At 44.7% G+C, this 144,179-nt stretch overlaps 4 protein-coding genes across 7 annotated transcripts in view; 3 read left to right on the top strand and 1 right to left on the bottom strand.

Annotated features, from left to right (window-relative positions):
- DACT2 (dishevelled binding antagonist of beta catenin 2) overlaps positions 1-12,683 on the bottom strand; it is a 15,731-nt gene extending 3,048 nt beyond the window's left edge. Inside the window, exons 1-3 of the mRNA XM_054023257.1 lie at positions 12,273-12,683; positions 6,270-6,402; positions 3,842-4,129 (exon numbers count right to left, since the gene is read on the bottom strand). Of these exons, the coding sequence (XP_053879232.1) occupies positions 3,842-4,129; positions 6,270-6,402; positions 12,273-12,506 (655 nt within the window). The 5' untranslated portion in view covers positions 12,507-12,683. The remainder of the gene's footprint in view (positions 1-3,841; positions 4,130-6,269; positions 6,403-12,272) is intronic.
- Positions 12,684-70,190: 57,507 nt separating this feature from the next.
- LOC128834250 (sulfotransferase 6B1-like) lies at positions 70,191-83,541 on the top strand. Its single transcript, XM_054022866.1, has 6 exons — positions 70,191-70,392; positions 78,079-78,218; positions 80,781-80,870; positions 81,562-81,688; positions 82,652-82,746; positions 83,281-83,541. The coding sequence occupies exons 1-6, from the start codon at positions 70,191-70,193 to the stop codon at positions 83,539-83,541; spliced, it is 915 nt and encodes a 304-aa protein (XP_053878841.1).
- A 6,108-nt stretch (positions 83,542-89,649) lies between these two features.
- On the top strand, positions 89,650-116,399 carry LOC128834200 (sulfotransferase 6B1-like). 4 transcript variants are annotated; one of them, XM_054022781.1, is made up of 8 exons: positions 89,650-89,915; positions 91,003-91,148; positions 103,193-103,282; positions 103,843-103,969; positions 105,639-105,733; positions 113,559-113,633; positions 114,089-114,245; positions 115,639-116,399. In XM_054022781.1, exons 1-8 carry the CDS (start codon positions 89,714-89,716, stop codon positions 115,767-115,769), a joined length of 1,023 nt encoding a protein of 340 aa, XP_053878756.1. In that variant the 5' UTR covers positions 89,650-89,713; the 3' UTR covers positions 115,770-116,399. The 4 variants fall into 4 exon arrangements, with proteins under 4 accessions (XP_053878756.1, XP_053878758.1, XP_053878755.1 ...); XM_054022780.1 differs by lacking the exons at positions 89,650-89,915; positions 91,003-91,148 and adding exons at positions 96,167-96,457; positions 97,546-97,691; XM_054022783.1 differs by lacking the exon at positions 113,559-113,633 and having other exon boundaries at positions 89,651-89,915.
- Positions 116,400-120,486: 4,087 nt separating this feature from the next.
- On the top strand, positions 120,487-143,326 carry LOC128834201 (sulfotransferase 6B1-like). Its single transcript, XM_054022784.1, has 7 exons — positions 120,487-120,834; positions 121,945-122,090; positions 125,858-125,947; positions 126,468-126,594; positions 127,998-128,092; positions 136,503-136,659; positions 139,169-143,326. Exons 1-7 carry the CDS (start codon positions 120,633-120,635, stop codon positions 139,297-139,299), a joined length of 948 nt encoding a protein of 315 aa, XP_053878759.1. The 5' UTR covers positions 120,487-120,632; the 3' UTR covers positions 139,300-143,326.
- Positions 143,327-144,179: the final 853 nt, after the last annotated feature.

Below are 144,179 nucleotides of genomic sequence, written 5' to 3'. Positions count from 1 at the left end.
AAAAGATTATCTCCCAAGAGAGGTGTAAAAAGAATCCAAGTACCAAGAAGTCTAAAGTCAAATGTCATATAAAAAAATAATCCATTAAAGTCTAGCAGAATTTGTTAATTCTTTCTCTCAGGACCAGCTAGAGACTCTCTCAGGGTTAGGCTTCCTATAGCAACTGAGGAAATAAATTCTTGAAATTCCCAGGAGGTAAACAGTTAATATTATTGGTTCTAATGGTTAACTTTGAATTCAAACTGCCCTCCCCATGCTGGTTCATGTGTCTTTTGAAATCTACAGTCCTGAACCAACTGCTTTAACCGGACTTAATGGAGCTAAAGTCAAAGTGTCTCTTAATCCCTTCAGAGCTGGCAACTACTGCTGTGTTCCTTTACATTTTGCCTCAGTGAGACACTGCAGTGAGCACTAACACTTTAACTACATTGGAAAGCCATTTAGATGCATTTTGCATTTTACAGGCTCACTCCTTCTCCCCCGGAATCCAATGAAACCTCTTAATTGGATCTTATCCCTTCATTTGAAAACAAAGTTGCAGAGGGTTGCCTTTCTGAAGTGAGTCACCCGCAGCATTCGCTGTTCTTGGAGTCTTTGATTCTAGCAGGCAACACTTAAGAGACTTTATTAAATGGGAGGTAAATTGAAAAATTCTTTTGCAGGTAGGTGTGTGTGTTTTAAAAAGACATTTGGAGGAATAGACTAAGAATTATCTTCACCCCAAAAGAGGAATAGACAATGGTTTAGATCCTCCACTGTGTCTGAGGCCTTGTCTAAATGCAGAGTTAATACCTGGCCAGCTGGGGAGTGAATATACACCATAGTAACTGGCTGTATGGACCCTTCTGCTCCACTACTGCACTTTGACCTACTTGCTGTTTCAGCAGTAGGTCAAAGCGCACTACACAACTTTTAGTGTGTGGTAGCAGGTTACACATGGCAACTTATTGCATGGCATGCTAGAGTGTGGTAGATTTACACCCCAGCTTGCCTTGCACTAATTCTCTGTATAGACAAGTTCTTAGACACGTTCCCTTGAAACTGGAGTTTCTAGGAACAAGTTCAGTCCCCATCAAAACTTGAAGTAACTTTAGGGCTGATGTAAGTTACACCTGGCTGCTGACAGCCCCATAGTCCCCTTTTCTCCAGAGAACATCCCGAGCTAGGGGCTGGGAAAATAGGTCTTGTAGAGTAACTAACAGCTCTACACCACTCAGGAATTCCCCTTGCACACAGGGATTCCATAGGGAGCCAGATAAATTCCCTGTTTCGCTGCTTTGTGCTGCAGAGCAAACCCAAGAATCAGGAGAAATAAGCTTCAGAAAAGCTGAGTAAATTATGTTAACCTTTTCTGTACTACTAGAAGACGACATGGGGAGACTTACAAATGTTGAACTGTCTGCAGTTCATGCACTGGGGCATTTGCACCGGGACATTTGCACCCTTGTTATTTCAACAGTCAGGATGAAGTCTTAAATATCTATCTACACACACATCATGAAATTCCTTAGATTGAAGAACTCATTCACAGGGTGTAACATTGGTATCTTTTTGTCCAGCTTTTAGTTGTGTGTGGCTGGATACAAAAGAAAAAGGGTTGTTCTGGCATCTACCTCTGTCTTCTGCATCCAGCACAGAACAAATTAGTCTGTTCCCCACATCCCATTCAAAAAAAGGCAAAGGGACTGGAGTTTAAAATTCTAACCCACATTCTAGCTTAGATAACGTTAGGAATATTTCTTTATGTGAGGACTCATGTACAGTTCTATTCTATTTGTCTAAAATGAGTCAATAGAAAGTTTCACAGGGCTGATTTAGTCGTCCTATTACAAACATGGTATCAGCCCCACAACAAATTTACTGACCCACTCTTTACCAGGATGAAAATAAAAAAACTGTACAAAAATTCAAACAGGAGTAATGGAGCACATTTTCCAGGAGGTCACCATCACTACCCCCTTGAGGAGCCAACCACATGCTCTAGAGCAGTGGTTCTCCACTCTTTTTTGGCTCAGGACCCATTTGTAAACCTTGATGGGCTGTTGTGACTCAAAGACCTCCCAAAATGCCTCCAGACCTACTCCTGCCTCCCCGGGGGGCATGACAGAGGGACAGCTGGGCCAAAACTGAATGGTAATATGACCAGGTTGTAAAGCCCAGAGTGGGGAGCCAAGCCCAGCCAGCCCCGCAACACTTGGACACATACTAGCATGCCAATTTTGAGTCGCAACCCATGGGTTGAGAAACCCTACTCTAGGGCAGTGATTCTCAGCCTGTGGGGTGGAACTGAGTAGGGAGTTGCAAGAGGCTGATCCTTGGCTCCCAGCAAAATCACCCCTGCTAGAGAGAGCGAGTGACAAGGTGGTGAGGTCATATCTTTTACTGGACCAACTTATGTTGTCTCTAATGTCCTGAGACCAACACGGCTACAAGAACACTGCAAGCAGAATAAAAAGTTCAGCCGGTCTAAAACTTGCAGGCAATAGGGCCCAAAGACAACAAGCACTGGAGAGGGAAGGAGAAGTTTGCTCTCTTCTCCGGTTGACGCTATTCTGACCCACCGTAGCTATCCCTCACTTCCTTTGCACCCCACGCTCAATATTGGAGAAATTGCCTCTTCAAGATGCTGTGGAGTTGGCTGTCTGGACTCCACAGCCAGACTGTTCATGCAGCTCACAGCATCTGGAAGCTGCACTTCCCCAAAACAGAGCAAATAGCAGGCAGTGGTTTGGAGAGAAGGGATGAGCTATAGCATCCTAGAACACACCATCACTACCTTCTCCACCTTTCCCACTCAACATCACTCATTCCCTCACCCAGCAGCACCCCCCACCCATAGTGGTTATCTGTTGAAAACTCAGGGGTCATGGAAAGAAACTGTTAGGGTGGAGAACCACAGATACAGAGGAACAAAGACAGGCCTGGAACCATTAAAATTCTATTTCTGCCTCTAAGGGTCTTTAATATTTTGCTCTTACATAGCAATTTATAAACATTCTTTAGTTAGGTCTTACAAGACCCCTATGTAGGAGGTAAATTATTATTCACCTTTGTTATATCTGGGTAAACAGAAGACTTGCAAGAATCAAGGTTACAAAGTAAGTCAACATCAGACCCAGGATTTCAACTCAAGGCTGGCTCTCAGGCCCCTGCCTATTTCAGTAGACCACATGGAGACCAGGAAAGATCAATTAACCTCTCTGTGTCTGTTATCCTGATCTGTAAATAGTAAAATCTGAATGTAAACAAGGTTTACGCTGTCCATAGCCTTTTCAATGTAGGTAGGTAGGTAAATGCGATCATTCTCACTATACAACAGAATGGGAAAACAGACACCAAAAACTGAAACACTTTCCTGAGCCAATCTATGCTCAAGGAGGCAGCTACTTCTGCTCAGATTTTTGCAATCTTCCTCAATAAATTAACAAATTTTTGCTATTTTCCCCTGGTTGAATTTTCACACACCTCTCTCAGCTCATGCAATATATTTCACAAAATAGCTGCTATTTTGCTGATTTCGCAAACTCAAATGCTGGCAAATTTAAGCAAAACTAATCAAACAAGTGTTACAACAACTTCTCAGGCCTTATATACTGATCTGCTTGCAAATATCCTCCTTGTCTGTTATTAGTTAAAGGTGCCTGACTATGCTATAGCTGAGAATTAGGCAGTAAGTAGTTTGATTTTATTTTTATTTGTTTGTTTTTGCTTTTGTGTGTTTTCAAATGCACACTATTGTATTAGCTGCACTATTCATACGTCACACTATGATGCTAAATGAATAAGTGGGACTATCAACGTTCGTCTTCCCTTCACGTCGTTCAGTTCTGCAACCAATTACCTGTGGAAACTGGCCTTGGTCTGGACCTGGCAGGAGTTCCAGAAATGTCCGTGCTAGCCTTGATTCCATATCCATCACTGACATAGACTCCTTGGTGCTGGAACTTAGTGGTGTGCACAGTGGTTTCGTCTGCAGACTTGGGCCGATAATCAAAGACACTGAGCCGTGTTTTGGGCTGCTGACAGTTCGGCAACAGACTGGTGTGGGAGGAGGATATGGACTCACTGTACACAGATGTGCAAGAGTTGGATAGTGAGCAGGAACCACCATCGCTCAGGTCGTAAAAGCCTGTAGAGTTCAAATAAATACAAAAATCTTTCTGGCTTACAGTGAATAAATAGGGCCCTACCAAATTCTTGGCCGTGAAAAATGCATCACGGACCATGAAATCTGGTCTCTCCCCGTGAAATCTGGTCTTTTGTGTGCTTTTACCCTGTATAGTACAGATTTCATGGCGGAAAACCAGCGTTTCTCAAATTGGGGGGCCTGACCCAAAAGGGAGTTGCAGGGGGGGTTGCAAATTTATTTTAGGGTGGGTCACGGTATTGCCACCCATATTTCTGTGCTGCCTTCAGAGCTGGGCAGCTGGAGAGCGATGGCTGTTAGTTGGATGCCCAGCTCTGAAGGCAGTGCCTTGCCAGCAGTAGCGCAGAAGTAAGGGTGGCAATAACATACCATGCCATCCTTATTTCTGCGCTGCTGCTGCTGGTGGCTCTGCCTTCAGAACTGGGCTCCCTGCCAGCAGCCGCCGCTCTCCAGCTGCCCAGCTCTGAAGGCAACACCATCGCCAGCAGCAGTGCAGAAGTAAGGGTAGCAGTATCGCAACCCACCCCCCCTACAATAACCTTGCGACATCCCCGTCCCACCACTCCTTTTGGGGTCAGGGTCCTTACAATTATAACACCGTGAAATTTCAGATTTAAATAGCTGAAATCATGAAATTTACAATTTTTAAAATCCTATGACCATGACATTGACCAAAATGGACCCTGAATTTGGTAGGGCCCTATGAATAAACAATAAATCCTCTCTGCCATTTGCTACAGTGGTAAATTCATGATCACTGGGTTTTTTGATTGAGATGGGATGTCCTTCTACAAGATGCACTCCAGTTCAACCACAGTTTATTGGGTTTGATCTATTCACTTTGGGCCCTCAACCAGCATAACAAGCGAGCACACACTTAACTTTAAGCACATGATCATGTTGAACCAGCTTGAAGTTCAAATGAGAGATGAGCCTTTTGATAATCTATTCCTATGTCTTTTTCCCCCACGAAAATAACAGCATAAACTTTCAAATGCAACTAGTGACTGTGAGTGTCTCAGTTTTTGGCTATCCAACTGAGGCAGCTTAAAAGAGTCTCATTTTCAGAGCATGGTGAACTTTCTGAAAATAAGGCACCTTTGATGGGTCTCAAATTGGGCAGCCAAAAACAGAGGACCCAAAATCCTAACTGTACCTGAAGAGAAGGAAAGATGGAAAGGTGCCTATTTTCTGCTCAGCTCTCAGACAGCACTACAAAAAAATATTAATTTCAGGAATTTTTAATGTGCACCATTTAAAATATCCCAATATTTTCCATTTCACACAAGAGATATTTATGTTTAATTAATGCATTTCATTTAGCAGTTCCATACCTGCAGAAGGGAGGGAGGAGGCTGCATTCTGAGAAGCAGTGACTCTGGAAAGAATTTAGGGGTCATAGTGAACAAGCAACTGAACATAAGCTCCCAGTGCGATGCTATGGCAAAAAGGGCCAATGGGATCCTTGGATGTATAAAGAAGTGGATGGGAGTAGAGAGGTTGATTTTACCTCTGTATGGCATTGGTGTGACTGGTACTGGAACACTGCATCCAGACCTGGTGGCCGCATTTTTAAAAAGGATGTTGAAAAATTGGAGAGGGTTCAGAAAAGAGTCACAAATACAGTTTGAGAGCTGGAGAAAATTCCTTACAGTGAAAAGAGCTCATCAAAAAGATTGAGAGGTGTCTTGATTAGAGTATGAGTACCTTGAGAGGGAGAAAATACTAGACTATAATGGGTCTTTAATTTAGCAGAGAAGAGCATAACAAGAACCAGTGGCAGGAAGCTGAAACCAGACAAATTCAAATTAGCAATCAGATACAAATCATTAGCAGTGAGGGTAATTGACTGCTGGAACAAACCACCAAGGGAAGTGGTAGATTCTCCATCTCTGAATGTCTTCCAGTCAAGACTGGATGCCTTTCTGAAAGATATTCTTTAGCCAAACACACGTTATTAGGCTCAATACAGGGGAAATCAGGGGAAATTGAATGGCGTGTGCTGTATAGGAAGTCAGACTAGATGACCTAATGGTTCCTTCTGGTTTTAAACTCTATGAGTCTATGAATTCATACAAATTCCACTAGAACCATAATAAATAAATTGTCAAGAGTGCATTACCTGAGCTGGGTCTGCTGTCACTGTCGAGGTATTCGCTAGAGGACTTCCTGACATCCAGCTTCAGTTCACTTATTTGCTGGTCCAGCTGATCCAGGTGACTTTTCAAGCCAACATCCTGTCTCCTTAAACGTGACTATTCACAGGTCATGGAAAGAAGGGGGAAATAAAGAATAGTCCTAGTAAAGATCTCAGGGCTATATAGTGAATTTGCCAAGTATATTAGCCAAATTATGTACTCCTGAAGCAAAAGTACCACTGAAAGTTTTGCTCAGCTAAGGACTACAGTAATTGGCTAATGTAATGACTCTGAAATCTGACATAAGTATAAAACACTCTGCTTTTCAGAATATCCTGTATTCTGCCTACCTACCCTAAACATTTTCTATGTACTTTCACACTGAAACAGTTATTCTTCTCTTCCTTTTCTGTAACACCCTGGAACTGATCCAACTTCCTCTGATGTCAATGGGAAACTTTACACTGACTCCAGTGGGGTTGCATTGGGTCCACTGTGTAATTGTGTTGATATAGAATGGTAACAACATCTCCTACATTTCACCTCGGAAGGGTCTGCTGCATCTTAGGCCATGTCTACAATAATGAGCTTACACCAACACAGATGTATCAATGCAGCTGCACCACTGTAAGATTGCTCATGTAGCCACTCTTCCCGTCGACATAATACAACCACCTCCCCGCCGGCGGGAGCGCTCACACAGACATAGTGCTGTCCACACCTGCGCTTCAGTCGGTGTAACTTATGTCGCTCAGGGGGTTGTTTTGTTCACACCCCGGAGTGACACAAGTTATACCAACAAAAGTGGTAGTATAGACATGGCCTTAGTGGAGGATAAGCGATACGTACAGTCTGTAAGAACACTTTATCCTTCACGATGAATGGACACTATAGAAAGTAAATTTATCTTATTATCACACAGGGCACAGCAAGCATATTTGGTTTGCTTACAAGACCCGAGCTTTGAAGTCATTTCTCTATAGTTATAGGAGTATAAAACAAAACTAATGAGTTCAGGATCCCAAAACCACGAAGTTGGCTTAAAAATCATGATATATATATATATATATATATATATATATATATATATATATATATATATATATATTTGGGGTTATTTTTATTTGGCTTCTGGTTTTTGAACCTTTAGGGTTCATGTTTTCAGGCTTTTCTCCACAACCATGAGAGCTAAAAACTTAAGCAAACAACAACAACTGATGCTGACATTCTGATGTAATTCCGAGGGGCCAGAAGCTGGAGCTTTAATGAGACTCATAATAAAATTGTAAGAGCTGGTAACGTTGCTCAAGGGACTGAAAAGATCTCTCCAGCCTGCTCTGGAATCCTAAAGAACTGGATGAAACTTGTAAGGCACAAGAAGTGTGAGGCCCTTTATTAGTGCCATATGTACAAGAAAGCTTAGGCACGAGCCAACAACTGCTTCCTAACAAAACAGGGGGGAGGGGTTTTGTTCTTCCTGTCACAAAAGAAATGTTAAGGTTAGAACTAAATAGTAAAGAACAACTTCTTCTCCATCTCATGATGAATACTTACCTTTTCAACTCTCCTTTAGTTTCTTTTAATTGTTTTGAGGAAACTAAACATGTTGTGCCTCCCTGAGTCCCCCCATTCAGGAAATCACAACGTTTTGTTTGGATGGCTGGAATTAATTGCTTAATGATTAATGTTTTGCCAGCCAATCCCTCAGTCTGTGATTTCTGTTTCTGATTAATGGCAGAGAGGCCACAAAGTGTTCAACAAGGCTCTCAGATATTCAGAGATTATTTATTACACCCTTGAGCTTTTGCTTTAACCAATATGCATGAGTTACATCATCCTTGTTAACCCTTTCCCATTGTCCCCCACTACGGGGACTCCACACTGTTCATTAACTCCTTCTAGGCTTCAAGGGAACAAGTGCTCCTTAAATTATTCAGATAACTCAAGACTATTTTTTAAAAAAAGCAGCAAGCAGCACCCTGAACAATAAATCCTAAACTCAAGGTTTCTCAGTTCACAAAATGAATTTTTCATGAAGCAGAATGAAACCATCTATTTACTCTGAGGCGTGCAGATGTGAAGAAGTCTGAAGTACACTGCTTGCATGGGCAACTGGGACACCATTTTCACAAGCAACTAGTGTTCTTGATGGCCTCCGTTTTTGGGTGCCCAATTTGAGACCCTTAAAGGAGCCTGATTCTCAGAAGGCAGGTGGGAACACCAAACTGAGGCACTGAAAATCACTAGTCACCTTTGAAAAATCTTGGCCAATCATTTAGGGCCCAGTATTGCAGCTTTGAAGTGATGGAGGCTTTACTGTTGACTTCTGTGGTTATAAGTTTAGGCTCTGACAGTACGCATTACTTCATCTGATTTCTGGTACACATCAATTTTTTTTTTTTAAAGTTTCCCTCTCTCTCCCATATAAAAGCAGAGAGATAATGACAATCTGAAGTGTATAGAATCTGTCAAGACCCAAGAGATTGGAATGTCTTTTCTCTTGACATTTCAGCATAAACCTACATGACCCTTCACCACATTTTCATAATCTGATAATTCATTTGGAACTAGACGATGCAAAATAATTGCACTCAATTGACTTCATTTTATAAATAATATTATTTGGGGAAACATTTGAGAAATAGTGGGTGATATTGCCTTGAATTTCTGCCCATTCACATACCTAAAGAACCTCAGAATTACTTATTTTTACTAAGTTTGAGTACCTTCTTTCCTCTTCCTTCTACTCAAGGCTACCAAAATGTCATCTCAGGAAACTAGATTAGCTTTCTTAATAGTCAGTGCAACTAGGTAGTGCCACTCAATGTTGCTTCCCTTCACCATCTCTGCAATGAGAGTCTCATCCTATCTCCACTGTTACAATTACTGGGGATGGAGAGGAGGGATCCAATTGCAAACCTGACATGGTTTGCTTTTGCTATGAAGAAGACACCCAACTGTGTCCCTGAACAAGGCTACAACCTTGCTAAAGTCCAAAGGCTGTAGTGCAGTTCAGGAATATGCTTAAAGCTTGGTTTCACCTACACTGCAAGACCAACCCATGTTTAACCATTCCTATCTTGTATCTGAGTCTTCCAACTTAAGGGCTGCTTAGGGGAGGGGAAGAACTTTTCACCTATGTTGTGTTTGCCAAACTGGGACCTGGAAATCTAGACTCCACCATAGATTAATTAGAAGTGGTGTGTCGCTTACTCAACACATGGCACAATCTAATTTCTGTGAAAAACCTAACTCTATATAGCCTTTCTTGTGCCTTTTGGCATCATCCCCCAGGAAAAAGTATCTCTACTTATTTTTCATGACTGCAGTGACACCTCCTGGTGAAAGCAGTCCTTTTCCAAGGGTGAACTAGGATAACACATTTCTCATGATTCCTGCAGCTATATCTGCTTTTTATTTCAAAACTAGAATTTTATGGTCTAGTTTGCCTCTCCCCGTTGAAAGCATAATTAATAGCCAGACAAGTCCTGATAAAACTAATCTCCCACTTTCATGTCTTATTTGGAAAATATATAAACAAATGTGTAATTACAGCACAACACCTTGTGTCAAACACCAATGGATCACTTTGGTCAGAGGTCACTAAGTGTTTATATTAACACAGTGGTCTTGAGCGGGCAATAAATGTTTTAAATCATCTTTTCTTTTTTGTTAAAAACATAAAGTGCAGCCATTAGTTAAAATTATCAACGACAGGTAATCAAGTGGTTGGCAGTACACTTGTGCTGCAATTTTGACTTTAATCAAGATATGCTTGCTGCTGTGTTTTCACAAGTGGTGCTTAGGTTCCCTGAAGGTTAAAGCCAATTTTCACTCTGAGATTCTGTCTGATAAAACTGCCTACACTTAATGAATATCCTTTCTGTTTTCACACCTGATTGATAACTGATGACCAAGTCTAACACCAATATGGGGAGGGAGAGAGCTCTGAATTAACTTTGAGCTTACTGATGTGTGTAATTGCCAGTACTAGAGAGATTAAAGCCTCTAGCCTTTGATTGTATTCTTTCTTATGAAACTAGTTTCAGTCCTAATTTAGATTTTTTTTCCTTCCACAAAAATGTACAAGTGTTAAATGCAAGGCTGATGTCAAACAAGTTCAATTATTTCCCTCTTTTGATCAGGCAATCCATTCCAGAACAAAGTATTTAAGGGATACAAGCCAGAAGTTTTCCTGATCCTTCCTCCTCCTTTACTCCCCCACATATATACATTAGAAAAAGTTTGATCTTCAGCTCTAAATGGTTACTTTTAAATAAGATGAGTGCTGACAAGTCTGATATGTATACTACTTAAATCAAGTTAATCATCAGCTTTATTCCTTGTCCTATTAAAAAACAGTTCAGGTTAGAGCATTCAGCATTTTGTCTGGCACATGACATGTACTTTAGTCTGATTAAAATGCACTCAGTAAAAACCGTAACCAAATCTTATTAAATAAAAAAAACCTTATAATAGTGTCTGTAGTCATGAATTCTGAAACTGAATGTACCAGTGCCCATATATTATGACTGGCATGTAGGAAGGCTGTCAGTGCTGATTAATACTGCCTGTTGTGTAGTTTTAGTGATGTCTTCGCAAAATTATTTTCCTCAAAAGACATAGCTACATTTTCTACCTGACACTTAAAGATGCTTGTGCAGTGCTTCTAAATAATTAAGCACAGATTTCCTTCAAATGCATATTCAGACATGTAAAAGAGCCTACATCTATCCAGTGGTCAATCACTGCTCTAAACAAAGCTCCCACTCTCCATTGGGGGGGAGGGATAGCTCAGTGGTTTCGGCATTGGCCTGCTAAACCCAGGGTTATGAGTTCAACCCTTGAGGGGGCCACTTGGGGATCTGGGGCAAAATCAGTACTTGGTCCTGCTAGTGAAGGCAGGGGGCTGGACTCAATGACCTTTCAAGGTCCCTTCCAGTTCTAGGAGATGGGATATCTCCATTAATTTAATTTAAAAACAAGACTTTTAGAGCTGATTTCCAGTTTTGTTAATTCTCCCCTATTACAAGTTGACATCTGTAGATTTATGTACTTAGGTATACTCTATTTAAATAATAAAACATATAAAACAAACAAAATTACATACCACGAGTTGGTATGTTGTGTAGACAAAGTGTCTTTGACATACTTAGCCAAAACATACATTTTATGTGCAAAAGAACTAGATTCAATGCCAAACTACAGAAATAGGCTGTAAATCATTTGGCAGGAATGAATAGCTGCAGCCACTATTCTTATTTCAAGCAGGCTAAATTACAGTAAATCAAAAATTATTTATAATATTTTTATAATCAACAAAAGGTAAAACAGACGTTAATTTCAGGCACAAATACCAGTGTCTTGGAAAACACTCATCCCCCGTTCCTACCATTTTGCCCCAGATAATCATTTTCACACTGGACAATCCACTCACACTTTTTTATAATAAACTTGAAATGTCCAAATGTGTGGAGTAACCAAATACAAAACTTGCTCAAATCATCTGACACAGACAGGAAATGTTACTTTAAAAAAACCTAGGAGCATCATGATGTGAAGGGTGGGGGGGGGGGGGATCATTTTTCTGTTGCATTGCACAGTGGCAAAGATTTTTCTCTCACATCACACGTTAGGATAGAGTTATGAATGGAACAAGTTAAAGACAGCAGCGAGCGAATCCACAAATGTGCGCTTGTGCATGAGCGCGTGTTTCTACCGCTGCGTGGACTAAATACTATACAGACACAGCCTGTTTACTGAGCCAGTCTGTGTTTCAGTTTGTTCTCATCATCGGAGTTCTAACCTCCCCTCTATAGGTGGGTATGATAGATGGAGAGAAATAGTTACACACACACGCTTAGCCTGCACTCTGCCCCCAGACACAAAACACACGCTCGGCGTCTCCGATGATTAACACCGTATTCTAGAGAAAACATCTGGCCGAACAGCTGGGCGGTTCGCTACCGTGGCGCCTCAGCCCTTACCAGTTGTTCCTTCAAGGCAGTCAGCGTGGCCTCCAGCCTGTGCTCCTTGCTACGCGCCTGGTCCCCTCGGGCTGCCGGCTGCTGCTGCATGGCCAGGGCCCCGCTCACCAGCGCCCGCTGCTTCTCCCGCAGCACCTGGAGCTCCTGGAGGCCGGCCAGGGCCGCCTGCAGCCTCTCCCCGACCCTGCAGCGATCCCAGCCGCCCGGCCGGTGCTGCTGGCTCTCCCCCAGCATCTTTAGAGGCTGGCACCCGCCCGGGCCATGGCAATGGGCTAGCAGCGAGGGGGGCGGGCTGCGCTGGGGCTGGGCCGGAGCTGCTCGCCCTCTCCCGGCTGCTGGCACTGGAGCTGAGGGAGTGCTGCGGAGCCACTGCGGCTCCTGCGGTTTTGGAGCAGGGGGAAGGGGCGGGAGGCAGAGGGGAGGGCTGTGCCTATGGCTCTGCGCCCTGGGGCCACCTATCTGCGTGGATAGAGGTGGATCGTCCTCCTTTCCCTCCTCCCCCGCCCCTTCCGCAACTCCCCTCCCCTTGCCAGGAGGCGGCTGGTGGGGCTGGGTGGTGCGGGTGACTGACTGATGAGCCTTCTGGGCAGGGGGCTGGACTAGATACCTCCTGAGGTCCCTTCCAGCCCTGATAGTCTATGATTCTAGGATTCTTTGGGCAAGGGCAAATCCAGTCCCCGAGGTTACGTCTTGCTCTGCCCTCCCCGACCCTGGGGAAACGGACCCCAGCAAGAGAGGGGGAACTTCTCTGCGCCGTCTTGTGGCCCACGCGTCCCCACGCGTGGAGGCTGCATAAATCCGGCAGCAAAGTGATTACAGGAAGCTTCGTGCAGCCTTAATCCCAAATTCAAAATACAGTAAAAGCCTGGAATGTGGGGCGGGGGGAGGTGCAGGAAGGGCTGAGGCTCAGCTGTTTTACATTACACAGCGAGCAGCTTTCTGAATATACACCTTTTCTTACCTCCTTACCTGGGGCCAAATTCTGCACTGATTGCTGGGTCAACCCGTCTGAAGTCAGAGGGCCAAAATTCTGATCTCACTTACACCAACCACTGTAAATCTGCCAGTAACTCCACTAAAACCAATGGTATTATCCTGGATTTACACCAGTGTGAGGTCAGAATTTGGTCCATTGAGGTTTCACACAGTGTAAAGTTAGTTATATCCATCTGTGCAATTTCATATACAAACTACACATTTTGTAACTTCATCTCTCTCTCTCTTTCTGACTCTTACCCACGATCTGCTGCCCTCTCCCATCCCTCAGATGGAGATTAGGCAACACTCTAAAACTGCACTCAAAGTTGCAATAACAGTGCTTGCTCCATGGTCACCCAGATAGGGTGCCAGAGACTTATGTGCAAGCAGCTGATGTGGCTGGCTTGCATGTCTCACCCCAGAAAAGGTCATATGGAGGGTTGAGGGTATGTGGTAAATGGTGCCTGAAAGCACAGCTGATAGTGGAAACCTAACACAACAAAGCCGTTGCTATCCAGAAATGCCTACACTTACAATTTCAAACACAGGCAGCCGCATGCAGGAATCCTAGAAGACATTTGGTCAGCAGACAGCAAGGTTAATACACAGGCCAGAGCCATGTAGAGGAAGAAAAGAAGCACTTATGCTATAGGGGTCCGATGAACACAATGGACATAGATGAGGCACACTGCAGGAAACAAATTTCCTACTGTTGCCACTAGGATATGAATCATTGCTACCGTAGCCATCAGTCGCCCAGATCTCAGGTGCGGAGATCACTGTGTGCTGCATTCAAAATACTTGAGATCGGTTCAGCAAGGGCATATGCTTCCTCAAAGCAGCAAATAAGGCATCTAGTACCAGGCTAACAGAGACACTCACCACCTGCCCATGCTTCCCCTCTTCAGGTTCTATGGTATACTCTCTAAAGCAATCTTGCTTTACTTTGTGTATCAAATTGCCCTTGTCCTGAGTACATTGCTGTGATGGGAACATGCTGCACTGGCAACCATTCCTCACACATGTTCCTTTCACTATCTTTTTTGGTTGGTTATGTCCCCCTCATTGTTGCATCTATTCTACCCTAACAATTTTTGGGGAAAATCCATCTAGTTTCAGCAATGGCAGGAGCACTAATGTAGGCAGGACATAGGGCCTGCTCAGATCACATGTAGAACTGATGGTGGTAAAAATTCTGGTCTACACTTGTGCCTCTGCCATTACTACCCTTTGTAGAACTATGTTGCTGGTAATAAGGCAGAGGGCGATTTCCTGAAAAATGCTAAAGTAGGCAAGGGTATTGGCTTAATCTGTGTTACACACAGAACCATTCTGGGATACCTGGTTATAATATGGCTGTTCCCTGACCCAGTTGCAGCAAACTACTATTTTGTAGTTCAAATGGGATCGATCCTTATTTTCACTATGCCTCCATCTAAGGCTTTCCCATGAATATGGTTATGCTATTGCACTACAAAATAGAGCTGTGCTGTAACCGGTTCAGGGATGGAAACACTCTAACCAGATCTCCCAACATGGCTCTACTTGTAGTACAGATGCCACCCTTCCACGTGGGTACAATTCCCATTCACAGCATTATTGCACATTCCTAAAGGACTAACTGGGTATGCAAGAGGGTGGTCAATAGGGTACCTTGTGCAAGCTTTATCTACTCTTTCATGAACATCAGTTTTCTTTACTCACTGAACCCCTGTGTGCTGAGCTCAGCAACCAGGATGATTAGGTCTTGACTGTCAACAGACACAGCTGGTAGAAAGTGAAACCAACATCAGAACAGAACTACTCTTGATGTGTGCAGACTAACAACATGAAAGGCTGCCACCTCTGGGGTGGAAGGTGGCAACAAACCGGTGCACAACATGCTGTTAGATTCCTGCAAAATGCCATGACACACATAAGATAACTATGCATCTGAAGAAGTGAGGTTCTTACCCACGAAAGCTTATGCTCTCAATACTTCTGTTAGTCTTAAAGGTGCCACAGGACCCTCTGTTGCTTTTTATAAGATAACTATGTGTTTTTGAAATTCACTTGGCTTAGCACATATTAAAATAGACATGCAGTACAGATTATTTTATTCAAACCCCACACAAGTCAGTCATACACCACTATTTATGCTATATATTAATATAGACTTAGATTATGTAACGTCACATTTCTTTCTTTCTTTCTTTCTTTCTTTCTTTCTTTCTTTCTTTCTTTCTTTCTTTCTTTCTTTCACAGAGAGCTATTATTCTTTGCTCTTTGTTCTTCCCTCTTCTTTCATCTTTTTATCTTCCCCTACATTCGGTCCCAAATGAGGCATATCTCAGTGCTATCTTTATCCTAACCAGCTTCCTGATTATCTCCTTGGTTGTATTGATTACTTTCTTCTCCAGAACCTTTGAAGATGCCACTTAATCTTTTTTGGCTAACTCAACAAATAGCTTGTTGTAATCTATTATCTATTACTAGATGAGAGACAGAGGTGTGACCCTCTGCAAAAATTCAAACCATAAAATTGGAGGTGGAAAAGAAATGATGGTGGGAAAAAGGTTCATACTGATGAACTATACAACTTTCACTGTACTGTACTTAGCACTGGATCAAAACAAAAGGGACATTAAAGCAAAATATTTGGTTTTGCTGACCAGCATTAGTACACAGAATCCTGCAGCAGTAAATACTATGTTTGCTTTTGATTTCCAGTAGATTTAGCACCTGGTTCTCCTTCTACTGATGTCAGTGTAACTCCATGGATTTCAAAGGCATAACTCCTGATTTACACCTACGTGAGTGAGAGAGAATCAGCCCCAAACTTTCCAATATACAGTTTCGGTGCTCACTTAATAAGTAGCTATGAAGTATTTTGTTTTAGCCTCATCCTTCGGTGGTCCCATGCCTCATTTACTGCACACTATTCAAACCCCACTCTGAAGACAGATTTATTAATTTCCTTGTGAGCTTCTTTATAGTATTTAGCACTGTGGCATTTGAGTGCTTCATAAGCATGAATTAATATGTTTTCACAATACCCCTGTGAGGTGAGGGGTATTATTATCCTCATCTTAGAGATGGGGAACTGAGGTAAAGAGAAAGGTCAAAAGTATTCCCTAATTTTGAGTGCCCAATTGGAAATGCCTACCACCGGATTTTTTTTAGAGTACGTATCATTAGATAACTCTTCATGTGTCCAAAGTCCTGCTCCTTTGAGTTCAGTTGCAGTTGTGAGTCCTCAGCATTTCTATAAATTGGATCCCAGGTGAGAGCAGCAGAATGTAGATAGACTCCTGGGTTGAATTCTAAGCCCTGGATAGTAGTGCTCCCTAGTGTTATAGATCATTCTGATCTAGTGCCCCAGCCTGTCTCTAGCTCACTCTACTCTACTCCACTACTCAGCCCACCCTGACCCCTGTCCCCTTTTTCCTCCTATACACTCGCCTTAGTGGCTGTTGTCCCCCCAGTCTGGCTCCTGCAACCCCCTCCCCACCAATTCTCACTTCTCTTCATTCCAGATGGTGGGGCAGCTTCCTCCTTTTCCTCCTCATGTCCTGGACGTCAGCAGGGGGAGTATTGAGAGCACAATTGTGACAGTCTCCCAGCTCTCAGTTCTGGTGCCCCATGGCAGGACAGACTTAGTGCAGCCCTGAGGAGCAATTGCAGATATAGTCCTGTTCAGCTCATAGAGCCCTGGAATAGAGGATCCTGGTGAGATGGAGCATGGCATGGGCTATCCAGTCAGCACATAGGAGCTGGGAGGGGCTGAAGCATACTCAGTTGGAAGTTCTATAGCATCTCAATCAGAAGGTTGTAAGAATTGTTTTAATAACATTTTCTGTAACCTTGTTCTTGGAACCATTTTAGGTGACACTTTCTAAAGAAACTCAGCCTGAGGCAGACACCTGGCATAGAAAATTTCAGTCCAAACAGACACAGTTTGGCAAAGTTATAAGCATCTGAAAACAGGGTCCTATAATGGGATGTGTTGGACAACCTTAACTATAAGTGGTGCTACCAGTGCCACCTCTAATTATGTAGGCAGAAGCTAGAACTGAACCATGTTTTGATGCCAGAACCAAGTTTCAAATATTTTTGTGGAGTTCCATTATTTTAAAATGGTGCAGTCACTGTAGAAGACATGTATGCTAGTACTGTACTCCTCTGTCTAGGGAATTATTGTATAGCCAGAACTGTCAGGAATATGGACTCAATTATCTATGAAGTCAACCTTGATGCCTCAAAGCTCAGGGCTACTTCAAGCAAATCTGGGGCTCCCTGCATAACTATTCAGCTGAGCCCCTTCACTGCAAGGGCTAAACTTCAGTGTGCAATATTCTCCCCACTACCTGCCTCAAATTTCTATGGCATGGAGGCTTTGAGTCAGTTCCACTGCAGGCAGGCAGGGAGGATAGGTGATGCGACTAGAACTAGTTTGTGGATGAGCTACTGTGTCATGACTGAGAGATATTTGGAGACAACAACTTGAGTCCCCGGCACACCAGATAGAGTGGATATAGATTTTTGCTCAGATGGGGAGGAGAGAACCCATGAGATGCCCCAGCCTGGGCCAAAATTGGCGGGGGGGGGGGAGTATATTCCTGATTCCCCAAGGGATTAAAATTATTGTCATCACTTAGGTCACTATCCAAACCACACAACACAGAAGCAGTAAACATTACACTAGCATTTCTGGTCCCAGAGGTTCCTGCAGGATTTGAATTGACACTGCCTCAGCCAACCTTTCCAAGATTTGGTTCCTTACCAAAACCATTCTTTTCTCTTCATTGTGGCTCTCTCGTAAAGCTGGCCTGAGAACAATTCTCTTTTGCAAAAACCTTCAGGGGGTTGAAATTTGTTTTTATTCTACTTGGCAACAAAAACAAAACCTTTCAAAGGTTTTTAATGAAATGGAATAGTCAAAATCTCTGTTTGCCATCTAGGGGCTTGGCTACACTTGTGAGTTACAGCGCAATAAATGAGCCCCATGCGCACTAGCTCACTCCCCGTCCACACTGGCAAGGCACGTAGAGCGCTCTGACTCCACTGCTACAGCACTGCTGGTACTCCACCTCGGCGAGAGGAATAACGTTTGCTGCGCCTTGGCTACAACGCCTGGGCGTCAGCATGAATGAGGTGTTGCATTACTGCGCTCTGATCAGTCCCATAATCCCCTTAAGTCAAGTGGCCACTCTTGTCATTGTTTTGAACTCCTGTAGGAATGCGGAAATGCCCTTTCAAAGCTCCGTTTCTGACTGCCGGCATGCAAGCCGTTACTGTGGAATGCTGTGTGAGAGAGAGAGAGAGAGGTGGGGGGAGGGGGAGGTCTGCTGCTGCCTGGACTAACAAGACAGCATGCTGACATGCTCTCAGCCCCCCCAAAACCCACTCTCTCTCCCCCCACATACACACAACATACTCCCTGTCACACTCCACCCCACCCCTCCCATTTTAAAAGCACGTTGCAGTCACTTGCATGCTGGGATAGCTGCCCATAATGCACCATTCCCAATGCCACTGCAAGTGCCGCAAATGTGGCCACGCCAGTGCGCTTGAAGCTGTCAGTGTGGACAGATTGCAGCGCTTTCTCTACTGTGCTCTACAAAGGCTGGTTTAACTCAAAACTCTCTATATCTGCAAGTGTAGCCATGCCCTAGGTCTCTCTTTCCCTCTCTGGTTATGTCTAGACACTGCATATTAAGGTGTCATTGTAGCATAGGTAGGCATACCCATGCTAGCTTTGATCTAGCTAGCACAAGCAACAATAGTTGTGAAGCCATGGTGGTATAGGCTTCAGCAAGCATTAACTGTCCCAGTACAAGCTTGCCAGGGACCCTGGGTACATACTCCAGTTGCTAGTGCATGCTGGGGTCCATGGTGTGTCTGCACTGCTATTGTTACCCATGCTAGGTAGATTAAAGCTAGTGGGGGTATGCTTACCTGCACTACAATCACACCTTCATTTGCAGTGTAGACATAGCCTCTCTCTCTCTCTGGAACTGACCAGAGAGTCCACCCTAGACCTTAGAAATCTTTCCAGTTAAAAGCTTCATCCTTAATAATGTTTTAAATTTCACTCAGTATTTTTGACCAGAGGACTTGCTGTTGGAAAAGCTGTTAAGTAGTGACCTTAACATATCTAACCCTAGTAATCGCATGAATGCTTCACCCCAATCTAACACTGTCTCGCATGCTCTCAATGTCCACCAGAACTCCACTGCTGCACTGGCATTCACACACTGCCATGCAGCCTCTGTGCTGCACCATTGCTTTAGGGAGTTCCAGCAGTCCACTGGCACACATCGCACTGCCTCACAGGGCTCAGTCAGAGGAACCCAAAGGTGATGTCCTCCTAGAGGGAATCTTTAGGATAAGGGTGAATAAACTTAACACCTGGCAAATCTTTGGGGGTTTATCTGGAGCAGGCAAAGTGGTTGAGTGTAGATCAGGCTTAGCTAGCTTGAGTTTGCTTATCCCAACCTACCACCAATTTTACTTATATTGTAAACTCCTGGGGGAAGGGACCAACTTTTTGTTCTGAGTTTGTACAGTGCCTAGCACAGTGGTGTTCTGGTCCATGATTAAAATCTTCTAGATGCTACAGTAATACAAATAATATAATGATAATAGGATCTTAGTCAAGGCAAGGCCTAAGTGTTTCCCCAGCACTACTTTTGTGCATGCTTCCCACTGCCCTCTCTCATGCTCAGGACTTATACTGTTCTATGAGCTGACGGAGAAGGGTTGAGGCATATCTTAACAGCTGCAGGGTTCAGGTTGTGGGGGAGACATTTGCTGGTTTTCAGGAGGTGTACATTTAGTCACCCTGCATGTTCTGGAGGTGCAGAAGGCAGTGTTAGGCAACCTTTAACTCTGAGTTAACAACACTTTTTCAACAAATGTGCCCTATCATGCATCTCTGTGTGAAGTGACTGTAAGTAAAATAATCTCTGAGCATTATATCTGAGTGGCAGAAGAGCTGCCTTTGAAAACATTCCCCCTGAAGCAGCTGATGTCGCAAGGATTACTTCCTCTAGTTAGAGAGAAAGCAATAATTGGTGAGACAACCTCTTGTCAGAGTTCAGTGAATTTGATTTGAATTGAAACAGTGACTTTTTGACCGACGCTTATAAGGTGATGGATAGGAAGTGAGGAAATCAGAGCATAGCTGGCAGCTACAGCATCTGCTAGAAAAAACAAATTTTGGTTGATAGCGGTGTTTAGAAAAGAGAATCTTCTAAAAACATGAGTAAAATCCTGCCCTAGGCTAGTGGGGATTAGGAGATGTCCATCTGTTTTTGTGATTATTTCTGTTTATTTTTCACAGGGTTATGTTTGATTCGCTTGCAACATTCCTAGCCCAAACATGGGGATGAGTTTTCCCACACAATTGTGACTATCCAGCATTAAATACGCCATTGTTCACCCTTGTCTCCTTCCCATTCACACTTTTGAACTTTATTTTCCACATGTAAATGCCCTTATTTCAGATAATGCAAAGATGCACATACATGTGTGTCCACACACACCAATATATATATATATACACACGTATACATACACACACATATATATATACACAAACACACGTAGGGAGCAGAGCACCCCCCCCTCCCCCAATATATACAGTATACACACATGTGGGGAGCAGGACACACAGATGGGGAACGGGACACACCAATATATACACAACACACACACACACACACACACACACACACACACACACACACACACACACACACACACACACGGGGAGCAGTGAGAGAATATGAGACCTAGTGGTTGGATGGGGGAACTGGAGAAACAGAATGCTCAGGAGATTGTGGAAGTGTGGGGAGACATCAGAAGGCCAGAGTAGTTTTAAGAATTTTTAGGTCACATTAGTCAGGGTGAATCAGGGGAAAGAAGGGCTCAGAATAACACTGAAGACAAGATTCATGGAGGAGACTGGAGAGATTGGGGGACCAGAAAGGGCTGGAGAGCAGATTGGAAAGTGAGCAATGGAAACCAGGAAAAAAGTATAATGTTTCTTTGCATAGATGCAACAGATTCCAGCCCAGGATCTCAGTAAGTTTTATCTCCATTTTGCAGATGAGGCAACTGAGGCATAGAGAAATTAAGTGTCTTTTCTAAGGTCCCACATTCTGTGAGAGACCTAGAAATAGAATACTGGTCAACACCTTTCTGAAATCATGTGCACAGAACTGAATAAATATGGCCCGGGCTGTCACATCAGAGCCTTGGAGAGTAATGATTACCTCCTGGCTGCATGATGTGATGCCTTCTTGTACGCAGCCCCAAATTGCATTGGCCTCTTTGTTGCCACACAACATTGCAAAATCATCCACAAGTCTCTTTCAGCCTTATTGCTTTCCAGGTTTTCCCCAATCACTACACGTGGGGCTTAAATTCAGCCAGAACTGTCCGGAGGAGAGCTCCAATAAATATTTTCAAACCCATGGGGTAGAAGCCCTGAGCCCTTGCGTGCCCTGTGGGGCTGAAGTCCGGAGTCCCCTCACCCCACAGCTGAAGCCCAGAGCCCCAAATGGAGGACTCCAGGAAATACTGTATGAGAATTTAACCCCTGACTACACAGGTGCATTTCAGGTTATAGTTTGCATTTTTTTCAAGCTGAATCTAATTTTCTGCCTATATTGCTATTCTCGCTAGGCCTCTCTCCACTATCTCTTTGTCCTCAGTGTTCATAACACGTCCCAATTTCATATCACCTGAAGATTTCATTGAAGTGTTATTTAGACCCTCTTTCTGATCATTATTGTTAAACAGACCAAATACAGAGCTCTGCAGTATCTTATGAGGCACCTATGCTAATTCAGTACTTGCTCTTAATTATTACCATTTGCTTACTTCATTACCCTTCAACAAGTTTTCAGTCTAAATGACAGTGTTCCTATTCAAGCCACTATCTTTTTGGTATGCCTCTACTATTCCAAAATTCAAGTAGCCCATAATCACCAATTCCAAGTTCTGATACTATTCTCATACACTGTATCAGATCTTACCAATTGATTTAAAAAAAAAAATCCAGGAAGGTTTATCTTTACATTGGATTGTCTACTTTGTGTGTAATAAAGCGGCCCTCTACATCATTTTGGAATCATATTGACTGTGCATGTTTGATAGTAGTTGTAAAAAGTTCCCTGCTCTCCTGTACACTGGTTTCAAATACTGTGTCAGTTTGTCTAAGAATTTTTCATTCTCACTCTCCTCCAGTTCTGAGGCCTTATTCTTCTATCACTCCAACTAGTGTAAATCAGGAGTAACTGCATCAAGGTCTATAGAGTTATACCCATGTGAAACTGGTATAAATGGGAGGAGAACTGGGCCCTTGGACTCTCTTGATTTTCATTCATTCTACCCCTAGCCAAAGAATTTCACACCACACTTTTAACTCACATTTGTAGTATTATAATTTTTCCCCCTTCCTTCCTCCTATGGGATTGACCATGATTTAGGCCATGTCTAAAGTATCACTTATGTTGGCAATACTTATGTCTCTCAGGGGTGTGAAAAAAATACCCCCAAGTGACATATGTTTCGCTGGCATAAGTGGTCGTGTGCACAGTGCTATGTCGGTGGGAGAACTCTCTCTGTTGGCACAAAGCGGCTACAAGAGCAATTTTACGGAGGTGCAGCTGCATCGGTACAGCTGTGTTGCTGTAAGCTTGCTAGGGTAGACATGGTCTTAGCTTTTATACTCTGAAAATCGCTTTGGTGGCTTGACCATTCACATGCTGAACTGGGGTTGCAAGGAGAGGCATATGGGCAACTGGGCTGCATGCATGTGGTGGCATTCACAGTAGAGATTTGGTAAATTTGCATTTTCCATGTAAAAACTGGAAAAAAGCTTAAGCCAAACACAATCTTTTATGTCAGTAGGAGGACAATGATCAAGAGACAGGGCCTGATACTTCTCGCATGCCACCAGTTTTACAGTAGAGTAACGCCACTGAGTTCAATAGCATTGGTCCTGACTTACACTGGAGTTCTCCTCTCACTCACTGGATCATGCAAATTTACAAAGCTTCTTTATTAATGTGAAATAGTCACACCCCATCCTGCTGCACTTCCCCTGAGAAAAGATAAGACTTGTCATATGCAATGTTTCATCATGTCTTTTTTCATTACAAATATATTTCTAAAAGGAAACAAAAATATCAGTATACAATCCTTGATCTTACAAATTCCTTCTGCCCTGAAGAGGGAATTCCCTTGACTAACACTGAGTTCCTGAGAAGAAAAGACATTCCCATCCTACAAGACAGGTGACATTAAAGGTTCAGCTCTTGCAAAATCAGCATAAATTGTTTTTGCAAGGAGTATGAATCTGAAAGTCAGAAAAATGTCAGACCATCTGTGCATTTCCAAGTTTAAACATAGCAGAAGTTCTTAGGAACTAGTGGGATTGAGAATCCTGAGGTCCCAATTCAGCAAGTATACTTATCTTAAGTACATGAGTAGTCCCACTGAAGTCAATGGGACTGCTCATATGTTCAACATTTGGTATGTGCTACAGTGTCTTGTTGAACTGGGGTCCAGAGGCCCACTGAAGTCAGCGGGTGTCCTTACATTTATTTCAATGCGTTTTGGATTGAGACCTAAGTGACATCAAACTAAATGAAGGAATGAAATTCCATTTGTTACAATAGGTCAATTGGTTTAACAATTTCTAGGGAGAGGACAGACAGGAAGAGGAATTCCTCTTGTTAAGTGTTTACTATTTACAGATAATCGGGGCGGGTGTGTGTGTGTTCCACTTTGTTTCTTTGAGATGAAGATCTAGATGGATAATGGAAGTGTGATTGTGTTTCTGGAGTTACTATGGTAGCACACATTTTATTGACTAGCAGCCTCATACATTTAGCACATTAAGATCTCACAGCCTCAGCTTGGTGGAAGCTCATATGCCTGTTTCTTTATGGACATTTCCCCTTAAAATAAGGAAAAAAAAAAAAAAAAAGAAGAAGAATACACAGATCTGTATGAGGTTCAAAACTCACCAAGCATCCCTTAGATCAGTGGCTCTCAACCTTTCAAGACTACTGTACACCTTTTCAGGAGTCTGATTTGTCTTGTGTACCCCCCAAGTTTCACCTCACTTAAACTATTTGCTTACAAAATCAGACATAAAAATACAAAAGTGTCACAGCACACTATTACTGAACAATTGCTTACTTTCTCATTTTTACCATTTAATTATTAAATAAATCGACTGGAATATAAATATTGTACTTAACATTTCAGTGTATAGTATATAGAGTAGTCTAAACAAGTCACTGTCTGTATGAAATTTTACTGACTTCGCTAGTATTTTTTATGTAACCTGTTGTAAAACTAGACAAATATATAGATGAGTTGATGTACCCCCTGAAAGACGTCTAAGTACCCACAGCAGTACACATATCCCTAGTTGAGAATCACTACCTTAGATCAGTAACTGAAATGTTCTTTCACAGAGTTTGGGCCAAGTCCAATTCACTTACTTACCTGAATAGACCCATCAAAGTCAATGGGAATATTTGGGTGAGTAAGGCAAGTAACAGCTGACCTGCTATAAAGTGCATAACAGTGCACAAAAGTCATGCTGTATACTAGAATTAGGCAACATTTTTTGACAGAATAGTTTTCCATCAGAAAATACAGTTTCATTGAAATCGAAAGATTGAATGGGAATGTGTAGATTGACAATTTGTTTCAATAATATTTCTATAGACTTTGATAATAAAAATCTTATTATAAATAAAATATATAATTTCTAAACAAAATGAATCTTAATTATATTATGTTTTGACATGACCAAAATGAAATGATTCAATGTTTCTGATTTGAAATTTTTCTAAATTTCCTTTCTGCAAGAAATTTCTTACTCTGGACTTCTCATCCATACTGGAACAAAAACAAATGTCTAAATGTTGGATTCTGTCACAGAATAGAAATTCCTTTGTTTTTGACAAGTTCCACTGTGCACTGAGCCTGGATCTACTTTAAATAAAAATAATAAATAAATAAACAAATAAATAAATAAAAAATATAAGTTGCCTGTAAAGTGACTCTGACATTTACTAATCCTGACTTCTGCATCAGAATATCCATTTTAGGTTATACTGATGATGATCTTTCCCTTTGAAGAAGAAGACTATTAGCCCCTATACAGATATTAATCAATCTCCACAACAACTCTGTCAGGTAGGTAAGTGTTATTATCCCTATTTTGCAGAAGGAAAATATAGATAGTGAGATCAAAGTGACTTGCCAAAGACCACATAGGAAGTCAGTGGGTACATCTACATAGCAACCCCCCCCCCCAAAAAAAACAAAACAAAACAAAAACACCCCCGCAGCAGTGAGTCTCAGAGCCTGGAACAACTGACTTGGGTTTGTGGGGCTTACCCTGTGGAGCTAGAAATTGCAGTCTAGATGTTCAGGCTTGGGCTGCAGCCTGGGCTTCCAGACCCTCCCCCAACTTACAGGGTTTCAAAGCCCAGGCTTCAGCCTGAGCCCGAATGTCTACAATGCTATGTGAACCCCACTAGCCTGAGTCAGTTGACCTGGGCTCTGAGACTCGCTGCTGTGAATTTTTGTTTTTTTGCTGTGTAGATGTACCCTGTGACAGAGTGCAGGGGTTGAACATGTGAGCCTATACTCTGATCACTCAGGTATTAATGAGTTCCCCTTGAGAAAGCTGATGGGGTAATCAGGCTGGATGGGATAAGGAGCCAATTAGCCCATCAGCCCAAGGGAGGAAGGAAATGCCAAGGGGAGAAAGGGGCCCAGGGCTAGTTGAGCTCAGTTAGATGGAGGCCTCAGGGACGAGAGACCTCAGTTTCCCTCAGGTCTTGGGGAGAGGGCCAAAAGACATGGTGATGCTGTAAACAGACTATTGCATGGGGATTGTGGAAATTGTGAAGGGAACTTAAAATAAAAGGGTTTGGTGAAGGCACAACCACTGGAACCTGTGAAATTTCTGTGGGGAAGAACGTGGGGGAATAACCACGCTCTGTTACATACTCCTTATCAGACCTTATATTCAAACCAAGGTGCTCTTGACTTAGAGTTCCGTGCTCTTTACTTTACTCCTGTCTAAAAAAAATTGAGAAATCTCCAGCACAAATATGCCCTGGTAAAAAAGTTTCCCCACTGCTTGTAAGCTGGAAGGGTTTAACATGAGGTCTTAATTGTTTTTTACTTTTTCCTAAGCTATATTTGGTCTCTCTCTCTGTACTGGGTTTTTTGGAGCTATGCCAGTGCCAAATGTGCAGCTGCAGTTTGGCAGAAGTTACCAGGTCAAGTCACACCAGTGCAGAGCATCTACATTTGGGGTTTATACTGGTCTAACTACTAATCTAGACAAGCCCTTGGCTTTCTTCATATCTTAGAGCACCATTGGGGGAGCCTTGGAAAGGGAGAGAAAGAGGTTATAGCCATTTGCTTATTCACTGCCCCAGCCCCCTTGCCTGGGGGGTGGGGACAGGGATCAGATAAACCTGTCAGATACTTTACAGCTAATAGTTCCTCACTATTAGACGTATATAGCAACTTCCATCATTTCAAAATGAGTGGTGCTGGTGGGGAAACACCCATGATGAGAAGCTGTGTTTGCAATCTGACATACAATATCAAGAGATTATAATAAATCCCTCTACATGTTAATTTTGACAAGCTTTGAGCCATTTGCTTCTTGTCTGATCGTGTGGAGGGTCAGCCTAATGCGTTGCGTCTAGCACCAGCTTTGGTGGTGACCAGCTGTAGGGTCATAAGTAACTTAATGCATTACAGAAAAACAAGCGGGGATGTTGTTAGAGGAATACAATGAGAGACGGACCCGAGTCAGAACACTGAGTCTGAACCTGTTTGAACTTGGCAGCCGAAACCCATCTCTACGAGATGTTCCCGAAGTATCCTCTGAAAGATACTGGATTGACTCCAATTCATCCATCTTCCTGCCCTCAGATACAAATGATTTACTTATTAAAAGGCATCTGATCAAATTCTCTGCTGGTATAAATGGATGCAGCATCACAGAAGTTAATGGAGTTGAGCCTGTTTATGCCTGTGGTGAACTTGCCTCATTGCGTTTAAAATAATCTATTGTGCCTGAAAGTAGGTTTATGGACAACTGCCCTTCTTCCACTGGGATTAGCAGCAGCACTTGTGCTGGAATTGTTGCAGCTCTGGTTCCAGTGCTTGAAATATGAACTCTGTGGTATCCATTGACATATACAGCATCCTAAACGAGGGTTGGACTGAATAGCTGAAGTAGTGACATAAATAGCTCCCTCCATAGAATGTCAAAAACAAGCCACTGCCAATTAGGGTGACCAGATGTCCTGATTTTTATAGGGACAGTCCCGATTTTTGGGTCTTTTTCTTATATAGGCTCCTATTACCCCACCCCCCCACCCCCTGTCCCGATTTTTCACACTTGCTGTCTGGTCACCCTACTGCCAATGGAATTATAGGGAAGTACTTATCCTTATTTTTGGAGACTATAGGAATTGTAGGTGAGTATTTATCCCTGAATTTTGGGATGATGGCATACTGGCACTTGTGGCTCATGCAGGCCAAATTTTGACCAACTGCCAGTCCCTAAGTATTCATTAGGCTGACGCCTGAGGAAGGAAAGGGGTGAGGACACAGTCTCCATCCTGAAGTGTTCCCACAGATAGAAGGGGACAAAGAACTACAGAGAGGCACATCAGTGACTTAGAATGAAATTGGGGGGGAAGAGGAAGGAAAACCAGGAAGTGCAAAGTTGACATTTACTTAAATGGTTTATTAGACATTTCTCAACCTGGAAAAAAAATCCAGGTTGATTTTGGATTTAAGGACTGGGCTGATCCTTGTTCTATCTGGACTGGTTCACCCTTTCCTAGCTCAAATCTGACAATTGTCACACACAGCAGAGACTATTACATTTTCTATTCTCCTGCCCTAATCCTCTGAGCTCTGGCATGAGCAGGCAAAGAGCATCTTTCCAGTCTTCCTCAGAGTCATTGGAGCCCTCTTGTCTTTGTGCTGTCTGCAGCCACTTTAGTGAGAGGAGGAATGACACAACACAGGCCATTCCTTCCCCCAGGCAATTTCTATTCCCCACCAGGTGACACACATTCAAACATTTCCACTCCCTTCTGTGCACATGAATATTTCTTCAAAGAATTTGTTTCCCCAGCCAGGAAGGAGCAATCTCCTACTGCAGAGATCAGAATTCTTGCCACTTCACAGATTCTACTTAAGCAAAAGATGAAGGTTAACACCAACTCTTTTGCGAGCCGCATGTCTACCTAAGAGACATTATAGGGCAATGTTGCAAATTCCCTCACATAGGTCACTACTATATATTTTGATCTCACTCACTAAGCACACAAGACCCTCTAATGCTGGCCCTGCATCTAAGCACTGGCGTGAGGATCGAGTTTTGTCTATCTTTACCACAAAACAGATGCAGTTGCTGTCTTCACTGTTACCAAGAAGAACAACATCTCCCGCTGCAGAGCCCAGAATTGCCACACTAGATCAAGAGTTTGAAACGTTAGCTAGCAACTAGCCTGCTGGATGTTTTTAATGCTGGTAGAACTTCAGTGATGTACCAGCTGTTGCATTTAAGGGCAAACACAGGCACGCTTGGAAAAAGCTATGCGTCTCTGTGTGCCTGAAGAAATAGTTAATCTAGTCACACAATGGGGGGTTTTAAATGAGAGAGACACATGGCCCTGCTGATCTGCAAGTAAATTCTTGTGTAAATCCTGTAAAGTTCTTCCTAGAGCAAACTCGAACAGGCTGGGCTTGTTCTGTACCATCCATATGTGTGATAATAAACCTATTCTGTTCAAGACTTTTCCTGTCTAGAAGTCAGTACAAGCCACCCTTCCCAGAACACTAGATTATGGTGGCAATAGAAGCTCTTTCTTGTTTTTTATATTCCCTATACATTATTGAAGCTACTATAACTGCCTTATTTCTTACCATATAAGACAGACACGAGGAAGCATCTGCTATTTAGCTTCTCTACAGCAAAGATTTTTGTATCAGACTTTGTCCCCCTGAACATCCATCAGGGAGTTGTCCAGAGAGAAATATTTAATTGGTCAGAATGTAATTAGAGTGCACAGGCCCTGCTCCTTACTAGTATCCCCGTAGACCGGGAGAGGAAAGATGAAGTTGGGACCCTGCTCTGTCCAGGGCTTTCCACACCACCTAGACACAGCGTGAGGAGTGCTCTTAATTGTCTCCCAGGCTGGCTGACTACTCCAGCCAAATATATGCACCGTGGGAGCCCCAAGAGGGATTCTGGCTAAGACAGGCATAGGTCCTTCTGGGGACCATGGTACAACTACAGCGCAGACCCTTGTATGCCTCCTTCCAACAGCCCTCAGGAAACAGCAGAAGCTTGCCCTTGTGGGAAGGTTGATGGTGACTGCGAGAGGTTTAAGGCCACTGGAGGCCCCATGGGAAAAAGGCCACATCCATTTGAAATACCAAAGTTTTACTCCCTCTACCTGAAGAGCATTCTCCAACCTGGGGAAGATGGTCTGTGAATAGGTTACTGGCCTGGGACTGGGAAAATTGGAGTTCTGTTCCCACCTCTGCCACAGACTTTAAGTGATTTCCCAAGGTCACACATCTCTCTAGGAGAGATGTCGGCTATGTCTATACTACAGACCTTACAGATGTACTGCAGCTGTGCCACTGTAAGGTCTCCTGTGTAGCCACTCTTTGCCAACGCAAGAGAGCTCTCCCACCGGCATAATGAAACCACCCCAACGAGCGATAGTACCCCTGACTGACAAAAGTGCTAGTGTAGTCATAGCCTGTGAGCCCTTGACACAAGGCAATACTCATCATGTGGCAAATCATCCAGCAAAGCTTGTACTCTGGAAGCCCATCTCTGGTGGAAGGGTGAAAAGAGAGGGTTAGGCTCTTTGCTTCCCTATGCAGCCCACTCTTTTTGGGATGATCTCTCTGGAGAAGGGCTGCCAGTTCCAGTGTGGAGTCTCCCAGGATGACATTGTGATGCAGAGATCAACACACTGAGATGCAGGTTCGGTATTATATATGTGGCCACCAAGATTTGTAGTTACCTATCTCCTAATTTCTTTTGGCTAGTCCCTCTCTACCATAAATAATAATAACAATAGCTTTGCTATTATAGAGTGGAGCCAATAATAACCTTTATGTTTATAATCCTCTCTTTAGTTTCATTTTGAGCAGAAAGAGGAGCGAATCCAGTTCTGTCTTGCTGAGGCACATCAGGCAGTCTGCCTAAAAAGAAATCCTCTTGATTAGATTACAAGTTATTAGTTTAAACGTGCCCCAACTCCAGCAGTTTGTGAAACAAGGTTTGAATTAATGGCAGTCACATAACAATGGTCAAAAAGATAAAAAGCCTATTTCTGATGACGGATTTAACTAAAAATCCAGGGGGAGTCAAAATCTGTAGCTGATGTCAGTCACGATTCCATGTCAGCAGGAGGTCTGGGGTCTGTTTAGAGAATGCAATTCTGTTCCTCCTTAGAGGTATCATTTTAGTTTAGAAAGAGGCAATAGATCATAGTGAAGGGGAAACAATACGACAATCAGGTGTGCAAAGACCCTGTTCCCGCTCCCACAGAAGTCAATGGGCCACAGGATTAACTCCCAAACCTCTAAGAGCTGAGGCCCTAGCAGTTTTTCCCTCCCTCCATCAAGTTCAGAGTAATAACCTCTTCTCCTGAGGTAACCACAAAAAGCTGATGGACTGTTTTACCTGGAACAAACATGCAAAGACTGGCAGAAAGAAAAAGGAAGATTAAAGGAAACACAGTTAGAAAGAAAAAAAAAAAAGGAAAGAAGCAACAAAGCAGTTAATTTGCTGGTCTACCCAAGTCCATTCTGCAGAAAACACCTTTATCCAGTGCTTAAAGTAGTCTGAAAAAATGAGGGGGTGGGAGAGTCTGAGCTTTGGTAAGATCCTGCTTAATATTTTGGTGGGAGGAGAGGGTGGGACCTGAGTGTGCGACCCATGCCATAGCCCCCCACCACATACACCCTTTAAGCACTGCCTTTACCATATTTCCCTTGAATGTGGGACCCAAGCTCAGAACTGCACTGCAGCACTGAAGGTGCTCCCCATCCTTTCTACTTCTCAGTTTGAGCACCGATTGCAGTTCTGGAAAGCATGAGCCACTGGAAAGTTCTGGAACGCTTGAACCACTGACTTTAGAAATGTTCCTTCCTGAACAAAAGAAACAGGGGACAAGACATCAAAGGCTGGTTGTGGATGCAGGTTAAACACATTTGCTTGATCTCTTGCTGGGAGTACAAAACCTGTATTTCTGCACACAAAAGAGCACTGGCACCATGAAAATGGAGACTGAGGCACAAACACTGGCTGTTCACATGCAAAGGGTGCATATGCACTTTTTTGGAGCATAACACAAACATTGGTCTTTGAAAATTTGCCCTACGTTTTGATCATTTATTTATTGAGTTTGTATTTTAAAACAAGTTGTTTGTTAATCCCCTTTTATGTGGTCCAGAGTGACACCCAGTGGTACAATATCAGGCTGCAGCTTGACTGGGGATAGCTAAGCAGTCATGTCTACACAGCAAAGAAAAACTCATGGTACGGAGTCTCAGGACATGTCTATACTCCAGTAAGACACCTGTGTCAGCTAACTTGGGCTCACGGGGCTATAAAACTGCAGTGAAGATGTTCGGGGTTGTGCTGGAGCCCGGGCTCTCAGACCCCATGACGGGGGAGGTTCCCAGAGCATGGGCTCCAGCCCAAGCCTGAACGGCAACATTATTGCTCCACAGCTCAAGCCCCAGTCAGCTGATACAGGCCAGCACTGGGTGTTTTATTGCAGTGTGGATATACCCTCAGAGCCCCAATTGACTCAGGCTTGGGCTGCGGGACTAAAAATGTCCAGAGACGTTCCTGGTTGGGCTGGAGCCCAGGCTCCAAGACCCTCTGCTCTCACTGGGTTTCAGACCCTGAGCTCCAGCCTGAGTGGGAATGTCTACACTGCTATTTTTAGCCCTGCAGCCCATGCCCCGTGAGCCTGAATCAATTTACCTGGACTCTGGAACTTGGCACTGGGCGTTTTTCTTTGCAGTGTAGACATAGTCAGAAACTACAGTTACCAGCATTCACCAGATTAATATAATAGCAGATTAAAGCAAAATGGTACACTGGGCTAGATCTTCAACTGGTGTAAATTGGCATAGTTTCATTGAAGTCAAAGCTGTGCAGGGAGTGAGTAAGAACAAGAGAAAAAGTCTGGCACACCTAGCAATAAAAGGCAAAGAGCATAATAAAAGGGCCCAGTTCTGCTCTTGATTACACTTATGCTAAATTGTTAAGTAAATGGACCATATTAGACAACAATGTGCTCTATATGGGGCTACACCTTAAACCCATATTGCACACATAAAACCATTAACATTGGAAAGTCAAGCACCCAAAGATTAGGAAATGCTAGAATTAAGGTTGCCTGTTTAACCTTATGACACAGTCTTTAATTACATGATCATGTACTATTTTTTCCACAGGACCCTGCCTGAGATGTTTATAACAGAGCTATCCCACAGGAAATTCTAACATTTTAACATTTGTTTTTATCCGGAATTGAAAGGAAAAAAGTCAAAATCTTGAAATATTTTGGAGAACAAAATGTTCCAAAAAACATTGATTCAGAAACATTGAGATGTTTTGTATCGATGCTGAAGCATTGTAATATAAATATTAATATTGTGTCTATATATTATTATTATAAAACATAATATAAAAGTTAACATGAAACAATAGTCAAAACTAAGCAAATAATCAGAAGGAAATACTACATTTTGAATAATTTCAAAACTTTTCAGATTAAAATTGCATCAAAATTGACACATTTCCACAAAACATAGATTTTGACAAAACAACAATTTTCAACAAAATCCATTCCACCAATATTTTGACCAGCTCTACTTTATAGTAACATAATTTTTAGTGATACAGATAAGAGATCTAGCCACCCTATTAATCTATAAATACATCTGTATGTGCCCTGACATCTCTGAACTAACGAAGGAAATTCTGCATTGTTAAAAATACCATTGGAACAAAGATACAGTTACAGAACAGCAGAGGAAGGAAAGAAATACGAGGCATAGGATGGGGGGGGGGCGGGAAATATAGGTTTTCAGGTAAGATTTGAAATGTTCAGACCTGGAGGTATATGCAGTAGGGGCTCAAATCTACAAACACTTAAGGCATGTGAGTACCTGTATTCACAATGGGCCATATCCTCAGGTGTGTTGGAGCAGCCCATGTTGCACCTGGGAGAAGGGGTGGCCTTCCATCTCCTTTCTACACATCCCACTACATACAATATGATAGCTGGGAGCCAGTTTGGTCCCCAGTGCAGGACAAGCAGGGCCGGTGCAAGGAAGTTTCTTGCCCTAGGTGAAACTTCCACCTTGCGCCCCCCCCCCAGCCCTGCGGCAGCTCCCCACCCCCCCTCCGCCCTGAGGCGCCCCCCCGTGGCAGCTCCACCCCCCCTGGGGAGCTGTGTGGCAGCTCCCCACCCCAGCTCACCTCTGCTCTGCCTCCTCCCCAAGCATGCCACCCCCGCTCTAATTCTCCTCCCCTCCCAGGCTTGTGGCACCAAACAGCTGATTGGCGCTGCAAGCCTGGGAGGCAGGAGAAGTGGAGCGGCCGCTGTGCTGGAAGAGGGAGTCTGAGCCGCACGTGTCAGTGCGCCACCGGCAGCCCAGCCCAGGAACGCTGTAAAAAAAAAAATTGGGGGCACCGCTTTTTGGCGCCCCCAAATCTTGGTGCCCTAGGTAACCGCCTAGTTTGCCTTAATGGTAGCACCGGCCCTGAGGACAAGTCATCCGTAGGGCTCCTCTAATGTGCACTGGCAGTAACCACAGCCATTCTGCTGGCCCACAATTGCTGGAGCACTGTGCATTTTAGCCATGTTCTTTTCTGTACATGAGAAATTCTGGTCTTGTCTACCATTATTCTTAGAAGACTCTATGGATGATTGAAAAACTAGCATGTTTATGACATCAGGGAAACCATATAAGTGAAACCTGAGTAACAGATGGGAAGTAATTTTCTTACTCTTAAATTCTTCTTGTTAACACCTATTCAAGTTAAACAGTTGGGAGAAAAGCTCTCTTTGTTAAAGATTCAGCACTCTCAACCCTTTAATAGGGATTGAGAAAATGCCCACTCAACTTTTCGGAATCATCTAAAAAGTCCTCTAGCAAAAACAGAGAAGGTGAAACATGACATTCCTATATTACTATGACTAAAAAACATCCTAAATCAGCAAAAATTGCCTCCCAGTTTTTAAATTTGTGCTGTGCAGGTCACCTTTAATGCATTTATTTCTCTAAGGGTGTCTAGAATGAAATTTACAAGTGACTTAAAAACTGGAGCTGTATTTTTTTAAATAAAAAAGTTAATTGCCACTAAGGCCACCTTATTTCAGACAGATATTCACCGTCTTGGAAGATGACTGGGTTGGTAAATCTAGAAACGTAATCAACGTCTGGTAGTCTCAAGCTGCAGTCTTCTCTGTTCGTTTTCTTCTTTGTGTATTGATTGCCCTCAGAAAGGGCTTTATGGTAAACATCTCTAGCCTGAAGGCATGAGGCTTTGTGTTAAGTTTTTGGCAGCCAGCAGCTGGATGCCCATATTTTAAACACATTTGTCCTTTCTTCAGGTCTACCAATGCACTTTAATTATATATAGTTTCACATCAGCCCCAGGGTGCTGCCTGCTAATGCAGTGGCAACTCTGTAGCTGCCTGTGTAGCAAGACAAAGGCTCTTGTATTTTCAACATGTTTATGTCTGTCTTAAAGACCTTTTCATCTCAGAGAAGAACTGTGCAGTGTTTGGGAAAATAAATACATCATTAGAAATAAGGTGCAAATTTTTAACAGTGAGGGTACTTAAGCATTTGAACAATTTATCAAGGGTTGTGGTGGATTCTCTGTCACTGGACATTTTAAAATCAAGATTAGATGTTTTTCTAAAAGATATGATCTAGTTCAAACAGGAACTAATTCAGGGAAGTTCTATGGCCTATGGTGTTGTGTACAAGAGCTGAATCTGGGGCATTCCCCCTTTTCCCTAGATCCCAAAGAAGCTCCTCCACATAAGCTCTGCAAAAATAGAGGTTAGCAGGTGGGCTGATGACATGGCTAGGTGGGGCCTGTTGTTTGTCATGTGCTCTATTTCACACAACTGCAGGGCAAAGTTGTTCAAGGTGCTGCTAAATGAGTCCACCGTAGCTTGTCCAGGTTCCTTCTATGCACTGTGGACCACTTCCAGCCTGAAGGGGGTTCTGAAATGGCAGCTGAGAGATCCTGGCAGTCTGGACCCTTCAGGCCCTATCAAGGGGCTGCAGGGAGCTGTGGAAGCCTGTAGGTAGTGTGGACACACAGGGCCTCAGCTCATATGGCCATTGCCTCCAGCAGGTCCAGTCCAATGAAAAAAGCAGATTAAGAGGATGAACCCTGGCCTCTTCTGTGGTGTGGGGAAATCTTACCAGCTCCTACAGAAAAATGAGCAGGAAATTCTACATTTCTTCTCCCTCATGTGAGATGAACCTGCCTAGATGAGGTATAGAACCTTCATTCCTATTTTTTTCCATTCAGTTTAGAATCCTCATTTCTTTTTTCTTCCTCTATGGGAAACACTATTCTACATATGGGTGAATCAAACAAAAGGAGCCTGATTCTCTTTCTGATAAAGACTTCTTATTGTAACTTATACTGAGTGATCTAGGAGCTATTGATCACTCTAGAACAAGCAGCTCTCTCCTAGGCTATGGCAATCTTCCTCCCATTAAAGTTAAGGAAAGACACACTCATTTCAGTGAAAACATGACCAGAGGCTGAATCAGCATAATAAACTTCTCTCAGTCCCATAGAAACACAAAAACATAGTTTTGCAAAGTTCAGAAATGTTAACGTTCATTATTTGGGGGAAACGAAGATGGCATAAGAACATAAGAACGGCCATAATGGGTCAGTCCAAAGGTCCATCTAGCCCAGTATACTGTCTTCCAACAGTGGCCAATGCCAGGTGCCCCAGAGGGAATGAACAGAACAGGTAATCATCAAGTGATCCATCCCATCGCCCATTCCCAGCTTCTGGCAAACATGATTGATACTGGTCCCATATCTATCAATTCAGAAGTGAATTGGGTGGAAATACTATCTGCTAAAGAGTACAAATTATGAAGTGCCTTTCAAACATTACGTTGCCATCAAGTCCTTCAGAACTTTGTCCAGAATGTTTTCCACAGCTGTAGTGTCCCAGAACATTAGAATTTTCTCACTTTACATCACTTTCAGTTTCGTTGAAAATACTATTGTCCTAATTCATAGATTTTAAGGCCAGAAGTCTGACCTGTATATCACAGCCCGTTACGATTGGCTCAACACAAATTATTGGGCTTAATACAGAAATAACTGAGTGAAATGTATCTTCCAGAAAAGCATCCAGTGTTCATCTGAAAAAAAAAAATCATGAGATGGAGAATTCACAACTTCCCCACTGGTAGCTTGTTCCAAAGGTTAATGCATCTCACTATTCCAAATAAATAAATACATAAATTGTGCTTTATTTCTAATTTGAATTTGTCTGACTTCAGCTTCTAGCCATTAGTTCTTGTTGCACCTTTCTCTGCTAGATTAGAGAGCTCTTTAGTACCTGGTATTACTGCCCATGAAGGTAATTATACACTGTAATTAAGTCACCTCTTAGCCCTGGTCTGCACTATGAACTTAGGTTGGTATAACTGCATTGCTCAGGGGTGTGGAACCTGAGCAATGCAGTTATACCGACCAAACTTTGGTGTAAACAGCACTATGTTGGCGGGAGGGCTTATCCTGTCAACATAGCTACCATCTCTCGGGGAGGTAGAGTACTTATGCCAATGGGAGAAGCTGTCTCATCAGCATAGGTAATGTCTTCACTAAGCACAACAGTGGTACAATGCTTTAGGTGTAGACAAAGCTTTAATCTTCTTTTTGATAAACTAAATGGATTATGCTCCCTAAGTTTCTCTAGTTCTCAAATAACTTTTTGACACTCTTTTCTGCATGCTCGCCAATTATTTCAACATCTTTTAAAAAATGTGGCCAGCAGAACTGGACACAGCATTCCAGTACTGGTGTCACCAATGCCACACCTAGGTAAAATAACTCCTTCTCATTACTCCCCTCTTCATACATCCAAGGATTGCATTAACCCTTTTTTTGCCAGAGCATTGCAATGGGAGCTCGTATTCAGTTGCTTTTCAACTATAACCCATAAATGAGCTTAAAAGTCACTGCTTTCCAGGATACAGTCTCCTAGTCTGTAGATATGGCCCCGCATTCTTTGTTCCTAGATAGATGATCTTGCATTTGGCTGTATCCTAATTTGAATTGGATGGGCCGAGCTTACCAAGTGATCCAAATTGCTCAGTGCAACTGGCCTGTCATCACCATTATTCCCCACTCTGCCAATCAACAAATTTTTGTGATTTTATAGTTACTCCTAGATCATTGATTTGATGAAAATATTGAATAGCGTTGGACTTAGAACCAATCCCCGCAGAACCACAGTAGAAACAGCCCCCATTTGGTGATCATTCCCTACTGACAACAACTGTTTGAGATCTGTCATCTTGTTCTTAAACCATTTAGTTACCAGGTCTATAAAAGCTTTCTTGGTGATGGGAACTTCCTTCCATCTCACCTGTATGGCTGGGCTAACATCTAGAGCAGGGGTAGGCAATCTATGGCACGGGTGCCGAAGGCAGCACGCAAGCTGATTTTCAGTGGCACTCACACTGCCCGGGTCCTGGCCACCGGTCCGGGGGACTCTGCATTTTAATTTAATTTTAAATGAAGCTTCTTAAACATTTTAAAAACCTTATTTACTTTACATACAACAATAGTTTAGTTATATATTATAGACTTATAGAAAGAAACCTTCTAAAAACCTTAAAATGTATTACTGGCATGCGAAACCTTAAATTAGAGTGAATAAATGAAGACTCGGCACACCACTTCTGAAAGGTTGTTGACCCCCGATCTAGAGACTGGGAAAGAGTCTTGTTGCCCTCATATGTCATGTCTGACTGCATGTGCTGATTTAAGTAAAGAACCATCAGAATTGTACTTGCAGATTTCCCCTACTTCCATAGCTTCCATATTAAGATCCTGAAGTATCAGTGTGGATAGGATAATTTTTAATATTCAGATTATACATTGAGGGAATCATGTTGCCCATATAAACTAGTAAATCCAGATTTCCTGTATTGTCTTATTAAATGTCAAATTTGAGAGTACGTCTTATCTGATCTTCCAAATTTTCAGTGACATGACTGCTGACTGAACAAATGTAATGAGTGAAGCTTTCTTACCTACTTGCCCTCTGTTATTTTAATCCCCAGTTTTCATAATTCACATTTGCTTTTCATAGCTATTGATTTTTAGAAATCTCCTTAAGGATGGGTACAGTGATGATACTGAATGTCCATGGGTAAACAGAAAAAGCAAGCAGTATTCCTTCAGCTTTGAACCTCACTCTTCAGGACCAGGGCCGCCCGGGGGGGGGGGGAGGGGGAGACAAGTTGCCCCGGGCCCTGCAGGGGTCCCCATGAGAATATAGTATTCTATAGTATTGCAACTTTTTTTATGGAAAGGACCCCCGAAATTGCTTTGCTCCAGGCCCCCTGAATCCTCTGGGCGGCCCTGTTCAGGACAGCACTAGAGCACAACTTTAAGCATATTCTTAAATCCAGCTCACTTTAATGGGACTTAAGCACATGCATAAATTTTTTGCTGAATATCAGCAAATATCACAGACACTCCTCAGCCTGATAAACTAGTTCCAGTACACCCCTCAAACTAGGATAGTTTTGGATACAGACAGTTGTAGGCTAGGGAGTGGGGCAATGTCCCTGTATTCCTTATTCTTCTCATGATTACAGCAGTATTGCCAATACCAAGAGTTCAAAAATCCAAGTCAGACCCCCCAAAATCATGAGATTGACCTAAAAAAAATCATGAGTATCTTTAAAGAGATTAAATCATGTGTTCTGTCTGTCTTCAGATTGTTAAACTCCCCCTGCCTGCTCCCAACGTGTGTGACGATCACAGTATTGCCAACTCTCATACTTATTGCCAGAGAGAAGATTCTGGCCCCTGCTGCAGGCGTTCTCACAATAATGCAGGTCCCGTGCTCTCTCTCACACCCTCCGAGACCATGGCAGCCACCTGTTCCCACAGATGCCAAAGTTTGCACAGCTCCATGCATGACATTTCTCACCAGTGTGACAAAGTCATTAATCTCCCCTACACAGACTCCTTCCACTGCTTGGGGGAGGAGGGGATCATGTGAGGAACTTTAGAGATTCCCTCACTGACAGGGGACCTCACACACGGAGCTGCACAAAATATTATGCCCCCCACCAAAAGTCAGTTGCTAACGCCACTACCTGCCTCACAGAAGTCAATTAGTGCCTCTCACCTTTTTGTGGGCCTGGCTACTGCCCCTGATCCAGCTGCTCTCCTGCAGGAAGCCCTCAGGCCGTGGGAAAGCCTTTTTTCAATGTCAAGGTGTTACTCCAACCTAGATATGAGCTACCCCCGAAGGATCCCCAGCCCACTGAGAAGAGAGCTGGGAAAGCCCCCTCTGCCTTTAGAAGGTTGGGGCCTAGAGCTTAGCTGGCTAAGTGTGGGAGCCAGCTGTTCCAGCCCAGCCCAGCAGGTGCGGGAAGAGTCCCTTTCTGGATGATAGTGGCGGGATGGCTAGCATTCAGAACCCAGGCTCTAGGGGTTTGGAGGAGCAAATGGCAGCAGGGGTTGAGGAGTGGGAAGGGCTCAGGGCAGCAGCAGGTACCTGCTGAGGAGCCCAGCATGAGGAAGCAAGAAGCTGGGGAGCAGGTACCTGCCAGGGCTGAGGAGTGGCGATGGCTGGGAGGGGAGAGAATGACTTGGGAGAGCAGAAACTTTGGGAAGAGGAAGTAAATGGAGCTTAAGGCAAAGGAGGAAGAGGATGGGAGCAGGTACTGACTGGCAGCAGTGAGCCAGGAGAGATCAGGACAGAGGGAGGGAAAGCAGGAGCCAGAGTAGGGTAGGCTGGTGGGGGGCAAGGAACCATGTAGCAGGTACACCTGGGGTGCCCCCAGAAATTTTTCACATAGCACACACAATTGAACCACTCAGTTCAGGAGGGGCAGTGTCAGTGGCAGAGCTACCAGACCAAGCTTCATTGAGTGGTGCTGTGACCTCATTGAGTGGTTGCAGCACCAGTCAGTTTGGGAGCTCTCTCAAACAAAGGGCTTGGGACAAACTGCCCTTTTTGCTCTGGCCTCTGTCAATTGTGTGCACTGTGTGTAACATGGGTACAGCTGTGGGGGCCACCACAGGTACCTGCTGGGGACAGGGAGCAATCAGAGTTGAGATGGTGGGAGAGGGGAATGTGGGGCTAAGGTGGACAGGGGACAATGCGGGGAGGGAGGAAAGGGATCAAGGAAGTAGGCAGCTGCTGGGAACAGCTTCAGCAGGGGGCAAAATCATGTGACTGGCCATAAATCTGCAAGAGTTGTCAACACTGTTAATGCTTACAGGTTATAATCTTCTCCATAGCTGTGCAGGAGGAGTCGGTTAGGAAACCTCTTAAAAGCAGTTTGTCTATCTGCTCAGACTTCCGCAGCCAGAGAGAGGCAAAATGACTACTGCCAGGAAGAAATTCATTGAGAGGTTGGATCAGGCCATGGCTACTGCTGAAAAGATGGCCCCAGAGGACCTGCTGTGCTCCTATAAGGGGGTTTTGTACCCTGTTACCCATTGCAGTGCAGAAACTTTCAAAGCTCTCGAGTCCTTTGAAGCCAGGAGTGATGATGTATTATTAGTGGGATACCCTAAAACAGGTGAATATATTGTTTTCTTTGCTTCAAGTGAAAATAGTGTTAGGTCATTAACATTATTAATGTAGACATGTAATTTAAAACAATGAGACTATTCCTTTTTGTTGATGCTAAGCTAGCTTTGCTATGAAGATCGTGTACTGGAGATTGTTCAAGTGTACTCCATGAGGATGGGGGTAATATATTGTCTTGTATTCACTGCAGAACAATTACTGTAAGGCTGAGAAGATAAACAAGCAAAAGTCAGTTATGGTTTGCAAGACTTGATTTCCTTGCACATATGTAGTATTTGGTATCAATATGCACTGTCTGAGCCACATCAGGCTGTCTCATCCACAAAAGGGGGAGGGGGGAAGAGGGGGCAGGAGAAGTGAGAATTAAAGGGGGACTCTTGTGATTAGGGGGCTAGGAGCAGTTCATTTGGTCCTTAATGCAGCCACTTTATATTTTGACCAGATTCCTTCTGTCATGGACAAGGGAGCTGTGTGCAGGGGCCCTGGGCAGGCTGGATGTGGGCTCACAATAAAGCTGCTGATTGAGTTTCAGATGTGGATGTTTAAGCTTGTTGGATGTTACCACTAGCCTTCAGAGAACTGTGTAGCTTGCTCTCAGGCTTGGTCTACACCAGTAAATTAAGCTGGTTTAACGATGATGCTCAGGGGTGTGAAAAATCCACACTCCTGAGAGGCGTTGCTAAGGGTACATCTACACTACAGCAGGGAGTCGATTTAAGATACGCAAATTCAGCTACGTGAATAGTGTAGCTGAATTCGACGTATCGCAGCCGACTTACCCCGTTGTGAGGACGGCGGCAAAATCGACTTCTGCGGCTTTCTGTCGGCGGTGCTTACTACCACCTCCGCTGGTGGAGTAAGAGCACCGATTTGGGGATCGATTGTCGCGTCCCGACGGGACGCGATAAATCGATCCCCGAGAGGTCGATTTCTATCCGCCGATTCAGGCGGGTAGTATAGACCTAGCCTCAGACAACTTAACACCTAGTATAAACAGCTTTAGGTCAATGGAAGAATTCATCTGCCAACCTAGCTACCACCTCTTGGGAGGTGGATTAACTACGCCAACAGAAGAACCCCTGCCATCTGCATAGGTAGTATCTACAGTGAAGCGCTACAGCAGCCCAATGGCAGCAGTGCATCTGTGCACTGTACTATTTCACGTGTAGACAACCCCTCAGATTTTCTACTACAGCATATCAGGATTTCATTATTAATCCAATGCTCCTAAGTGTCTGAGGCCATTTATCAGATGTAGATTCAAGTGAGGGAAATGTAAGTTTTCTATTGATATTTTTTCTAATGTATTTTAATCTTGGCTTTTGGTTTTCTTATACTAAGTTTTTAATGATAACTTGCACTTAGTTTTTGAGGTTATTAGGCATCAGAAAGGGCATATGGAAAATCCAGTTCTTATCTGTCACAATTTGCTGTACATGGCCAGCTTCAAAAACTGAATAACAAATGAAAAAAAAATTAGAAATGCAGTTTATCCTCAAATAATCAGATAGTATGAACTAGCAGGCACCAGCATGAAACTTCTAAACAATGGACAGAAAGCTAGCAGGAGAAGGAAATTAAAACTCATGTTTTATAAGATGTTGCATATTGTAAACTGCAGTCTGGAAAAATATAGTTCAAAGGTAGATGGCAAATGTTGGAGATGTGATTCAACAGCAAATTATTGGGCTCAAAACAAGAGTAACTGGGTGATAGTCTATTATCTGTGTTATATAGGAGATCAGACTAAGTGATCTAATGGTCCCTTCCAGTCTTTTTTTTTAAATAAGTAAATAAATAAATCTGTGAAGCAAGGAGAATTTGACTCATTTAGAGCTGTGTGAATAACTGATTTTTCATTTTACTGGTAGTTCTGAAAAATTTTTTGGGGTCAAGCCGAAACCAAATATTTTCAGAATTTTCAGTGAATCAGAAAGATAGAAAAAGTTCATTTTGGGTCAAACTCATCATTCTGCTTGACCCAAAATGAAACATATCAATTTCTGGCATCTTTAATAATTTTGTTTAATAAAAGCAAAAGAAATTAGGAAATGAAGGGCTAGGTTCACAAAGGCCTGGTCCCCACTAAGTCCCCACTTCGGACTAAGGTACGCAAATTCAGCTACGTTAATAATGTAGCTGAATTTGAAGTACCTTAGTCCGAACTTACTGCGGTCCAGACGCGGCAGGAAGGCTCCCCCGTTGATGCCGCGTACTCCTCTCGGCGAGCTGGAGTACCGGCGCCGACTGCGAGCACTTCCGGGATCGATCCGGGATCGATTTATCGTGTCTTAACCAGACGCGATAAATCGATCCCAGAACATCGATTGCATGCCGCCGGACCCTCCGGTAAGTGAAGACAAGGCCAAAGGGTCTTAAGGACCTTACTAAACCTTACTAAAATCAAGATACATCACATCTACTGTTCGCCCTTATCAACTTGTTTAATTTGTTCCAGGATCTTTCCAGGTACCAAAGTTAGGCTGACTGGTTTACAATTCTCCAGGTCCTCTTTGTTCCCCCTTTTAAAGATAGGTACTATGTTTGTCCTTCTGCATTCCTCTGGCACCTCACCTGTCCTCCATGAGTTCTCAAAAGATAATTACTAATTGTTTTGAGATAACTTAAGGAACAAGAACAGGAGTACTTATGGCACCTTAGAGACTAGCTAGAACTAGATGAAGCACCGTAGGATTAATTTCATCAAGCTCTGATGTCTTGAATAATCTAACTTATCTAAATGTTCTTCAACTTGTGCTTTTCCTATTTTGGCTTGCATTCCTTCCCCTTGCTGTTAATATTAATTGACTTCAGTATCTTATCACCATTAAACTTCTTAGTGAAGACTTGAGCAAAAGAGGTATTAAACACCTCAGCCTTCTGGGCATCATCAGTTATTAGCTCTCCTTCACTGCTAAGTAAAGGACCTGCACTTTCCTTTGTCTTCCTCCTAATGTATTTGAAGAACCTCTTCTTATTGCCTTTTATGTCCCTTGCTAGGTATAACTAATTTTGTGCCTTAGCCTTTCTGATTTTTTTCCTACATGTTTGTGCTATTCTTTTGTCCTCCTTCCTGGCAACTTGTCCATGTTTCTACTTTAATTTTTAGGTCATTAAAGAGCTCCTAATGGAGCCATATTGGTCTCTTACTATTCTTCCTATCTTTCTTTCACATCACAATAGTTTGCAGTTGTGCCTTTAATATGGTCTCTTTGGGAAACTGCCAGCTCTCCTGAACATCTTAGATTTTCTTCTCATGGTACCTTACCTATCAGTTCTCTGAGTTTATTAAAGTCTGCTTTTTTGAAGTCCACTGTCCTTATTCTGCTGTGCTCACTCCTTCCTTTCCTTAGAATCAGGAAATCTATCATTTCATGATCGCTTAGTTTCATTCAAATTGCCTTCCACCTTCAGATTCACTACCAATTCTTCCCTATTGATCAGGATCAAGTCTAAAATGGCTGTCTCCCAGTTACTTCCTCCATTTTCCAAAACAAAACAAAAAAAGTTATCCCCAATATATTTCAAGAACTTATTTTAAATTTTGTGTTTTGCCATATTACTTTTCCAATAGATGTCTGGGTAGTTAAAGTCCTCCATTACTACCAAGTCTTATGTTTTGGCTGTTTCTATTATTTGTTCTAGAAATGCCTCATCCACCTCCAGTTCCTGATTTGGTGGTCTATAGTAGACCCCTACCATGACATCACCCCCTATTTATTTTTTTTACTCCTTTTATCTTTAACCAGAGACTTTCAACTGGTCTGCTCCTTACTTCCTTATCGACCTTGGAACAAGTGTATATATTTTTGATATATAATGGAACACCTCTTTCCTTTTTATACTGCCTGTGCTTCCTGAACAAGTTATACCCTTCTATGCCAATATTCCAGTCATGAGACTTATCCCATCAAGTATGAGTCAGTGTTGTGAGGGACACTACATAGATGGTAGACCTGGTGAAGAACTGTGGCAGTTTCTCAATACCACCCACACAACAACACAACCAGCACACACAAAAACCCTAAACACACATAGCCCTTCACCAGAGCACATACCCCTCATTTGTCACCTGCACAAATCAACACACACAAAAAAATCAACTATCATCTCCCATAACCATCCACACTCAAATCAAAACAAAATTCCCCTGTGACAGATGGGACCACTGTACTCAATTTATGAATGGTTTATGTATGACTGTGTTTTACTCCATGGGTGAGGGCTACCACAGCTTCTCCAGGAATTACAAACAGTGAGGGACAATTACCCTGGGAATGGTAAACAACTCCTAAGAAGCTTAACCCCAGGGGTGTTTGCATATACTGGTTCAAACTGGGTTTTCCAGAGACTCGAACCAAAAAAGGACTTTTAGTATGAAAAGCTGAGCTTGAACTGACACAGGGCCTTTTAATTCAGCAAACGGACAAGACCTTCCGTCCCAGGGAGTCCGCAACCCTTGTGGAAGGGTTGGAAAGACTTTGGCTTCCTAGGACCCCCTCAGACTGATGGCTGAGCTCTGGTAAGCTTTTATCAGGTGCATAGGAACTTCTATTGTTTTTGATATTTTTTCTGTAATGCTTTTACCCTAAAAATAAATGTACTGTGCTTTGTGACGGCTGGTTGGTAACTGGTACTCACTGCTGTAGCCCCAGAGAAAGGTTAACCTCATGTACTGGACCCTGGTCAGACCTACTGAGGGACTGTAAACCTAAAACCCTGATCTGGAGAGAGAGAGATGCAGGTCCCCACCTAAGAGGTGTCAGCTGGAAGCCTGAAACCTTAAATGGGTGTTCTCTGCCCTCAAGAAAGACCCAAAAACAGGGGGTGTGAAATGTGACCCACACTGAAAGTGGTCAGGCAGGGGTATGGCCAGGTGTTCCCCTCCCAGACGTCACCCCTTTCAGAGCAGACAGGAAGAAAAGTTCAATAACTGAGGGCTGGTCCACACTAACCCCCCATTTCAAACTAAGATACGCAACTTCAGCTACGTAAATAATGTAGCTGAAGTCGAAGTATCTTAGTTCGAACTTACCACTGGTCCACACACGGCAGGCAGGCTCACCCGTCGACTCCACGTACTCCTCTCGCGGAGCAGGAGTACCGGCGTCGACGCCGAGCACTTGCGGGATCAATCCGGGATCGATTTATTGTGGCTAGACAAGACGCGATAAATCAATCCCAGAAGATCGATCCCGGAGGTAAGTATAGACATACCCTGAGAAGTTGTTTGGTGCCCATAAGGGCTTTCTCCTTAGCTCCAGGACTTGGGGTCTGGACCCTGGTGTAGTCAGGGTCTTCCCCAGCTGGATTCCCTGCCAAGGGGTAGATTCTTATAATTATCCCACCTTTAGGGGCCCACCCTCTCTACCAGGCTCTGATCCAGGGTTGAAGTTCTGCACTTGGAAATGTTAAATAGCTGCCTCCCTTGATCACTTCCTACCTGAATTCCCCCCAGATTAAATTAAAGAATTGAACCAAAAATAAAGTTTCTGACCTTCCCAAACAGTCTCTCCTCTGCAGGCTTGGGCAGGACTGTGTGGTCAGGTCTCAGGCAACACAACAAGAGCTCCTGGCCTGTTATTTTCCAAGACCTCAGGTCTGCTCCCTTCCCTTACTTACCTCCCACTGAGGTGCTCTGCTTCCTCTTTTAAACTCCACCTCCAGCTTGTGCAGGCTTTGTAGGTGCAGCTGGGTGGGACTGCCGGGTCCAGAGCTGCTCCTTAGCCACTTCTTCTCCTGTGTGAGGTTCGTATACCTGTGCAGTTAGCACTGAAACTGTGACGCCCCCCAGCACAACCCCCTCGACATAAATCAACACAACCACAACACAAGCAGCACACACAATAACCCCAAAGACACACAGCCCCTTCCTGCAGTGCACACACCTAATTCATCACTTGCACAAATCAACACACATCTCCTAGCACAACACACACACACTTTCCCAAGTCATCTGTTTAAGGCTTCTTAGAGCTGCCTGCCACTGGAGTCAGGCAGCTTAGAGAGCCACCTGGGCATGGAGTCTAGAACCTTCCAGCTCCTCCACATTCCTGACTAGCTGCCGGATGGAAAGCTATGCCGACAGTTGCTTGGTTGAGTTGCACGCACATCAACCTGAGCTTTGTTAAAACTGCCAAGGTGCGGGACGGGTGATGCCTGAAATGGTCATACTTACCATAAATTTGAGTGGCAAAGCTGCAGGTCATCGCTAGTTATCAATAAAAGAGGTGACTAATACTAGTCTGATTAGGTTTTCTTTCCTTGCCTGAGGAGGAAAATTTAAGGTGTGTTTTTATTATATATTTTTAATGTACATGGTATGCCAAACAGCACAATACATAAAACAACATATCAATAGAGCACTGGCCTTAGGTGGTGTCAATGTGTGTTATTCTTTAGCCAATGGAGTGGTTCCCTTTTACACCATCTGAGAATCTGGACTTATATATTTTCATTACTATAGTCATGATACTAAAACCTCACACCTTAACTCTGCCCCTTCAGGGGAGGAAAGGAGAGAAACCTTTGACCTATGTTAGTCACCTAGTTTATTTGTAACATTGGCAGTTGCTCAGATAGCAGGGTGATGGGTGCAGTATAGGAACCTAAATAGAATTCACAAACAAAAAAACTTCATTTAATGTTAGTTAAGGTTGTTCTCATAATTAAACTAAACCATAAAAAATTAGAAAATACAAAGTTAAGGATCAAAAGGTTTCAGAATCAAGCACATTCAGGTTAGGAAATGAAAGCTGACCAGGCAACCTTAATTCACCCCACACCCTCCCGTATGTATGCATGTATGCATATGTAAACTTGTTGAAACCGTGGCGGGAGCGGGAGGGCCTGCTGATTAATCCTTACCCGCCAGAGCCAGAGTTTGGCTCCCATGCATGCTGGACTGAGGACCCCCCTGCTCCTCTGCTCAGCGACACTCTTACAGAGGAGCAGCGCAAGCAGGCCAAGTGTCTCCTGCAGGCTTTCCCAGGAACCTTCACGGCCCTACCCGGGTACACGACCGTGGTCTATCACTCGGTCCAGACTGAGCCAGGGAAGGTAATCCGAGAAACGACCAGACCACTGCCGTATCGGATGCGCCAGGAGGTGGAGGAAGAGGTACAGGCCATGCTGGTCTTGGGGGTCATCGAGCCATCTCAGAGTGAGTGGCGTAGCCCGATGGTCTCGGTACCCAAGTCTGTATAGATTTCCGACGGGTGAATGCCATCTCACGGTTCGACGCCTATCCGATGCCCTGTGTGGACGAGTTGCTGGGCCGCTTAGGCGAGGCCTGGTTCATCACCACCCTCGACCTCAGTAAGGGGTATTGGCAGATCCCGCTCGATGACCCCGCTAAGGAAAAGACCGTGTTCGCCACTCCTATGGGACTATACCAGTTCACCCGGATGCCTTTTGGCCTCCATGGGGCCCCAGCAACGTTCCAGCGGCTAATGGATCGCCTTCTACGGCCCCATCAAGACTATGACGTCGTGATATATAGCCGGCACTGGGAAGACCACCTGGAACAGGTGGCGGCGGTCCTGAGAGCCCTGCGGCAGGCGGGACTGACAGCCAACCCGAAGAAGTGCCGGATTGGATGGCAGGAGACCACATACTTGGGGTACACTATAGGGGGAGGACGAGTGAAGCTCCTCATCGGGAAAGTACAAGCGCTGGCAGGCTGCCCGACCCCCACCACAAAACGCCAAGTCCGACAGTTCCTGGAACTCGTCGGGTACTATCGACGGTTCATTCCCCAGTTTGCATCCATCGCAGCTCCCTTAACTGGACTGTTGATGAAAGACAGCCCCCGGCAGGTGCGGTGGTCCCCAGACTGTGAAAACGCCTTCTGGACCCTCCAGACATGTCTTTGCCAGGAGCCGGTCCTATACAACCCAGACTTCCACCGGGGGTTCATCCTGCACACGGATGCCTCAGAGGTAGGGCTGGGGGCCGTCCTATCCCAAGAAATTGATGGAGAAGACCACATGGTTCTATCCCTGAGCCGAAAATTGTTCCCCCGTGAAAAGAACTACGCCGTGGTTGAGAAAGAGGCACTCGCCATAAAATGGGCCTGTGACGCCCTACGATACTACCTTCTGGGCGCGCCGTTCACGCTAGTCACGGACCATGTCCCTCTCCGATGGTTGATGAGGATGAAGAATAATAATGACCGATTACTGCGGTGGTATCTGGCCCTGCAACCCTACACGTTCACCATCCAGCATAGGGCTTGTAAGGAACATGCCAACACCGACTTCTTGTCCCGCCTAGGAGGGACGGAAGGGTCTGGCCCCGAAGACCGGGAGCCAGACTTGAGGGGGGTGTGTGTGTAGTGAGTCGGTGTGGCTCCCCGTCGCCCCGGAGGGGGAAGAACCCATCCGGAGGCCGGAGTGGACGGAGCTAGGGAACTCTGAGCCTGCCCCTCAGGGGGTCAGGCGGCAACCCGGAAGTACAAAGGCTCGCCCTCAGAACTCAGTCAGGCCCCAGCCGCCGGAGAGACCAGACGTCTCCAGCCTAGCTCGGGGCTGGGAAACCTCTGCAGCCCTGGGCGGCCACCAGGAACCGCCGGGCCTGCCCTGCGCCCGCTACCCCGAGGAACCGCCGGACCTGCCCTGCGCCTCCTATCCGGAGGAGCTGCCGGACTTGCCGAACGATCCCTGGCCTGACGAACCCATGGTCCAGGATCTCCCCGAGGCTGACACCAGCCCCCAGGTAGACCCAGAGGGGGAGTGTGGAAGTAGCCCGGGGCAGCCGACCCAGTCTGGCTGCAGCACTGCCAGAGCCTATGTCAGTGTGTTGCGGCCAGGATCCCCACTGACCAAGCAACGGGCCTTCTGCTGCTGCTAGGGCCCCGGGCTGGGACGCAGTGGAGTGGGAGGGCCTGCGTCCCCCCTGCCACCCAATCCGTGGGTGGCAGTCTCCCCCTCTCCCAGGCCTGTGGAGGCTTAGGCCTACTACTGTTGCTCAGCCCTGACTGAGGGCCTGAGCTCTTGACTCAGTGTTTGTTGTCCCACCCTGACCTAGGACCTGGGTTTAAATACTTTGTTTACTGTTGCTCAGCCCTGACTGAGGGTCTGAGCCCTGACATAACGTTGGTGCCCGCCCTGAGCCAGGGTCGGGCTGACTGTATCTTTTCAGGATTGCAAGGGCTGCCGGGGGAGACCCTGCAGCCAGACAGAGTACCCTAGCCCCTGTGGGTAGTGAGTCGGTGTGGCTCCCCGCCGCCCCGGAGAGGGTCGAGCCCCGGCAAACACTTGTACACCACTCCACACAACCCACACCACATGAGGGTTTGTAGCCAGTTAGTCCACACAGTCCATAGATGCTCTGGACATAACCCTGTCACTCCCCTGGCCCTCCTACTATTTGTGGAACTCATTAGCACATGGGAGAGTGGTGTAGAGCCCACATATATTATCCTTCAGCTTCCTGGCTCTCCTGTATAGTAGAACCACACCAATTTCTTAGCGCTTGGGGCCTTCTGTAGCTAAGGAGAGCACAGAAGAATTTCACCTATAGTGGTTAGACAAAGTTGAAAAGCAAATATGGCTTGTTTCTTCACTGCCTTGCACCTTGTGTTGTCATTTATGTGTGTGCAAAGTGGGTGTAAAACGCTATCAGATCAGAATGGCTGTGTTTTATACGCAGGCATAAATGAATACACAAGGTGTAAGACCATGCAGAATCAGGGCTGGATCTGGTAATCCAGATTTATTATCAAACAGAAGTTACAGGTTTGATATACAAATTACTGGATTAGGTTGTATGGCCTGTGTTATACAGGAGGTCAGACTAGATGGTCACAATGGTCCCTTCTGGTCTTAAAATCAATGAATTTATGAAATTATTTATACCGCAAAGTTTTCTGAACTTGATAGTAGGAATTCTAAGAATTCAAAAACTTTATGAGAAGAATTTCAAAAGGTGGTTTTCGATGAATAATGGTCTGTTCCAAAGTCCACTAAAATTAGGGTGACCAGATGTCCTGTTTTTAAAGGGACAATCCCATTTTTTGGGACTTTTTCTTATATAGGTGCCTATTTCCCCCAACCCCTGTCCTGTTTTTTCACAGTTGGTATCTGGTAACCCTAAGTAAAATCAACAGGTGTTTGGAATCTATGTAGGCTTTTCCTGCTCCTGTGTATAATATTTTTAAAAAGCACTTTGCTCTTTCACTTGTGTTCAAATTTTCATCCAAATTTATAAACTAGCACCTGCCTTCAGCTTCAGTGGAGTTGCTCCTAATTTACACTGGTATAACAGCGCAGAATCAGGCTGACTATACAGAGAAGTGCTAAATACACTATACAAATCAGACTTTGAGGTTGGGAGCCACAATATCATGTGAAAAGTAAACTAAGATTAATAGACTTCAAGGCTAGAAGGGACCATTATGACCATCTCATCTGACCGCCTGTATAACACAAGCCATAGAACTTCCCCAGAATAATTCCTTGAGTATATGATTCTCTAAAGAGTTATTTCACTTCAAGATGAGTTTTGAACACCTCCATTTGCTGGGTAGGTAGTGAAAGTGGTTGTGCATTTGGAATTACTGAGTGCTTGTCTGAAGTCTGTGGAGATGGATTGACTGGGTAGCCTTTATCTTCACAATTGGAGAATCCTTTCTGTTCACCTAGGCCTGTGCGAAATGTGTTATTGGCCAGCTTGTTCCTGGCTCTGCTCAGACACATCCAGAAAGGGTGCGAGAGGATGAAGGAAGGACATAGAACTCCATCCCCCTCACGCGCACATCCTTCCTCATGCATTTGTCCCTTGCTTACCCATCTTCAGCCTCCTAAGTATTCACACTTTATATGACACTTTTTTCTCCAGTGTCCTGGGGCTCCTATTTTGACCATATCATTGAATGGAACAAGCATTTTGATGATGAAAATATTATGTTTATAACTTAAGAAGAACTGAAAGAGGTGAGGTTAACTTTATGTAAAGAGTGCTTTATCTTGTGTTTCATGTAGTGTTGATCACTGAACTATTCAGACATTATCAGTGTTATTTGAATTAACTTTAAGGTGTCAAAGAAACATAGAAGTGAACAAAACTACTTTAGAATAACTAAGAACTAGAAGGAAGATTTTCAAAGGCACAAACATTCCCATTGAAAATCGATGGGAGTTAACAGATTGAATTGCATCTCTCTCTAAAACATATGCTCTAGTTCAGCCATGAGCTATTAGGCAAGAATTACTGGGAGAAATTCTATGGCCTGTGCTTATGAAGGGAGTCAGACTAGATGATCATAATCGTTCCTTCTGGGTTTAAAATCTTTGAACAGTGAATGTACAGAAAGCAATTATTACTGGCAGCTCAGCAATTCTGAAGTTGTTTTTTCCACTACAAAAACCCTGAATCAGTAACATTGACACTAACTGGTGAAAACCACAATATGGCCTAGCTACAATTTAAGGCCTAGGTCCTGCAAACACGCAAGCATGTGAGTTAGTTTACCTATGTGGGAAGCCCCAGCTTGGTACGGATTGCTCATAAGTGTAAAGTGACTTGTGTGTTGGAGGCTCCCCTTATTGGGAGTTAATTCCCAACTCCCATTCATTGCAGTGGTGTGAAGTCTCCTTCTACAGCCCTTGGGGGGGTAGGCGGGGGAAGGGATTCACTCAGAAACCACTCCAACACCATTATAGGTAACAAAACCCTGTCAGCAAAGAGTCCCAATGCTTGCCAGCATCAGTCCTTCAGTCACTGGTCCGGGCACTGCTTTGGGCTCTGGCTGATCCTCACATGCGGCATGATGCTGGCTCACAGATGGCCACACAGCCAGACTGCTCCTGGGGCCAGTACCCCAGCCTGGAGCTTAGACTCTCATCCTGCTGTGTACTCAGGAACCCCTTCTCCAATCAGAGGAGAGCTGGCAGCAGGAATTAAGGGTGGGATTTCCTACCAATTGTCTAGCCAACCAGAGCTCTTGTGAGGGTGGAGAGGCCAGTTTCTCCTGTTTGCTTATTTGCTCACATATTAGGGGTCTGGGGATGAAGCCACCTTTCACAGCACTGATGTTCTGAGAAGTATGGCTACGTCTATGCTCAGGCCTGCCGACAGCAGTTCCGGGCTTAGAGCCAGGGCCAAGGCCGCCCCTGGGGGGGTGCAGAGCCCGGGGCAGAAGTGACAAATCCCGCACTTCTGGGACCTACCCATCACTTCCAGGACCGACTGCGCTGGCCAATTGCACCAGGCTGCGGGGCCCCCCAAAGCACAGGGCCCGGAGCGGTTGCCCCGATTCGCTGTCCCCTAGGGATGGCTCTGCCCGGGGCAGAACAGTCAATGGGCCCCCTAGAAAGGTCTACCTGGGTATGTCTACACTACGGGATTAATCTGATTTGAAAAACAGGTTGTATAAAGTCAAAATGTATGCGGCCACACTAAGCACATTAATTCAGTGGTGTGCGTCCAAGTACCGGGGCTAGCGTCGATTTCTGCAGCGTTGCACTGTGGGTAGCTATCCCATAGCTATCCCATAGTTCCCGCAGTCTCCCGCGCCCATTGGAATTGTGGGTTAAGATCCCAGTGCCTGATGGGACAAAAAACATCGTCGCAGGTGGTTCTGGGTACAGCCTCACCTCCTCCCTCCCTCCTCCCTTCCTCCCTCCCTGCATGAAAGCAACGGACGGCAGACAACCATTTTTGCACCTTTTTTCCTGGGTGGGTGAACACTGCAGACTCCATACCACGGCAACCATGGAGCCCGCTGAGCTCAAGACAGCAGTCATGAACATTGTAAACACCTCGCGCGTTCTCGTGGAGTTTATGCTCAGCCAGGACCAGAAAAACGAGGCGAGGAGGCAGCGGTGGCGGCAGCGCAGCGACAAGCATGATGAGGACATTGACATGGACATGGACACGGACACGGATACAGAATTCTGTGAAACCACGGGCCCCGGTGCTTTGGAGATCATGTTGTTAATGGGGCAGATTCTATCCATGGAACGCCGATTCTGGGCAAGGGAAACAAGCACAGACTGGTGGGACCGCATAGTGTTGCAGGTGTGGGACGATTCCCAGTGGCTGCGGAACTTTCGCATGCGTAAGGGCACTTTCATGGAACTTTGTGACTTGCTGTCCCCTGCCCTGAAACGCCAGAATACCAAGATGAGAGCAGCCCTCACAGTTGAGAAGCGCGTGGCGATAGCCCTGTGGAAGCTTGCAACGCCAGACAGCTACCGGTCAGTCGGGAATCAATTTGGAGTGGGCAAATCTACTGTGGGGGCTGCTGTGATGCAAGTAGCCAAAGCAATCACTCAGGTGCTGCTACAAAAGTTAGTGACTCTGGGAAATGTGCAGGCTATAGTGGATGGTTTTGCTGCAATGGGATTCCCTAACTGTGGTGGGGCGATAGACGGAACCCATATTCCTATCTTGGCACCGGAGCACCAAGCCACCGAGTACATAAACCGCAAGGGGTACTTTTCAATGGTGCTGCAAGCACTTGTGGATCACAAGGGACGTTTCACCAACATCAACGCGGGCTGGGCGGGAAGGGTTCATGACGCTCGCGTCTTCAGGAACACTACTCTGTTTAAAGGGCTGCAGCAAGGGACTTACTTTCCGGACCAGAAAATAACCGTTGGGGATGTTGAAATGCCAATAGTTATTCTTGGGGACCCAGCCTACCCCTTAATGCCATGGCTCATGAAGCCGTACACAGGCAGCCTGGACAGGAGTCAGGAGCTTTTTAACTACAGGCTAAGCAAGTGCAGAATGGTGGTAGAATGTGCATTTGGCCGTTTAAAAGGTCGCTGGCGATCATTATTGACTTGCTCTGACCTCAGCCAAAGAAATCTCCCCATTGTTATTTCTGCTTGCTGTGTGCTCCACAATCTCTGTGAAAGTAAGGGGGAGACCTTTATGGCGGGGTGGGAGGCTGAGGCAAATCGCCTGGCTGCTGATTACGCGCAGCCAGACACCAGGGCGATTAGAAGAGCACACCAGGAAGTGCTGTGCATCAGAGAAGCTTTAAAAACCAGTTTCATGACTGGCCAGGCTACAGTGTGAAATATCTGTTTGTTTCTCCTTCATGAAAACCCGCCCCCTTTATTGACTGATTTTCTGTAAGGAACCCACCCTCCCCCTTCCCCCAGCTTTCTTTCAAACCAAATAAAGTCACTATCATTTAAAAATCATTTATTCTTTATTAATAGATTAGAAAAAGAGGGAGGGAACCCGGGTGGTATTTGGGAGGAGGATTGCTGAGAAGGAAAAAGCCACAAAGAAAAGGTTAAAAAAATGACAGCCTTTTGCTTGGGCTGTCTACTGGGGTGGAATGGGAAGGTGTACGGAGCCTCCCCCCCCGCGTTCTTACACGTCTGGGTGAGGAGGATACGGAACATGGGGAGGGGGGAGGGTGGAACAGGGGCTGAAGCGGCAGTCTGTTTTCCAGCAGCCGTTCCTGAAGCTCCACCAGACGCCGGAGCATGTCTGTTTGCTCACGCAGCAGCCCCAGCGTTGCATCCTGCCTCCTCTGATCTTCCTGCCGCCACCTCTCATCTCGAGCGTCTCTCCTCTCCTCACGTTGGTCCCTCCTGTCCTCACGTTGGTCCCTCCTGTCCTCACGTTGGTCCCTCCTGTCCTCACGTTCCTGGCTTCTTTCCTATACTTTGAAACTGTTTCCTTCCACTCATTCAGATGAGCTCTGTCACTGCGGCTGGATTCCATAATTTCAGAAAACATCTCGTCTCACGTTCTCTTCTTACGACGCCTTATCTGTGATAACCTTCGGGATGGAGGAGGGAGGCTTGAGGAATTTGCAGCTGCTGTAGGGAGGGGAAAAAAGAGAGAATTGTTTAAAAAGCTACATTTTGCAGAACAATGCTTATACTCTTTCACGGTGACCAACACTATTCACATTACATAGCACATGTGATTTCTGTGCAAGGTCGCATTTTGCCTCTTAATGCTGAGTGCCTGTGGCTTTGCTGCTAGAGATCACAGGTCTGGGCAACAGAATTCGGCTTGCATGCGGCCATGGTAAGCCATTGTCTTACAGCTTCTGCGCCCTCCTTTCCCACATACCAAGCATAGCCTGTAGAGTGCTGCGGTTTTTCTGTTAACATTCAGCAGCAGCAGAAAACAAACTAACCACCCCCCCCTCTCGCCATGAATTCTCTGGGATGATCGCTGTACCCCTCCCCCCCACCGCGTGGCTGGTATCAGGGAAGATCCCTGCAGGCACCAAACGAACCACACACACACACCCCCGCCGCCGCCCCCCTCCCACCATGAATTCTCTGGGATGATCACGGTATCCCTCCCCCCACCGCGTGGCTGGTAACAGGGAAGATCCCTGCTAGCCAAACGCGAAAAACTCAGGGCCAATTTCCCATCTGCGCTTGGCTAACTGCAGGGAAGGATTTATTTTCCGCCACAGGCAAACAGCCCAGTAGGAACGGCCACCTCTGTCCCCTTAATTAAGTTCCTGTATTTCAACCAGGTTACCAGGAGTGATATCTCTCTCCTGAGGATTACACAACAAGATAAAGAACGGATGTTGCTTGAATGCCAGCAAACACCGGGACCATACGCTGCCAGGCTTTGTCAGGCAATGATACCAGATTACTTGCTGCAAGCATGGCGTGGTCAAGTGTCCTACCATGGAGGATGGAATAAGGATGCACTGCCCAGAAACCTTGTGGCAAGGCTTTTGGAGTACCTCCAGGAGAGCTTCATGGAGATGTCCCTGGAGGATTTCCGCTCCATCCCCAGACACGTTAACAGACTTTTCCAGTAGCTGAACTGACTGTGAATGCATCCCAAGTCCTCAGGGCAAAGTAATCATTAAAAACCGTTTGCTTTTAAAACAAGTTTTATATTTTAAAAGGTAAACTCACCTGAGGTCCCTTCCATGGGGTCAGAATCTTGGGTACTGGCTTGGGAGGGTACTTCAGTCAGGGTGAGAAAAAGATCCTGGCTGTTGGGGAGAACGGAGTGCTGTGTGCTCTCTGCAAGCTCATCCTCCTCCTCCTCCTCCTCCTCTCCCCCATCGGCAGAATCCTCAGGCGTCGCTGATGAGACTATCCCCGACCCAGAATCCACGATCACAGGTGGGGTAGTGGTGGCAGCCCCCCCTAGAATTGCATGCAGCTCAGCGTAGAAGCGGCATGTCCGCGGCTCTGACCCGGAGCGACCGTTTGCCTCCTTTGTTTTTTGATAGGCTTGTCTGAGCTCCTTGACTTTCACGCGGCACTGCTCAGAGTCCCTATTGTGGCCTCTCTCCATCATGCCCTTGGAGATTTTTTCAAAAGTTTTTGCATTTCGTCTTTTAGAACGAAGTTCTGCAAGCACTGAATCCTCTCCCCATACAGTGTTCTGATCCAGTACCTCCCTCACGGTCCATGCTGGTGCTCTTTTTCGATTATCAGCCTGCATGGTTACCTGTGCTGATGAGCTATCTGTGGTCACCTGTGCTCTCCACGCTGGGCAAACAGGAAATGAAATTCAAATGTTCGCGGGGCTTTTCCTGTCTACCTGGCCAGTGCATCCGAGTTTAGATTGCTGTCCAGAGCGGTCACAATGATGCACTGTGGGATAGCTCCCGGAGGCCAATACCATCGAATTGCGGCCACACTATCCCTAATTCGAAATGTTAAAATCGATTTTGGCGCTACTCCGCTCGTTGGGGTGGAGTACAGAAATTGATTTAAAGGGCCCTTTACATCGAAATAAATAGCGTCGTTGTGTGGACGGTTGCAGGGTAAATTCGAATTAAAGCTGATAAATCCCAATTAAAGTCGTAGTGTAGACCAGGCCCCTGACATTTGGGCGGTGCTGCGCCAGTGCTGGCTGGTGCCCAGCTGCTGGCTGCGCTACTGGGTGCACTCTTCTGGCACGGCCAGGGCTTCCACATGCCTGCCCGGCTGCCTTCCCCACCGCTGGTACTACCCTGTGCGTGCCTAGGAGCCCTGCAGCCTGCCCAGGTGATTTAAAAGGGCTCCCAGGCCCTTTTAAATCGCCCAGGCTCCTGGGCAATTGCCCCTTTTGCCCCCCCCATCCCCTGTCGACGGGCCTGTCTATGCTTAAATAGCTACTGCAGCTGCACTGCTGTACCACTTCAGCATAGATAGTTACTTCAGCAACTGGCAGGGTTTTCCCATCACTCTAGTCAATTCACCTCTCCGCCAGGCAGTAGCTATGTTGACAGAAGAATGCTTCTGTCGACCTAGCGCTGTCTACACCGGGGCTTATGTCGGCTTATCCACATGACTCAGGCGTAGATTTTTTTTACACGCCTGAGTGATGTAGCTGGGTTGACTTATCATTTTAGTGTAAACGAGCCCTTAGCCATTACATGTTTGTTAGAAACAAGGCCTAAGATTGTAAACGAGAAAGACAGTCCTTAGAGTCTCCATGTATCACAGACATGTGGGGCTTGATATTTGTGCACAGCAAATGAACTGTCAGCGAATCACCTAAGTACTTAGACATGCAAGGCACACCTAACCCATCACAGGTTTAGTTCAACACCTCTCATAAATGGCTTTTTTGCTGCTTCCACTCCTTCCTTGTGTGCTTTAACACAAACATCTGCATTGCAACCATACTGAAGAAAAAGAAACAGGTATCTGTTTATCTGTAAAAAAAAAAAGCACAGAAGCTAAGTATTGAACTGGCATGGAGCCCAAACTCTGCTTTCACTCCTAAAAGTGGTTTGAGGAACGTTGTGAGGGTGCTTCTGTTGCCAATGCCCTTGCTGTACCTTGCTCTGTTACAAGCTTCTTTTGTAACTGTGGGCAGGTCACAAATGGTCTGATTTGCAGAGGTACTGGGCATCCGTAGCTCCCATGGAAGCAAACAGCAGCTGTGGGTGTCCAGCAGTTCTGAAAATCAGGCCATTAACCTCTGTGAGCTTCAGTTTACTCATGTGTAAAGTGGGCACACTGTTGTTTATACAGCTTCATGAATCACTTTGAAATCTTCAGATGTGAAGCTTTAGAAAAGTATTACTGGGGGTAAAGCAAAGCATTCTAGTTCCAGTGTGAGTCTGGCACAATGACAATGAAACAATGTATTCTCGATGAACAACTTGCCCCCTGACACCTTCTTCCTCTTTTCAGAACCCAAATTTGGGAGTGAAAAAAATAGCTGAGTTCTTCGGGTTCTCCGTGACTGATGAAGAGAGTCAAGCTGTTGCAGACAGGAACAGCTTCCAGACTATGAAAGAGAACTCCCACAAAACCCGGGGGGCACTTGGAAATGTTCTCTTCCGCAAAGGTGAATTCCCAAAGATGCAATTGACAGTCCCCTAATGGCAGATTATTCTCAAACTTCTCTTTGCAGACACCGTATTAAAAGTTACTGGGAGTCAATACACGTCATTGAGGCAGTATTTAAAACATTCATTCCACATTAAAGTACATTCACCAGTCACTCTTCTTTCGAGAAAAACATCAGAAAGATTTTTCAGGTTGGCTCCTCTTTGTTCCTCTCTTCAAAGCAAAGCTCCCCCCTCCCCCCGCCCGTTCCCCAAACCAGTCTTCAACTTGGGGGAAAGTCATTTGTTACATTTCAATCGATAGACCTTCCCCAACAGATATTGGAATCAGTTTGTATGTCACCTGTAGTCAGCCACATTCTTTCATATGTCAGCAATCTAAAGCTCCCAAGGATTTGGCCCATGGTATTTCCAAGATAATTTATAGTTCTGTTTCTGCTCTGCTTTTCCACACCCTTTCTTTAAGAAGCAGCTTTTATTGTAGCTTCCAGCCCTTCTGGGAGGAAAGAATATGCATGCATCCCCAAAATAACTTTGGATTAGGAGCAGTCCCACAGTAATACTATTTCCCTTCTATCCTGCCATGCCAGATAATCAAAAGCATGTAACTGGTCCACAGGTACGTTTCACCCACTCCTAATTAATTATCTGATTTCCTTAAGCAAGGTGCATGCACTTTCTATGGGCCCGAGTCTGCCACTCCTACTCACTCTGCATAGTATCTTAGAAAGTCGTGGCGTTAATTTAAATAAGATTACTCAGGGAGTAAGATATTACTCATCATAATGGTGTGACAATGAGGTCTTTTATTTACTGCACATAGTATTTAATGAAAAACATGATGGCCACACTGAAAAAAAAATATTTTGTAGCTCATTAGCTTAAATATTTACTTTATTTAAAATGCACTGGCCAAAGAAAAATCTTTCTGTAATAAGGTAAATGTTCTCTTGAAGAACCTATTCCAGTGGCAGAACTAATAGGAGGGCAAGGGGAACAACCACCCCCTGTGGCCTTTAGGTGTATGTGTGGTATACGCGCTGAGTCCGTGGGCAGGGGAGGGCCTGAGGGGGGCAGGAAGAGGTGGAGTGAGGGTGGGGCCGGGGCCTTGGAGTAGAGTGGGGGTGGAGCATCTGTGCCTTCCCAAGCATATTATGCAATTGACAAAAGGAGGTGTACAACACAAATTTTCACATGGGGCTAAAGAGCGAACCAGCTGCTCACTCACCTGGCAACAGCGGCTCCAGTCCCACAGGGTTGGGCCTGGCTCTCTGCTCCAAGCGTTGTAACATGGCACATGAGGTGGTGTGGGGCTGCAACCTTGTGCACCATGTCTGAATGCCACTCACTGAAATGACCCCTCCTAAAGATAAGGTCAGGACAACAGGATGTTTTGATCGAACCAAGAGGTACAAGGTGTAAGATGGTCACTAACCATGTCAGAAGGGTAATATGTAACTAACTTCTTTGCATCAGTGCATAAAAGAGGGGTCATAGGAGGAGTGTCTTTGTCCGGCTTAAGGGGCAATGGAAAGTCCCACTGCTGACTGAGCCAAGTCCATTGTAATGGACATACATGTGCTAGTGTCCCCGTAGAGTCTGCCAGGCACTAGAACTGTGCTTCATTAACAATCCCTTTTAGACAATAAAATCTTTGAGGCAGTGAATGTCAATATTAGCTGGATTATAACTCTACAGTCCAGCCCATGTGAGGGCAGTGCACTGCCCTAGAAGTGGTGAACCCATATCCACAGCACCTAAAATATACACACCTAGGTGGAGAATTACATCTAATTTTACTCTAATTCCCAGCTAAGAAAAGAGAGCACTGAAATAAAACCAGAAGCCTAATACTCCACCATTTGCAATCTGAGAAAGAGCTTAATTGTAGAGCTTAAACAATCATTACATAATATGGCTACATGACTGGATTCCAGGTGTTGTTTTGTTCAAGTATTTGATTTGTCTACTGTAAAAAAGGTATTGAGGCTGAATTTTATTTCCCGGCCAAAGGCCTCGGACAGAGGTCATGGTTAAAAAAAAAAGATTAAACATTTGTCTCACAATGGATGGTCACTAACCACTGATTCCTGTGACTACACTTACACTTGACATGAGAGCTCTTTGTCTAAGTCAAATTTTTGTATTATTTGAATTATAACGTTTCAGGCAAAGCAAATTAACTTAAAATTCCAAAATATATTTATGGATAATTTGTTGCAGAATTTGCCCACTGCACTTTCTGACTTTCCCATTACGGCACCTGGGTTACATTCCTGACTTCCTGACTTGCTTGAAAATTCCATTACTATCTGGTGGACATTTGTAGATTCTTTTAATACTCCCACTGGTCCGGTCCTCCCATCCAACCCCCGGACGACTGCCAAGTTTAACTTGCTCAGCAAGGGTGGCTGTGGCCCTGGTCTTCAAGCCTGACTGGCCCCGATGGACTGCTGACCACCCCTTGGCCGAGGTGGCGGAGGGAAACCTATGCTGCAGGACCCTCCAGAACCCCACAGGAGCTCAAGACCCGGATCGCCTCTGCCAACATCAGCCCCTGCTTCGCGTGTGGCCAATTCAAACACCTCCAATGGCAATGCCCAGCCATGGACTGTTCATTTGGCCAGGTGTGTTTGGCGGAAACCCATGCCCGATGACACCCGTCAACCAAGCTGTTGGTGCCTGTGGACCTGGGCAAGCAAGGACTATATGCTCTGGTGGACTCTGGGTGTGGATAAACGCTGGTGCAACGGTGGTTTGTCCCAGGGGCTGACCAACCCCTGGGGCAGATATGCCTCCGGTGTATCCATGGGATGTGAAGACATACCCCAAGACACCAGTGTCACTAACTATTGATGGGGTAAACCTGGGTTCTGCCTGTGGACCTGGTCCAGAAGCTGCCAGACCCCATCATCTTGGGCCGGGACTGGCCTGAATTCTCCCAGCTGCTGCAAGCCATGGGTCACCAAGAGTCCCCGGTATAGATGGCCCTCAAGGGAGAGCACCCTGATGGCAAGGCCACTGAACAGGGGGACCCTAACCTAGGTGACCTGCCAGCCCCACCAGAGGACTAGGTCACTGCCGAAGTCTGCACCCTGACCTGGCCTGGGGAAGATGACTCCACCTTGGACACAGCTGTGGACTTGGCGACAGACCCACAGTGGGCCAACCAATGGCTGCAGTTCGAGTTAACACAGGACTGACTGTACCATGTTGACCGCGACCCTGGACCCATAAGCCCCGGTCTCAACTGGTGATACCCCAATGCCATCAATGGGCCATTCTATGGCTGGCCCATGACATTCCTGCCGCCGGCCATTTGGGATTAGAGAAGACTCAGGCCTGGGTCTTGGCACGCTTCTTCTAGCCAAGGGTGCATCAAGAGGTTAAAAGATCATTGTGCGTCCTGCCCAGAGTGTCAGTTGGTGGCGCCTCCCAGCATGCCGAAAGCCCCACTGGTTCCTCTGCCAGTGGTTGGAATGCCGTTTGAAAGGGTCACCATGGACTTACTTGGACCCATTGCGAGGAGAACTGCAGGGTTCAGATACGGCCTGGTGGTGATGGATTATGCCACACGGTTCCCTGAGGCTGTCCCCTTGAGAAGCGCACCCACCTGTACCATCAGGGCGGAACTTATGAAAATCACCCGGGTGGGGTTACCTCAAGAGATCTTCTCAGACCAAGGAACCAATTTCATGTGCCAACTGCTCCCGGAAGTATGCTGCATCCTGGGAATCAAGAAGCTCCAGACGTCTGTGTACCATCCCCAGACAGATGGGTTGGTTGAATGGTTCAACTGAACCCTGAAGGGAATGCTCCAGAAGGTTCTCCCAGAGAAGCTTCGCCGCTGGGACCAATTGATCCTTGCCGTGTTACTCACCATCCGCAAGGTGCCACAGGCCTCAATCAAATTCTCCCCCTTCGAGTTGTTATACAGCCATCAGTTTTGAGGGGTACTGGACCTCATGCAAGAGACCTGGGAGCAGACCCCATCCCGGACTCAAGGCCTCCTCCAGTACATCTTAGATCTACATGACTGCCTGGCCCGGGCTGGGACCCTCGCAAGGGAAAACCTCCAGGCTGCCCAAGGGGCCCAAGCGAAAACCTTTAACCAGGGAATGTGCACCAGGACCTTCGAGCCGGGAGACTGTGTCCTCATGCTGCTGCTCTCTGAGGAGTCCAAACTCCTAGACTGATGGCAGGGCCCATATGAGGTAATCCACCAGGAAGGCCCAGTTACTTATGAAATCTGTCATCCAGATTGTCGAAAGAGGTGACAAGTCTATCATATTAACCTCTTAAAGCCATGGTGTGAGAGGGAAGGGCTAATGATCACACCCTACCCCTTGAACCGGAACTGGGGCCCCAGTTCCCCATGGCGACTGAATGAACAGAACCGCAGCTCAGGGATACCCTCACTGAGGAGATAGACCAAGCACCTCCTTCAAGCTTTTGCGAGGACTTTGATGGCCACCCCTGGACAGACCACCCTTGTGCAACACACTATCCAGACCAACTCTGGGGAAGTGATTTGAGTGACCGCCCAGCCCTTCCTACGCCACATGTGGGAGGTCATAGAACAGGTGATCCAGACTATGTTGGACCTCGGGGTGATCGAGCAGTCCACCAGTGGGTGGCGCAGTCCAATCGTGCTCATCCACAAGCCGGACGGGACTCGCAGGTTCTGTATAGACTTCCAAAAAATCAATGCCATCTCAAAGTTCGACGCATACCCGATGCCCTGGGTGGATCAACTGCTTGACCACCTTGGGGAAGCCCGATATATTACCACCCTTGATCTGGCAAAAGGGTATTGGCAGATCCCACTGGAACCAGCGTCAAAGGAAAAGACCGCCTTTGCCACCCCCAGCGGACACTACCATTTTACCTGGCTGTAGGGTGACCAGACAGCAAGTGTGAAAAATCGGGACGGGGGTGGAGGGTAATAGGAGTCTATATAAGAAAAAGACCCAAAAATCAGGACTGTCCCTATAAAATCGGGACATCTGATCACCCTACCCGGATGCCCTTTGGCCTCTGTGGTGCTCCTGCAACCTCACATCAGCATACCTGAACGATGTGGTCATCTACAGTTGCCGCTGGGAAGACCACCCAAATCGAGTGGCTGCCATCTTGAGAACCCTTGGCCTCACCGCCAACCTCAAGAAATGCCGAATTGGTTGGCAGTAGACAAACTACTTGGGCTATACCCTTGGACAAGGGTACATTGCAGCCCCTAGTCAGGAAGGTCCAAGCCATCCAGGACCACCCAGTCCCCATCACTAAGAAACAGGTCCGACACTTTGTGGTGCTAGTGGGGTACTACTGGCACTTCATCCTTGACTTTGCCACCATTGCTGCCTCATTGATGGGCCTGCTGACTTAAGATCAGCCACAGCACGTACAGTGGGATCCCGACTGTGAGAAGGCATTCTGAGGGTTGAAGGACCTCCTGTGCCGGGAGCCCATGTTATATAGTCCTGACTTGGGATGCGGTTTTATTGTCCAAACTGATGCCTCGACAATAGGGCTGGGCACTGTCCTCTCTCAGGACATCGACGGGAAGGAACACCAGTCCTCCATATTAGCCTAAAGCTGTTCCTGAGGGAGAGGAACTACTTGGTGATTGAAAAGGAGTCACCGGCCATTAAATGAGCAGTAGTGGCCCTTCGCTAGTACCTCCTAGGCAGCCCCTTTGTGGTGGTAACAGCCCACACACCCCTCAGATGACTCCAACAAACGAAGGACACCAACACACGGTTGATGCGCTGGTATCTGGCCTTACAGCCATTTGCCTTCACTGTACAATGTCAGTCGGGTAAGGAGCACACCAACACAGACACATTGTCAAGACTTGGGGAAGGGGACCTGACTGGCCCCGGAGAACGGGAGCTGGGCTTGAGGGTATGTATGTGTAGCAAAGAGGTGTGGCCTCCGTCAGAGATTGGCAGTGACGGAGGGCCACGCACCCCCTGGTGGGCGGAACCAGGAGGTCCACGCCTGCCATGCCAGAAGCAGAGAGGTGGGACAGGAATGTGAAACATAAAAGGCAGGTCCTGTAGCTCAGTTGAGCAGGAGCCACTGAGGGAGGCAGATGCTTCCAGCCCACTGCTGTCTCAGGGGCCAGGTTTGCCAGACATACCGGACGCTGAGGAGTTGCTGGGATTTCCACTGGCAGTATACCCCAGGGAGATGAAGGACGACCCCAGGGTTCAGGTACACCTGAGGGGGAGTATAGGAAGCAGCCCAGGGGTACCAGACTACTGTCTGGCTGTGGGGCTGCCAGGTCAACGTTGTTGCCGGCCCAGAGGGCCCGAGGGGGCAACAGGGGATTCGTTGCCCGGTGTGCGCCGCACTGATAAACATACCAGGGTGGAGAAGCAAACCAAGTTTATTCGAGATCTCGAAAAGGCACTCAGGATGTTTCAAATCAGAAGCGCAACAAATATGAGCATGTTTCCCATTGTATATTCCAAGCTGCTTGTGTAAGCCTTTTGTTTTGTTTCCCCTCCACCCCTCCCTTCCCGACAGCAGTTACAGTAGGCACTACATTGTGGCGTGCTAGAAAAGTTCTCGTCCGCATGTTTATCTTTGGCCTTGCTGGCCTAGACGTAGTAGACTTCCCCCTCTCCTTCTCCCGCTCCTTATCACTACTGCTTTTGCTGTTTGAGCGAAACTGCAGCTGTCTGCTAAAAAAACGCTGACTGTTACATGTTCTGCTTCTAGGCTGTTAGCATTTAGGCTGGTTAAAGTTCACAAGATGGAGTTACTTTGGCTCACTAGACCCAGAGCAGGGGGGTTTCATCGGCACTTATGGCCTTCCACTCCCCTGAGTTACCTGGTAGCTATACCTAGTGACACCAACAACGTATTGCGAGTGGATTCCCCACTGACCTAGTGGTAGACCACTCTGCCACTGTTAGGGCCCTGGGCTGGGACGTGGTGGAATTGGGCGGGCCCATGTCCCCCCTGCCATGCCCCCCTTGGGGTGGCAATACTCCCCCTCCTTATGCCAAGAGGCCTGCAATTGTCTGTCACCCACCAGAGCCAGGACAACAGACTGGGGGGCATTCGCCCCTGCTGGCGCCCGAGACTGTTTGCTGGGTGCCTAATCTCTGCTGGCGCCCCATAGACTGTGGGTGGTGATTGCCCCTGCTCGAGGGGCAGAGCACTAGATTGCAAGGCACCCCATCCTACTACTGTGCCCTGCTTGAGGGCTGGAACTCTAGACTGTTGGGGGCCCCGCCTTGCCTATGTGTTTGGGCCCTGGAATCGTTTGCTGCACTCCACTGACTGAGGGTTGAGACTGCGAGACTGCTAACTTTCCCCCTTTGATATACTGCCACTCCAGGGGAGTGACAGAAAAGAGGTGTGGCCTCCCTCAGAGATTGGCAGTGAGGGAGAGCCACACACCCCCTACACGCCTATACTTCATAAAGCAAAGTGTATTTATTTTGGGACAAAAACATTACAGGAAAAACATATCATAAAGCAAGAAAAGGCCTAACTGCATACTAAGCTTACCCGAGATCCCCCATCTTTCTTATGGAAATGCTGGCAAATTCCAGTTCTTCAAATCCTTCAGCAGGGTTTGCCCTCTTGGTTAAAAGTTTGTGTCAATTTGTTGGATCACAATTAGTCCCGCAATCATCTCAGGCTGACATTTTATACAGTTTTGGGGCCTTTCTTTTCCAGGATTCCTGAAACAGATAAAACCAATCAATGCCCCTTCCCCTAGGTTGCAAAGCTTCAAAGGCTGGGTATCTACATAAGATGTATTGGGAGTTTGCATTAATCACCCCATAGTGATTCCAGGTCCCATGGAAAACCCACCTAGCAAGCCAGGAATACACATACATATAACATGTATTGATGCAAAGGTCTATGAATAGCCTATACGCCCATATCATCTGGCTCATCTCAATACAATAGGTTTCAAAGTAGCCGTGTTAGTCTGTATCCGCAAAAAGACTTTGAAGCTTTCATACTTCCAGTGTCTGGCTCACAAAAATGCAGATCACATTTACAAAGTCGATACAATACTCTCAGAGCTCTGCTGGTGTTCATCATCTCTCTCACAGGCAGCTCCATTGACATCAATGGATCTGCACCAGTTTGCACTGGAAAAGAATTTGATTGCTATTGTTCAGCTATTTTAGAACTGCCACAAATTCGGAAACCATTTTGAGACTCTTAAAACATCAATTAGTATCCCACCCTCCCCAGCACACCCCTTTTCAGGACCCAATCTTTCTGCTTCTATTGCTATTGATTGTCCAGTTCTCTCGTGGGCCCTCAGAATCTTGACTTGCAATATACAGGATGAAATCCTGGCCTCAATGAATGGCAAAGCTCCCATTGACATCAGTTACTCTAGGATTACACCCACAATCTTCATGATTTTAGCTTATGGAAGTTAATCCTTCCCAAATTGGGCCCATTATTAATTATGTATTAATTATTTATTATTATTACAATAGTGCCTAGATGGGGTCTTCACTGTGCTAGGAGCTGTACAGACACACAGTAAAAGACAATCCCTGTCCCAAACAGCTTACACTTTTAGGGTATGTCTACACAGCAAAAGCTGTGGATGGGCTAGTCTACCCAAGATAGCTTGAATAAGCTAATATGGGTAGAAGTGAAGACAGCACACTACAGGCTTCAGAGCAGGCTAGTGAGCTGAACATGTATCCAGGATCAACACTGGGCTTGTACTGCTTACACTGAAGCCTGCTATTCACTGTCTTCATTGCTCTTGTTACTCATGCTGGCTGGATTCAAGCTAGCTCAGGTAGGCTAGCCCATGAACAGCTTTCTCTGTGTAAACATGCCTTTAGTTTAAGACCAGATGCAACAGATGGCTGAAAAAACCAGAGCAGGATTGTGTGGGGAGAAGACAGAACACCGTGACAGTAATATGAACTTGTTTTTTTTCTTAGACTAGCTGTGTGTACAATTTGTAGGTATTGAGGGTATGGTTGAGAGGTGGGTTGTTGTTTGTTGTTAAGGGAGCCAAATAGAAGATCAGAAGCAGTAGTCAGCTCACCGCTAACCTAGCTATTATCAGCTGACAGTGTTCTGTGGGCATCATGGCTGAAGCCCACTAACTTACCCTGCAAAGCTCTATGTTCAGTAAAGAGCAGTTCAGACACTGCATTGTTGTCCTAGACCTTTGGGAGGTGGTGAGCTGGACAGAATGGATTTCATTACACCGGATACTACCAAGCGCTCTAATCTTTTTTAATTCTCCACTTTTTGTAAACACCTTCTTAGAAGCTTAAACAAAATTATATTCCTCTGCCAATCTCCCCTTTTCACATTTGATGCATTCAGACGGCCTTGTGAATTTGCACAATTTATATAATCTGTATAAAGTATCGTGCTCTCTCCTAATCTCTTAGCAAATGTTTAATAGCTGAATGCTGTACTGAGAGCTCATATTACTAAGACTTTATCAAGCCTTTTGCCAAGATACTTAATTCTCCTCCAAATCCCTCCTCAAAACTCACTTTTTCTAGATGGCTTTCCACCACTAATCTCCATTCTGGCATGACCTAATCTTACTGTTGTGCCTGATCATAAAAATCCATCCATAACAAACAAAGGGCCCACGCACCCCCTCTTGAAGAAATACCTGCAGGAGGGAAATCCCTTAAGATTTCCCACACAGATCCCAAATTATTTCATTGGGGTAGGGTTTGAAAAAAATGGGCTGTGGTTCTACCACCAAAACCCCACGCTAACCCTAATACGGTCTCAGTTCTCTCTTTGAAGAATTTAGCAAAGTCCTGTGCAGACAGGAGAATTTAAGGAGGGTCCAAAAGTCTTCAAATAAGTGATTGGAATTGTGAGAGTGGGATTCAGTGAATGAGGAGAATGGGATTTATTGCTCATGGGAATACAATATGAGAAAGGCTGAGACCATAAATGCTCCTCAAGGCAGAGATTTTGGCCTCGCTGGAGTCAATGGGAGCTTTGCCTTTGAGTTCAATGGAGCCAGGATTTCATCCCTTGACACAGACACCAATTGATCTATATTAATATAAACATATTAATCATTAATAAAACATTATGTACTCATATGTACAGCCACCCCCCAATCACTAGATAGCAAAAACTCCATCATCTCTCTCCAAACTTGAGAAAATATTTGGCTGAAAGGAGGAGCTAGCCATTGTACCCCCAAGGCCACCAAATGGAGCCTGTGGTTACCCACCCTAGTAGGTGAATTCTGCAGCTACAAGCCCTACACGGAGGCCACTCTTCTTCAGGTCTCAGGACGCAAAGAATGATGTGATTGTGTAAAGAAAAAAACCAGTATAATGCGTATGTAAAAGGGCAGGGTTACCATGGGAAACCTACTTTGGGGCATGTACCATCCCAACAGGAGCCTGGCATCAGTGTAATTTTTTGCATGTCACTAATGTATTATGTATACATGCACTAGGTACTCATTCTACAGCAATCTTTTACACATGATATTTTGAAATTATATATGAGTTTTGGCTTAAGAAGCAATTTAATTTCCTTGTTTTCCTCTTTTGGTCTTCTCCAACTCCCACTGATGTCAATGACAGGACTGTAAATGACTCCAATGCGAGCTAGATCAGGCTCTTTGTCTGGGGCTGTATCTCTCTCTACAGATGAATAGGGAGGAGTCAAATGTTGTTTACTTGATCCACAAAAGGTCTACTTAAAGGTAGTCTGCACCTGTCTCTGTCTGCATACAGCTTTACATCAAGAGAGAGGAGAATGGCAAACCATAGGAAGAAATTCATTGATCTGATGGATAAGGGAATTGCTGTTTGTGACACAATGGACCGTGATGATCTGCTTTTTTCTTACAAGGGGATTCTCTACCCCAAAACTGTGTGCAGTCCTGAAATATTCAAGGCTCTTGAGTCCTTTGAAGCCAGGCAGGAGGATGTGATCCTAGCAGGGTATCCTAAATCTGGTGAATATAATTTGTTTGCTATGGAAATATAAGGTGTAATATAATTATAAATAACCAGGCTGTAGTTAAAACTGAACGAATTATTTCAGTTTATGTTAAATAACCTTGGTTAGGAAGATATGGCAATGGGAATTATTCATATGAATGAGAGAAATAAAATGACTTATCTCATATTCCTTGCCAAAGAAATGCCATTGCTATTGTTATTGTCAATGCTATGGTTAAAAATTTAAATGCCCAGGTTAGGAAAATCAAAGTAATGGTTTTCACAGCAAACATTACTCGCTTCTGTGGTGCATATATATTGTTTTGTAGTATGGTACATGTTGTTACATTTGCAACATTTACAAATAAGTATTTTTGCATAAAATTTAGCATTTGGTTTCTCATGCGCAACATTCTTTACTTTCTTCCTATTAAAAACATTGCAGTCTTCTGAAACTTCTTGAAAAATTGAAATGTTAGGATTGTGAAATCATGGAAAGTGAATTAGTGAATAATTCTCCATGAATTTTTGTAATTTTTTCTTTCCATAGATTTCACTCAATCCTAGTTGGGTGATGAAACTGAAAATTATTCTGTATGAAACTTTAAAGGCTAGAATTTATTGCCACAGGAAGTCACTGAAGCAAAGAGTTTATGGAGATTCAAAAAGGGACAGGACATTTACATGGAAGACAAGAATATCTAGTTATCATAATTATGATGAACTTTTGGAAGAGTTATTAAATTTGATGATTAAGGGCTTAAGCCAATCTCTAACTATTACAGATGAGAATGAGACTTAGCATGGGAGGCAGATTATCCCACATCTACTCTACTGGCATTTCTCCCTATTCTTCCAAAAATTCTGTGGGCGTGGGGTTAACTGTCTTTAATGCAACAATAAATATTGAGAAATCCAGCACCCAAATGTCAGGAAATGCGAGGCTAAGGGTGAGAACTCACTCTATGCTCTCTTACACTTGATGCATCAAAATATCACTTTCTACTAGGTAGTTTTACAAACTGGAGTTCTGTGTACAACTTTACCTACCAGCATAATAAAGTTACTATACAGCACAGTCTTCAGACTTCGCTAGATTTTTAAAGTCCCAGTCAGGTCTTTAGAAAACTTTCACCAGAAAAAAGAAGAGGAAAACATCTCTTATAACTAATCTAGAACTACTAAAATAGGTATAAAATGGGTCTCTATCATCCATTCTGTTGGTTTCCAAGCCTAATTAAAATAGATGTCAATGGTTTTAATAATTCCCATATACTGCTTCTACTGTATAAAATGTAACCAAGAACAGAAGTTAATGGAGCAAATTCAATCCTGATGTAACGTCACTGACTTGGAGTCGCATTAGGGATGGATTTGGCTTAACAGGAGTTTTGACAAAGTAACAACAGGATCAGTTAGAGAGTACAATTCACTGCAGAACCAGAATATTTCTTGTTGAATTTGATTACTATTCCTGTGTTATCTAACTGAATAATTCTGTACATCTGAACTTCATGTATGGTAAGTATCACGCTGCTGAGGCTGGGTGCATCTCTGTCCCCTGTTTAGTCTCTCTTAGTGCACCTGTTGTTCAGGTATTAGGCTTTATGCCCTTACCTGTCTCAGGTGTTGAATTTCACAACTTCCCCACCCTTAGCTGAGGATCAGGATTCAACACCACATCTATGCCAACCACTTATTACCATGCAGGTCCAACTGGAAACCTGAATTTCTTCTCTTTGGGAGCCTGTGACCAGTGATATAGTGACTGTAGTGAGGCGGCCTGGCTCCCAGCAGCCCCTGTGAGGAACGAGCCAGAACAGCTGCCGGAGTGGGCGGAGTCACCGCCTGTCCCCGCCCCCCAGAAGTCATGGGGCGGGACAGGAAGTATAAAGGCCCGGCCCCAGCGCTCAGTTGCGGCTTGACTGCGGGAGAGGACAGATGCAGGTGCCCGAGCTCCTGCTGGGCCGAGCCTGCCCTGAGCCTGGTATCCTGAAGAGGACTGGCCGAGCCTGCCCCGAGCTCGGTATCCTGAGGAGCGGACTGAACTTCCCCTCACCGAGGGTCCGGAGGAGCCGCCCAATCTACCCAGCACTCGCTGCCCTGAGGAGCCCATGATCTGGGACACGGCAGACGAGGATGTGGGCGCGAACTCTCGACCCCGGGGAGAAGGGGGTGGCAGGAGAAAGGTCCCTCTCCCAAGAGATGGATCTATCTCAGCTACTGGCTCTAATGACGGAAACCCAGGAGTGACAGCAACAGGAGCAACAGGCCGCCCAGCAGCAACAGCAGCAGCAGCTCATTGAGCAGCTGGGAGCCCAACAGAACCAGCTTATTCAAGACCTGGTTACCCAGCACCAGGACTTCCAGCGACAATGTCTCCAGCAGCTCGCAGCGGCGCTGGCCCGACCTGGGGAGGCTCAGCCGGGAGGCCCGGCCGGGACCCCACGGCCCAGCCCCCGATCTGGCTGATGAAGATGGTACCCGGCGACGACCCCGAAGCCTTTCTCGTCACCTTTGAGCGAGTGGCGGTCATCGCGGGGTGGGCCCAGGACCAATGGGCTTCCATCTTGGCCCCGTACCTGACGGGGACTGCGCAGACGGTCTACCGAGGCCTGTCGGTGGAGGCCGCCCAGGACTACAGCCAAGTAAAGGCCGCGATTCTAGACGCCCTGGACGTGAGTCCAGAAACTTTCCGACGGCGGTTTAGGAGTCTGACCTATCCCACTGGGGCCCGGCCTCGGAGTGTGGCCCAGGAACTCCGGGAGACCTGTAAGCGGTGGTTGCAGCCCGAACGCCGGAACTCGGAGGAGCTAATGGAACAGGTGGTACTAGAACAGTTCACCCAGGTTTTCCCATCACGAGAAAGAGCCTGGGTCCTCCGCCACAGGCCGACGACCCTGGCCACTGCCGTTACCCTAATGGAGGACTTCCTGGCAGCTGAAATGCCAATAGGCCCGGCGGTCCGTGCAGCCCCACCAGCGATGGAGCGACCTAACCCCGAGAAAAGGGGGGCGCCAGCCCGAGTGAACCTACGGGGCTCCCCCTGGGAGGCTGAGGCCGGGACTCGTCCCCCAGGGGTGCCCGGGAGATCTGCTCGGACCCCAGCTCCTGCGGCGCGCCGAGACCACCAGGGTCCTCCTGGGGGCAACCCAGGGACGCGGCTACGGGCAGGACAAGCAGCCCTGGGCCCCTGTTTCTCCTGCGGGGAATATGGCCATTTCCAGCGGGATTGCCCGGGGCTGGAATGTACCTTTGGCCAGGTCTGCTCAGGGGACGCTCGTGCCCGCCCTTCACAAGCTGCTAAGATCACCATACCCGTGGTTACTGAAGGATACCCGATGGTGGCCCTCCTTGATTCGGGCTGCGGACAGACCCTAGTCCGCCGACACTTAGGTCCCCAGGCTGATGCCTGGCTAGGAGAGATTCGGCTGCAGTGCATCCATGGGGACGTACAGCCCTACCGGAGTGCCCGGGCCCAATTGATGGTTGAGGGAGTCACCCGGCCGATGGTGGTGGGCCTCGCTCCACGACTGGCATACTCCGTAATCCTGGATCGAGACTGGCCCGAGTTTCCCGCCGTTCTCCGTCGCCACGCCGGGGGCAGCCCGTGGGTCACACCAGCCTTGGAAGGGGAGGCCCCAGAGAGCGAGGGAGAAGAGAGGGAAGCCCCCGAGCCTCCCAGCTCGGCCGCAGAACCAGAGGACGGTCCCTTGGCCCCCACTGACTTTTGCCAAGATCAGCGCGCTGACCCCACACTCCAGCGGGCCTACGAACAACTGGCCACTGTGGATGGGACGGTACTTGACCCCGGTCGAGCGGCCCAGTGGCCACACTTTGAGTTGTGGCAGGAGCGCCTGTATCGCGTCGAACGGGACCCCCACACGGGGGAGACCCGGACCCAACTCCTTGTTCCCCGATGTCATCGGCGGGCCGTCATGCAGCTGACCCACGATGTCCCCGCAGCGGGACACCTCGGTCACGAGAAGACTCTGGCCCGGATCTTGGGACACCTCTTCTGGCCGGGGGTGTACCAGGAGGTAAAGAATTATTGTAATTCCTGCCCAGATTGCCAGTTGGCCGCCCCTGCGTGGACTCCCAAAGCCCCGTTGGTCCCGATGCCCTTAATCGAGACCCCCTTTGAGCACGTGGCCATGGATCTGGTGGGGCCTCTTCCCAAGAGCAGTGTGGGATTTCAGTACATCTTAGTGATGTTGGACTATGCCACCTGGTTCCCCAAGGCAATTCCCCTCCGAAACATTACAGCCCGCACCATTGCCGATGAGCTGGTGAAGGTTTTTGCCCGTGTCTGCCTACTCCGCGAGATCCTTACGGATCAGGGGACTAATTTTACTTCGCGGTTGCTCCGGCAGTGTGTGAACTTCTGGGGGTCAAGCAACTGCGAACATCAGTCTATCATCCCCAGACTGATGGGCTGGTTGAGAGGTTCAACTGGACCCTAAAAGACATGCTCCGGAAGTTTCCTCAGGAGGACCTTCGTCGATGGGATCAGCTACTCCCACCCTTGCTCCTGGCGGTCTGAGAGGTTCCCCAGTCGTCGACCAAGTTCTCACCGTTCAAACTGCTGTACGGCCGTCGACCGCGGGGCCTATTGGACCTAATGAGGGAAACTTGGGAGCAAACCCCCTCACCGGCCCAGGGCCTCTTAAAGTATGTACTTCAGCTCCAGGAGTGTCTTAAGCAGGCTGGGGCCCGGGCATGAGAGAATTTGAAAGCCGCCCAGGAGGTGCAAGCCCAGACGTACAAACGGGACACACAAACACGGGACTTTCAACCCGGAGACCGGGTATTACTCCTCCTCCCCTCCAGCGAGTCGAAGATTCTGGCTCGCTGGCAAGGGCCATATGAGGTGGTCCGGAAGGTGGGCCCGGTTACATATGAGATCGACCAGCCCAATCGGAAGAAGAGGATACAGCGGTACCACGTCAACCTTCTCAAGCCCTGGCGAGAACGGGAAGGGCTTCTGATTAACCCCTACCCACCAGAACCCGAGCTAGGGCCCCAGATAGCCCATACCCAGGACCCTGAGGAACCCCAACTTGGGGAGACCCTAACGGAGGACCAACTCAAGCAGACCCGGTGCCTCCTACGAGCCTTCCCCCACACCTTCACGGCCCAACCGGGATCCACCACCCTGGTATACCATAGGATCCAGACTGAGCCGGGGGTGGTGATTTGGGGCGCGACCAGGCCCTTGCCGTATCACCAGAGATGCGTCATGGATGAGGAGGTATGGGCGATGCTGGACTTGGGGGTGATTGAACCCTCGCACAGCGAGTGGCATAGCCCAGTCGTGCTGGTACCAAAGCCCGACGGCTCCCAACGATTCTGCATCGACTTCAGGTGCGTGAATGCCATCTCCAAGTTCGATGCCTACCCCATGCCCCGGATAGATGAGCTGTTGGCCCGGGTAGGAGGAGCCCGCTACATCACGACCCTTGACCTTAGCAAGGGGTACTGGCAGATCCCCCTGGAACCTGCTTCCAGGGAGAAGACTGTGTTCGCCACCCCTACGGGCCTATATCAGTTTACCCGAATGCCCTTCAGCCTCAACGGGGCCCCGGCCACGTTTCAGCGCCTGATGGACCGCCTCTTCCAACCCCACCAAGACTACGCTGTGGCCTATTTGGATGACGTAGTCATTTACAGTCCGCAGTGGGAGAACCATCTAGAAAGGGTCGCAGCCATCCTGAGGTCCCTGCGGGCGGCCGGGTTAACGGCCAACCCGAAGAAGTCCTGCATCGGCCGACAAGAAACCAAGTATCTGGGGTACGCTATCAGACATGGACAGTTAAAACCACTGGTGGACAAGGTTCAGGCCATTGCAACCTGCCCCCCGCCCACCACGAAACGGCAGGTACGCCAGTTTCTGGGGCTGGCAGGGTATTATCGATGCTTCATTCCCCAATTCACGGCGATTGCCGCCCCCTTAACGGGGCTCTTGACTAAGGAGAGCCCGCAGCAAGTGGTCTGGACCTGTGTGTGTGACGAGGCCTTTCAAACCCTTAAAACAAGCCTCTGCCAAGAGCCGGTCTTATATAGCCCTGATTTTAACCAGACCTTTGTCCTGCAAACGGACGCTTCGGAGGTGGGACTCGGGGCAGTCCTTTCCCAAGAGGTCGGCGGGGAAGAGCATCCGGTCCTCTACATCAGTCAGAAGTTGTTCCCCTGAGAGAAAAACTATGCGGTGGTGGAAAAGGAAGCCCTAGCCGTGAAGTGGGCTTGTGACACCCTGTGCTACTACTTCCTAGGAGCCCCTTTCATCTTGGTCACTGACCATTCTGCTCTCCAGTGGTTGGCCTGCATGAAGGTCCATAATATGCGGCTGCAGCGGTGGTACTTGGCGCTGCAGCCCTATGCCTTCACCGTTCGCCATCGGGCCGGGAAGGACCATGCGAATGCCGACTTCCTTTCCCGCCTGGGGGGTATGGAAGGGTCTGGCCCCGGTACCCGGGAGCCAGCCTTGAGGGGGGGCCGTGTAGTGAGGCGGCCTGGCTCCCAGCAGCCCCTGCGAGGGACGAGCCAGAACAGCCGCTGGAGTGGGTGGAGTCACCACCGCCTATCCTCGCCCCCCCAGAAGTCATGGGGCGGGACAGGAAGTATAAAGGCCCGGCCCCAGTGCTCAGTTGCGGCTCGACCGTGGGAGAGGACAGACGCTGGTGCCCGAGCTCCTGCTGAGCCGAGCCTGCCCTGAGCCTGGTATCCTGAGGAGGACTGGCCGAGCCTGCCCTGAGCCCGGTATCCTGAGGAGCGGACTGAACTTCCCCTCACCGAGGATCCGGAGGAGCCGCCCAATCTACCCAGCGCTCGCTGCCCTGAGGAGCCCATGATCTGGGACATGGCGGACGAGGCTAAGGACGTGCAGGTACCCATGGAGGAGGAGATGGGAAGAGGCCGGGGGATAGCAGACCCCGACCCCATGTCAGTATGTTGCGGTCAGGATCCCCACTGACCCAGCAGCAGACGGATTGCTGCTCACAGGGCCCTGGGTTGGAACACAGTGGAGTGGGTGGGCCTGTGTTCCCCCCGGCACCCCACGCCGGGTAGCAGTCTCTCCTCCTCCCCTAGCCTGAGCCCCTGAACTGTTTGTTTGCTCAGCCCCTGCCTGAGGGCCTGAGCCCGGGACTACTGATTGCTCGCGACCCTGCTCCGGTTTAGGGCTTGGATCTGCGAGACTGATCTGTTCCTCAGCCTCGTGGAGTGAGGTGGCCTGGCTCCCAGCAGCCCCTGAGAGGGACGAAGCCCCACCCCGGACGTCTACAGTGACCAACTGCCTTCTTAAAATCAGTATGTTTATTTGCAGTGGAATAAGCATTAAAAAAAAACATTTCAAAACAACAAACAATTTATATGCAAATTTAGCCTCACATTATTTTTCATGTCACTACAAGCTAAGTTAGATAGGCTTCTCTTCCATTGTAGGAAAAGAGCAGACCTGAATTATGCTCTTTTAGGAAGCCCTGGAGCTCTTGCTATCAAGTCAGGTCCCAGTTTGTCTGCTAGGCCCAGACATAATTTATTTAGCTCCTTGAAGCTCATTGATTTTTCTTGTCCATTAGTTACTTAATACACTGTGTACAAATCTTTCCAATTGTTGTATATTCATTGAAATCTGAGAAATTATGTTTTCCCCAAAGGGGAAGGGGAAGGTTTTTAAACCAATTCTGTATATTTTTAAGGTACCAATTGGGTTGGCCAGATCTTAACTGACTTGGTAACAACATCTGCAGAGAATAATGAAGATGAAACAAATAGCCTGAATGATGAGGAACTGGAAGAATTTCCCTACCTTGAAGTTGGAGATGCTGAGAAATATCAGGTGGGAACTGAGGACCAGATTCTCAAAGGAATTTAGGCACCTAACTCCCATGGAAATCAATGGGAGTTAGGTGCCAAAATTCCTTTGAGGATCTGGGCCTGAACACTTACTGAAACTGCTAAGATGTACTGTTTCACATATAATTGATGACAACATGGTATGTGAAATACCCATTGCAAAGAAAGGTCTCTGTCCAACTACAGCAATATCTGTGACTAGAATAGATCCTGCATGTGCCACCCAATTCAGGAGGAAATGTTGGTAAATGGGCAGTCAGAAAGAGTTGAGGAGAATGCAAATTAATAACAATTACATGAGACACTTACAAAAACTCAATAATATATTATTCCAAATAGGGTATAAGGAGGAGTTCCATACAAAGTAAAATGCAAAGACCATGGAATAGAATGGAAATGCAAGAGCTGGGGCCAAACCCACAAAGGTTCTTAGGTACTAAAGTCCTAATTTTAGGCTCCACTGCGATCCACAAAACTCCTGATTGGTTGCCACCTAACCCTGTAGGTGCCCAAACTCACATGCCACTTAAGTTTTTGCAGTAAAAGTTCTCTAGGCACCTATGTTTCTGCCTCTGGGCATGTGCACAGCGACTTCCCTAGGCATCCAGATGTCTATCTTCCCCACTAATTCCTGTGCAATCCACAAACTGGGGAATATAGGTGTTCCTCTGCCTAGCTGGTGTGCTGAGGCCAATCCAGTAGGCATGCTCAAGAGGCCATTTAGCTCTACCCAAAATGGGCAGTGGAGGAGAGAACCACCTCCCTTATACTCTTTAGCCCAGCAGAATGTGAGAGACCACTGGTTCAAGTCTACCCAGTGAATAGAAAGGATCTGAACAGAAATCTGCCACCTTTCAGGTGAGTACCCTGACCACTGGACTATGGGATCTTCTGATGTGGGCCTCCTTCAATCTCTCCTACAGAAGTTGTTTCACTTTAATTGACTAATTGAACATTAATTAGGTGAGAAAAAGAGTGTCACTCCATAGTCCACTGATTAAAGGACTCACATGAATGGTTGGAGTTTCTTGTTCAAATCCATTCACCTCATCAGGCACAGGGGGGAGTTAACCGGGTGGGTGGGGGGGAGTCTCTCATATCCTCAGTGAGTACCCTCACCACTGGACTAAAGATTAAAAGGGAGGTGTTCCTTCTCCTCCTTGTTTCCATCCCGCACCCTCACCCCAGTTTTTTTATGTGCATCTGGGTTCTCAGGACAAATTTTTTGGTGGCCTCAGAGTGTGGCATAGCTCGCACCTGGTCTGCCAGCATCATATGTGACTTAGGCACTCCTCTGCCTAAGTTTGTGGATCACTAGCAGAGATAGGCACCTCCCAGTAGCCCAGACTTAAGCACTATCTCTGAGGGCTTAGCATACACCTTCTCACCTGTGTCTCCCATTGGCTAATTTAGGTGGCTCCTCCCCAGCATGCTGGCTTTGCAGATCACATTCTAAGGCACCTGTCTCTCCCCATCCATTGTATAGGGAGCCTCAGTTGTCTAATTCAGGCTTTGTGGATCACAGTGTGGTTCCTGTGGTTTTCTAGGGACCTAAAAATCAGGTGATGCAATACTGAGCATCGCAATGACTAAGTCCCTTTGTGGATCCAGGCCTGGGTGCTTAATCCTAGATGAAATACCTCTTGCACCAGTACCAGGCTGATTCAATCCATCACTGCTCTGCTGCTCACCGCCTCCAGTCTGTGTATTTGTTAACATTTTCATTCATGTGGTTAGTTTTTTTTCTGATGTGAACTTAGTGCTTGTGAAGGATTAAGTTAATTTATCCAGAAAAGAGATACAGCTTCTGCAGAGTTAGTGAGAGGCTCCCTGTGCTGTCTTGCCAATGTATCTTAGTTGCAACCTAGATGAGCTAGCTCTAGAGGTGACAGAGTAGCTCCATCCCCAGTGCATATGCAGTCCTTGGCCTTTTTGCTGAGCCTGCAAACGAGGATGCCAGTTACTGATGGGCACTCTTCGAAAGATACCGCCAAGAGGAGTCAGAGCTCAGATGCTTGTCCTGAACTTTCTGGGCTATCCCTTTTTTCTATGTTCCTCTCTTCTCCTTGTCCCATCTTTCCCCCTCTCAACCCAACCAGAATCGCTTTCCTTCTTCTGGTTCCCAACTCCCCCTCTCTTAGTCCCAACAGATCCCCCCATCTTTATAACTCACCCTTTTGACCCCAAACTAGGTCCTTCAGTGCTCATCTCCCTTTTCCCTCATTCTCCAGTTAGATTCTGTTCCTTCTTTTTAGATGTATTCCATCATGTAGGGGGAAGTGTGAAATCATATTTCACTTTACCCGTTGGATACTAGCCAGGTCTCTTCCCAAATCTACTACACTCAGCAGTGTCTATAGATTAGAGACACTGGTCCCAGAAAAATCACAGAACTCCTAAGACATGAAATCTGCTATCAGCTCAGCAGAGCTTTCCAGAGCCATTGATATACCAGCAATGGGGTATTTTGGCATAGGGTTACAGAAAATGTAATGTTACATTAATTGATTTGTCTGCTTTCCCCTTCTTTCAATTTGTATTAAAGCGGATGGAGAAATTATCTTCTAGAAGAGTTATATTTACTCATCTCGTTCCGCACAATCTACCTGAGTCCATCTTCAAGAATAAAGCCAAGGTGAGTGCTCATTTTAATGTCTTATAGACATATATCCTTCAGTAGAATTTTCAGGCTCCTTTAGACTTCCATTGTCATTTTTAAAGTCTACATCATAGGTACCAAGTGCTCAGTATGGCCACTTTTAGGGCCTAGTCCTCTGGTAGAGCATAGCTACTTCACATCACATCACAATGAAGTCTGAGAGTGTATCCAGCCCCATAAGAACACTCAGAAGAAGAGGGATCCTCCAGTGATAGAGGAATTGCTACACAGTCTACTGTGGGTGGTCTCTCATTTTGGTGTCACTAGTGGGAGGGGCTTCGGTGTGGATGGAGCTTGAATACCACCATTTATTTTTTCCAATATGACCTCTGAATTTGCCCCTGTAACTTTTAATCCAGTTTATTTTAAGAACATTCACTAACCCAAAGGGGTGAAGGAGTCTTGTTTCAGATGAAGCACATGCAGATAGCATATAATTAATTTGGGGAGATCAGGACAAGCACACTTAAATGAATGTAGCCAATAATCTTTGAAATCTAATGAGGAATAATGAAAAAATTGCAACCTCTGCATATAGGATTAATTATTATTTCTGTGCCTAATATATGAGGTCCAAGAAATTGGCAATATTATAATTACATATTATTTTTCTGATACTGCCATTTTGCTATGTTTAGCTCCAGAAATATATATATTAATTTTCTAGGTACTGGTGCTTGTTCGAAATCCAAAAGACGTAGCTACATCTTTTTACCATTTTACCAATGTCATGTCTCCACTTCCCTCTTATGAGACCTGGGATGAGTTCTTCACAGCTTTCATGACTGGAAAAAGTACTGTTCCTTTTTCTACCTATCCCAATTATTCAATGTGTAGACTAAATTTGAAAATATGGAATTTGTAACCCAGATTCATTATACTTTTTTCATTTTATTTTATCAGAAAAATGACAGAGGTTAATAGAAGGATCTTCAAAATTTCAGACAATCTTCTTTAATAAGTGACTCATTTTGGGAACATGTATCATTTTTATAAAAATCACTGAGGACAAGGAGGACGTAGTCTCACAGGAGCAATCTAGAGTTTATAAGGAAGCCCAAATTGCTGACCCAGGCTTTTGGGCCCAAGGCTAAAGTTCTATGAATAGAGTGAACTGGAACTCCCCTCTCCCTTTACTGGTAGGTAAGGATTTTGAGGCAGATCTCTCCAAAGAATGTTGGGGGATAAATTTTTATTGCCGTGGAAGGGGAATTGAAATAAAGACCCCGTCTATGCCTTCAGCTGAGAAACCCTTTTCCCCATTTGCAAAGTCCCCAGACGTGACTTTTGTTTTAGTCTGGCCTGCCACAAATCAGTTTATTAAAAGGCGGCTTTCTAGTGTTGGCAAATGAACAAATAGAAAATATCTTTTTTTTAAATATCACGGTAAGTAACCCAAAAACATTCAAACCTAGGCAAAACAACCTAGCTGCATCTCTCACTTTATTTTATAGTTAAGAGATGATAATTAATTTCCAATACAAAGTGTTTGAGGAATAAAAGGAACATAGAGGTTTCTAAGTGAAACTTCTAAAATTCTGGTACCTGGAACGGGACTAAATCCTATTATGTCTTTAGTGGGCTAAGTAAACATCAAGTTCTAACAGTCTTCCAGGGTGCCATGAGACTATGCCGCCTGGCAGAGGGGTCAGTCTGAAGTTCTAACTATCAGTCTAGGTTTTAAGAAATATACTCAGTCTTGAGCCATTATTCGTGTTAATAATTATTAATTTATATGATGCTTTGGTGTCCTCCAGTGCCTTGGGGGTCCTATTTTGACTATATTTGTGAATGGAGCAAGCATGTTGACGATGAAAATGTTATGACGATAACCTACGAAGAACTGAAAGAGGTGAGGTTACTGAAGAAGTGTTTAGGTAACAATTATACAGATTGTCTTTTGAGTGAACTCCAAAGCACCAACAGTTTACCATATGAAATAGAACTAGCCAAAATGTTCACCTATTTGATTTCTGATAATATTTTTTTGCTGAAATTTCAATGAGAAAAAAAATGGAACCAGTTTTTTCATGATTTCCCCCCCCCTCCCCATTTTCTGATCAGCTCTAGTATGAGCCAAAATATTTTTAAAGCCTAATTCCCAAATAACTGATATGCATATCCCTATCTGAGTAGGCATTTAATTGTAAGGTGTGTATAGACAGTATATTGTGACCTCAGCTATGTAGAGACTAAGTCTAACAGCTTTCCTCTCACTGGGTGCAATTCACGTCTATACAGAGGGCCAGCATAAGATCTATGCACCACTTCAATCACACTGAAGCCCGCTAAACACACTACAGGAAAATATCGAGTCAGCTACTGTAAGTGGAAATACCACAGAAATAAAATAATGCATTTTATTTGACTAACATCCTCTCTCCAGAACAGGGTTTTAGGAGTGAAAAAGATAGCTGAATTCTTCGTGTTGCCCCTGACTGAGGAACAGCTTCAAGCGGTTGCAGATAGGAGCAGCTTCCAGGCTATGAAAGAGAATGCCCACAAAACCCATGGTGCATTTGGCAATATTCTCTTCCGCAAAGGTGAATTCCTAAAAAGTTCCAAAGATGCAACAACAAGTCTCCCAGCAGCTGTGGCAAATCATCTCCTACTTCTTTTTTGCAGACATAACACTAGCATTTATTAACAGCAAATGCATTTTATTTTCATTTGATAAAAATATTTGAAAATAAATATTGTTGCATATAAATTAACATTTAATCAGAAATTCCTTTTTAAAGGAGAATGTCAGAAAAAAATCCTTTAGCTAACTTTGGACACCTGCCTTTGGACATTTGTATTCCTTACCAGCTACCCCTTTTGCCCCTGCCAAAGCTGACCCTCTTGAGTTTGGGTGAGAAGAGACACAGAGTGTGGGAATTTAGCAATAGGTTGTTTCCTCCCCTATGGTCAAAAGGATATAGGGCCAGCTGCAGAGCCTGTATGGTACCGGGGACCCAAAGTGGGTATTTTCTTTTTTTTTGGTCTTAAAGCTAATCCAGTTTGCATTAGGGTGTGTCTACACTGCAATCAGAGGTCTGACTGCAGCTCAGGTAGGCATACTCATGCTCAATTTAATTTAGCTAGCATGGGTAAAAATAGTAGTGAAGACTCAGTGGCATGGATCCAGGCATGGGCTAGCAATAAGAGTGTGTACAGCAGTGTTTCTCAAACTGGGTTCGACGCTTGTGTAGGGAAACCCCCTGGCGGGCCGGGCCGGTTTGTTTGCCTGCCCCGTCTGCAGGTCCGGCCGATCGTGGCTCCCACTGGCCGCAGTTCGCCGCTGCAGGCCAATGGGGGCTGCTGGAAGCGGCGGCCAGTAAGTCCCTCAGCCCGCGCCACTTCCAGCAGTTCCCATTGGCCTGGAGCAGCGAACCACAGCCAGTGGGAGCCGCGATCGGCCGGACCTGCGGACGGGGCAGGTAAACAAACCGGCCCGCCAGGGGCTTTCCCTACACAAGCGGGGACCCCAGTTTGAGAAACACTGATGTACAGCATTGCAGCTTTCTATTTCCACAAATACATTAGCAGCAAGAGGAACACCAAGGACAGGGTAGGCCTGTTACTCAACGAGGGGGAAAAACAATAACCGAAAATATGGAAATGGCAGAAGTGCTAAATGACTTTTTTGTTTCAGTTTTCACCAAAAAGTTTAGTAGCAATTGGATGTCTAGCATAGTGAATGCCAGGGAAAATGAGGTAGGATCTGAGGCTAAAATAGGGAAAGAACAAGTTAAAAATTACTTAGATAAGGTGGATGTCCTCAAGTCTCCAGGGCCTGATGAAATACACCCTAGAATACTCAAGGAGCTAACTGCGGAGATATCTGAGCCATTAGCAATTATCTTCAAAAAATAATGGAAGATGGGAGAGATTCCAGAGGACTGGAAAAGGGCAAATATAGAGACAATCTATAAAAAGGGGACTAAGCACAACCTGGGGAATTACAGATCATTCAGCTTAACTTCAGTACCCGGAAAGATAATGGAGAAAATAATTAAGTAATCAATTTGCAAGCACCTAGAAGATAAGATGATAAGTAACAAACAGCATGGATTTGTCAAAAACAAATAGGGTAACAAGCCTGGTGGATGGTGGGAAGCAGTAGATGTGGTATATCTTTGAATTTAGTAAGACTTTTGATCCTGTCTCGCATGATCTTCTCATAAACAAACTAGGGAAATACAACCTAGATGAAGCTACTATAAGGTGGGTGCATAACTAGTTGGAAAACCACTCCCAGAGAGTAGTTATCAGTGGTCCATAGTCAAGCTGGAAGGGCATATCAAATGGGGTCCCGCAGGGATTGGTCCTGGTTCTGTTCAATATCTTCATCAATGATTTAGATAATGGCATAGAGACTACACTTTTAAAGTTTGTGGACGATACCAAGCTGGGAAGGGTTGCAAGTGCTTTGGAGGACAGGATTAAAATTTAGAATGATATGGATGAACTGGAGAAATGGTCTGAAGTAAACAGAATGAAATTAAATATGGACAAATCCAAAGTACTCTACTTAGGAAGGAACAATCAGTTGCACAAATATAAAATGGGAAATGACTGCCTAGGAAACTTTACCATGGAAAGGGATCTGGGGGTCATAGTGGATCACAAACTAACTATGAGTCAACAGTGTAATGCTGTTGCAAAAAACCCAAAGATCATTCTGGGATGTAATAGCAGGAGTGTTGTAAACAAGATACGAGAAGTACCGGTAATTCTTCCACTCTACTCTGAGCTGATACATCCTCAACTGGAGTTTTATAGAGTTAATAGAAGGATCTTTAAAAATGCAGACAATCTTCTTTAATAAGTGACTCATTTTGGGAACATGTATCATTTTTATAAAAATCACTGAGGACGAGGAGGAAACAGTCTCACAGGAGCAATCTAGAGTTTATAAGGAAGCCCAAATTGCTGAATCAGGCTTTTGGGCCCAAGGCTAAAGATCTATGAACAGAGTGAACTGGAACTCCCCTCTCCCTTCACTGGTAGGTAAGGATTTTGAGGCAGATTTCTCTAAAGAATGTCGAGGGATACATTTTTATTGCCTTGTGTGACGAAGTGCTAGGTTGGAAACCCTGAATAAACACTCAGTTCACAGTAGCTCCAATCAGGCATAGCAGATTGGCACTAATAAGGCAGACCTGTGCCTAATTTGTGGGTGGGGCCGGGCAGAAAGGCTAATTAAGCCACTAGCCCAAGCCTACAAATAGGCACAGGAAGGAAGAGCACAGGAGGAAGAGGAAGTGAGAGGGAGATCCCTTTCCTCCTGCTCGTAAAGGTGCTAGGTGTGTGGTGAAGGGAGGATAGGATTAAAATTCAGAATGGTCTGGACAAACTGGAGAAATGGTCTGAAGTAAATAGAATGAAATTCAATAAGGACAAATACAAAGTACTCCACTTAGGAAGGAACAATCAGTTGCACACATGCAAAATGGGAAATTACTGCCTAAGAAGGAGTACTGTGGAAAGGGATCGGGGGGGTAATAGTGGGTCACAAGCTAAATAAGAGTCAACAATGTAACACTGTTGCAAAAAAAGCAAAGATCATTCTGGGATGTATTAGCAGGAGTGGTGTAAACCAGACATGAGAATTAATTCTTCCACTCTCCTCTGAGCTGATACATCCTCAGCTGGAGTTTTGTGTCCAATTCTGGGCGCCACATTTCAGGAAAGATGTGGACAGATTGGAGATAGTCCAGAGGAGAACAACAAAAATGATTAAAGGTCTAGAAAACATGACCTATGAGGAAAGATTTGAAAAAATTGGGTTTGCTTAGTCTGGAGAAGAGAAGACTGAGGGAGGACATGATAGCAGTTTTATTAAACTTTAATAAAAGGTTGTTACAAAGAGGAGGAAGAAAAATGGTTCTCGTTAGTCTCTGAGGATAGGACAAGAAGCAATGGGCTTAAATTGCAGCAATGGAGGTTTAAGTTGGACATTAGGAAAAACTCCTCTCAGTCGGAATGTTTCCATAAATGACTTTATGAGCAGGAAATAAATACAGCTATTTCACTAGGGGTTGTGACCTCACCAGTTTCTTAGAAGCTAAACAGATTCAGGCCTGTTAAGAATTTGGATGGGAGATTTATGAAGAAACATCTAATGTAGTTGTGAGCTGTGTGGCTTGGATGGTTCAATTCCAACCAATCAAGTGCCTCTGACTTTCAGAACAGAAGCCAAAGGAGCAAGTCAACACCATAAGCAATAAAATATACGGTACTCTGCCCTGGGACCAAAATGTTAATGACGTATTATAAAATAACAACAGTAGTTTATAGATATACTAGACAAAGGGCAAGGCAGTGAATAATCAAGCCTGATGTATTTTGTTCAGTTCAGCAAAGCTAACAAGTTGACATGTGCCCTTTAGCTCTGGGCAGTCATTTTTTAAAATAGTGGACTATGAACTCTATTATTCCTGCAGCCAGAAACTCATTGTTAATGAAAAGATAGCTATTGCTTCAAGTCTATTGGCTAGGGTGCTAACCTGGGAGTCAGTTGACCGGAGTCTACTGCCAGCTCAGCCACTGGCCTACTTTGTGAATTTTGGCAAGTTACTTCTTCTCGCCAAGCCTCTGTTTTATCATCCATCCTTTGTTTGTCTTGTCTATTTACATTGTAAGCTCTTCAGGGCAGGAACTGAACTGTCTCTTCCTTTGTTTATACAGCACCTAGTATTACAGGGACTTGATTTTGGTTGGGGCCTACAGGCACTAGCATAATATAAATAATAAATATTAATACTATTAGGGAAATGTAGTTCTTCCTTTATTTTTAAACAATATACTAAATTTTATTCAAAGACAAGCTTTCTTTTATTATTCACAGACAAAAACAAACTTTGTTAACTTGAAGTTAGGGTTGCAAAGTGGAACAGAACTCACCCAAATTGCAGTATAACAACACTTCAGTTTAAAATTTCCAAGATTTTTTTAAAATAGGAGCCTAAAGTTAGGTTCTTAAGTCCATATTTAGGCACTGAAAATTAGGCCTGATATTCAAAATTGCTGAGTACCTAGCTGCTCTTCCCTCGAGACTAATGAGAAATGCTTGGTGTTGAGGGGGACAGTTTGGGATATGGCTACATCAAATTGTGTAGTGTGTTTTGGGCTGGTGTTGAAATATTGGCACTATAGCAACACTGGTTCAAACTTGCCTGTTATGCTGTATTTCAAACAGCTACCCTTACACCGGCATAAAACTGGTGTGAGATCAGACTCAAGCTACTATTAATATTGTGACTGCTATAACTATAATACAGACTCGCACTGCTTTTTCACACAACTCCAGAAACCCAGAACCCCTTGGGGGACAAATCCTACTTGCCTTATTCAGATGAGTAGTACCACTGACTTTAGGACATGAGTGAGGTAAGTAAGAACTGGATCTCCAGCAATTATCACTTAGTTAGATCATTAATTTTATCCATTAATTGTTTTTGTAAAACCACTGGGTGTCAGACTACACTTGTACTAACAATTGCTGTGCCCTGCAGTTTCAAACCAGCTGTTGGAGTCCAAGATATAGACCTTGGCGTGAGATTTTGGGTTATACTGCAAGTGAAGGTGTGGTTGTAGCACAGGTAGGCACCTTCATGCTAGCTTTAATTTAGCTAGCCCAGGTAATGGTAACAGTTTAAATGTGACGGCACAGGTTTTGGCATGGGCTAACAACCACAGCACATATCCAGGATTCCCAGTGGGTTTGTAGGCTGGTTGCTAACCTGTGCTGAAGCCTGTGACATCACATCTACACTGTGTTTCCAGCACTAGCTAGATTAAAGGTACCATGAGTATGCCTACCTGTGCTACAATCACACCTTCACTTGCAGTGTAGACATACATGAGAGTGGACAACAAATTGCACCTCACTTTGTATTGCAAAATGGCTCATGCAAAAAAAATAAATAAATTAATAGAGATATCCCATCTCCTAGAGCTGGAAGGGACCCTGAAAGGTCATTGAGTCCAGCCCCCTGCCTTCACTAGCAGGACCAAGTACTGATTTTGCCCCAGATCCCTAAGTGGCCCTCTCAAGTATTAAACTCACAACCCTGAGTTTAGCAGTTCAATACTCAAACCACTGAGCTATCCCTCCCCCAAATACAATTTTAGACTGCATAGGAAAAAGGCTTACTTCATGAAGTAAATGCCTCTCCAAAGGAAGGTATTCTGGCCTTGCACCAAAGATGTTGCTGACATATGTAAAAGAATATATGCAGCATAAGAAAACTGTAGTGTAACTACAATATACTGAGCAAGGTTTTGTGTTTTCAAATGGATACCTAAAATTAGGCTCCTGAATCCATATTATAGCTATGTAAATAAATGGCCTGATTTTCAAAATTGGTGAGTATCTGATAGCTCAGTGGTTTGAGCATTAGCCTGCTAAACCCAGGGTTAAGAGCTCAATCCTTAAGAGGGGCCAATTAGGGATCTTGGGCAAAATCAGTACTTGGTTTTGCTAGTGAAGGCAGGGGGCTGGACTCAATGACCTTTCAGGGTCCCTTCCAGCTCTATGAGATAGGTATATCTTCATATACTTTATTTCCCTTGACTCAGGTGGGAACTGCTGAATGTAAAGTGCAGTGTGTGTTCCCCTAGAATACTTATAGTTCCAGATATCTAGAAAGCTCAGTACACAAGGCCACAGCCCCTTTCAATCTCAAAAACTACAAGTTAATCAGTAACATTTACCTTCATGCCCAAGGGAGTGTTATTTACCATTAAATTACACCATAAATCACTTCCACAATTATTTCGCTAAAAGTCAGCCTGTGTTTCAGTCTCTCTGAATAGAGCATTTCACAAACATGGACAAGAGCAGGAAGACAGTAGTTGAATATCTGGATAAGATATTGGCTGATAGTGAAAAGGCAGCCCCTGAAGACCTGCTATTTTCCTATAAGGGAATTTTGTACCCTGGTACTTTATGCAGCCCTGAAACTTTCCAAGTTCTTGATTCTTTTGAAGCCAGGAGTGACGATGTGATCCTAGCGGCATACCCAAAAAATGGTGACTATTGCTAGCTTGTTACAAAAACGAAATGTGAAATGTTATACAGTAGTTATGAATGATTAGGCAGTATTTAATGCAAGGATCATACATGACTGACACTGTATTAGGGATTGTTCAGATGAATAAGGTGAGAAGAAAAATTTTGTCCATTAATGACCATCAATTACTTTCTTCTCCCTTTGACTATTTACATTTTAAGTAACTGTATGTCCAGTGTTTATCAATGTAGAGAAAATCTTCCTGTGTGTCTCACTGTAGATCTGATTCAATGCAGATGACAAACCTTTACTAATATTTTGCATTGTGATGATGAATGAGCTGAGAAGAAGACAGCTTGACTGTCAATTTGACTGAGTTTGAAGAGCTGGTGGTTTGAAAAACAATTCCTTCACTTATTAATTGAGGAAGTCTCACATGGAAAAATTGGATCAAATTCTACTGTCAGTTGCACTGCTGTACATCTGCAAACACTCAATTGAAGCCAATGGAATGATTCCAAATTTACACAGCTGGAATGGAAGAAAAAGCACAATGTGACTCACAGATATGAGGGTATCCAGATTTCACATAACTGATCACAAGTGTTTCTGTTCATTTCCCCCAAATTTATTTCTTCTTTTTAGAAACCATTATTGTATATTTGGTTTTTGGTCAAGCTAGTACTAATGGCTTACCCGGGATTGGCAAGTAGGAGCCTAGTCAGTGACAGTGGTAGGTGCCTGTATTTATCTGTGACATGAATTCACCCAGAGAACATGGTTTTTAATTTAGTGATTTATAACTAAATTGTTAGTCGCAAAGAAGTATGTGCTTCACAAACAGGACTGTTCCTGTTTGTTGACAGATTATTTGGCCCAATCATATGACACTTCTGTTCACTCATAGCTTGTGTCATAAACAACTGAAAAATATTCCTGTATCAAAGTAAGATTTCAGTTTAGTTAGCTATTATCCATGAATGTTAATGTTTTTTATTGCACAGTAATTGATACCATACACAGGTATTTGCAACTAAATACATTCAACACTTGTTGTGACAATTTTCACTTCCATAGTCTTTAAACCAGTTTCTATCTTGTTTCAGGTACTAACTGGCTTGATCAAGTCTTAAATGACTTGGAAACTACAGCTGCAAAATATACAGAGGAGGAAATTAAAGAGAGAATTAATATTACAAATGAATTATCTCTATTTCCACCTCTAGAATTTGGGGATCCAGAGAAATTTAAGGTCAGCATGGAATGATATTAGAAATGTTAATATGGTTGAATTTTACAGGCTATGGAGGACTCTTACCTTCCCCAAGGTATGATCAGGTCAGCACAATCAGGGTGCAGTGCATTTGCTTAGTCAGTCCATGACTGGAAACCATGGAAGTTCAGACAAGGGGTGGAGAATTCATGAAAACGACCTTCCCACCACTGGGTTTCCTTAGATTCTGATCTGTCGCTCTCTCCTTTGCACTACTACTGTCTCCATAGAGCTGACTATATACAGAGGAGGGATTTGAGAGCCTCCACCAGAAAACAGACAATTAGCAATGGGACTGGGGGTTGAGGGAAGATTCTATTACTCCTCCATTTCATTTTCCAGGGAGTCTCCCATTCTGATTGCTAACAGCTTCTTTTGTATCGTTCAGTCAGCACCAGGGCTTATTTTCTGCCCCATGGTTTCCCAGGATTTCACGCAGCTGGAGGGACCCCCTCCCGTTATTTCAGAGTTATTAAGGGAGGCAATGGGAGAGCACTGAGACTCTGCCTTCGGAGAAAAGGGTAGTAGGGAATAGTTCTGTGGCTGCTGCTCTTGAGGGTTTTCCCCTTTCAATCTCTGCACTGCTCCACAGATCTAGGTGGGCCATAGAGCATGGAAGGGCTTCATGATCACAGAGAAGCAAGATCAAGATTTGGTATTGCATTCATCTGTTGCAGGAAAAGGACATTAGATAACACTGAATGCTGTTAGGGCCAGTGTTCCCTCCAATTTTTTCCATCCATGTGTAGAATAAATTTTGTTATGTGCATCATATCAAGGCAATGTGTGGATGTGCACCACCAGTAGAAACAAAAAGCCTAGATATAATATATATATATCTTTAAAGAGTTACCATAGGGATAATTATTCCAGCCAGGACAGTTAAGGCATTTTAGAACTCATGACTCTTAAGCATAAGAGAGAAATATAAATTATGAAATGCATAGACCAGTCAAAAATTCAAATAACATACTTCTTTTAAAGTGCTCAAGAGCTAACAACAACAACAACACAAGTATGTGTTGAGAGGTGAGTGTGAAAGACAAAGTGTGTGTATATGTGAGACAGAGACATACATAGTGTGGGTGTGTGAGACAGACACCAGTAGCCACCAGCAAGTTCTCTCCAGCCCACTTCTGAGCTCTGTCGTGCCCCTGTTGCTCTGTGGATATGGAGTACTGGGGTGGGAAGGAGAGGTGGATACCCTGACATCAGTGATCCCGCTTCCCCTGCCACACAAACACTCTGCACAGAAAGCAGGAGGCTCTGGGAGCAGCTGGCCAGGGGCTCCAAAACAGAGGGCAGGAGCAGTGCGGCAGTGTGGGGAGGGGCACCTGAAGTGTGTGGTACTGCTGAGCGGCCGTGCAGCTTAGAGGGAACTTAGGTTAGGTCCATAGTATTGCAGCAAATTACTCCAAAAACAAGAGCAGACTGAGGCGGCAAACACAGCAGGGTGCTAACCCTGGGCCCATGCACAGCTCTCCCACAGAAGACAGCAGTGGTAATCTGCCCAAGAGTGAGGGCAGGGAGGGTGTGAAGGGAACACTGATACTTTCAGGGACACATATGGTAAAACTGAGGGACCATATCAACTATCTGGTTGGACCTGCCTCTGGAACGCCTTCCTGGATCTGTGTACCTACTGCTGGCAGCATGACTGGTCCATAAATCTGGTGGGAAGCCAAAATTCAAGAGATAAATGATAAATGATTAATCCTAGATGAACAACCTCTAACAGGTTAGACGCTATTTCACAGATTCTGTTGGTCTCTGAGACATAGAACTTGGCTTGAGGCTTCGGGGTAGTCCATCCCGATGCTTAGGGTCGCTAGTGGGATAATAGCTTTCAGAAAAAGGTGTTTGAAGTGTGCCGAATATATAAGGCACTAACTGGATATGGTAACAATTGCAATAATTGAGTGAACAGGGAAACTGAAATACCCTTGGCTTTCCGTGCAGTAGGCAGGGAAAAGCTGATTGACAGGGGAGGGTAAGGACACTGGTGCTCTTGTGGCCCATGTAGTACTTATTATATGTATAAAGAGAAGACTTTAATCTCCATGGCTTAAATTCAGCATCTTTCCTAAGCACTAACATTCAACAGAAAAATTGTTAACAAGAATAAAATTCCAGGCATGCTGACCTGACATCAAGATAAGGCAGTTGTTCAAATACTGGAGCCAAGAACACCAAGTGCAAAGAGATGATACAGAGGGTCAGAGAGAAATTATAAAAATGGCCAGAGTATAGCGAAATAGCGATCAACTTGAATAAATGCCTATTGTTTCCCTAGGGAAAAGTAATCTCAAACACATATATTCAGTGGGAGTATATAGGAAGCAGCAATGCTGAAAGGGATGAAAGTGGACAGCAAACTACATTTCAGTTTGTAATACTATATGGCTGCTGTGAAATGGTCAGTACAAATTTAGGGTGCAAAGGGAAAATCCTAATGAAACAAAGAGGTGATATTTCCCCTCTATGTGGCTCTACTTGCCTGTGCCTGAAATATTATAAAATAACAACAGTAGTTTATAGATCTACTAGACAAAGGGCAAGGCAGTGAATAATCAAGCCTGATGTATTTTGTTCAGTTCAGCAAAGCTAACAAGTTGACATGTGCCCTTTAGCTCTGGGCAGTCATTTTTTAAAATAGTGGACTATGAACTGTACTATTCCTGCAGCCAGAAACTCATCATTAATGAAAAGCTAGCTATTGCTACAGGTCTATTGGCTAGGGTGCTAACCTGGGAGTCAGCTGACCTGTGTCTACTGGCAGCTCAGCCACTGGCCTACTCTGTGAATTTTGGCAAGTTACTTCTTCTCGCCAAGCCTCTGTTATCATCCATCCTTTGTTTGTCTTGTCTATTTACATTGTAAGCTCTTCAGGGCAGGAACTGAACTGTCTCTTCCTTTGTTTATACAGCACCTAGCAATGCAGGGACTTGATTTTGGTTGGGGCCTTCCGGCACTAGTATAATATAAATAATAAATATTAATACTATTAGGGAAATGTAGTTCTTCCTTTATTTTTAAACACTATACAACATTTTATTCAAAGACAAGCTTTCTTTTATTATTCACAGACAAAAACAAACTTTCAGAGTAACAGCCGTGTTAGTCTGTATCCGCAAAAAGAAGAACAGGAGTACTTGTGGCACCTTAGAGACTAACAAATTTATTAGAGCATAAGCTTTCGTGGACTACAGCCCACTTCTTCAGATGCATATATCATTGAAAACAAACTTTGTTAACTTGAAGTTAGGGTTGCAAAGTGGAACAGAACTCACCCAAATTGCAGTATAACAACACTTCAGTTTAAAATTTCCAAGATTTTTTTAAAATAGGAGTCTAAAGTTAGGTTCTTAAGTTCATATTTAGGCACTGAAAATTAGGCTTGATATTCAAAATTGCTGAGTACCTAGATGCTCTTCCCTTGACTCGAATGAGAAATCTTGGTATTGAGGGGGACAGTTTGGGATATGGCTACATCAAATTCTGTAGTGTGTTTTGGGCTGGTGTTGAAATATTGGCACTATAGCAACATTGGTTCAAACTTGTCTGTTATGCTGTATTTCAAACAGCTACCCTTACACCGACATAAAACTGGTGCGAGATCAGACTCAAGCATTATAAACATTTATGTGTCATCTTTAACTATTGATATTGCGACTTCTATAGCTATAATAGTTTCTTAACTAAAGTTTGATTGTGTCTTTACACTATTTCACAGAGTCGCACTGCTTTTTCACACAACCCCAGAAACCCAGCACCCCTTGAGGGACAAATCCTACTTGCCTTATTCAGATGAGTAGTACCATTGACTTTAGGGCATGAGTGAGGCAGGTAAGTAAGAACTGGATCTCCAGCAATTATCACTTAGCTAGATCATTAATTTTATCCATTAATTGTTTTTGTAAAACCACTGGGTGTCAGACTACACTTGTACTAACAATTGCTGTGCCCTGCAGTTTCAAACCAGTTGTTGGAGTCCAAGATATAGACCCTGGCGTGAGATTTTGGGTTATACTGCAAGTGAAGGTGTGGTTGTAGCACAGGTAGGCACCTCCATGTTAGCTTTAATTTAGCTAGCCCAGGTAACAGTAGCAGTGTAAATGTGCCGGCACAGGCTTTGGCATGGGCTAACAACCAGAGCACATATCCAGGATTCCCAGTGGGTTTGTAGGCTGGTTGCTAACTTGTGCTGAAGCCTGTGACATCACATCTACACCACTGTTTCCAGCACTAGCTAGATTAAAGGTACCATGAGAATGCCTACCTGTGCTACAATCACACCTTCACTTGCAGTGTAGACATCCATGAGAGAGGACAGCAAATTGCACCTCACTATGTATTGCAAAATGGCTCATGCAAAAAGCCAATGCAATTTTAGACTGCATAGGGAAAAGTCTTACTTCATGAAGTAAATTCCTCTCCAAAGGAAGGCATTCTGGCCTTGCACCAAAGATGTTGCTAATATATGTAAAAGAATATATGCAGCATAAGAAAACTGTAGTGTAACTACAATATACTGAGCAAGGTTTTGTGTTTTCAAATGGATACCTAAAATTAGGCTCCTGAATCCATATTATAGCTATGTAAATAAATGGCCTGATTTTCAAAATTGTTGAGTAACTGATAGCTCAGTGAGCATTGGCCTACTAAACCCAGGGTTGTGAGCCCAATTCTTGCTGGGGGCCACTTAGAGATCTGGGGCAAAATCAGTACTTGGTCCTGCTAGTGAAGGCAGGGGGCTGGACTTGATGACCTTTCAGGGTCCCTTCCAGCTCTATGAGATAGGTATATCTCCATACATTTTATTTCCCTTGACTCAGGTGGGAACTGCTGAATGCAAAGTGCAGTGCGTGTTTCCATGGGATACTTATAGTTCCAGATATCAAGAAAGCTCAGTATGCAAGGCTGCAGCCCCTTTCAATCTCAAAAGCTCCAAGTTAATCAGTAACATTTACCTTCATGCCCGAGGGAGTGTCATTCACCATTAAATTACACCATATATCACTACCACAATTATTTAGCTCAAAGACAGCTTGTGTTTCAGTCTCTCTGAAAAGAGCATTTCACAAACATGGATAAGAGCAGGAAGACAGTAGTTGAATATCTGGATAAGATATGGGCTGATAGTGAAAAGGCAGCCCCTGAAGACCTGCTATTTTCCTATAAGGGAATTTTGTACCCTGGTACTTTATGCAGCCCTGAAACTTTCCAAGTTCTTGATTCTTTTGAAGCCAGGAGTGACGATGTGATCCTAGCGGCATACCCAAAAAATGGTGACTATTGCTAGCTTGTTACAAAAACGAAATGTGAAATGTTATACAGTAGTTATGAATGATTAGGCAGTATTTAATGCAATGATCATACATGACTGACACTGTATTAGGGATTGTTCAGATGAATAAGGTGGGAAGAATAATTTTGTCCATTAATGACCATCAATTACTTTCTTCTCCGTTTGACTATTTACATTTTAAGTAACTGTATGTCCAGTGTTTATCAATGTAGAGAAAATCTTCCTGTGTGTCTCACTGTAGATCTGATTCAATGCACGACAAACCTTCACTAATATTTTGCATTGTGATGATGAATGAGCTGAGAAGAAGACAGCTTGACTGTCAATTTGACTGAGTTTGAAGAGCTGGTGGTTTGAAAAACAATTCCTTCACTTATTAATTGAGGAAGTCTCACATGGAAAAATTGGATCAAATTCTACTGTCAGTTGCACTGTTGTAAATCTGCACACACTCAATTGAAGCCAATGGAATGATTCCATATTTACACAGCTGAAATGGAAGAAAAAACACAATGTGACTCACAGATATGAGGGTATCCAGATTTCACATAACTGTGATCACAAGTGTTTCTGTTCATTTCCCCCAAATTGATTTCTTCTTTTTAGAAACCATTATTGTATATTTGGCTTTTGGTCAAGCTAGTACTAATGGCTTACCCTGGATTGGCAAGTAGGAGCCTAATCAGTGACAGTGGTAGGTGCCTGTATTTATCTGTGACATGAATTCACCCAGAGAACATAGTTTTTAATTTAGTGATTTATAACTAAATTGTTAGTCGCAAAGAAGTATGTGCTTCACAAACAGGACGGTTCCTGTTTGTTGACAGATTATTTGGCCCAATCATATGACACTTCTGTTCACTCATAGCTTGTGTCATAAACAACTGAAAAATATCCCTGTATCAAAGTAAGATTTTGAGTTTAGTTAGCTACTATCCTTGAATGTTAATGTTTTTTATTGCACAGTAATTGATACCATACACAGGTATTTGCAACTAAATAAATTTAACACTTGTTGTGACAATTTTCACCTCCGTAGTCTTTAAACCAGTTTCTATCTTGTTTCAGGTTCTAACTGGCTTGATCAAGTCTTAAATGACTTGGAAATTACAGCTGCAAAATATACAGAGGAGGAAATTAAAGAGAGAATTAATATTACAAATGAATTATCTCTATTTCCACGTCTAGAATTTGGGGATCCAGAGAAATTTAAGGTCAGCATGGAATGATATTAGAAATGTTAATATGAACTGTAAGAATTGATAAACTGTAATGGTTGAATTTTACAGGCTATGGAGGACTCTTACCTCCCCCAAGGTATGATCAGGTCAGCACAATCAGGGTGCAGTGCATTTGCTTAGCCAGTCCATGACTATAAACCATGGAGGTTCAGACAAGGGGTGGAGAATTCATGAAAACGACCTCCTCACCACTGGGTTTCCTTAGATTCTGATCTGTCGCTCTCTACTACTGTCTCCATAGAGCTGACTATATGGAGAGGAGGGATTTGAGAGCCTCCACCAGAAAACAGGCAATTAGAAATGGGACTGGGGGTTGAGGGAAGATTCTATTACTCCTCTCCATTTCATTTTCCAGGGAGTCTCCCATTCTGATTGCTAACAGCTTCTTTTGTAACGTTCAGTCAGCGCCAGGGTTTATTATCTGCCCCATGGTTTCCCAGGATTTCACGCAGCTGGAGGGACCCCCTCCCCTTATTTCAGAGTTATTAAGGGAGGCAATGGGAGAGCACTCAGACTCTGCCTTCGGAGAAAAGGATAGTAGGGAAAAGTTCTGTGGCTGCTGCTCTTGAGGGTCTTCCCCTTTCAATCTCTGCACTGCTCCACAGATCTAGGTGGGCCATAGAGCGTGGAAGGGCTTCATGCTCACACAGAGGCAAGATCAAGATTTGGTATTGCATTCATCTGTTGCAGGAAAAGGACATTAGATAACACTGAATGCGGTTAGGGCCAGTGTTCCCTCTAATTTTTTCCATCCATGTGAATGAATTTTGTTATGTGCATCATATCAAGGCAATGTGTGGATGTGCGCCACCAGTAGAAACAAAAAGCCTAGATATAATATATATACCTTTAAAGAGTTACCATAGGGATAATTATTCTAGCCAAGACAGTTAAGGCATTTTAGAACTCATGACTCTTAAGCAGAAGAGAGAAATATAAATTATGAAATGCATAGACCAGTCAAAAATTCAAATAACATACTTCTTTTAAAGTGCTCAAGAACTAACAACAACAACACCACAAGTATTTGTTGAGAGGTGAGTGTGAAAGACAAAGTGTGTGTGAGACAGAGACATACACAGTGTGGGTTTGTGAGAGACACCAGCAGCCACCAGCACGTTCTCGCCATCCCACTTCTGAGCTCTGTCGTGCCCCTGTTGCTCTGTGGATATGGAGTACTGGGGTGGGAAGGGGAGGTGGATACCCTGACATCAGTGACCCCCCACACACGCACTCTGCACAGCAAGCAGGAGGCTCTGGGAGCAGCTGGCCAGGGGCTCCAAGACAGAGGGCAGGAGCAGTGCAGCAGTGTGGGGAGGACCACCTGAAGTGTGTTGCACTTGATAGACTGCTGAGTGGCCGTGCAGCTTAGAGGGAACTTAGGTTAGGTCCATAGTATTGCAGCAAATTACTCCAAAAACAAGAGCAGACTGAGGCGGCAAACACAGCAGGATGCTAACCCTAGGCCCATGCACAGCTCCCCCATAGAAGACAGCAGTAGTAATCTGCCCAAGAGTGAGGGCAGGGAGGGGTGTGAAGGGAACACTGATACTTTCAGGGACACATATGGTAAAACTGAGGGACCATATCTAGGGTTACCATATTTAAACATTAAAAAAAGAGGACACTCCACGGGGCCTTGGCCCCACCTCTTCCCTGCCCCAACTCCGCTCCCTCCCCTGAGCGCCCACATTCCCCCTCCTCCCTCCCAGTCATGCGAAACAGCTGCCCGAGCACTACCGGCTTCACAGTTTGCTGGGCAGCTCCCAGACCTCCAGACCTGTGCCCCCGGCCCGGCGCTTCCCCTCCTGGGCTCCGGCTGCGCTGGGGAAGTGCCCATCCGGGAGCGCAGGGTCTGGAGGTCTGGGGGCTGCCCGGCAAACCGTGAAGCCGGTAGCGTTCGGGCAGCTCGGCTCTTCAGCTACACAAAGCTGAGGTGTCTGGGGGGAGCAGCAGCAGCAGCCGCCGCCGCAGGGGAATCCGTCTGTAGCTTGCAGCCTGCTGGAGCTGCTCTAAGGTAAGCAGGGGACTGGGGCAGGGATGCTGGCAAAACAAAGCTGGGAATATTTTCCTGGACATGTTCGGCTTTTTGGCAATTCCCCCCGGACGGGGATTTGAGGACCAAAAAGCTGGACATGTCCGGGAAAATCCGGACGAATGGTAACCCTACCATATTAACTATCTGGTTGGACATGCCCCTGGAATTCCTTCCTAGATCCGTGTACCTACTGCTGGCAGCATGACTGGTCCATAAATCTGGTGGGAAGCCAAAATTCAAGAGATAAATGATAAATCCTAGATAAACAACCTCTAACACCAGTACAAAGCTCACGGAATCTGCAGCTGCTGAACAGCTGATTAATATGCCACGTACACTCCCTGTGGACAGCACTTGTGTGTGCTTTTATCTTATCATTTTTGTAAGTAAGTGATTTTATTGCCTGAGACTTCAGATGGCCCCCTGTTTAGCCAAAAAGCTCTCATAACACAAGCAATGCAAACATCTTCACCCTGTCCTGTCAATGCATCTCAAAGCCTGACTTAGAAGACTCTGCTGTAGTAGCGGGGACATCATCCTGTCTCCAGGTCCATTAGATGCTCATTCAGATAAATCTGAATTGTTTTGAAAAAAATCCACTTCTTTCTCCCTTCAGCTTTCCCCATTTCCCATATTCCATCCTTCTCCACGTTTCCTTCTCTCATCCATCCAAAACACTCCCAACATCAGCTCACTAGTCTTCAAGTAATGTTCCTCCTCCCACTGCCACATTGTCTCTCTTTGATTGCAAAGGGCTAGCATGGGAAATCTGTGACGGAGCCAGAAAGGGAAGAACCCAGGACTCCTGACTCACAGTATAATGTGTTAGCCACTCCTTGGATTTCATTTTATCAAACTGGGGGAAAAAAAGGGTTTGGTTCAAGATTTAGGTTGCCTTTTATTCTGTTTGAACTGGATTTCCCATCTCTAAGGACAATTATACAGAGCTATGATGCTGATGTTTGTGACATGGTGAACTGCGTTTTTGGAACTGTAGAAAGATATTCATTAGTCACACATAATAATACCATGCCCTATATAGTTTTTTTAATCAGCAGATCTCAAAGCACTTTAGAAAAGAGGTAAGTATCATTATCCCCATTTTACAGAAGGTGAAACTAAGGCACAGAATGTAGAAATTATTTGTGTAAAAACACTCAGGTCTCCTGAGTACCAGTCTAGTGCGCTATCCATCTGTTTGGCCACAAAGCCACCCCTGAGATGTCAGTAAATGCACCCTTACTGGGAGTCACTAGAGGAGGCCTGCACAACTCGTAAAGCGGCGAGGGCCATATTACTCCAAAGTAAATAGCTGAGGGCCAAAACCCCCCGGCCGTGCTGAAACACGCCCCCACCCCAGCGCCACCCAGCCCCGCCAAACCCCGCCCCCCCCAGCGCCGCCCAGCTCCCGTGTAAGCAAGCAGGACTCACCCCGGTGCCGCCTCCTGTTGGTCTTCTCGGGAATTAGCTCATCCAGCCGTTGGAGCGACCTCTGCAGGCTGGTGTCCCACTGCCGCTGGCTCTGTGTTCCTCCTGGACCCCGGTGCCCTTTTATCTGGGGTGCTGCCCCCTGGCAATACCCCCACACTCTGGCTCTTGGTCTCCTCTCTCTGGGGAACCCCCAATCCTCTATTCCCCACCTCACCTCAGTATAAGGCTACTGCCAGTCACTAACTAGCCCCCACGCCCTGGGGTAGACTGCAGTATATCAGCCACTCATCACAGGCAAGGTTGGGTTTGGACCTGCTGCCTCCTTCTATAGCTAGGCTGCCCCTCTGCAGCCCTAGTACTGGTCTTAGGCCCTTAACTAGGTCCGCAGCTTGGGGGTTTTCCAGGCTGGAGTTCCCCAGCTCCTCTAGCCTTCCTCAGCCCTGCTCCACTCCCAGTACCCTGCTCAACTCCCTAGCAGCCAGACCCTTCTCTCTCTACAAGCAGAGAGAGACTTCCTCTGGGCCTCTGGCTCACAGCCTTTTTATACAGGCCAGCTGGGGCCTGATTGTGGCATAGCCCAGCTGCAGCGGCTTCCCCAATCAGCTCAGCTTTTCCTCTGCCACAGCCCTCCCCCAAGGCTGTTTTAAGCCCTTCAGGGCAGGAGCGGGGTAACCACCCTGCTACACCCTCCCAAAACACATCCCCCACCCCAGTGCCACCTGCACCGCGGAAACAAACCCTCCTTCCCCAGCGCTGCCCCGCCGAAAAGGAAGGTGTTTTTTTGGGGGGGGGTGATACTTTATTAAGAATTTTTCAATTAAAGCAAACAAATTTTTAAATTATTTTAATTTTTTTTATGAATCATGAAAAAGTGACGCACCCGCTGTACGCCAGGCGGGGGGAGTGGGAAATGGAGACACGTGCACGCGTGTGCGCACTTCTAGCCGTTCGGGCGGTTGGAGCGCGGTGCGCGTGGGCCCCCGGCAGCCGTGCTTCTGACCATGCAGGTGGTCGGGGAGTGGCACGCGCATGCGGGGCTGTGAGGTTGGCCCCCCCCACCAGGCAGGGGACGAAGCCGGCAGCCGCGGTTCTCACCGGCCGGGACTGTGAGGTTGCTGTTCTCCCGCCCCCGGCAGGGGGCGAACCTGGCAGCTGTGCTTCTAACCGGCCAGCCGGAGCGCTGCTCGCGCGCACGCACGGGGCTGTGAGGTCGGCCTCCCTCTCCCTCTCCCCTCGGCAGGGGGCAAACTCGGCAGCCGCGCTTCTCGCCGGCTGGCTGGTTGGTGCGCATGCGCAGGGCTGTGAGGTCGGCCCCCTCCCTTCCCCCTGGCAGGGGCCAACCTGGCAGCCGCGCTCCTCAGCGGCCGGAGCGCGGTACGCGTGGGCGGGGCTGTGAGGTCGGCTCTGCCCCCGGGCAGGGGGTAAAGCCGGCAGCTCCCCCCGCCACTTGCCCATGGGCCGCACAGTGAGCCCCCGCGGGCTGCATGTTGTGCAGGCCTGCACTAGAGGGTGCTATTGCAGAGAGGTTTGCTAGTTCTGTTTATCTGAACATGTAAGAGTTAGGTTTTGGAGAACAGGAGAAGTGCTTATTGTCAGCCGTTAGATAATGAGTGTATCACTGGTTCTGCCTAAACTCAGCTGGACATCTCAAAAGAACAGGCCCCCTATTTCTAGTCAGGCAGGAAATACTGTTAGAAAAGGGTCTTGCACAGTATACATGGCACCACATTCACTAGACGGCATTAGAGGAACATTAATAATTGGGAGCCTGGTAGTTAAAGTTTAAAAGAAATGAGAGATTCAAGAAGAACATGGAAAATTAATGCTAATTTGTCTTAGATTTTGCTGTATATTAATGGTAGTGAAATAGTCACCCTCTGGATTGGCAGGAAAGAAATATTATTTCCTGCTAAGTCTAATTTTTTAAAACAAATAATTCTCAAAAAGATAACATTCTATTTAAGAGGCTATTTAATTCTATGTTTCTTTCCAATTTTATTTAAAGAGGATGAAGGAATTACCTTTCAGAAGAATCATAATAACACATCTCTCTCCTCAAGTCCTGCCGAAATCTATTTTCAAAAGCAAGGCCAAGGTGAGTCCTCATTTACAGTATCGTAGAAAATACCCACTGTAATGGCATTTTCAGACCCATTTGGATTTCCTCTATGTTATATGCAGGGCCTTGTGTTTTCTATGATTCCATCTAAGTTTTATGGTTGTGAAGATAAGATTTCTGCATGTGAACGGATATAGTGGTATGTACTGGGACGGCAAACAACTGAAAGAATAGCTTTAGGTTGGAAGTAAACTGGCCCCATTCATCTACATGGTGCATGAACACAAACCTAATGTTGACAATTTAAATGTTTACTGTTTCTCTGCTATCATTTCAGCAGAAATATCCTGCTAATGAGCTTAGCCATTCCTTATTTTTCAAATAAGGTAAAATTAATTAAACTGATTCTACTGATGCTGTGATTGTTAAACAAATATAAACTTTTTCTTACTTAATTATTATTAATTATTTGTATTACCATAGCGCCAAGAGCCCTAGTAATAGACCAGGATCTCATTGTGCTAGGAAAAGTACAAACTTCTTTGTATTGACTGTCAAGCATTAAACAAATAATTCATTTACTTATATTTTTTTAGATACTGCTGCTGGTTCGTAATCTAAAAGACACCGCTGTATCTTATTTCCATTTTTACAACAATATACCTACACTTCCCTCCTTCGGCTCATGGGATGAGTATTTTACAGCTTTTATGCATGGAAAATGTACACACAGTTTTTCTGTTTTTTAGCTATTCTGTAATTAATGGATTGGCAAAACTTGGCACTGGGATTTAGGAAGACATAGGGCAGATTCTGATCTCAGTTGTAATGTTATAATTCAGGAAGAACTACCTGGTCTTAGAGTTATTCTAGATTTATAAATGATGTAACTGAAATCAACCTGTGACCTCTGAAATCAAGAGATAATTCATTCGCTGACACTGACTCCCTCTGTGATCTTGAGTAAGTCATGTCAGGTCTTAGGGCCTGACCACCATTACCCTGAACTTTATATAGTCTGAAACACAGATTTAGGTAATTAAATATGAGTTATATGACTGACTATGCTAATACAGTACTTATTAAAATAGGTATAAGTGTGCTGGTCTAGAAATCCAAACCCAATATTCCAACTCAAAATAACTTCCCCCTATACTTTTCTTTCTGCTAATCTATGCATAAACTGAATTCATTGACTGGGTAGAAGGCTAAAATTCTTCCCACTGGTGCATAAAGAAGGGAATAGAGTTGAGCAAAATGTTTTCAACTAATTGTTTTTTGGGAGTCAAAAGTATTTGCTGACTTCAGGCTGAATTTGGTAAATAGTTTTGTTTGGAAATAAAATTTCTAAACAAAGGAAACATTTTGTTTCAATCATTCTGAATCATTTCATTTTGATTGTTTCAGTTTGAAATATTTTGTTAAACTTTTCTATTCAAAATCGCATTTCACTTTCAAATTAGGTCAGTTAAAGAAAAGACTACAAAAAGGGTGAAAAGAATTCAAAACGGCTGGATCAAAATGAATAACTCAAAATAAAATTTGTTTGGAGTCAAGTGAAACATTTTGGTTGATTTTAATCTATTTTTTTCTACTTTTTTGATTCAGCAAAAAAATAAATAAAAAATTAAACATTGTTTTTGATTCAATTCAAGCCAGATTCTTTTTTGGATTTTTTGGTTCACTGAACCAAAAAATCCATCACTCACTCAGCTGTGATAGGGAACAGTGCAAAGGAGAGCCTCCTTTCCGACCCAGCCAGCAGTCAGACAGGATGTCTCCATGGCAAACAGGAGTGCGCTGGAACGTTCAGCTGGCTGGAAAGCTTCTATGCTATGTCCCTAAAGTGGTTAAGAGGGTGTTTAGTCCTTTCCATATAGTACAGTGGTTCTTAACCTTTACTGCAGCCTGCACCCCTTTGGTTCTCAAAATATGTTCTCGCACCCCTTATCACCCTTCTCGCACCCCTTAAAACGTATAATGTTAATAAATACATAGATTTGATGAAACAAAGTAGTTGTACTTACATGCCTGTGCTTAATTTGTGTTTTCAATGATTTACCTTCTAAAAAAATCTGGCATGTCTCGCACCCCCAGAAATGGCATCTCGCACCCCCAGGGGGTGCGTGCACCCCAGGTTAAGAATTACTCACCTACCAGATGTGTGCTCTTCCATTAGTGGCCAGTACTAGCCATCAGATGGCAGGAACACTTATTGTTCCTATTCAGAAGAGCAGTGGCAAAATGTGTTAGTGTAGTCCTCACCTCAAAACCCTGTCTGACACCATGAAGTCAGCCTAAGCCTATAAAAGGAGTCCACATTCCTTGTCTCAGTTCATCTTTACCTCATTATTACTGAATCATTCTGATTTTCTGGGTTTTTTTTCTCCAGTGTGTTGGGGCTCCTATTTTGATTATTTAGTTGAATGGAACAAGCATATGGATGATGAAAATGTTATGGCGATAACCTATGAAGAGCTGAAAGAGGTGAGGTTAATGTTGTTTAAAGGAATCTTTACTTCATACTGAAATAGTGCATAACTAATGATAACAACACAGCTACTAAGCCCATGCAAGGCCTATACAATTCGTTTTGTTTTTGATAGAAAATGACAAAACAGAAATCTTCATGAAAATTTAATCAAAAAGCCACATTTTATAAAAAACCTCATGTTTCAGTGGAAATTTTAAAATCAGCTCTACTTAATCCCTATGATGAAATAAATGGTATGCAAATGTCCTATAGTCCTAGTTCAAGACCTCTGAGTAGGGTGGAATTTCACCCTCTGTGACCACCAACATGCCAAGAAACTTGAATCTAGGAACAAAGAGACTTTGGAATGAATAAGGCCTACATCTAATAGTATCCACCTCATGGGGAAATGATTACTAAGAGCCAACATCAGCCTTGCTGTAAGCAGGTGTAACGCCATTATCTTTCAATGGATTTGCACCCACTTACACCAGGCCTAATAAAGATTTTTTTAATATATACTGTCAACATGAGCCAGTGGCTTAATATTCAAAAATACTGAACATCTACAGTTCCCACTGGTTTCGCTGGGGGGTGGGTGCGCTGCATCTCTGAAACTCAGATAAAACATCTTCACAATAAAACCGGCCAAGTTTTTCAGCCCTCGCTCAGTCAAAACTTTAATTGTCTTTAGTGGGAATTTTTGCCAAAATGGAGGACAATAAGATATGTCCATATGTAACCCATGTGGACTTCTCCAAATCTCTCACATGAGTGAGCTGGATGGGTTTGTATTCTACATATTGAATTAAAACCTAAATTGCAGTAACATGAAGTGTGTGAAGCACTGACAAAATCCACAAAGCAGTCTAACAACAATTTCCATTTGTAAATCAAGGCTGTCTTTAGCTTGCCTTCCTATTATGCCCAGCTACCACAAAGCATATGGAGAGTGACCATGGGAAAATGCTAACCACTTGTATAATAGGTTAAGTGAAAAAAACATGTTCAGTTTGCAGTCTGATTATGATTCCGATACCCAACCTTCCTAAAGTGAAATGAATTCACCTGAAATTTCACAGCTGTGATAAAGGGCAGATTTTTTCCTGGAAAGTTTGCTTCAAATTGGACAAGGTGTTCGGGAGATTATTTAAACAATAAAATAAAAACAGGGTGATCTAATTTCTTCAGTGCCTGCAGTGTGGTACCTTGGCCCCACACTAAATCTATTTAGAAAAATCTTAATACAATCTCTCTCTCTCTCTTTCTTTCTCTAAGGGTATGTCTACACTACGAAATTAGTTCGAATTTATAGAAGCCGGTTTTATTGAAATCGGTTGTATACAGCCGATTGTGTGTGTCCACACAATAAAATGCTCTAGGTGCTCTAGTCGGCGGACCGCGTCCACAGTACGAGGCTAGCGTCGACTTCCGGAGCATTGCACTATGGGTAGCTATCCCACAGCTATCCCACAGTTCCCGCAGTCTCTGCCGCCCCTTGGAATTCTGGGTTGAGATCCCAATGCCCGGATGATGCAAAACAGTGTCGCGGGCGGTTCTGGGTACATGTCGTCAGGCCCCTCCCTCCCCCGTCACAGCAACGGCAGACAATAGATTCGCGCCTTTTTACCTGGGTTACCTGGGTTACCTGTGCAGACAACATGGAGCCCGCTCAGCTCAGCTGAGCTCACCGTCACCATATGTCCTCCGGGTGCCGGCAGACGTGGGACTGCATTGCTACACAGCAGCAGCTGCTAACTGCCTTTTGGCGGTAGACGGTGCAGTAGACTGGTAGCCTTCATCGGCGATCTGGGTGCTGGCAGCCGTGGGGCTTGCCTTTTGGCAGTAAATGGTGTATTACGACTGTTAGCCATCCTATTACAAGTCGGGTCATCGTACGTTAGCAGAGTCTTCCCTGAGCAGCCGATTGTGCAATAGGCCTGAAGACCATCGTCATACACCGCCCCGTATTTGCTGCCAAGCACCCAGAAAGATGCCGAGGGCTATCAGTCACGCTGCACCGTTGTCTTAAGATGTAAAAAAATAGATTTGCTCTGTATTCATTTGCTTCCCCCTCCCTCCGTCAAATCAACGGCCTGCTAAACCCAGGGTTTTCAGTTTAATCTTTGGGGGGGACCAGTCTGTGACAGTTGTTTGTGTCTCTCCCTGATGCACAGCCACCGTTCTTTATTTTAATTCCCTGTGCCTGTACGCCATGTTGTCACTCGGCCCCCCTCCCTCCTTCCCCTAGGCCGTCAGATACTACGTTTGCGCCACAGCTCAGAGAGCCGAGAAGCGGTTCGCGCCTTTTCTTTGAATTCTGGGTTGAGATCCCAATGCCCGGATGATGCAAAACTGTGTCGCGGGCGGTTCTGGGTACATGTCGTCAGGCCCCTCCCCCCTCGTCACAGCAACGGCAGACAATAGATTCGCGCCTTTTTACCTGGGTTACCTGTGCAGACAACATACCACGGCAAGCATGGAGCCCGCTCAGCTCAGCTGAGCTCACCGTCACCATATGTCCTCTGGGTGCCGGCAGACGTGGGACTGCATTGCTACACAGCAGCAGCTGCTAAATGCCTTTTGGCGGTAGACGGTGTAGCATGAGTGATAGCCGTGGGGCTGGCAGCCGTAGGGCTGCATTGCACCAGCCCCTTGCAGGCGATGGTATATTATGACTGGTACCCGTCGACGTCATACTGGTATGGCTGTCAATCATGGCCACCTGGGCAGACATGCTACTGTTTTGATGATGACGGTTACCAGTCGTAATATACTATTTTCTGCCAATTGCCCAATATTGTCTGCTAAGCACCCAGAAGAGGCCGAGGGCGATGCTGGGTGCTGGCGGACGTGGGGCTGGCAGACGTGGGGCTGCATTGCTACACAGCAGCAGCCCCTTGCCTTTTGGCAGATGATGGTATATTATGATTGGTACCCATCGTCGTCATACTGGTATGGCTGTCACTCATGCTGCACCGTCGGCTGCCACCTTAAGATGTAAAAAATAGATTTGTTCTGTGTTCATTTGCTTCCCCTTCCTCCGTGAAATCAACGGCCTGCTAAGCCCAGGGTTTCCAGTTTAATCTTTGGGGGGACCATTCTGTGTAACAGTTGTTTGTGTTTCTCCCTGTTCCTGTACCTGTACGCCATGTCGTCACTCGGCCCTCCCTCCCTCCCTCCCTCCCGCCCTCCTTCTCCTGGTCCATCAGATACTACTTTCGCGCCTTTTTTCTGACCAGGCGCCATAGCTAGCACTGGGATCATGGAGCCCGCTCAGATCACCGCGGCAATTATGAGCACTATGAACACCACGCGCATTGTCCTGGAGTATATGCAGAGCCAGAACATGCCAAGGCGAAACCCGGACCAGGCGAGGAGGCGATTGCAGCGCGGCGACGAGAGTGATGAGGAAATTGACATGGACATAGACCTCTCACAAGGCACAGGCCCCAACAATGTGGAAATCATGGTGTCACTGGGGCAGGTTGATACCGTTGAACGCCGATTCTGGGCCCGGGAAACAAGCACAGACTGGTGGGATCGCATCGTGCTGCAGGTATGGGACGATTCCCAGTGGCTGTGAAACTTTCGCATGCGTAAGGCCACTTTCATGGAACTTTGTGACTTGCTTTCCCCTGCCCTGAAACGCCAGGATACCAAGATGAGAGCAGCCCTCACAGTTGAGAAGCGAGTGGCGATAGCCCTGTGGAAGCTTGCAACGCCGGACAGCTACCGGTCAGTCGGGAATCAATTTGGAGTGGGCAAATCTACGGTGGGGGCTGCTGTGATCCAATTTGCCAGGGCAATGAAAGACCTGGTGATAGCAAGGGTAGTGACTCTGGGCAACGTGCAGTCAATAGTGGATGGTTTTGCTGAAATGGGATTCCCAAACTGTGGCGGGGCCATAGACGGAACCCATATCCCTATCTTGTCACCGGAGCACCAAGCCACCGACTACGTAAACCGCAAGGAGTACTTTTCAATGCTGCTGCAAGCCCTGGTGGATCACAAGGGACGTTTCACCAACATCAACGTGGGATGGCCGGGAAAGGTACATGATGCTCGCGTCTTCAGGAACTCTGCTCTGTTTCGAAAGCTGGAAGAAGGGACTTTCTTCCCGGACCAGAAAGTGACCATTGGGGATGTTGAAATGCCTATCGTGATCCTTGGGGACCCAGCCTACCCCTTAATGCCATGGCTCATGAAGCCGTACACAGGCAGCCTGGACAGGAGTCAGGACCTGTTCAACTACAGGCTGAGCAAGTGCCGAATGGTGGTGGAATGTGCATTTGGACGTTTAAAAGCGCGCTGGCGCAGCTTACTGACTCGCTCAGATCTCAGCGAAAAGAATATCCCCATTGTTATTGCTGCTTGCTGTGCGCTCCACAATATCTGTGAGAGTAAGGGGGAGACCTTTATGGCGGGGTGGGAGGTTGAGGCAACTCGCCTGGCCGCTGATTACGCGCAGCCAGACACCAGGGCGGTTAGAGGAGCACAGCAGGGCGCGGTGCGCATCAGAGAAGCTTTGAAAACGAGTTTTGTGACTGGCCAGGCTACTGTGTGAAAGTTCTGTTTGTTTCTCCTTGATCAACCCTCCAACACCCCCCCCCCCCGACCCGGTTCACTCTACTTCCCTGTAAACCAACCACCCCACCCTCCCCTCCCCTCCCGCTTGCAGAGGCAATAAAGTCATTGTTTTTTCACATTCATGCATTCTTTATTAGTTCCTTACAGAGGTAGGGGGATAATTGCCAAGGTAGCCTGGGATGGGTGGGGGAGGAGTGATGGAAAAGGACACACTGCATTTTAAAACTTTAACTCTTATTGAAGGCCAGCCTTCTGATGCTTGGGCGATCATCTGGGGTGGAGTGACTGGGTGGACGGAGGCCCCCCCACCGTGTTCTTGGGCGTCTTGGTGAGGAGGCTATGGAACTTGGGGAGGAGGGCTGTTGGTTACACAGGGGATGTAGCGGCGGTCTCTGCTCCTGCTGCCTTTCCTGCAACTCAACCATACGCTCGAGCATATCACTTTGATGCTCCAGCAGACGGAGCATTGCCTCTTGCCGTCTGTCTGCAAGCTGACGCCACCTATCGTCTTCAGCCCGCCACTTGCTCTGTTCTTCCCGCGATTCAGCCCGCCACCTCTCCTCTCGTTCATATTGGGCTTTTCTCATCTCCGACATTGACTGCCTCCACGCATTCTGCTGTGCTCTATCAGCCTGGGCGGACATCTGCAGCTCCGTGAACATCTCGTCCCTCGTCTTACGTTTTCTCTTTCTAATGTTCACGAGCCTCTGCAAAGGAGAAACATTTGCAGCTGGTGGAGGAGAAGGGAGAGGTGGTTAAAAAAGACACATTTTAGGGAACAATGGGTACACTCTTTCATTACAAGGTCGCATATTTCGGCTTGCAGGCAGCCATCGTAGGCCACAGTGTTTTGGCTTTTTTAACCTTCTTAACATGCGGGAAAGGTTGCAAACAGCAGCGCATTTCCCATATCAAGGATGAATTGGGTTGTCCATTTAAAATGGGGTTTCAATGTAAAAGGAGGGGGCTGCGGTTTCCTGGTTAACATGCGGCACAAACACAAGTAAACCACCCCCCCCCACACACACACACACGATTCTCTGGGATGATCACTTCACCCCTCCCCCCCACCGCGTGGTTAACAGCGGGGAACATTTCTGGTCAGAAGAGCAGGAACGGGCGCCTCTGAATGTCCCCCTTAATAAAATCACCCCATTTCAACCAGGAGAGCTTTCTGGAGATGTCCCTGGAGGATTTCCGCTCCATCCCCATACACGTTAACAGACTTGCTTGCTTTTTTTTTGTAATGTTTACAAATATTTACAAAGTTACACTCACCAGAGGTCTCCTGTGTGCCCTGAGGGTCTTGGGTGAGTTCGGGGGTTACTGGTTCCAAGTCCAGGGTCACAAACATATCCTGGCTGTTGGGGAAACCGGTTTCTCCGCTTCCTTGCTGCTGTGAGCAACCTACAGTACCTCCATCGTCATCTTCCTCGTTCCCCGAAGCGTCTTCCCTGTGTGTTTCTCCAGTGAGAGAGTCATAGCACACGGTTGGGGTAGTGGTGGCTGCACCGCCTAGGATCGCATGCAGCTCCGCGTAGTAGCGGCAAGTTTGCGGCTCTGCCCCGGACCTTCCGTTTGCTTCTCTGGCTTTGTGGTAGGCTTGCCGTAGCTCCTTAATTTTCACGCGGCACTGCTGTGTGTCCCTGTTATGGCCTCGGTCCTTCATGGCCTTGGAGATCTTTTCTAATACTTTTCCATTTCTTTTACTGCTACAGAGTTCAGCTATCACTGCTTCATCTCCCCATATGGCGAGCAGATCTCGTACCTCCCGTTCGGTCCATGCTGGAGCTCTTTTGCGATCCTGGGAGGACTCCATGACGGTTACCTGTACTGATGAGCTCTGCGTGGTCACCTGTGCTCTCCACGCTGGGCAAACAGGAAATGAAATTCAAACCTTCGCGGGTCTTTTCCTGTCTACCTGGTCAGTGCATCTGAGTTGAGAGCGCTGTCCAGAGCGGTCACAATGAAGCACTGTGGGATAGCTCCCGGAGGCCAATAACATCGAATTCCGTCCACACTACCCCAATTCCGACCCGCAAAGGCCGGTTTTATCGCTAATCCCCTCGTCGGAGGTGGTGTAAAGAAACCGGTTTAAAGGGCCCTTTAAGTCGAAAGAAAGGGCCTCGTTGTGTGGACGTGTCCAGGCTTAATTCGGTTTAACGCTGCTAAAGTCGACCTAAACCCGTAGTGTAGACCAGGCCTAAGAGGTTGTCAGCTTTCCAACAGAAAATGCTGATTTTATGGACGCTACATGTAGATTGCTTCAACATTTTAGATGGAAACCAGGCAGGCTGGCCAACTAGCCACCCTGCCTGCCTGCTTTCCTGCTAGCTCCCCCTCCTGCCCATCTCTCTATTCCCATGCTTCTTGGCAGCCTCAGTGGTGGAACTGGGGTTGTCCCGAGCTTTCAGGCTCCTTGTTCCTCAGCAGCCAGGCTCCTTGGCAGACCATCTGGTGAGCAGTTGCAGAGCTGGGCTTCCAGGCTCACCAGTTCCCTAACTACCAGCAGTGGCAGATTAGCCACTGGGCCAATGAGGTCCGTGTCCAGGGGCCCCGGCTAATTGGAGGCCCTTGGAAAAATGGGTCCCCCAACCAGCTCTGCCTGCTTGAAGCTCCTGCTGGGGAGTGGAATGCGGGTGCGGAGGCTTGCCCTATCTTGGCAGGAGCACCGGGTGGGCAGACCAGGCTGGGGTACCAGTGCAGGAGTGCCAGGCAGGGTGGGGCAAGCCCCCATGCCCCAACCCCATTTCCTCAGTAGGACTGCTGAGAGAGGAGTGGGAGGTCTGCAGGTGGAAGGATGGGGAGGGGATCCCACTTGCTGTGGCCCAGTGCCCCACAAAACCATAATTGCCTCTGGCCAGGAGTCTGGGTGGCTGGCTTCCAGGGATGCCTGCTTCATGAATAGACTGGTGGGCTCCTAGGCTCCCTGAACAGCTGACTCCTTAGCTCCCTGGGCTACTGGGCTCCTTGGCTGCCTGCCAGATAGGTGATCTGCTGGATATCCCAGAAATCATATTTCATTTTGGAAACACCACAACCTTTCCACAATAGGAACATTTCAGCATGTCCGAAACAAAATATTGCAGAAGTTCAAATTTTGGCCTTTCATCCTCATTTTTTGATTAAAAGTCCTGCAAATTCAATTTTTTTGGTGGGATGGAAATTCTGTTTCCTGGTTTGTTCTGAGGGGCTGAATTATTTTATTATCTTATTTTATTCTCCTAGTTTTCCTCTTATTATTTTTAGGTCCACTACTGTCAAATCGCCCTAGAACAGCTCTTTCTGCTTACTATTGTATCTGTCAAAATGCACCGTCACTTGGTGAGTGAAGAGTACAGAATTCCTTATTCAGGCATGTCCTTATTTGCACATTTCTTAGCAATGCCTTTTGCTTCAGCACACATGAAGTGTATGAAAACTAACAGGTATAAATTTTCTGGACTCAATTATGTGCTCAAAAGCTCTAGGTATTATTCTTACTCACTTGTATGCACAGCCACATATAAAAAGTATAGAGCCCACTCTTCATTTAGACAAAGTATCCTACTTCCATGAGTAAGGAGTTCAGGGTAAGGCCCACTGTACAGAACCTGCCTGGAAGTTACTCCTCTTAGAGTTCCTCAGTGATGCAAAAGGAAGTAGTTGCAGATTTTTCACAGTAATTCTGCTCTGTGAAAGTACAAACCCTTCAGAGATACTCTTATAATCACTCCACGGGTGAAATCCAAATGGAATATTATTTCAATAATATTCATTCTTATCTTCCTTTTTTTCAGAATCAGACTTTAGGACTGAAAAAAATAGCTGACTTCTTTGGGTTCTCCCTAAGTGAGGAAGAGATTCAGACTGTTGCAGAGAAGAGCAGCTTCAAAGCTATGAAAGAGAAATCCTCCAAAACTCATGGAGCACTTGGGAAAATTTTCTTCCGTAAAGGTACATATCTGAAAACTCCCTATAAATGATCACCAGTCTCTGGCAGTGAAGTCATTGGCACAGCACCTCTAGCTGGCTGGGTGAACTGAAGGCGCAGGTTCTGATGAGGTCTTGGCTGCAGCATCCCATCTTTTAGGGCTGTTGTAAAAGCTTGGTCCTCTGTGACATCACAGGCTTGGCAACTCTAGCTTGCTGGTGTGATGTGAAGGCACAGTCCTCTGCAAGGGTTAGTGGCTCAGGAGATCTGTCTTGCTGGGCTAGTATCCAGGAACCTTTTATTGCTGGGCGGATGTCCAGGGAAAGGCCTCTCTGATGCCACTAGAGTAGCAATGATAACCCCCACTGTGATGAGCATGTAAGAGCCACCTCCAATCCCAGGACAAAGACAAAATTCAGAATGCATCCAACTATAGGTGTTGAGCCAGACTGTCTGTTATTGGTGGCTGTGGAAACTTGAGCCACGATCAGTGCAGAAGTTGAAATCGCCTAATACAATTGCTGCGGTGACTCTGGCACTGCCACTGGTTAGCTCAGGAAGTACTCCAAGATACAGTGGAGTTACCTGTAGCTCACATTAGCCTGGGGCTCTATTATCTTGCATTGGGATTTCACTGAATCCCGTCCGTTGGTGGGGAGACTACGTCTGTCTTTCCCTCAGCCTCACCACTGGCCACCTCTCCTGATGTGTGGATCAGATGGGCTGTAGAGAAAGGGCAAGATGATGTGAAGACAGTTCACCCCACCTTCCACAGAGAATACATCAGATTCGTGTGTGGAAGTTCCCCTCTGTGGGTTATGAATCATGGGACCTTATCAGGCCCTGAGTTAGGATCTCTGGCTGCCACAGGCTGAGGCTGGCACAGAAGAACTGCTGCTAATGGTGGAGTGTGCATGGAGAATCTGATGTCTTTCCCCTACATTTATTTAAGAATAAGCACCACATCTAACAAGACACATGCTTAGTTTGAAGTTTGAATACCATCTTATCAAGAAAAAAAGCTACAGACTTGGGGCCAAATCAGATCTGGTGTAATGACTCTTGAATATAACAAAATCAATGTTTCTGGGGCTAGTTATTTCTGAGATATGGTATGACCAAATCAATAAGATATACCAAGAACTTTACCTGTATTTTTAAAAAATCCTACATCTTAGAAATGGCTTCTCCAATTCACCTCATAGATTGCTGAAAGAATTCTCCTGTGGTCACAAACTTTAGATGTAGAGTCACGAGAAGAAAGGATCAATTCTTAGGAATATAGATGAGGGAATGAAGGTTGTGATGTGGAAAAATCAGCCTTGCAATGGAAAGCTAATTACAACTTCAACCAAGGAGTGATGATCCTTTCTCTCTAACAAATGATTATATATACATTTTTTTTAATGTTTGCAGGAATTATTGGTGATTGGAAGGACCATTTCTCTGAAGCTCAGAATAAAGAAATGGACATAAAATTTGAAGAGTGTTTAGCAGGAACTAAACTGGGAGAAAAGATGAAATATGGGTTGTATTGCAAGGCCTAAAGAGCAAAACCTAATGCATCTGTTTCCCTTAGTATGATCTGTTCACTTGTTTTTGTACACTGGAAAAATCATCTAAATTTCTGTGTATCCAAGTGTAAATCATTATGTTCTAGTCCTTAATACCAGTAATTTATGACAGATGTGTGCTGTAAATGTGATACCTCACCATGCTTAATAGATCTTTTAAGTATGTATATGCCCATTGTATGACACTGCCTTAGAAAGGAGCTATAGACTTCAATATCATATACACTATTCTGAGGCAGAATCAGCCAGAAGCACCATCAGTTATTTAACCATTCTATCAAAAACAATTTAATCGGAGAGCCAATTCTGCACTGAGAAATCCCATGAAGTTCCTGGAGGTTGCATTTGATGTAAGTCAGTGCAGAATTAGGCTTAGAGTGTCCAGATGATCCAGGTGTCCAAAAGTGATAGAAATTCCATCAAATAGATTAGTTTTTGCCATTATCATTAACAGTGACTTGAATCTGGCTATCTTCTGGTGGAAGAGGCTGATTCCCTCCAGACTAACTGTTAGCCAAGCAGCTTTTCTGTTTCTTTTTTTTTTGCTTGCATTCATTATTTGTACGTGTCCTTTTATAAGTGTATTAAAATGTTATTAATTGGTTTATCTTGTCTCAATCAAAGGGGGTTTGTCGAAAGCCTGGTTAGGGTTCCCAGTTTTGTTTGGACATATTCCTGGAGGTTTTATCACATGACACAATCTTTAATAGAAGATTAATCTTTAATTACTGGAGACTCCAAGAAGTTCAGGACAAGCACACAAGTGAATTTAGCCAGTAATCTTCAAAATCTAATGAGGAGGAATAATGAAAGGATAAAATTGTTACTTATGTGCCTAATATATGAGGTCCAAGAAATTATCAATATTATAATTAAATAATATTTTTCTGATATTGCTGTTTTGCTAGGTCTAGCTCCAGAAATATATATTAATATTCTAGATACTGGTGCTTGTTCAAAATCTTTTTACCATTTTACCAATGTCATGTCTCCACTTCCGTCTTATGAGACCTGGGATGAGTTCTTCACAGCTTTCATGACTGGAAAAAGTACTGTTCCTTTTTCTACCTATGCCAGTTTTGTGTCCAGTTCTGGGCGCCAAATTTCAGGAAAGATGTGGACAAATTGGAGAAAGTCCAGAGGAGAAAAACAAAAATAATTAAAAGTCTAGAAAACATGACTTTTGAGGGAAGATTGAAAAAACTGGGTTTGTTTAGTCTGGAGAAGAGAAGACTGAGGGAGGACATGATAGCAGTTTTCAAGTACACAAAGGGTTGTTACAAGGAGGAGGGAGAATAATTGTTCTCATTAACCTCCGAAGATAGGACAAGAAGCAATGGGCTTAAATTGAAGCAATGGAGGTTTATACTGGACATTAGGAAAAACTCCTCCCATGTAGTTAATCATTGGAATAAATAGCCTCGGGAGGTTATGGAATCTCTTTCATTGGAGGGTTTTAAGAGCAGCTTAGACAAACACCTGTCGGGGATGGTCTAGATAATACTTAGTCCTGCCATGAGTGCAGGGGACTGGACTAGAAGACCTCTCGAGGTCCCTTCCAGTTCCATGATTCTATGATTCTTGTCCCTTCTCTTGGGAGGGCATACTACACTGATGCTGCTGCTGTGAATACCAGTCTCACAGTCATCTGCTAAGGGGAATTCAGACAAGTAATTCCCCTTTATTTGCTCAATGCTGCCTCACAAAACTGTACTGCATTAAGTCCTAGTAATTACTTTATTTCCTTAAATGAGATGCATTTTCCTTTTTATGTGCTATACTGTATTAGTCAGTGAAGCTTAATGAGATGGACTCTATTATAGCAGTTTTATACTGGAGTAATTCCACTGACATCAGTAGAATTACACTGAAGTAACTCTTGCTTTTGTTATTGCTGTAGCTATAATGCAATTAAAACTATAGTCTAGCAATGGCTTAGACGCTATTTCACAGATTCTGTTGGTCTCTGAGACATAGAACTTGGCTTGAGGCTTCGGGGTAGTCCATCCCGATGCTTAGGGTCGCTAGTGGGATAATAGCTTTCAGAAAAAGGTGTTTGAAGTGTGCCGAATATATAAGGCACTAACTGGATATGGTAACAATTGCAATAATTGAGTGAACAGGGAAACTGAAATACCCTTGGCTTTCCGTGCAGTAGGCAGGGAAAAGCTGATTGACAGGGGAGGGTAAGGACACTGGTGCTCTTGTGGCCCATGTAGTACTTATTATATGTATAAAGAGAAGACTTTAATCTCCATGGCTTAAATTCAGCATCTTTCCTAAGCACTAACATTCAACAGAAAAATTGTTAACAAGAATAAAATTCCAGGCATGCTGACCTGACATCAAGATAAGGCAGTTGTTCAAATACTGGAGCCAAGAACACCAAGTGCAAAGAGATGATACAGAGGGTCAGAGAGAAATTATAAAAATGGCCAGAGTATAGCGAAATAGCGATCAACTTGAATAAATGCCTATTGTTTCCCTAGGGAAAAGTAATCTCAAACACATATATTCAGTGGGAGTATATAGGAAGCAGCAATGCTGAAAGGGATGAAAGTGGACAGCAAACTACATTTCAGTTTGTAATACTATATGGCTGCTGTGAAATGGTCAGTACAAATTTAGGGTGCAAAGGGAAAATCCTAATGAAACAAAGAGGTGATATTTCCCCTCTATGTGGCTCTACTTGCCTGTGCCTGAAATATTATAAAATAACAACAGTAGTTTATAGATCTACTAGACAAAGGGCAAGGCAGTGAATAATCAAGCCTGATGTATTTTGTTCAGTTCAGCAAAGCTAACAAGCTGACATGTGCCCTTTAGCTCTGGGCAGTCATTTTTTAAAATACTGGACTATGAACTCTATTCCTCTATTATTCCTGCAGCCAGAAACTCATCATTAATGAAAAGCTAGCTATTGCTTCAGGTCTATTGGCTAGGGTGCTAACCTGGGAGTCAGCTGACCTGTGTCTACTGGCAGCTCAGCCACTGGCCTACTCTGTGAATTTTGGCAAGTTACTTCTTCTCTCCAAGCCTCTGTTTTATCATCCATCCTTTGTTTGTCTTGTCTATTTACATTGTAAGCTCTTCAGGGCAGGAACTGAACTGTCTCTTCCTTTGTTTATACAGCACCTAGCAATGCAGGGACTTGATTTTGGTTGGGGCCTTCCGGCACTAGTATAATATAAATAATAAATATTAATACTATTTAGAAAATGTAGTTCTTCCTTTATTTTTAAATAATGTAAAACACTTTATTCAAAGACAAGCTTTCTTTTATTATTCACAGATAAAAACAAACAAACTTTGTTAAATTGAAGTTAGGGTTGCAAAGTGGAACAGAACTCAGTCAAACTGCAGTATAACAACACTGCAGTTTAAAATTTCCAAGATTTTTGAAAATAGGAGCCTAAAGTTAGGTTCTTAAGTCCAAATTTAGGCATTGGAAATTAGGCCTGATATTCGAAATTCTGAGTACCTAGATACTCTTCCCTTGACTCTAATGAGAAATGCTTGGTGTTGAGGGGGACAGTTTGGGATATGGCTATAACAAATTGTGAAGTGTGTTGTTGGCCAGTGTTGAAATATTGACACTATAGCAACATTGGTTCAAACTTGCCTGTTATGTTGCATTTCAAACAGCTACCCTTACACCGACATAAAACTGGTGTGAAATCAGCATCAAGTACTATACACATTTATGTGTCATCTTTAACTATTGATATTGGGACTGCTATAGCTATAATACAATCAAACTTTAGTTAAGAAACTGTCTTTACACAACTTCACAGATTCTCACTGTTTTTTCACACAACCCCAGAAACCCAGAACCCCTTGGGGGACAAATCCTACTTGCCTTATTCAGATGAGTAGTACCACTGACTTCAGGGCATGATTCAAGGTAAGTAAGAATTGGATCTCCAGCAATTATCACTTAGGGTACGTCTACACTACCTGCCGGATCAGCGGGTAGTGATCTATCTATCGGGGATCGATTTATTGCGTCCAGTGTAGACACGGATAAATGGATCCCTGATCGCTCTGCCGTTAACTCCGGAACTCCACCATGGCAAGAGGCGGAAGCGGAGTCGACGGGGGATTAGCGGCCATCGATCCCGCGCTGTGAGGACGCGAAGTAAGTGATTCTATGTTGATCTAAGATACGTCGACTTCAGCTATTCTATTCTCGTAGCTGAATTTGCGTATCTTAGATCGACCCTCCCCCCCCACAGTGTAGACCAGGCCTTAGTTATATCACTAATTCTATCCACTAGTTCTTTTTGTAAAACCACTAGGTGTCAGACTATACTTGTACTAAATTGCTGTGGCCTGCCGTTTCAAACCAAAATATAGATCCTGGCGTGAGATTTTGGGGTACACTGCAAGTCAAGGTGTGGTTGTAGCACAGGTAGCTGATATGTGTAAAAGATTATATGAAGCATAAGAAAACTGTAGCGTAACTATAATATACTGAGCAAGGATTTGTGTTTTCAAATGGTATCCTCAATCCATATTATAGCTACTTAAATAAATGGCCTGATTTTCAAAATTGTTGAGTATCTGAAGACTTCCCTTGACTCAGGTGGGAACTGCTGAATGCAAAGTGCAGTGTGTGTTTCTCTGGGATGATTATAGTTCCAGATATCTAGAAAGCTCAGTACACAAGGCCACAGCCCCTTTCAATCTCAAACACTCCAAGTTAATCAGTAACATTTACCTTCATGCCCGAGGGAGTGTCATTCACCATTAAATTACACCAGACATCACTACCACAATTATTTCGCTAAAAGTCAGCCTGTGTTTCAGTCTCTCTGAATAGAGAGTTTCACAAACATGGACAAGAGCAGGAAGACTGTAGCTGAATATCTGGATAAGATATTGGCTGATAGTGAAAAGGTAGCCCCTGAAGACCTGCTGTTTTCCTATAAGAGAATTTTGTGCCCTGCTGCTTTTTGCAACCCGGAAACGTTGCAAGTTCTTGATTCTTTTGAAGCCAGGAGTGACGATGTGATCCTAGCAGCATACCCTAAAAGTGGTGACTATTGCTAGCTTGTTACAAAAACGAAATGTGAAATGTTATACAGTAGTTATGAATGATTAGGCAGTATTTAATGCAATGATTATACATGGCTGCAGTTTATAGTAAATGCTGTCCATCATAAAGATATTGTATTAGGGATTGTTCAGATGAATGAGGTGAGAATAATAATTTCAGCCATTAATAACTGTCAATTTCTTTCTTCTGCCTTTGAATATTTACATTTTAAGTAACTATATATGTTCAGTGTTTATCAGTTTAGAGAAAATATTCTTGTGTCTCATTGTAGATCTGATTTAATGCAGACGACAAACCTTTACTAATATTTTGCATTGTGATGATGAATGAGCTGAGAAGAAGACAGCTTGACTGACTTTGAAGGGCTGGTGGTTCGAAAAACAATTCCTTCACTTATTAATTCAGCAAGTCTCACATGGAAAAATTGGATCAAATTCTGCTGTCAGTTGCACTGCTGTAAATCTGCAAACACTCAATTGAAGCCAGTGGAATGATTCCAAATTTACACAACTGAGATGTGAGAAAAAGCACAATGTGACTCACAGATATGAGGGTATCCAGATTTCACATAACTGTGATCACAAGTGTTTCTGTTCATTTCCCCCAAATTGATTTCTTCTTTTTAGAAACCATTATTGTATATTTGGCTTTTGGTCAAGCTAGTACTAATGGCTTACCCTGGATTGGCAAGTAGGAGCCTAGTCAGTGACAATGGTGGTGCCTGCATTTATCTGTGACTTGAATTCACCCAGAGAACATGGTTTTTAATTTAGTGAATTATAACCTAATGGTTTGTCATAAAGAACTATGAGCTTCACAAACAGGACTGTTCCTGTTTGTTGACAGATTACTTGGCCCAATTATATGACACTTCTGTTCACTCATAGCTTGTGTCATATACAACAGGAAAATATTCCTGTATCAAAGTAAGATTTCAGTTTAGTTAGCTACTATCCATGAATGTTAATGTTTTTTTCTTGCACAGTAATTGATACCATACACACAGGTATTTGCAACTAAATACATTCAACACTTGTTGTGACAATTTTCACTTCCATAGTCTTTAAACCAGTTTCTCTTTTGTTTCAGGTACTAACTGGGTTGATCAAGTCCTACATGACTTGGAAATTACAGATGCAAAATATACAGAGGAGGAAATTAATGAGAGAATTAATATTACAAATGAATTATCGGTATTTCTACGTCTAGAATTTGGGGATCCAGAGAAATTTAAGGTCAGCACAGGATGATATTAGAAATGTTAATATGAACTGTTTGATATATTTAAGAATTGATAAAATGTAATGACTGAATTTTACAGACTATGGAGAACTCTTACTTCCCCCAAGGTGTGATCAGGTCAGCACAATCAGGGTGCAGTGCATTTGCTTAGCCAGTCTATGACTATAAACCATGTAAGTTCAGACAAGGGGTGGAGAATTCATGAAAATGACCTCCACACCACTGGGTTTCCTTAAATCCTGATCTGTCGCTCTCCCTCTCTTTTGCCCTACTACTGTCCCCATAGAGCTAACTATGTGGAGAGGAGGGATTTGAGACCCTCCACTCCAAAACAAGCAATTGTGAATGGGACTAGGAGTTTAGGGGAGTTTCTGTTACCCCCTCTCCATTTAATTTTACATGATAGGAAAATGGCCTAGTAGTCTTTGACCTAGGAGTCTCCCATTCTGGTTGCTAACAGCTCCTTTTTAAATTCTCAGTCAGTTCCAGGGTTGATTTTCTGCATCACGGTTTCCCAGGATTTCACTCAGCTGGAGAGATCCCTCCCCTTATTTCAGAGTTACTGGGGGAGGCAATGGGAAAGCACTCAGACTCTGCCTTTGGAGAAAAAGGTTGTAGGGAATAGTTCTATGGCTGCTGCCCTTGAGGGTCTTCCCCTTTCAATCTCTTCACTGTTCCGCAGATCTAGATGGGCCATAGAGCTGTTGAAGGGCTCCACACTCACAGAGAGGCAAGATCAAGATTTGGTATTGCATTCATCTATTGCAGGAAAAGGACATTAGATAACACTGAATGGTGTTAGGGCCAAAACTGAGAGCAGACTGAGGGGATAAACACAGCAGGGTGCTAACCCTAGGCCCATGCACAGCTCTCCCACAGAAGACAGCAGTAGTAATCTGCCCAAGAGTGAGGGCAGGGAGGGGTGTGAAGGGAACACTGATCCTTTTGGGGACACATATGGTGAAACTGAGGGACCATATCAACTATCTGGGTGGACCTGCCCCTGAACCCCTTCCTGCTTCCGCGTATCTACTGCTGGCAGCAGGGCTGGCTCCAGCGTTTTTGCCGCCCCAAGCGGTGGAAAAAAAAGAAGAAGCCACGATCGAAAAAAGCCACAATGGGCGGCAGCTCTACTGCTGCCACTTCATTCTTCGGTGGCAATTTGGCAGCAGGGCCTTACCTCTGAGAGGGATCAAGGAACTCGCTGCGGAATTGCTGCCGAAGAGCCGGACATGCTGCCCCTTTCCATTGGCCGCCCCAAGCACCTGTTTACTGCGCTGGTGCCTGGAGCCGCCCCTGGCTGGCAGCATGACCAGTCCATAAATCTGGTGGGAAGCTAGAACTGCAGCAGAGATATTTGGATCTATACTTTCTCTCGTTCTGTGGATTTTCTGAGGTGTCAATGGGCAAAAACGCCCAAACATTAGGGATACATGTGCAGGTCAATGAGTAAATAAAAAGGGATAGTCGGAGCATGACTGAATAACAATTACTGGACAAATATTACTTCCCATGTCATAAGGAGAAGTTTCATTCACTGTCAAATATAGAGATCAACAGGAGCAAAAATTCAAGAGATAAATGATTAATCCTAGATGAACAACCTCTAACACCAGTACAAAGCTCACAAAATCTGCAGCTGCTGAACAGCTGATTCATATGCCACGTACACTCCCTGTAGACAGAAGTTGTGTGTGCTTTTATTTTATCATTTCTGCAAGTAACTGATTGTATTGCCTGAGAAAGGTGTCGTATCGATGACTTCATCTTATAGGGCCCTCTGTTTGGCCAAAAAGCTCTCATAACACAAGCAATGCAAACATCTTCACCCTGTCCTGTCAATGGATCTCAAACCCTGACCTAGAAGGCTCTGCTCCAGTAGCAGGGACATCCTCCTGTCTCCAGGTCCATTAGATGCTCATTCAGATTAATCTGAATTGTTTTGAAAAATCCACTTCTTTCCCCCTTCGAATTTCCCATTTCCCATATTCCATCCTTCTCCACCTTTCCTTCTCTCATCCATCCAAAACACTCCCAACATCAGCTCACTAGTCTTCAAGTAATGCTCCTCCTCCCACTGCCACATTGTCTCTCCTTTATCGGAAAGTGGTAGCATGGGAAGTCTGTGATGGAGCCAGAAAGGGAAGAACCCAGGTCTTCAGACTACCAGTACTATGCTTTAGCCGCCCCTTGCATTTCACTTTATCAAACTGAAAAAAAAAAAATTGTTTTGATTCAAGATTTAGGTTGTTTTTACTCTGTCTGAACTGGATTTCCCATCTCTAAGGACAATTAGACAGAGATGTGCGTGGGCCCTACCAAATTCACGGCCATGAAAAACCTGTCTTGGACCGTGAAATCTGGTCTCCCCCCATTAAATCTGGTCTTTTGTGTGCTTTTACCCCATATTATACAGATTTCACGGTGGAGACCAACGTTTCTCAAATTGGGGGTCCTGACCCAAAAGGGAGTTGCTGTGGTGTGTGTGTGTGTTTCCAAGGTTATTTTAGGGGGGTCGCGCTTACTTCTGCGCTGCCTTCAGAGCTGGGTGGCCAGACAGTGGTGGCTGTTGGCCAGGCACCCAGCTCTGAAGGCAGCATCCCACTAGCAGCAACGTAGAAATAAGGATGGCAATATCATACCATGCCATCCTTACTTCTGCGCTGTGGCTAGAGGCAGCTCTGCCTTCAGAGCTGGGATCCCAGCCAGCAGCCACCGCTCTCCAGCTGCCCTGCTCTGAAGGCAGTGCTGCCACCAGCAGCAGTGCAGAAGTAAGGGTACCATTATAGCAACCCACCCTACAATAACCTTGCAACCCCCCCACAACTCCTTTTTGGGTCACCACCCCCTACAATTAGAACATAGGGAAATTTCAGATTTAAATAGATGAAATCATGAAATTTATGATTTTTAAAATTGTATGACCGTGAAATTGACCAAAATGGACCATAAATTTGGTAGGGCCCTAGCTATGATGCTGATTTTTGTGACACGGTGACCTGTCTTTTTGGAACTATAGAAAGATACTGATTAGACAGGCATAATAATACCATGCTTTTATATCGCACTTTTAACCAGTAGCTTGCAAAGCTAAAAAGGAGGTAAGTATCATTATCCCCCTTTTACAGAAGGTAAAACTGAGGCACAGAGTGGAGAAATGACTTGCACACAAACACTCAGGTCTCCTGAATACCAGTACTGCTTTATCCATCTGCTAGGGCACAAAGCCACTAGATGCACCCTTACTGGGAGTCGTGCTATTGCAGACTGGTTTGCTAGTTCTGTTTATCTGAATGTCTAAGAGGTCCTGGAGAAGTGCTTATTGTCAGCCATTAGATAATGAGTGTATCACTGGTTCTGCCTAAACTCAGCTGGACATCTCAAAAGAACAGGCCCCCTATTTCTAGTCAGGCTGGAAATACTGTTAGAACAGGGTCTTGCATAGTATTTCCTCTGGAGGAGCAACATACATGGGGCCACATTCATTAGAGGGAATTAAAGGAATATTAATAATTGTGAGCATGGTAGTTAATGTTTGAAAGAAATGAGAGATTCAAGAAGGCCTTGGAAAAATTAATGCTAATTAGTCTTAGATTCTGCCGTATGTTAATGGTAGTGAAATAGTCACCCTCTGGATTGGCAGGAAAGAAATATTATTTCCTGCTAAGTCTAATTTTTTAAAAACAGATAGTTCTTAAAATGATAAAATTCTATTAAAGAGGCTATTTAATTCTATGTTTCTTTCCAATTTTATTTAAAGAGGATGAAGGAATTACCTGTCAGAAGAATCATAACAACACATCTCCCTCCTCAAGTCCTGCCAAAATCTATTTTCAAAAGCAAGGTCAAGGTGAGTCCTCATTTACAGTATCGTAGAAAATACCCACTGTAATGGCATTTTCAGACCCATTTGGATTTCCTCTATGTTATATGCAGGGCCTTGTGTTTTCTATGATTCCATCTAGGTTTTATGGTCGTGAAGATAAGATTTCTGCATGTGAACTGATACAGTGTTATGTACTGGGACGGCAAACAGCTGAAAGAATAGCTTTAGGTTGGAAGTAAACTGGCCCCATTCAGCATGAATACTGAAACCTAATGCTGACAATTTAAATGTTTACTGTTTCTCTGCTATCATTTCAGCAGAAATATCCTGCTAATGAGCTTTGCCATTCCTTATTTTTCAAATAAGGCAAAATTAAACTGATTCTACTGATGCTGTGATTGTTAAACAGATATAAACTTTTTCTTACCTAATTATTGTTAATTATTTGTATTACCATAGTGCTCATTGTGCTAGGAAAAGTACAAACTTTTTTGTATTAACTTTCAACCTTTAAACAAATAATTCATTTACTTATGTTTTTTAGATACTGCTGCTAGTTCGAAGTCCAAAAGACACTGCTGTATCTTACTTCCATTTTCACAACAATATGCCTACACATCCCTCCTTCGGCTCATGGGATGAGTATTTTGCAGCTTTTATGAATGGAAAAAGTACACTCTGTTTTTCTGTTTTTTTTTTTTTTTTAGCTACTCTGATTAATTAGTGCATTGGCAAAACTGGGCACTGGGATTCAGGAAGACGTAGGGCAGATTCTGATCTCAGTTGTATTGTTATAATTCAAGAAAAGCTTCTTGGTCTTAAAGTTATTCTAGATTTATAAATGATGTAATTGAAATCAGACTGTGACCCCTGAAATCAAGAGATAATTTATTCACTGACACTGACTCCCTCTGTGATCTTGAATAAGTCATGTAAGCTTTTATGGCCTGACCACCATTACCCTGAATCTTATATAATCTGAAACACAGATTTAGGAAACTAAATATGAATTATATTACCAACTATGCTAATACTTATTAAAATAGACATAAGCATGCTGGCCTAGAAATCCAAACCCAATATTCCCACTCAAAACAACTTCACCCTATAACTTTTCTTTCTGCTAATCGATGCATAAGCTGAATTCATTTACTGGATCGAAGGCTAAAATTCTTGGGAATAGAGATGAGCGAAATGTTTTCAACCAATTGTTTTTGCGGGGCCAAAAATGTTTGCCGATTTCAGGTTGAATTTGATAAATAATTTTGTTTGAAACTAAATTTTAGAATTTAAATTTTGTAATTTTAGAAATTTTCTAATTTTAGAAACAAAAGTCCTAAACAGAGGAAACATTTTGTTTCAATCATTCTGAATCGTTTCATTTTGACTTTTTCAGTTTGAAATATTTTGTTCAACTTTTCTATTCAAAATGGCACTTCACTTTTAAATTACCACAAAAAAGGGTGAAAAGCACCTAAAACGTCTGAATCAAAGTGAATAATTCAAAATAAAATTTGTTTGGAGTCAAGTGAAACATTTTGGTTGCTTCTAAACTAATTTTTTTCTACTTTTTTGATTCAACAAAAAAATTTAAACATTGTTATTGGTTCAAATCAAACAATATTCTTTTTTGAATTTTTTAGTTCACTGTCTGAACCAAAAAAATCCATCACTCACTCAGTTGTAGTTGGGATCAGTGCAAAGGAGAGCCTCCTTTTCAACCCAGCCAGCAGTCAGACAGGATGTGCACTGGAATGTTCAGCTGGCTAGCTTTCCAGCTTCTAAAATCTACGCTATGTCCCTAAGGTAGTTAAAAGGGTGTTTAGTCTTTTCCACCTAGCAGATATGTGCTCCTCCATTAGTGGCCAGTACTAGCCATCAGATGGAAGGAACACTTATGGCTCCTGTTCAGAAGAGCAGTGGCAAAATGCATTACTGTAGTCCTCACCTCAAAACACTGTCTGATACCAAGAAGTCAGCCTAAGCCTATAAAAGCAGTCCATATCCCCTGTCGCAATTAATCTTTACCTCATTATTATTGACTGATTTTATTTTTCTTGTTTTTTTCCTCCAGTGTCCCGGGGCTCCTATTTTGATTATTTAGTTGAATGGAACAAGCATATGGATGATGAAAATGTTATGGCGATAACCTATGAAGAGCTGAAAGAGGTGGATTTTCCTGAACCCCCCCCTGAAATTCCCCAACACCCACCCCCCAGTTTTGTGAACTAGTTATATGCAGTGTTGCCAATTTAGTGATTGTTTGGAAATTTGAATTGAAATTGAAACATTAATACACACTTTAAAAGCATATAAAGTGTATGATAAAATATGTGTATCTGAAAAAGTATAATAGATTTGAAAAGTATAAACATAGACTAGCTTCCTTATATAGCTTTTGTTTTTTATGACAATGTCAATGCATTCATGTCGGTGCTGTTGGCCAACCTAATCATTTTAAACTATGATTTGTAAGTCTAAATGAGCTCTCCCTGACAGCTAGTGATGAGCTGGGGGGAAACGCTTCAGGACCAGATTGTATTTACATTCACACATAATCTACCTAGGTATCCAGCAAACAGAGCTGTGTTGCCCAAGTGATAGATTTTGGTTGGGTTACAAATCACTTGAATGCGAGGGGGCAGGGGTAACGAAATGTTATTTTTATTGTATGAGTAAAGGGCAGTAGAACTGTACTTAGCCTGTGTTGATTGAGTATCAGGGGGTAGCCGTGTTAGTTTGAATCTGTAAAAAGCAACAGAGAGTCCTGTGGCACCTTTAAGACTAACAGAAGTATTGGGAGCATAAGCTTTCGTGGGTAAGAACCTCACTTCTTCAGATGCAAGTTATGGAAATCTCCAGAGGCAGGTATAAATCAGTATGGAGATAATGAGGTTAGTTCAATCAGGGAGGGTGAGGTGCTCTCCTAGCAGTTGAGGTGTGAACACCAAGGGAGGAGAAACTGCTTCTGTAGTTGGATAGCCATTCACAGTCTTTGTTTAATCCTGATCTGATGGTGTCAAATTTGCAAATGAACTGGAGCTCAGCAGTTTCTCTTTGGAGACTGGTCCTGAAGTTTTTTTTGCTGTAAGATGGCTACCTTTACATCTGCTATTGTGTGGCCAGGGAGGTTGAAGTGTTCTCCTACAGGTTTTTGTATATCACCATTCCTGATATCTGACTTGTGTCCATTTATCTTCTTGCGTAGTGACTGTCCAGTTTGGCCAATGTACATAGCAGAGGGGCATTGCTGACATATGATGGCATATATAACATTGGTGGACGTGCAGGTGAATGAGCCGGTGATGTTATAGCTGATCTGGTTAGGTCCTGTGATGGTGTTGCTGGTGTAGATATGTGGGCAGAGTTGGCATCGAGGTTTGTCGCATGGGTTGGTTCCTGAGTTAGAGTTGTTATGGTGCGGTGCGTGGTTGCTGGTGAGAATATGCTTAAGGTTGGCAGGCTGTCTGTGGGCGAGGACTGGCCTGCCTCCCAAGGTCTGTGAAAGTGAGGGATCATTGTCCAGGATGGGTTGTAGATCACTGATGATGCGTTGGAGAGGTTTAAGCTGAGGACTGTAGGTGATGGCCAGTGGAGTTCTGTTGGTTTCTCTTTTGGGCCTGTCTTGTAGCAGGAGGCTTCTGGGTACACGTCTGGCTCTGTGGATTTGTTTCTTTATTTCCTTGTGTGGGTATCGTAGTTTTGAGAATGCTTGGTGAAAATCTTGTAGGTGTTGGTCTCTGTCTGAGGGGTTGGAGCAGATGCGATTGTACCTCAGTGCTTGGCTGTAGACGATGGATCGTGTGGTGGAAGCTGGAGGCATGAAGGTAGGCGTAGCGGTTGGTGGGTTTTCGGTATAGGGTGGTGTTAATGTGGCCATCGCTTATTTGTACGGTGGTGTCTAGGAAGTGGACCTCCCGTGTAGATTGGTCCAGGCTGAGGTTGATGGTGGGGTGGAAGCTGTTGAAATCCACCATGGCAGGTGGCAGCAGAAGGTGACGGCGCAGGGCCATTGGCAATTGAGCAATGGAGTGAACAGTGGCCAGAGCAAACAGTGAGCAGCTGGAGGAACGAGCAAGGTGCCTTCTTGCCCCCCACCTGGGAGGTGAACTCATGTGAAAGCACCTCCGAACTCTGAGTCTCCACTGACCAAGGACAACTCCGGTGAGTGTTAATGAGGCTGTTAAGAATGCTGGAGACACAACACAGTTCATGCGAACAAACATGGCTGTGGCATCCTACTTTCTATTTAAGCAAGAGATACCACACACTACAAACTGGAGGCCAATGTGAAGTGCATTGTTACTTGTTCATCCTGAAGTTGAACACTGGTTCCGAACAAGACCAGCAAATGCTCACTATCTTTCTGCAAGAAACTCAACTGACTGGCTAGAAGCATGTGGTGCAACAGTGAAAGACTCAACAGTTGAAAATGTGAAGAACTCTCTCACCACATTCAAAAAATTTGCATACATGGCTGATGAATGCACTGATGCAAATAGTCATCAAGTATTAAGTCATTGTGTACATTATCTTGATGTCAGTGGTAGGCCAGTAGATGCATTTCTAGATGTTCAAGTTATAGAAGACACATCGGCTGCATCTGTGACAACGCACATCTTAGAACAGTTAAATGCTTGTCAATTGAACCCAAAACAGATGGCTGTTTGTGCATTTGATGGAGCTGCAAACTTCTCTGGAAGACATGGTGGAGTATAAGCTTTGGTCAGAGAAAAGTGTAAAACTAATCTCTCCTATACACACTGCAGAAGCCATCTAATCCAACTAGTGCTAGTATGAGCTGCAGACTCTTCAAAAGACATTAAAAAAGCTATAAATTTAATATCTTCATTATATTTTTTTCAGCAAGGGTCCAAAAAGACTGAATATCTTGGAAAATATAGAAGATATACTGGGACTGAAGTTCAAATTAGTCCAATCTGGGAAAACTCTCTGGCTTTCTCATGAGCGATCCTTGGCTATTGTCTTAAAATTACTCCAGCCATTATTACTGGCTTTGGAAAGTATCTACCAAGATGGGATGGATCTAAGTAGTGAGGCTGGTGGATTACTTTTGCTACTACGTTCAGAGAAGACTATTGCCATTCTCTCTCTTGTAAGTCAACTGTTGAAACCATTTGGGTCATTAAACAATGCCATCCAGGCATCTGCTAAAACACTAGTAAATCTTTGTCCAGCAATAGAAGCTACATTTGGATCAATCAGAGAGCTATCCATTGAAAAAGTACTGGAAGAAGCAAAGACTTCAGTCCAGAAGTTGACTAATGAAGGCATTTATATTGAATCCTTAAGTGAAGAGGACAAGAAGTGTTTGTTAAGACAACTGAAGAAGTACACAGATTTGATTCTTAAAAATCTACAACAGTGACTTCTAGATTCTACTCAACCTCTATGTAGCTTTTACAGAACCCTGGTCTATAAAACACAGACAGTTGAATGGAGTGAGGCACTACCAGCAATGGAGCTTCCATGTGCTCAGGACAAAATAGAGAATTTGAACACAGAGTGGAATATTATACAACGAATGAATGAAGATTTGACTTCAACTTTTTTTTTTTTATCATCACTAGTAGCTCGACCCGATCTTTATGCTATGTTTCCTGGGATGAAAGAAGTAGGAATTCATCTCTTGCTACTCCCAGTCACAACAGCTACAGTTGAGTGTTCTTTTTCCTCATTGAATAGAATTTGTGTTCTGAAAGAAGTCGCCTTCTGCCTGGTCATGTGAATGAACTAATGAGCATATCAATTGAAGGAATGGAAGTACCGGACATACAAGAAGCCACCAAAGATGAACGCATTGCATTTAAGAAGTTCATTAACAGAGTTGTGCAAAATTATAACAAGAAACCAAGAAGGATGTAGATGTAGTGCTTCATAGAAGGCTTGAGTAGCCAACTTTAATTTGTGTGATGATTTTAAAACATGACTTAAATCTAATAAAATGGTCATAAAACATTTTTCAGGTTTTTACTCTGGTGCCATACAGCCCACCTTCACCCTGACAGTCTCACCCCTCATCAGCTCTGACCCACCCCCTGTAAATTCGAACACCCCCCCAATTTCAATTTCTGGGGAAAACACTGGGTGAGGTTAATGCTGTTTAAAGGAATCTTTACTTCATACCGAAATAGTGCATAGCTAATGTTAATGTTAACGTTAATGTTAAGCCCATGCAAGGCCTATATTCCACTTCAGTCTCACTTAAATACAGAGTTGGAAAGGAACTAATTGTTTTAACACATACACACCCCTGTGAAAATTTTCAATGGAAACCATTATTTCTGTTTTGTTTCTGTGAGACTATATATATATATATATATATATATATATATATATATATATTTAGTTTTTCTTGAAAAATGAACCCCCCCAAAAACTGGGAGAATTTTTTTTTTTTAACAGAAACTGACAAAAACAAAATTTTAATGAAAATTTAATCAAAAAGTCACATTCTATAAAAAAACTTCACGTTTCAGTGGACATTTTTTAACCATCTCTACTTAAACCCTATGATGAAATAAATGGGATACAAATGTCATATAATCCGGGTTCAAGACCTCCGAGCAGGGTGGAATTTCACCCTCTGTGACCATCAAGGTGCCAAAGAAACTTGAATCTAGGAACAAAGAGACTTTGGAATGAATATGGCCTACATGTAATAGTACCCACTTCATGGGGAAATCATTACCAAGAGCCAATGTCAGTCTTGCTGTAAGCAGGTGTAACGCCGTTATCTTTCAATGGATTTGCACCCACTTACACCAGGCCTTCATTTAGCCCTAAGATTTTTTTTTTAACATATACTGTTAACATGAGCCAGTGGCCTAATATTAAAAAATACTGAGCATCTAACAAGAAGGGTTTCTACAGGTATGTTAGCAACAAGAAAAAGGTCAAAGAAAGTGTGGGGCCTTAATGAATGGGGGAGGCAACCTAGTGACAGATGATGTGGAAAAAGCTGAAGTACTCAATGCTTTTTTTGCCTTGATCTTCACAGACAAGGTCAGCTCCCACACTGCTGTCCTGGGCAACACAGTATGGGGAGGAGGTGAGCAGCCCTCAGTGGTGAAAGAACAGGTTAAGGACTATTTAGAAAAGCTGGACATGCACAAGTCCATGGGTCCAGATCTAATGCATCCGAGGGTGCTGAGGGAATTGGCTGATGTGATTGAAGAGCCATTGGCCATTATCTTTGAAAACTCATGGTGATTGGGGGAGGTCCTGGACGATTGGAAAAAGGCAAATATAGTGCCCATCGTTAAAAAAGGGAAGAAGGAGAACTCGGGGAACTACAGACCTCACCTCAGATCCTGGAAAAATCATGGAGCAGGTCCTCAAGGAAACCATTTTAAAGCACTTGGAGGAGAGGAAGGTGATCAGGAACAGTCAACATGGATTCACCAAGGGCAAGTCATGCCTAACCAACCTGACTGCCTTTTATGATGAGAAAACTGGCTCTGTGGATATGGGAAAAGCAGTGGACGTGATATATCTTGACTTTAGCAAAGCTTTTCATATGGTCTCCCACAGTATTCTTGCCAGCAAGTTAAAAAAGTATGGATTGGATGAATGGACTATAAGGTGGATAGAAAGCTGGCTAGATTTCAGGCTCAACGGGTAGTGATCAACAGCTCGATGTCTAGTTGGCAGCCGGTATCAAGCGGAGTGCCCCAGGGGTTGATCCTGGGGCAGGTTTTCTTCAACATCTTTATCAATGATCTGGATGATAGGATAGATTGCACCCTCAGCAAGTTCACGGATGACACTAAGCTGGGGGGAGAGGTAGATAAGCTGGAGGGTAGGGATAGGGTCCAGAGTGACCTAGACAAATTGGAGTATTGGGCCAAAGGAAATCTGATGAGGTTCAACAAGGACAAGTTCCAAAGAGGATGGAGCTCGGCTGTTCTCAGTGGTGGCAGAGAACAGAACAAGGAGCAATAGTTTCAAGTTGCAGTGGGGAGGTCTAGGTTGGATATTAGGAAACACTATTTCACTAGGAGGGTGGTGAAGCACTGGAATGGGTTCCCTCCAGAGGTGGTGGAATCTCCATCCTTAGAGGTTTTTAAGGCCCGGCTTGACAAAGCCCAGGCTGGGATGATTTAGTTTGGTGTTGGTCCTGCTTTGAGCAGGGGGTTAGACAATACGACCTCCTGAGATCTCTTCCAACCCTAATATTCTATGATTCTTCTATGATTCTATCTACAGTTCCCACTGGTTTTGCTGGGGCATGTGGGTGCAGTGCATTTCTGAAATTCAAACCAAACATCTTCACTATAAAACTGGCCAACTTTTTCAGTCCTCACTCAGTCAAAACTATAATTGTCTTTAGTGGGAAATTCTGCCAAAATGGAGGACAATAAGATACGGCCATATGCAACCAATGTGGACTAAAATGTGGACTTCTCAAATCTCATACATGAGTGAGCTGCATGGGATTGTATTCTCCATATTGCATTAAAACCTAAATTATGAAGTGTGTAAAGCACTGACAAAATCCACAAAGCCATCTAACAATAATTTCCATTTGTAAATCAAGGCTGTCTTTAGCATGCCTTCCTATTATGCCCAGTTATCACAAAGCATATGGAGAGTGACCATGGGGAAACGCTAAACACTTGTATAATAGGTTAAGTGGAAAAACTGTGTTCAGTTTGAAGTCTGTGATCCCGACACCCAACCTTGCTAACCTGAAACAAATTCACCTGAAATTTTACAGCTGTGATATAGGGCAGGGTAGATTTTTTTCCTGGAAAGCTTGCTACAAATTGGAAAAGGTGTATGGGAGATTATTTTAAAAAATAAAATAAAAACGGGGTGATCTAATTTTTTTCAGTGCCTGCAGTGTGGTACCTTGGCCCCACACTAAATCTATTTAGAAAAATCCTAATGCAATCTCTCTTTCTCGGTCTCTCTAAGAGGTTGTCAGCTTTCCAACAGAAAATGCTGATTCGATGGACTCTACGTGTTCCATGGGAACATGTAGATTGCTTCAATACTTTCAATGGAAACCAGGCAGGCCATCCAACTGGCCATCCTGCCTGCCTGCTTTCCTGCTAGCTCACCCGCCTGCCCACCTCTCTGCTCCCATGCTTCTTGGCAGCCTCAGTGGTGGAACTGGGGTTGTCCTGAGCTTTCAGGCTCCTTGTTCCTCAGCAGCCAGGCTCCTTGGCAGCCCATCTGGTGAGCAGTTGCAGAGCTGGGCTTACAGGCTCCCCAGCTCCCTCAGATACCAGAAGTCTGGGTGGCTGTCTCTCAGGGATGCAGACGGGTGGGCTACTAGGCTCCCTGAGCAGCTGATTCCCTAGCTCCCTGGGCTACTGGGCTCCTTGGCTGGCCAGCTCACCAGGCCGCCTGTCTAATAGGTGATCTGCTGGGTATCCCAGTGATCATATTTCATTTTGGAAACACCACAACATTTCCACTATAGCAGTGGTTCTCAACCAGTGGTATGTGTACCCCTGGGGGTACACAGAAATCTTTCAAGGGGTACATCAATTCACCTAGATATTTGCCTAGTTTCACAACAGGCGACATAAAAAGCACTAGCAAAGTCAGTACAAACTAAAATTTCATACAATGACTTGTTTATACTGCTCTATATACTATACACTGAAATATAAGTACAATATTTCTATTCCAATTGATTTATTTTATAATTATATGCTAAAATGAGAAAGCAAGCAATTTTTCGTAACAGAGTGCTGTGACCCTTTTGTATTTTTATGTCTGATTTTGTAAGCAAGTAGTTTTTAAGTGTGGTGTTAATTGGAGGTACACAAAACAAATCAAACTCCTGAAAGGGGTACAGTAGTCTGGAAAGGTTGAGACCCACTGCACTATAAAAACATTTCAGCATTTCTGAAACAAAATATTGCAAAATTTCAATTTTTGGCCTTTCATCCTGATTCTGGATGAAAAGTTCTGCAAATTCAATTTTTTTTGTGTGGGATGGAAATTTTGTTTCCTGGGCTGTTCTGAGGGGCTGCCTTATTTGATTCTCTTTGTTTTCCTCTTATTATTTTTAGATCCACTATTGTCAAATCTCCTTAGAACAGCTCTTTCTGCTCACTGTTGTATCTGTCAAAATGCACCGTCACTTGGTGTGTGAAGGGCACAGAATTCTATATTCAGACATATCCTTATTTACACATTTTTTAGCAATGCCCTTTGCTTCAGCACACCTGAAGTCTAAGAATATTAACAGATACAAACTCTCTGGACTCAATCATGTGCTCAAAAGTGCTAGGTATTATTATTATTCACTTGTATGCACAGCTACATATAAAAAGTACAGAGCCCAGTCTTCATTTAGACAAAGTATCCTACTTCCATGAGTGAGGAATTCAGGATAAGGCCCGCTATACAGAACCTGCCTGGAAGTTACACCTCTTAGAGTTCCTCAGTGATGCAAAATGAAGTAGTTGCAGATTTTTCACAGTAATTCTGCTCTGTGAAAGTACGAACCCTTTAGAGATACTGTTATAATCACTCCACAGGTGTGATCCAAATGGAATGTTGTTTCAATAATATTCATTCTTATCTTCCTTTTTTTCAGAATCTGATGTTAGGACTGAAAAAAATAGCTGACTTCTTTGGGTATTCCCTGAGTGAGGAAGAGATTCAGACTGTTGCAGAGAAGAGCCGTTTCAAAGCTATGAAAGAGAAATCCTCCAAAACTCATGGAACATTTGGGAAAATTCTCTTCCGTAAAGGTACATTTCTGAAAACTCCCTATAAATGATCACCAGTCTCTGGCAGTGAAGTCACTAGCACAACACCTGTAGCTGGCTGGGTGAAGTGAAGGCGCAGGTTCTGTTAAGGTCTTGCCTCCAGCAGCCCTATCTTTTAGGGCTGTTGTAAAAGTCTGGGCATCTGTAACATCACAGGCTTGGCAACTCTAGCTTGCTGGTGTGATGTGAAGGAACAGTCCTCTGCAAGGGTTAGTGGCTCAGGACATCTGTCTTGCTGGGCTATGTGACAATGCGGTTCTGGCGGAACCCAACTGAGAGTGCCAACTCAGGACAAATTGCTAAAACAGGGCAGTTACATCCTAAGGCTGGGGTTTTTCCACCTCTAAGGCAAACCAAACCAGCCAGACTAAGAGGACTTCGGTCTCATCCCACTGGCTAACCGCAAGTCTCACAAGCAATCTCCTTAGACACTCCAGTTTCCCAGTATTACCACCAGTGCCCCACGTTATGGGGACAAATGGTTATGAAAACCAATACCCCAGTAAAAGAAAAAAGTTCTCCTGATCCCAAAGGACCAAGCCCCAGACCCAGGTCAATATACAAGTCAGATCTTACCCACAAATCACGCTGCTGCCAATCCTTTAGAATCTAAAATCTAAAGGTTTATTCATAAAAGGAAAAAGCTAGAGATGAGAGTTAGAATTGGTTAAATGGAATCAATTACATACAGTAATGGCAAAGTTCTTGGTTCAGGCTTGCAGCAGCGATGGAATAACCTGCAGGTTCAAATCAAGTCTCTGGAATACATCCCCAGCTGGGATGGGTCATTCAGTCCTTTGTTCAGAGCTTCAGTTTGTAGCAAAGTTCCTCCAGAGGTAAGAAGCAGGATTGAAGACAAGATGGAGATGAGGCATCAGCCTTATATAGTCTTTTCCAGGTGTAAGAACACCTCTTTGTCCTTACTGTGGAAAATTACAGCAAAATGGAGTCTGGAGTCACATGGGCCAGTCCCTGCATACTTTGCTGAGTTACAAGGCGTACCTGCCTTCTCTCAATGGGTCCATTGTATAGCTGATGGTTCTTAATGGGCCATCAAGCAGGCTAGGCAGAGCTAATCTCAGCTTGTCTGGGCTGTCACCCAGAAGCATAGCATAAGTTTGCCATACAGACAGTATAGAGCCAATATTCATAACTTTAACTTCAAAACTGATACACACATATAGACAGCATAATCATAACCAGTAAACCATAACCTTGTCCTAGACACCCCATTTGACCCCCTTTACACAAGATTTGGGTGCCACTACAGGACCTTGGTTGCAACAATGATCTATACGGTCCCAGTTTATGTCAATAACGTCACAGGCTAGTATCCAGGAACCTTTTATTGCTGGGCGGATGGCCAGGGAAAGGCCTCTCTGATGCCACTAGAGTAGCACTGATAATCCCCACTGTGATGAGCATGTAACAGCCACCTCCAATCCCAGGCCAAAGACAAAATCCAGAGTGCATCCAACTATAGGTGTTGAGCCAGACTGTTGCTGGGCTAGTGCTATGACTGTCGTAGGTGGCTGTGGAATCTTGAGCTAATGTAGAAGCACCACAATCAGTCCAGAAGTTGAAATCGCCCAATAAAATTGTTGCAGTGACTCTGGCACTACCACTGGTTAGCTCAAGAAGGTACTCCGAGATACAGTGGGGTTACCTGTAGCTCACATTAGTCTGGGGCTCTATCATCTTTCACTGGGATTTCACTGCATCCCGTCCATTGCGGGGGAGACCACGTCTGTCTCTCCCTCAGCCTCACCACTGGCCCACCTCTCCAGATGTGTGGATCACATGGGCTCCAGAGAAAGGGGAAGATGATATGAAGACGGTTCACTCCACCTTCCACAGAGAATACATCAGATTCGTGTGTGGTGTTCCCCTCTGTGGGTTATGAATCATGGGGGCATTATCAGGCCCTGAGTTAGGATCTCTGGCTGCCACAGGCTGAGGCTGGCACACAAGAACAGAGCTGCTAATGGTGGAGGGTGCATGGAGAATCTGATGTCTTCCCCTACATTTATTTAAGAATAAGCACCACAACTAACAAGACACATGCTTAGTTTGCAGTTTGAAGACCATCTTATCAAGAAAAAAAGCTACTGACTTGGGGCCAAATCACACCTGGTGTAAATGAGTGTAATGACTCTTGAATATAACAAAAAGGATGTTTCTGGGGCCAGATATGGTATGACCAAAACAAGAAGATATACCAAAAACTCTACCTGTATTTTTAAAAAATCCTACATCTTAGAAATGGCTTCTACACTTCACCTCATACATTGCTGAAAAATTCTCCTGTCGTCACAAATCTCAAATGTAGAGGCACAAGAAGAAAGGATCAATTCTTAGGGATATTGATGGGGGGAATGAAGGTTGTGATGTGCAAAAATCAGCCTCGCAATAGAAAGCTAGTTACAACTTCAACCAAGGAGTGATGATCCTTTCTCTCTAACAAATATTTATATATTTTTTAATGTTGCAGGAATTATTGGTGACTGGAAGAACTATTTCTCTGAAGCTCAGAATAAAGAAATGGACAGAAAATTTGAAGAGTGTTTAGCAGGAACTAAACTGGGAGAAAAGATGAAATATGGGTTGTATTGCAAGGCCTAAAGAGCAAAATCTAATGCATCTGTTTCCCTTAGTATGATTTGTTCACTTGTTTTTGTACACTGGAAAAATCACCTAAGTGCAAAAAAACCCTTTGAAAACCCAGGAAGGTGCACTTGGGAATTCCTTCCTGTGGGGTAGCCTCAAGCTCTTTCACCCCTCACCCACTTCTGGGGAAGAGCTGAGAAAGAAAATAAAGGAAATCAGCTGTTGCCACCAGCTAATTAACCAACATGTGCACAAACCTCTTAGGGACACAAAAATCCAATCCAGGAATTCCCAAGTGCACCTTCCTGTGTTTTCAAAGGTGTTTTTTGCACTTGGGTAGTGGCAGCATCTATCCATCCAAGGTCAGAGAAAAGCTGTGACCTTGGGAGTTTAATACAAGCCTGGAGTGGTCAGTATTAATTTTTAGAATCCTTGCGGGCCCCCACCTTCTGCACTCAAAGTGCCAGAGTAGAGAATCAGCCTTGACATGGTGGCAGAGCGGTGGCTGTAAATTCCATAGCTGTAAATTCAGCAACTTTCCTAAACACTAAAATTCATCAGAAAATCTATTAACAAGAAAAATATTCCAGGCATGCTGACCTGATGCCAAGGTTAGGCAGTCGTTTAAATACTGGAGCCAAGAATACCAACAAATGCAAAGAGATGATATAGAGGGTCAGAGAGAAATTCTTAGAATGGCCAGAGTATAGAGTACAAAGGGAAAATCCTAATGAAACAAAGAGGTGATTTTCCCCTCTATGTGGCTCTACTTAACTGTGCCTGAAATATTGTGTTCAGTTCTGAGAACTTCGTTGCTAGAAAGATATCGACAAACTAGGTGCAGTTCAAATAAGATCAACAAAGATTATCAGCAGGGTGGAGGGACTGATTTATAAAGAAGATTTATAGAGTGAGCCAGATTTTGCTCTCGGTTACACCAGTTTAAGTCAGGACTGACTTTGCCAAAATCTATGGAATTTCTCTGGATTTTCAATGGTGTAATCCAGTGGAGAATTTCACCCAATATGTATAGATTGGCTAAACGGCAGCTAAATAGGGACAAGATAGCAGCTGACACCTATTTGACAGATAGCAGAGGAATATATCAAAGAGGCAGAAGAATTCTTTCTTTTAACACCTGGGTGTACAAGACTATAGGTGTCTCTCTGAAATAGGGAGAGTTTAATCTGAATGGGAAAAAATCTTGACAGACAAGTGTATTAAGTTGTGTAACATACAATGAAACCTCATCATCTGGGGACACTTAAATCTAGATAGAACAAAGCACCAGAAGATGTATTGCAGGGAAGCATCCCGAACCAGCAGTGAGATGGACTGGGTGAGCTCGTTGGATTTTTCCCATAAATGATTCTATGAGCAGGAAATAATTACAGCTATTTCACTTGGGGTTGTGACCTCACCAGTTTCTCAGAAGCTAAACAGATTCAGGCCTGGTAAGAATTTGGATGGGAGCAGGGCCGGTGGAAGGATGTTTCGCGCCCTAGGTGAAACTTCCACCTTGCGGCCCCCGTCCCCGAGCCCCTGCCCTGAGGTGCACCCCCCCCCGCAGCAGCTACCCCCCTCCGCAGTTGCTGCCGAAGAAAATGGCACCCCCCAAATCCTAGCGCCCTAGGTGACTCCCTAGGTCGCCTAAATGGTTGCACTGGCCCTGGATGGGAGATTTCTGAAGAAACACCTAATGTAATTGTGAGCTGTGTTGCTTGGATGGTTCAATTCCCATCTATCAAGTGCCTCTGACTTTCAGAACAGAAGCCAAAGGTGCAAGTCAACACCATAAGCAGTAAAATATACGGTACTCCGTCCTTGGACCAAAATGTTAATAACGTATATAAAATAACTACAGTAGTTTATAGATATACTGTACTAGACAAAGGGTAATGCAGTGAATAATCAAGCCTGATGTATTTTGTTCAGTTCAGCAAAGCTAACAAGCTGACATGTGCCCTTTAGCTCTGGGCAGTAATAATTAAAATAGTGGACTATGAATCTATTATTCCTGCAGCCAGAAACTCATTGTTAATGAAAAGTTAGTGACTGCTTCAGGTCTATTGGCTAGGGTGCTAACCTGGGAGTCAGCTGACCTGTGTCTACAGCCAGCTCAGCCACTGGCCTACTTTGTGAATTTTGGCAAGTTACTTCTTCTCGCCAAGCCTCTGTTTTATCATCCATCCTTTGTTTGTCTTGTCTATTTACATTGTAAGCTCTTCAGGGCAGGAACTGAACTGTCTCTTCCTTTGTTTATACGGCACCTAGTAATACAGGGACTTGATTTTGGTTGGGGCCTACAGGCACTAGCATAATATAAATAATAAATATTAATACTATTAGGGAAATGTAGTTTTCCTTTATTTTTAAACAATATACTAAATTTTATTCAAAGACAAGCTTTCTTTTATTACTCACAGACAAAAACAAACAAACTTTGTTAACTTGAAGTTCGGGTTACAAAGTGGAACAGAACTCACCCAAACTGCAGTATACCCTGTTTCCCCGAAAATAAGACATCCTCCGAAAATAAGGCCTACTTACAGTTTTGCCTCTCGTTGTAATATAAGGCATCCCCCCGATAATAAGACCTCCCCGATAATAAGGCATCCACCGATAATAAGGCATTTTTCATTTCTGAAAAATAAGACATCCCCTGAAAATAAGACCTAGCGCATCTTTGGGAGCAAAAATTAATATAAGACACTGTCTTATTTTCAGGGAAACAGGGTAACAACACAGCAGTTTAAAATTTCCAAGATTTTTGAAAATAGGAGCCTAAAGTTAGGTTCTTAAGTCCAAATTTAGGCACTGAAAATTAGGCCTGATATTCAAAATTGCTGAGTACCTAGATGCTTTTCCCTTGACTCTAATAGAAATGCTTGGTGTTGAGGGTGACAGTTTGGGATATGGCTATATCAGATTGTGAGGTCTGTTTTGGACCGGTGTTGAAATATTGGCACTATAGCAACATTAGTTCAAACTTGCCTGTTATGTTGCATTTCAAACAGCTACCCTTACACCGACATAAAACTGGTGTGAAATCAGCATCAAGTACTATACACATTTATGTGTCATCTTTAACTATTGATATTGGGACTGCTATAGCTATAATACAATCAAACTTTAGTTAAGAAACTGTCTTTACACTATTTCACAGAGTCGCACTGCTTTTTCACACAACCCCAGAAACCCAGCACCCCTTGGGGGACAAATCCTACTTGCCTTATTCAGATGCGTAGTACCACTGACTTCATAATAGGGCATGAGTCAAAGTAAGAAAGAATTGGATCTCCAGCAATTATCACATAGTTAGATCATTAATATCCACTATTTGTTTTTGTAAAACCACAAGGTATCAGACTATACTTGTACTAACAATTGCTGTGGCCTGCCGTTTCAAACCAAGATATAGATCCTGGTGTGAGATTTTGGGGTACACTGCAAGTGAAGGTGTGGTTGTAGCACAGATAGGCACCTCCATGCTAGCTTTAATTTAGCTAGCCCTGGTAATGGTAACCATGTAAATGTGACGGCACAGGCTTTGGCATGGGCTAACAACCAGAGCACTTATCCAGGATTCCCAGTGGGTTTGTAGGCTGGTTGCTAACCTGTGCTGAAGCCTGTGACACCACATCTACACCACTGTTTCCAGCACTAGCTAGATTAAAGGTACCATGAGTATGTCTACCTGTGCTATAATCACACCTTCACTTGCAGTGTAGACATACATGAGAGTGGACAGCAAATTGCACCTCACTTTGTATTGCAAAATGGTTCATGCAAAAAGCCAATGCAATTTCAGACTGCATAGGGAAAAGGCTTACTTCATGAAGTAAATTCCTCTCCAAAGGAAGGCATTCTGGCCTTGTACCAAAGATGTTGCTGATATGTGTAAAAGAATATACAAAGCATAAGCAAACTGTAGTGTAACTACAATACACTGAGCAAGGTTTTGTGTTTTCAAATGGATGCCTAAAATTGGGTTCCTGAATCCATATTATAGCTACTTAAATAAATGGCCTGATTTTCAAAATTGTTGAGTATCTGAAAACTTCCCTTGACCCAGGTGAGAACTGCTGAATGCAAAGCGCAATGCGTGTTTCTCTGGGATCATTATAGTTCCAGATATTTAGAAAGCTCAGTACAGAAGGCCACAGCCAGGGCCAGATTAACTTTTTGTGGGCTCAGCGCCAAACATATTTGTGGGCCCTCATTGGGAAAATAGGGCATTTGATGGGGGGGCGAGGGGCCGGTGGGGGGCAATGAAGTGCAGTGCAGCAGGAGTGGCCCCACTCAGCCCAGCAGAAGGGCACTGTGTGCAAACCCACAACTGCTAGACACACACTGGCCCGCTGAGCCCTGTGCTGCCAGCATGCCCCTTCCACACTGCCCCTGGGCCCAGTGCCCTGCCCTTATGCCCAGCACCCCCTCACTCAGAGACTTCCCCCACAGATCCCTATGCCCAGCGCCCCCTCGCCCAGAGACCTCTCCCACAGATCCCTATGTGCAATGCCTCCAGACCTTCTATGCCCAGCACCCCCTGCCCAGAGACCTCTCCCGCTGACCTCCCACCACAACTGAACAGCACCCTGCACACCATACCCCGTGCCCAGCTCCCCAATCCACAGATCCCCTACTGTCCAGCACCCCCTTCACAGTCCCATCATTGCAGCTGTACAGTGCCCCATATTCCTTAGGGAATTCTGCATCAAATTCTGTGCATAATATTTTAAAATTCTGCAATTTTTTTTTTACAATAAATAAATGTGGAAGCTCCACCATGGCAGTGGGGAGCACAGGCCACTGAGGTGGGAGAATACCCTGCAGCCTTCCCCACCCCCCTGGGACAGGGACTTGGCAGTGAGGCTGTACCTGATCCTTACACA

This window comes from Malaclemys terrapin, chromosome 3, assembly GCF_027887155.1.
Source record: "Malaclemys terrapin pileata isolate rMalTer1 chromosome 3, rMalTer1.hap1, whole genome shotgun sequence".
NCBI lineage: Eukaryota > Metazoa > Chordata > Testudines > Emydidae > Malaclemys > Malaclemys terrapin.
Note: the sequence above shows the minus strand (reverse complement) of the source record. Positions and strands in the feature narration are given on the sequence as shown.

Bases quoted from the DNA above. Each gene is read 5' to 3' on its own strand.
- LOC128834250 (XM_054022866.1), top strand. From the start codon at position 70,191: ATGGCAAACCATAGGAAGAAATTCATTGATCTGATGGATAAGGGAATT. The intron at 80,871-81,561 runs GTGAGTGCTCAT...TTAATTTTCTAG, and splicing joins TCTTCAAGAATAAAGCCAAG to GTACTGGTGCTTGTTCGAAA. The intron at 82,747-83,280 runs GTGAGGTTACTG...TCCTCTCTCCAG, and splicing joins CCTACGAAGAACTGAAAGAG to AACAGGGTTTTAGGAGTGAA.
- LOC128834200 (XM_054022781.1), top strand. From the start codon at position 89,714: ATGGACAAGAGCAGGAAGACAGTAGTTGAATATCTGGATAAGATATTG. The intron at 89,916-91,002 runs GTGACTATTGCT...ATCTTGTTTCAG, and splicing joins AGCGGCATACCCAAAAAATG to GTACTAACTGGCTTGATCAA. The intron at 103,970-105,638 runs GTACACACAGTT...TTTTTTCTCCAG, and splicing joins AGCTTTTATGCATGGAAAAT to TGTGTTGGGGCTCCTATTTT.
- LOC128834201 (XM_054022784.1), top strand. From the start codon at position 120,633: ATGGACAAGAGCAGGAAGACTGTAGCTGAATATCTGGATAAGATATTG. The intron at 122,091-125,857 runs GTCAGCACAGGA...TTTTATTTAAAG, and splicing joins GGGATCCAGAGAAATTTAAG to AGGATGAAGGAATTACCTGT. The intron at 126,595-127,997 runs GTACACTCTGTT...TTTTTCCTCCAG, and splicing joins AGCTTTTATGAATGGAAAAA to TGTCCCGGGGCTCCTATTTT.